Source organism: Panthera pardus, unplaced genomic scaffold, assembly GCF_024362965.1.
Source record: "Panthera pardus isolate Hobbes unplaced genomic scaffold, ASM2436296v1 HiC_scaffold_6, whole genome shotgun sequence".
Lineage (NCBI taxonomy): Eukaryota > Metazoa > Chordata > Mammalia > Carnivora > Felidae > Panthera > Panthera pardus.
The window spans coordinates 51,385,116-51,529,294 of record NW_026526991.1 but is presented as its reverse complement, the minus strand read 5'-3'; the positions used below and the strand labels follow the sequence as shown (position 1 = coordinate 51,529,294).

Here is a 144,179-nt window from a genome sequence, read left to right as displayed (position 1 = left end):
AAAGTCTTGTGCTGTATGTGTGTGTGTGTGTGTGTGTGTGTGTGTGTGTGTGTGTGTTCATTGTTGGTGGCAGAATTTTTTTCCTTTCTAATGTTTTAGCCATTATACTCTGATTTATGGAAGCCAATGTCACAGGTCCTAGACCCATCAGTTGATGATGTGTCCTGTTGGGATGCACCAGACCTACAGGTAGACCTGGGATTTCTGGGAGCAGTCTGGGATCAAAGGTATCATTCAATGTCCTTCTCAGTGGTCTCTTTTCCTTATGTTCATTCTTTTCCGCCAAGCATGGCCTCCCACCCTCCTGCTGCCTCTCATCATTCAGTCCCCTGTGTCCATTCTAGGCTTCTATCACACTGGTTCCCACATAGGGCATAGCAGCATGGAGCAGGGCATTCTGTCCATCTCTCCTGGCTTCCCAGTGTCTAACACTTCATTTATCTTGTTTTATGAAGAGAGATTCTATACTTGTTCCTATCACAATATTTGGAATAGGCTGGAAGGAAATATTCTGGACCTCTAAACACTTCTTTTGCCTACATTTCTGATACAGACCTCATTCATTGACCTTCCTACATCCAATATGCTTGAGTCGATGGCAAATTTGGGGCTTTATGCTCTGCATGTGTACATACTCCCTGGTCTCATGCCTGGTTCTACAATGTATACACACACACACACACACGCACACAAGCACATATCGCCTACCCTCTACCCTCTCTATGCTTAAAGGATGTCCATTTGCAGATCTAACAATCAAGTACCCAGGGAAAAGGATGGGTCATTATCTTTGGATCAGCTCTTGTTAGTTTAATAGAAATATCCAAGGGATGTGAAGATAATGGTCCGTGTTCGGAGAACTCCTCTTTCTTACTCTCAATAATTCCCCCATTAGTTGCTATTGGATGCTTATATCCCATCATATTTCAGAGCTGGTTCCAACTTTCCAGGTGTGGGTTTGACTGAGCTTCTGCTAAATGTCACACTGGTCAGGCAGTAGGCATCACAGAAGTCTACGCTGAATCGATAGGATTTAAGCAATAGGCTTAGAATTAGAGATGCGGAAAACATCAGTACCTCTTTTTGGTGCCAGTGGCCTTCCTGCTCTGGAAAATTTTATTAGAAGCAAAGTGATTTAGAATAATTTCCCATCAAATAAACCTTTTTTTGCACAGATCACAACAGCCCCTCTCACACGTGGAACCCAACCTGCCACTGCCATTTTATTATTGCAACTAGGAATTGTGACCCCACCCACTGCACCAGCCCGCTCTTTCCTGCCTTCTTGGACTATTGCAACCTACCCATGTGTGTGGCCAGGAAAAGCTATGCTCCTTCCCTCTGCTTTCCCTCTTTCCCATAGTCTCCATATGGCTAATGCTGCTGCTGTGTCCACCCAGGTAGCTATGCTCTGGCTCTAATGCCCTTCTCTGTGATGGGGCTGCTGCATCTGCAGGGCTCCTGTCATGCTGGGTGGATCCAGAAAGCACCACGCTCCTCCCACTGAGATTGACCATGAATGACAGTTCTTTCCAAAGCAAAGTGGCAATCAAAGTGTCTCCCAAAGTGACAGGTCTTTCAACCAAACTTGGAGCCACAATATTACCTTGCTAATTTGTGGGACCCAAGGAATTTAACAAAAATCCCCTACCCCTGGACAAGCAGAGCAAGACTAACTCCATTTTGTGCTACACCTACCATCTCATGTATAACCCCCACATGACCTACTTTTGCTTAAGACACTCCCCCACCCTAGTCAAGCCGCTGAGCACACCCTTACTGGAAACCGGCTCATATAGGAATACGGAACCCCTAACCGCCAAAGAATGTAAACCCCGCCTTTTGCCTGCCAAACTTGCGCGGCAATTCTGACCAGAGTGATAGGCTAGTTCAAACAGTTACTATAGGGTAAATTGTAATTCAATTGGCCACCTGCGTGTGGACTGACATGAATGTGCAACTTTCTGTGTGTGTTACAATCTCATTGGCCACTGGCCCGTATAAAACTGCTACCCCTCTTAACCTAGGGGTCCAAGTCCCTGCTCCACTGTGTCGGGTATACTTGGGCCCAAGCTCGAGCTTGCAAATAAACCCTTGTACATTTGCATCGGTATTGGCTCCTTGGTGGTCTCTCAGATTCGCAATCGGGGGCATTACAAATTCAGTTTTATAACTAGCTTGCTAGAGGCCTAGAGGAAGAACCCATAAACACAGAATAAATTGAGGTTCAGGAAATGAAGCAGGATTGTTCAAGTGTCTGGGGTCTGGGGCTCTTTGATTGTCAGCCCCAGAGTTTGCTTTTCCTTGCTCTCTGGGGGCCTGGGGCCCTTGTGCAGTAGGAACTTTCCTTGGTGGTCTTCCTGGGCACTCTGTGTGCCCGACACATGTATACAGAATGCCCACGAGCAGCATTTTCATTCACATGAAGACATGTGGGGCCTACGCAGGGTTTTTCCAGGCTAGACTCCGAATTATCGTATTTTTTTTTTTTTTTTGAAAAATAAAGATATTGGCTGTAACTGCAGCTAATGTTTAAGAGGTAGGAATTGTTTATTTTTTTAATGCTTTTCTGTGTTTTCTAACTTAAAAACCAAGGACAAAGTGAGAGGCCAAGAACACAGCAGATGTTTACTGTTAAACCTAAAAACATTTCTCAATCCCATTTACTGTCACTTTTCTCACTTAACAGTCTGTATAGTAAGAGTCATGTTTTCCAAGGCCCTAACATGTCTTACAATTTTCCCTTTTGGTTATTGCTTAAATAAACACCCAGATGTGCTATTTTACAGATCATAAGACATATCAAATGTGGTCCTTTCATTGTCTTTATCACACATGGTGCCTTGGCCCCTGGCTTTCGGAGCTGAGCTCAAGTTCTTTGTCAAGCTGAGCTGTGGCAGACATCACTGTCCGTCTGCCTCAGCTGGAAGGAGTGACAATTGTGTTTCACCTCTGGGAGACTATGTGGGCAGAGCTGGCCTCTCCTGGGCCTGCTATAGAGGGGGAAACCGCCATGACAGCAAACTGGCAAGACTGTGGGTTCTGCTCACCTTCATTTGGCTCAGTCAATGAAGGAACAAACATGATCATCAAATAGATGCTTTTGACCGATACGTATTGTTAAGCGTCTTGAAGGCTGTAGGAAGCAAGGGAAAAAGGGCTAAAGATGTAGAAAGAGCTTGGAAATGGTTGCTGGTAGACACTATTAGGGTTGCTGGTAGACACTATTAATGATTCCAAGTATTTCTTTGAATTAGAGAGTCATGGGGCTCTTTTAAATTGAGTGTTTCTTTGCAAAAGAAAAAAGGGTGTGTGGAGGGGAATTAGCAGATTCCCAAAAAATATAAATTGGGTTTTGGCAGAAAACCTATTTCTTCTTGCCTTCAGAGAGTCATGCAAGTCTCAGGAATGGCAAACATCTGTTTGAAGGGCATCCGACCTTGGCGTGGCAGGCAGCTCGGAAGAAAGGGCGATGGGATTTGGTGTATAGTTTTCATTCAAGATAGCAGGTGGCCAGGTATTAAGAATGGAGCAGGGGTGCCTGGGTGACTCAGTCAGTTGAGCATCCTGCTCTTGATTTCAGCTCATGTCATGATCCCAGGGTTGTGGGACCAAGCCCTGTGTCAAGATTAAGATTGTCTCTCTCTCCCTCTGCTCCTCTTCCCTGCTGGAGCGCTCTCTCTCTCTCTCTCTCTCTCTCTCTCTCTCTCTCTCCTCAGATAAAAACAAACAAAAGCAGAGCAACTATTCCACAAGTATTTACTGAGTATCCACCGCGTGCTGGGGATGCAAAGTTACTAGGACGCACCAAGACCCAAATAGTTTATTCCATCACACAGATGTTAGGATAAAGGTTCACTGTGCATTGTCATGAATATACTGTGCCTTTACTGTGGTTCTTTCTTGTGCAGCTTAGAATTCAGTGGGCAATTACCATGCACGTAATACAGACCAGTAGAAGAGGCTAAGCCTAGTTCACTTTCATGCATATGAACTGAATAGCTGGTCATTTTTTCCTTTCGACCACTTTTTAAAACATTGGCAGGTTATATTGATATTAAAATGATAAAAATAGTCTGAGATTCATGAGTGCAAGTTTGCTCTTGCAAGCTTTGTGCCAGATACATATTTTTAATTTTTTTTAATGTTTATTTATTTTTGAGAGAAAGAGACTGAGAGACAGAACACGAGTAGGGGAGGTGCAGAGAGAGAGAGAGAGAGAGAGAGAGAGACACTGAATCCGAAGCAGGCTCCAGGCTCTGAGCTGTCAGCACAGAGCCCGACACGGGGCTTGAACTCACAAACTGTAAGATCATGACCTGAACTGAAGTCGACGTTTAACCAACTGGGCCACCCAGCCACCCCAAGTGCCAGATATTTTTTAGAATTCCTAATTTTTCTTACTTTATGTAGGTAAAATGGTATGTAGATTATGTTATACTGCTAGTGGGTATAGAGCAATATCTGCTATTAAATATATTAAATGATAAACATTTTAATATCTCTGCCATTAAATGAATACATATGAGTATAGACATTAAGTGTGATAAATAAAGATCTTAAGTAAACTCACATCATTTTAGGTCAGGCATTCCTGCCAACTAAGTTATGAGAAAGATTCAGTTTTCAAAGACTTTAAAATTTCACCAAAAAAAAAAAAAAAATTTCACCAAGGGGGCGCCTGGGTGGCTCAGTCGGTTGAACGTCTGACTTTGGCTCAAGTCATGATCTTACCGTCTGTGAGTTTGAGCCCCGCGTCAGGCTCTGTGCTGACAGCTCAGAGCCTGGAGCCTGTTTTGGATTCTGTGTCTCCCTCTCTCTGACCCTCCCCCATTTGTGCTCTGTCTCTCTCTGTCTCAAAAAAATAAATAAAGGTTAAAAAAAATTTCACCAAGATATGGTGGACTTATAGTGTTGATGAAGATCATTCACTATGACCCAAATAGTTTATTTCTTCATACAGACACGGGAATAAAAGTTCACACAGTTTGTTGCCATGAACATACGGTGCCTTTGCTGTGATGATTTCATCAGATTTACCTAGGAAACAATTTTGACTTTTCCCTACAAACAAGCTTAATTGTAGGAAAAACACTGCTACCACCCACTGAAGATCTTTTGCTGTTCGTGTTTGGAGTTTTTCCTCCAGGCTTCAAGGCTGACATTCTATTAGAATCACTTTGCTAGTTGCCCTCTTGTGAACTATAATGCGAAGTAGGAAACGGGATTTCACCAGAGCCACACTAAAGCTTCTGAATTAGAGCCAGGAAGTATTTTATTTGATGCATCACAGATCATAAAGCCAACATCCTGTCTGATGGCCCTAGTGGCATCAGCATGGATGGCTGGATGGAAAACAGGGGCAGGAAGGATGTAAGCATGGGTTGGTGAATATAAAACCACATTGGCCTTGATTCTGTATCTTAAGCTCTCCAAACTTCTTCCCAGCCTATGACCTTTGTACTTTCTGTTCCCTCCTGGAACACACTACCTTGTGATTTTGAAGAAACTAGCTACTTCCCATCATTTAGGCATTGCTTTCAGTGGCGTCTCCTTTGGAGATGACCTTGACCACCCTGTTTAATGTTATGCACCTCCAGTCTCTTTTTATAACATTACCCTATTTTATTTTCCTCAAAGCACATCTATGAAATGACCTTGTTGGGGTGCCTGGGTGGCTCAGTCGGTTAAGCGTCCGACTTCAGCTCAGGTCACGATCTCGCGGTCTGTGATTTTGAGCCCCGTGTCGGGCTCTGGGCTGATGGCTCAGAGCCTGGAGCCTGCTTCCGATTCTGTGTCTCCCTCTCTCTCTGCCCCTCCCCCGTTCATGCTCTGTCTCTCTCTGTCTCAAAAATAAATACACGTTTAAAAAATTTTTTTTTAGTTAAAAAAAAAAGAAATGACCTTGTTATGTGTTTTCTTATTTACTTGTTCATTATTTTTCTCTTTCACAAAGTAAAGACCTCTCTGACTTGTTGATAAAATCCTCAGTCCCTAGAGCAGTGCCTGGCATAGGAAGGGACTCAGTAAATATTTGTTGGAAGCATGAATGCCCCCTGCAATAGTACCAGCTCCCCTATTTTAGAATGTCTCCAACCTCTTCCATCCCAATACCCCAGGGTTCTTTGTGTGACAACTCTCCCAGAAAAAAAAAAAATATTGCAAATGTGGGAAACGTGATAGAGCATGAAGTGTGGTAGAATATTAAATTAGTCTCATAAATTGTGAATCATAAATCATGGTTCCATCTGTTCTGTGACAGAGTGTAAACAGCAAAATTTTCCACAAGATAGGAACTGAAAACAAAGGGAAGCCATGAGTTTCAACTCATGGAGAGGCTGTTACTATTATGTTGGATTGTGTCCTCTCTCTCCTCCTCACTAACCACTTTAGTCATGCTATGCCTTTCTGGAATAGGCCCAGGAGTCTTATTCATAGCAGACATTGGTTTCTTCCAATCTAGAAGTTTCTGCCCAATAGCTCTGTGCTCTGGCACCTGGAAGCCACATAACAAATATTTATTGACTATCAGTGGTAAACTCCACTCTTACACACTTATTCTTCTGAGTCAACTATGTTATTTTTTTCTAAAATGGAGATATCCTTTAGAAAAGGTGACCTATAAAAGAAAACTCTTCCATTCAAATCCAGTATTGTGCAACGCATTGAAAGACTTGATGAGGTATAGGATTTTTTGAGTGTGGGTCAGTATTTGGGCAGGAGTGGTCTGAGTGAGGCATAGTGAGGGGCAACACAAGGTCACAGGTTGTCCTGAGAAGGGATGGGACATTTGGAGAGGACAAAGGAATGAAGCGTTTCTAAGACAACTGGTTCACATCACAATTTTGCCTAAGGCAAATATGGTGGGGGAAACTATTCTGGGAGAATTGGTGCCTTCAGATAATGTCCTATTGGCTAAATGCACAGTGGAGGTCCATTTCAAGACCAACCAAACTACAGTTTTATCCAGAGGAAATTAGGTTAAAATGAACATCAGTACACAGATGACATTTCTGAAGGCTTCCCAGGAAACTATAGCAGCAAGTAACTCTGGGGAATGGAAATGAGGGGTAGTAGGGGAGTGGATGGGTCTGCAGAGTTTTGCTTTCCTCTTTATAACCTATTGTAAAGTTTTAGTTTTTCCATGACAAGGTATTGGTTCCACAATTATAAATTTTAAAAATCAATAAAAACCACTATCTTTTAAAGATTTCACCATTTAAATCTCGCATTTAAAATGCCAGCTGAATTAAAATGAATACCGCAGCAATTGTAATAATCGTAGGGGGATGTCATGACAGGGTTCAAATCGATACAGATGGTTCCCAGCTTACAATGGTTCTACTTGTGAGTTTTTGACTTTATGATAGTACAAAAGCCATAAGCATTCAGGAGAAACTGTACTTCAAATTTTGAATTTTGATCTTTTTCTGGGCTAGTGAGATGTGGTACAACAGTCTCTTGTGATGCTGGACAGTGCAGCTAGCTGAGGCTCCCCAGTGGTCAGCAATCATGAGCATAAACAACCAATTCTGTTTTTCAACAATTACATAAGATATTCAACACTTTGTTACAAAATAGGCTGTGTGTTGGATGATTTTGCCCAAATGTAGGCTAATGTAAGTGTTTTGAACATGTTTAAAGTAGGCCAGACTAAGCTGTGATGTTTGGTAGGTTATTTGTATTAAATGCATTTTTGACTTAACAATACTTTCAATTTATGGTGGACTCATTGGGACCTAATCCCATTGTAAGTTGAGGAAGATCTGTATATTGACATAAACAGAAAAACCTTGAACTTACAAACACTGTTATTCATATATATTTTCTAGTCTTCTGGGTAGATATTGTTCAACCCTCTCAAGATGTGAAAGCAGCTCCAGAAGCTGACCCAGCAATGGTTCTAGAATGCAGACCCTCAGACTTAAGCTTCTCTGACATACCGCCCCCCTACTGTATACATTCTACTCTCCTCGCGACTCATAATCCTTTTTTCTCCCTCTCTCATTACCAGTGTAGACTGCTGCCTCTCTTGAGGGTTTCAAATCCCACAAGAGAATTGACTGTCACTGTAGAGTACTCAGGGTAGAAAGGTTTCCCAGGTTTCTTTATTATTCTTGTATCTTTACTGTTAAATGCAATCACCTGAGGGCATGTACAAATGTACCTGATATTTTCAACCTGAAAGTTTCTAACACCATCTGCACTTAAATCCAAATTACTTCCTTACGCTGAGAGCACACTGAATAGATTTTCAGACTCTCATGAAGTCCCAGTTTGTCTTCTGCAGAGAGAAAGGGACTTTGCTGTGACATTCCTTTCCTATAATGAAGTCATAATTACACATAGAAAAAGAGGGTTTGCACCATAGAGATGAAGGTATTACGATCCATAGCTGTTGGGGGTGTTAGTTTTTGCAACTATCATCCGCTTCTGAAATAGCATACCTTGTTGAATCTAGAAGATGCCAAGCAGGCAGGGCACCAGGATTTTACGTAAGCATTAGTTAAACACTTGATAATTGTAGTTTGTGTAAGAGAAAAACTGTGTAGAGCCGCAGGGATATTAGAGTTGCATCAAACAGTTTTGGGGATTTCCTTTTCCTTTCCTTTTTTTTTTTTTTTTTTTAACATTTTTACTTATTTATTTTTGGGAGAGCGCAAGTGGAGGAGGGGCACAGAGAGGGGGACAGAGGATCCGAAGTGCGCGCTGCGCTGACAATCTGACCGTAGTGAGCCCAATGTGGGGCCCCAACTCACACACTGCAAGATCATAACCTGAGCCAAAGTTGGATGCTCAACCTCAACGGACTGAGCCACCCAGGCACCCCTCCTTTTCATTTTCTACTGTCTTCATTTAGAAAGCGTGGGAGACTCTCAGTTGGGAGAACTGTAGGTGTGACCTAATTTGGAGCAGTGAGGAAGATCACAGAGATTGTTGAGGCATCTTCTGGCTCTGTGGTTTCCTTCAGCATGGATGCAAGTTAACATTTGTCTGATTTCTCCATAATTTCAGTAAACTACAGCCCCACCCCTGGCCTTACGATAGTAAGTTGTTTCTGAAAAACTCCTTGCAGTCACACCTCTTATAGGTAAAAAATGGAATGTTCATTGAAATTATTAATGCATAGTTACTTAAAAATTGTACAAAGTCTATGTATGTATGTCATTGAAGCCTGGGAAAGAAAGCTATCTGTCTATCAAACACATGTTGGCCCCTTTTACAGCAGAGGCTTGTTCTCTGACATGCAATGTAGAAAGGAATGTGTTCAGAGAGCCCAGGCAGAAGCCACCTTCCCCAGCCCCTCTGCCCCATGTGTGCCCACATGACTGCTTCTTGCAAATAATAGTGGGCCAGTGTTCCAGTCATGGAATGAATAAGTCACGGGGATAAAAAGTACAGCATAGAGAATATGTCAATGGTATCATAATAGCGTATGGTGACAGATGGTAGATACATTTGCGGTGAGCGCAGCATAACATATAGAGTTATCAAGTCACTATGTTGTACATCTGAAACTAATGCAATATTGTATGTCGACTATACTTCAATAAAATAAATAAGTACATAAAAAATTGATACTCCCACTAACACAAAGCAAAACGATAAAAATCCCACACAACATAACAGTGTAAACGGCACATGAAATATTACTACTATTAGCCAGCAAACCGTGAAGAGGAGAGAAGACCATTAGGCCACCTGGGCTAACCTTTGCACTATGAGGGTGACTACATGTGGCTCTCTTGTTGTGGCACCCAGGTGCTCCCAAGGCACACAAAATCCCACTTGTTCTCATAAGTGCAAAGAATGCCTCCAGAGCTAAAGTTGGTGCAGTACATCAAAGTACTAAAAAAGTTAAAATCTTATAACTCGTATTGGCGATCGCCAGGATATGACAGTGTTGTGGCTTCCCCACCCACCTTCTCCCTTCGTCAGCACATGGCACTTTTTACACTACTCTTGGTACCTGGTTCACAGCTAGATCCAACTGGAGTCTTCAAACACAGATCAAGACCAACTAGCACATCCTGAAGCTCCACACGCTAAGATCCCAAGATGGCTTCTCCATTTCCCTGCACCCTCACACTCAAAGCCCTTCCTGTAGTTGCCAGGACTCCCAGTCGGGAAGGTGGCGCTGCCAGTCCCCATGCCTTCCATTCCACCCACGCCCTCAACCTGGTCTGCACAGAACCCAAGGCCACTCAAACCCTCAAGGAAAGTCATCGCCCAACACTAGGATGAATCAATCCATGACAGACTCCTCTGCGGCAACTACAATGAAGATTTTAAAGAATTTATAATGGTGTGAGAAAAGCTTGTGAGCGAATATTAGAAGAGAATGGAAAATTATGTATTCAATAGGATCCCAATTGTCTAAAAACAAAGACGTGAAGGAAATACACCAATTAACATTGGGGTTCCTGGTTGGTGGATTATGAGTGATTGAAAATATGTTCTGGGGTGCTTGGGTGGCTTAGTCGGTTAAGCCCTGACTCTTGATCTCAACTCAGGTCATGATCTGGTGGTGGTTGAGATCCAGCCCTGGTTGGGCTCTGTGCTGATAGTACAGAGCCTACTTGGGGTTCTCTCTCACTCCCTCTCTCTGCCCCTCCTGTGCTCTCTCTCAAAACAAATAAATAAACTTAAAAAAATTTCTGTTCTCTGCTTTTTGAAAATATGTAAAATGAGCCTGTGTTGTTTTTTAAATGACCGAGAAAATTAAATGTGGTCCCGTCTACAAAATCTTTGGAGAGCTCTGCTGTACTGAGTTCCCAGCCTGAGTCCTGTGCTCTGAGAGTTTCCACTTGGAAAGCCTCTTCGGGGACCCTACAGACCATGCCCAGAATAGGAGCAGGAAAGGAAAAGAGAGCAAAGGGCGTAGTTCTGAATATGAGTCAACATCAGGTTTGAATCAGGGGCAATCTGGAGAGCCACAGCAGATGGTGGGCTCCATTGCTTTCTTGCCTGCAGGTATTCAACTTGTTTCAGACCCCAGTGTCTTCTCTCAGTAGCCCTTGTGCACTCTGGGTGTTCTCCGTTACCCCCTTTACTTCCTGAGCCCTGGCAGTGGGAGCAGAGCAAGCAAGAAAGGCTTTCTGGACAAGGCTGTGCCTTCGCTCATTCTCTCCCTTCCCTGCGGGGGTCAGATCAGAAGCCTCCCATGCTCTGGTCTTGCGCCTTCACCCCTGCCGTCCAGACCCTTCCTGCTGCCTCTCATCTTTCTCACGTGATCACTCTGGACCTATGCGGCAACTATCCTCCACGTGTCATCATTTCCTTTGTCGTGCACATGCGCGCACACATACCCATATGCTCTCTAGAACATGCATTGGCATTGCTGGCACATGGTTAGGCATAGCATGCATTCATTCAGCCAGCGAGCGAATTGCCCTCTGCTTAGTGCCAGGCGTTATTCTAGGTGCTGGGGTACACGAAAAACCAGATAGAAAAGGTCCCTGCTCTTGGAGCAGACTTTCCACTGGGGAGATGGACAGTAAGCAAATACATATACCCTGTAACGTAGAGTAGTGGTAAGTGCTATAAAGAAAAATGAGGCCGAGGAAGGGGCTAGTGACCTGGGGTAGAAGGTGCCCTCAGATAGACTGGTCGGAGGTGGCTGGTTTGTGGAAGCTCCATTTTGGCAGAGGTTTTGATGAAGTGAAGAAAAGGGCTGTGTCAAGTGTGGGAACAAGGGTTCTGGCTGAGGGGCCAGTAAGTGCAAAGGCCCTGAATCAGCAACAAGCTTGATTCCTGCCCTCAAGTTGCTCCCATTCTAGTGAAAGAGGAGCAATAATCAGGCGATAGCAATATTGCCTGATAGACATTTGTCACTTAGTATCTATAGCTGCCTTGTCTTTATGGTATTTAAAAAATGTATGTTATCTATTGTCCGTGTCCTCCAGTAGCAAACAAGCTCCAGGAGGCAGAGCTGTTTGCATTGTTCATTACAGTATGTCCAGGATGTAAACAGCTACAGGCCCATAGTAGATGTTCAATACTGTTTAAATGGAAGAAAGGATCCCACACTGGTCCCTGTGCTCCCGGTTCTCCTTCCTAGAGGTGACCACTGTTATTTGGCCCTGGGAGAAGCTGTTATTTCAACAGACCACCATTGAGCATCCACTTGGGGCCTTAGAGGCGAGACTCTGAGTGTGTCGAGGTAGAGGGAGCCGCTTGCTGACTGTCGTGTGGACTGCAATGGACACTCGTCTTCTGAGGCCCGGAAGACCTGGCTGGCCTTCCTGATCATGGAGCAAAGGGAGGATGAGGAGACTCTGGCTAACCCTGGGTCCACATTCAGGCTTTCATGGGGACTTGGTGCTTGGGAAAATACCCGCCTGCCTCCCGATACACTGAGGCCCCTTCATACAGCTCATTGCTGTATCTTGACACAGGAGATCTGGCAGCAAATATTCTTTCTGTGTGTGACTGTGTAAAGCCAGATCTGCACAGTCGTGGGTACTGCAACTGTTAGGAGCCTTTGCTCTTGCAGTGAACTTGATGTATGACCCCTGAGCAGGACCCTGCCTGGGGGTCCCGGGTTGGGTGACAGGGACTTAGTTCCCATCTCAGAAGAGACTTCTCAGGGGCGCCTGGGTGGCTCGGTCGGTTGAGCGTCCGACTTCGGCTCAGGTCACGATCTCGCGGTCCGCGAGTTCGAGCCCCGCGTCGGGCTCTGGGCTGATGGCTCAGAGCCTGGAGCCTGCTTCCGATTCTGTGTCTCCCTCTCTCTCTGCCCCTCCCCCGTTCATGTTGTGTCTCTCTCTGTCTCAAAAATAAATAAACGTTAAAAAAAATTTAAAAAAAAAAAAAAAAAAAAGAAGAGACTTCTCAGAAAGTACCAAATCCACATAGAGTACCTGGGAAGTCAAAATGAATGTTTTCATCATTATTTCCTTCATAGCCAAGGTAAGACTATCCCTAAAATTTATAGTTGGGGCAACTTACAACTTATAGGTATTAGGGAGGGAAGAAATTAATAATTACTGAATACCCATTATCCTTGATAGATTAATTGGAAAACTATCATCGAGAATGTGCTCAAGACCACACAGCTAGTAAGAGGGTGGTCACTTAATTAGTTTTAGAAAATTAGAGCAGGATTCCTTGCCTCACAGCAAACCTCCTAAAAAGCAGTCTTATTCTGATGCCAAGTCACCAGTCAGGTTTCATTCTGTCTCTTTGAATATCTTGGGTCAAGTCACTGCATCGTTAGATTCCGCATACCTACATAAAGCTTCACACATCATAGATGCAATAAATTCTGGTTAAGAAACAGAGGAAAAAACTTAGTCACTCATACTTTGTATGAATTGGAATTATTCTATTGATTATTTTTCCTTCATTTGCTATTAGTGAATAGCACATTCATTAATTATAACAGTAACACCGACTTTTCCATCTAAATTAGTGGCCACTGAATTCTTCCACTTGCTTGGTCCCAAATCCTTGGAGTTACCTGAGACCCTTCTTCTCTCACATGGTACATCCAAAATGCCATTAAATCCTGTTGGTTCTCCTTTCAAGAGATGTCCCAGTATGACTAACTCTCACCATCTCCCCTGCTACCACCCCGGTACAAGCCACCTGTCTGGATCACTGCCCTAGCTTCCTAACTGGCCTCTGGGTTTCTGCCCTTGCTCCCTCTAGTGTATTCCCCAAACATCAGAGTGAATCCTATAGAAACATGTCCCCAGATCACATGACTTCCACATGATCTGTGAAAAAGAAAAATGAAGGGCATCAAAAAGCCAAAAGTGGGTTCATTGAAACAATTGATACAATTTACAAACCTTTAACAATACTGATCAAAACAAAAGAGAGAACACACAAATTACCAGTATGAGGAGGGGCAGAGGGGCCATTATTAGAGATCCTACAGGCATTAAATAGTAAGGGGATATCATGGTCAATGTATATGCCAATAAATTCAAGGACTTAGATGAAGTGAACCAACTCCTTGAAAAACATGCATTAACAAATATGACAAAGAAGAAATAGAACATTTCTAATCCCTCTATTTGTTAAAGAAATTATATTCCAAATAAAAAACCTTCCACTAAGAAAATCCTAGGCCCAGATGACTTCACAGGTGAATTCTCCCAGACATTTAAGGAAGAAATAATGCTGACTTTACACAAACCTGATCAATATTAGCTGTTGTTATTATTACCATCAGTAGGTTTTTCCTGTCTCCTGCCTCATTTTTTGCATCTATATTAAAGAGGACACAACTTTTCGTGGTCTTTTAGAAAGATTCTCAATTCAATGGGAGGTTACTCTGCAATGCCTTTCTCTTCCTCTTCCTTTGCAACCTGTGTTCCTTTGACCCAGAATGGTATGTAGTGTTCACAAAATGCTCTACGTTGTTATTGCCTCTGACTTAAATAGTTTTTAACCTTTTAAACAAAACTAGTTATTTCTCTAGGACTTGAGAAGATCTGCCAAGCAGTGTGATAAAAAATTTTTCAGGATTCTATCACACCTGGTTTTCTGTTGATCTCTCTGTCTTTAAAAATGTTTTTATTTATCTTTGAGAGAGGGTGAGTGGGGAAGGGACAGAGAGAGAGGGAGACAGAGGATCTGAAGCAGGCTCTGATGTGGGGCTTGAACTCACAAAAAGTGAGATCATGACCTGAGCTGAAGTCAGATGCTTAACCCACTGAGCCACCCAGGCACCCCTATGTTGGTCTCTTCTTAATAACAACTAAAGTTTTGTTTAGTTGTTTCTTCCATTCCTTTGTATAATCCCTTTCTTGAGAATGACGAAGAATTGTTCAGATCTTAATTTGGTTTCACATGACGGGGCCGAGATTAAAATTTGTCTAGTAAATGGAAAGGTTGGGGCAATCACAATAATGGCTGGAGGAAGCTCTCCTTTTTTTCTTGTCCTTCTTCTGAGATACTAAGGGCCAGTTAGACTAAATCCTTAAGAGTCATTCTTTATCACTTTTGTTTGATGTAGTTCCAGCCACATCAAACACGGGAGGAATCCGAACTTCTCTGAGTTAAAATGACTGAGGTGGCATTTTTCCGAGACCCAGGGAAACTGGTAGTGTGAATTGAAGAGAAGTAATGGTGAGAGTGTCTGAGTGAGGAGCATTCATTGCTGCCTAAGGGCTGAGGGCCCTGCGCTCTGGATACCTCTTCTCCCCACCATCCTGATTTCTTTACTCACCTTCCTCAGCAGCAGAAAACTGCATGTTTTAGACTTCAAAATATCTGGCCTCAGCAAAGGACAGTTTGCTGATGGATTATGATATTTCACTCTATTAGAGTGCAGACTAAGCTGCTGTAACAGAGAGTCTCTAAAATACAGTAGCTTTAATGAGATAGAAGTTGATTTTTCTCTCCTGTAACAGTCAAGAGGTAGCTTGGCAATGGGGCGCCTGGGTGGCTCAGTCGGATAAACAACCAACTTCGGCTCAGGTCATGATCTCACGGTTTGTGGGTTTGAGCCCCGCGTCGGGTTCTGTGCTGACAGCTCAGGGCCTGGAGCCTGTTTCAGATTCTGTGTCTCCCTCTCTGCCCCTCCCTTGCTCGTGCTCTCTCTCTCTCCCAAAAATAAATAAATAAAATGTAAAAAAAAAAAAAAAAAAAAAAGAGGTAGCTTGGCAATCCATGGCAAGTAGGTGGCTCTGCTCCTTGGGATCAGCCTTTAGCTTCTTTCTCCACTATTTCCCAGAGCATGGGTCTTGACCTTAAGTCCATGGGCCCTTGGGAGGCCATGGATAGAAGTTTCCTTTCACTTTTGAATGCAGGTAACAAACAACCATGATATCAGCAGTACCTATGACTTTGCTACCAACAGAAATAACAGGTAATTTTTGTATCATATTCATTTGTTGCATGTATTTTTTTTAAATTTTTTTTAACGTTTATTTATTTTTGAGACACAGAGAGACAGAGCATGAACGGGGGAGGGGCAGAGAAAGAGGGAGACACAGAATCGGAAGCAGGCTCCAGGCTCTGAGCCATCAGCCCAGAGCCCGATGCGGGGCTCGAACTCACGGACCGCGAGATTGTGACCTGAGCTGAAGTCGGACGCCCAACCGACTGAGCCACCCAGGCGCCCCTGTTTCACGTATCTTTTAATAATATTACTGGATCACTGCTAATGGCACACCTGCCTCTAGGGATTGGTATTTGATGGGTTAACAAACACATACTTATTATATTAAAACTTTTAAACACAATTTTGAAAAGCATATTTTGGTATATTTTCCTTTTTTAACCTTGTGTATTTTATTTTACGCACTTATAAACATCATTCCGAGAAGGGCTACCTAGGTTTTACCAGACTGCCTACGAGGTCCACGACACAAAACAGATTAGAGTCTCTATTCTGGGACGTTTCCCTTGTCCTCAAGGTAGAAGCTTGCTTCTCTGCTCCGAATCATTCCATTCTGGTTAGAAGGAAGGGAGAAAGAGGGAGTAGTTTCCTTGTAAGTGTCTTCCTTATAAGAAGATGACCCAGAAGTTGCAAACATCCCTTCTGTTAATCTTATGCTGTTGATGATATGGTCAAATGATCACACCTAGCTGCAAGAAATACTGAGACTGTAGTGTCCAACTTGGAACCCAGAGCCTTGCTGAATAGGCTAGAGCACCTACCACTCTAGCACTGAAAGGAACAGAGGAGAATATATACAGGATGACAGACAGAAGTCTCCACCACTCCCACGTAGTTCTACCTGGATTCTGGAATCTGTTCCATCAGTGGTTTATAAAACGTACGATTTCTCTAAATCTGGGGAGGGGGGTGTCAAGTACATTTACAATCCTATTTGGAGCGTCTATACTGTCTTTCTCTCAAAAGTTCAGATCACATTATAGACACTTTCACAAAGAATGGGTCTACAAGATTTTTCAGACTGACCATTGTGTTTGTGGGCTTGAAATGCATTGTGAATATAGAAGATGCGTTTCTTGCCTACAAATACAGGTAATTACATTCAACGTGAATGAAAACAGCATGCTCGAGGTCAATCCATCTGGTTCTGGAAGTCCTTTTTTACAGAATTGAAAGTTTTATTCAAGTTCTGTTTTTTCATATTTTTGAGTAAACATACATTGAATGTCTCCTGTATTATAGGCAAGCAGGGGACTGGGTACATCAAAATTAATAAGAGTTTTGTCACCCTCAAGAAGCTCAGAACCACTTTGTGAGTGTGGGTGTGCACGCGTGCATGTGTATGTGTATGGGGAGGAGAATAGCACACATAAATAAATAAGTTATCTTTAAGTGTGATTGTTGCTAAAATAGAGAATAAATGTGTTGTGGATATAGAAAGAAGATAGAAGGAAATGAATGTCAAGTAAGAAATGGAAGATTAATCTCCAAAGCAGTGAAAGTTACTATTTTTTTTTTTAATTTTTTTTTTCAACGTTTTTTATTTATTTTTGGGACAGAGAGAGACAGAGCATGAACAGGGGAGGGGCAGAGAGAGAGGGAGGCACAGAATCGGAAACAGGCTCCAGGCTCCGAGCCATCAGCCCAGAGCCTGACGCGGGGCTCGAACTCACGGACCGCGAGATCGTGACCTGGCTGAAGTCGGACGCTTAACCGACTGCGCCACCCAGGCGCCCCGAAAGTTACTATTTTTATTATTACCCATCTAAGCAATAAGTCACCTGTCCCCAATTTGTATCTCTTTTTGCCCTCTTCTGACTTGGAAGCTGGTATTGACACTTATTTGCCATCATCTTAGAGAATTTTCTACAATCAAAACACAAGCCAGCAATATAAATTTTCCTGCATGTTTTGTAAGGGGTGAGGATAATTGACATTGCACAATTCATGTTATCTCACTTGAAGGTATCTCACTTTAATATTATTCTACTTCAAAAAGTCCCTTTAGACCTTCCTCTCTTTCAATCTCTGCAATGCTGAGGTCAAAGAGGGCTTTTTTCTGCTCTTCCTTCTGGCCTCATCTAGTTTTTCTACTCTGGTTTCCCTTACACTGGAATCCATAGCCTCCTCTCCCGGCTCTATAGCCGCCCTTTCTTCTGCAGAGCAGCTTAGTTCTACCCAGCAACTACAGACCTGTTCACCTATATTCACAGTTCAGTAGTGTCCTTTAATCATAGAAAAGGCTATTCTTTCACATTGTCCTAAGGTGATTAATTTTTTAAAATTTATGGCTATACCCAGAACTGTTTGGAATCTTACTTGCTTTAGTTAGGCAAGTGAAGCAAGATGCTGTAACACAGTGATGCCAGAATGGGGTTGGGTGATAAAGTGGCTCATTTTAATGACTTTGTTAGTTGTGATTGCCTACATTTGTATAGATCAGTAACTCAGAATGCTATAACCCTCCAAAGGGACTCTTAAAATTCTGTTTATTCCCTACTCCTTAATGCAATGCACTTTTTAGGTTCATCTTTTCAATTGTCCTGGAGAAATGAAATATATACACAATTTGGAAGTAGAGGAAGAACATGAGAAGAGAGGAGCCAAGAAAACATAGGCTAGAAAAAAATGGCAGAAGTAATGCTGGGAGACTGGGGTGGTGATGGAGGTGGGAACAGAGCCCAGTATGTCTTCATCTCATATCATGCTTTCGGCTCCCTAAAGTTAATATAGCCAAACATTAACGTGGCCCATTTCTGGTTAGGAATGGTAGGGTAGGTGTGCCTTCTCAGCAGCTATCTCTTGAAAGATGAAGGTCCTGTAATACCTTTGACCCCCAGCAGTCACCTCAGAGCCATGATCCCTTCCAGGCTGCATGCTAAGAGAGGATGGTCAGACCAAGGGGTACAATACATGTGTAAGCTTTGAGCAGGACCTACTGGGGTCAAAGTGGGACAGTACTTGGTGTGTGTGTGTGTGTGTGTGTGTGTGTGAATTCAAAAATGGCAAATGAACTGGAGTCAAAGAGAGAAGTAAGGGTGGAGAGAGTGGGTATGACAGGGGTCCTAGATACTAAATAATTCTTTAGGTATGGTGAGTGGAGAAGGGAAAGAGAGATTGGGTATGCCATTAGTAGATCTCCATTACTTAGTTCATTTAATGTTGCGAGGATGAGCAAATTTAAGTCAAACTTTCTTAAACAATAGGGTTTTCATTAGAACATGGTTAAGAGAGTTAGCTTTGGGGAAAGATTGGCTGGGTTTTAAGTCTGGCTTTGGTACTTGTGATCTTGAGTAAATCACTTAATCCTGGTGTCTCAGTTTCTTCATTTCAATGAAATAAATCCATTTAAGTGAAATTTAATAATTGTAAAAAGCACATCGAAGAGTGCTTGGCTTCTGGCAAGCTTTCAATAAGTTAACTATTATTTGTTATTATGATGTTGGTAAAACCAACCTCCCAAACCTATAAAGTCAGTTTACAGAAATCCATCAGGCAAAAGGAAATAATATTTTTTGCTTTGCTGTAGTTTGATATACATAGTATTTTAAATCATTATATTCACAGTGTTAGTTGTGCTATTCTCTTCATAAAATTATGTGTGTGCATATGAATTACAGGGTTCTAATTTAAAACTCTGAACTAATTGCATGTGTAGTCACTTTAATTGTACAACAAACCTACAAAATGTGTAAGTGTAAATTATCATGATGACTAAACACAGAAAATCTGCATTTACCAAAACCTGCACCAAAATTGACTATATTGGATGGATAATTGGATAGTCATGTAAAGAATCCTCATGAGGACCAGGCTACTGCTAACTGGATCTTCTACACTATTTAAATATTCTCTCAGCTGGAATGCCCAGAAGGCAGTTGGAGATCAGCCTTGTGGCTTCTGAGGGTTGCTTACAGTTTGTCAGCACAGGGGTGGGGTGAGTACCATGGGACCTTTCCCAGGCTGCTAGTTAACATACTCTAGTTCTAATACCTTAAACCAATACATGGAGGAGAGAAAAAGAAGCCAAGACTGTAACTGGAGGAAATGAGAGAAAGAAAGGGAAAATGGAAGGAAGAATAATATTCATGAAATGTCTTCTTTGGGTCACTTTCTAGGGACTTTCAAATATTATTCTTGCATCAGTCCTGTGGGAAAGATTCTTATCCCTATTTATAACAGTGTTGGCTGCCTGTATAACAACTCTTTCTCTCTCTTTTCTTGCTGATAGAGCTTCGATTTCTCTTTGAGTGTTTACCTTTCCCCTATGACGTAAGTCCTTCACATGTCCCCCTCTCTCAGCAACTGGAGTAATCATAAGTCATTGTTTTCCCATTATCCTTGATAGGGATTGTTTAGACATGAACAAGAGATAACATTCTAGTCAATGAAAGGTGATGAGAAGGCAGCTGGGAAGATTCTGGGAAAGATTTTTTATTCTCTAAAAGAGACACGGCTTCTTCTGCTGCGGTATGTGGTTGTGTCTGCACAGGATTGAAAGTATGGAAGCTATCTTGTGATTATAAGGGGAGCTAGCTTGAGGGCAAAACAGACATGCTGACATAACTCCTATTTGGACTTCTGTGCATGATTATAAATATTCTCATCATTAAATCCTCTTAAGGGATGGGGTTCTATTGTAGACAAAAGCATCCTTTTTTCCCTTTGTTTCAAGTTTTTATTTAAATTCCAGTTAGTTAATATGTAGTGTAACATTACTTTCAGGTATAGAATTTAAATGAAAAAAATTTTTTTTTATGTTTATTTATTTTTGAGAGAGATTGAGCATGAGGGGCAGAGAGAGAGGGAGATACAGAATCCAAAGCAGGCTCCAGGCTCTGAGCTGTCAGCACAGAGCCTAATGTGGGGCTTGAACCTACAAGCTATTGAGATCATGACCTGAGCCAAAGTCGACGCTTAACTGACTGAGCCATCCAGGCACCCCACAAGTGTAGAATTTAGTAATTCATCACCCACATAAAACACGCCGTGCTGATCATAACAAATGCATTCCTTAATACCCATCACCCATTTAACCCATCCCCAACCCACCTCCTTCCATCAACCCTCAGTTTGTTCTCTATAGTTAATAGTCCGTTTGATGGTTTGCCTCCCTCTGTCTTTTCTTCCTCTAGTGTTCATCTGTTTCATTTCTTAAATTCCACATATGAGTGAAATCATGTGGTATTTGTCTCTGTCTGACTTATTTTGCTTAGCATAATACACTCTATCTCCAACCATGTTGTTGCAAATGGCAGAATTTCGCTCTTTTTTATGGCTGAGTAGTATTCCATTGTGTGTGAGTCTGTGTGTGTGTGTGTGTGTGTGTGTGTGTGTGTACCACAACTTCTTTATCATTCATTCATCAGTCTATGGGCATTTATTTGGGCACTTTCTGTAATTTGACTATTGCTGATAATGCTGCTATAAACATTAGGGAGTATGTGTCCCTTTGAATCAATATTTTTGTATTGTTGGGTAAATACCTAGTAGTGCAATTGCTAGGCTGAAGGGTAGTTCTATTTTTAACTTTTGAGGAAGCTCCTTACTGTTTTCCAGCACGGTTGCAGCAGTTTGCATTCCCACCAACAGTGTAAGAGGGTTCCTCTTTCTCCACATCCTTACCAACATCTGTTGTTGCCTGTGTTGCTAAGCTTAGCCATTGTGACAGGTGTGAGGTGGTATCTCATTGTGGTTTTGATTTGCATTTCCCTAATGATGAGTGATGTTGAACATCTTTTCATGTGTCTGTTAGCCATCTGTATGTCTTCCTTGGAAAAATGTCTATTCATGTGTTCTACCCATTTCTTAACTGGATTATTTGATTTTTGGATGTTGATTTGATAAATTCTTTATAGATTTTGGATACTAACCCTTTAACTGATATGTCATTTGAAAATATCTTCTCCCATTTTGAAAGTTGCCTTTTAGTCTTGTTGATTGTTTCCTTTGTTGTGCAGAAGCTTTTTATCTTGATGAAGTCCAAGTAGTTTAATTTTGCTTTTGTTTCCCTTGCCGCTGGAAACATGTCTTAAGAAGTTGCTATGGCCGAGGTCAAAGAGGTTGCTGCCTGTGTTCTCCTCTAGGATTTTGATAGTTTCCTGGTTATTTGTCATTTTGAATTTATTTTTTTGCAAGGTATTTCTTTGCAGTTTCTTTTACATGTTGCAGTCCAGTTTTCCCAATGCCATCAGTTGAAGAGACTGTTTTTGTTTTTGTTGTTGTTGTTGTTGTTGTTGTTGTTTTTGCATTGGATATTCTTTCATGCTTTGTTGGAGATTAGTTGATCTTATAGTTGTGGGTTCATTCTGGGTTTTCTATTTTGTTCTATTGATCTATGTGTCTGTTTTTGTGTCAGTACCATACTGTCTTGATCACTACAGCTTTGTAATATAACTTCAAGTGCAGAATTGTCACGCCTCCAGCTTTGCTTTTCTTTTTCAAGATTGCTTTGGTTGTTCGAGGTCTTTTCTTGTTCCATACAAATTTTAGGATTGTTTGTTCCAGCTCTGTGAAAAATGTTGATGGTATTTTTTTGTTGTTGTTGGGGTTTTTTTTGTTTTTTTTTTTTAACGTTTTATTTATTTTTGAGACAGAGAGAGACAGAGCATGAACGGGGGAGGGGCAGAGAGGGAGGGAGACACAGAATCGGAAGCAGGCTCCAGGCTCTGAGCCATCAGCCCAGAGCCTGACGCGGGGCCCGAACTCACGGACCGCGAGATCGTGACCTGAGCTGAAGTCGGATGCTTAACCGACTGAGCCACCCAGGTGCCCCATGTTGATGGTATTTTGATAGGGATTGCATTCAATGTATAGATTGTTTTGGGTAGTATTGACATTTAAACAATATTTGTTCTTCCAATCCATGAGCATGGGATGTTTTCCTGTTTATTTGTGTCATCTTCAATTTCTTTCATAAGTGTTTTATAGTTTTCAGAATATAGATCTTTTATCTGTTTGGTTAGGTTTATTCCTCGGTATCTTATGGTGCGATTGTAAATTAAGTTGACTCCTTGATTTCTCTTTTTGCTGCTTCATTATTGGTGTATAGACATGCAATAGATTTCTGTACATTGATCTTGTATTCTGTTACTTTACTGAATCTGTGTATCAGTTCTAGCAAGTTTTTGGTGGAGTCTTTTAGGGCTTCTACAGAGTATCATGTTGTCTGCATAAAGTGAAAGTTTTACTTCTTCCTTAGCAATTTGGATACCTTTTATTTCTTTCTGTTGTCTGATTGCTGAGGCTATGACTTCCAGTACTATGTTGAATAACGATGAGAGTGGACATCTCTGTCTTGTTTCTGACTGTAGAGGGAAAGCTCTCAGTTTTTTCCATTGAGGTTGATATTAGCTGTAGATCTTTCATATATTGCCTTTATGATGTTGAGGTATGTTCTTTCTATCTCTGCTTTGTTGAGAAATTTTTTTTTATCAAGAACAGATGTTGTACTTTAGACAAAGATACCCTAACTGATACACCTAACTGATATATTCCATATTATGAGAAAACTGAGGTACAGAAAGGTGAAGAGACTTGCTTACCATACATGCATAATAAGGAGTAGAGAGAGCAGATTATGCCTCCAAAGTATGGAGATAAGATGTGTTTCTTCTACACACACACTCCAATCTGACGATTTCTAACTTTGAGCTGGTAATTTAGTCCATTTACACTTACTATAATTACTGATATATTGGGTCTGTATTTATTGCTTTATTATTTCCATTTGTTCCACTTTTTCTGTTTCTTTTTAATGCTTTTTACTTAAGAAAATAGACATCTATAAATTCCCCAGCAAGATGAAAAGGCTGCATATGCTTGTACTCTTAAAACCCTCTTCCTGCTTTTCTCCAGCCTAATCTCAACATTTTGATATTATCTGGAAACTTAATTAGGGGTTATTATATATATTTTTTCTTTTTTTCTTCGAATGTAACTTTTAAATAACAAAATCTAGTAAGATATTTATTCATTTATCTTGCTATAAATGTATCTTATAGTTAAAATTCATAATATTTACTTATTCTGAGATCAATCAATGGCCTGATGAGTGGTCTAATGCTGGTCTCCAGTATATTGAAATTTGGGATATAACACTTTGCAGTGTGTTTGGTGGTTGTTTCATTGAAAAATTTAAATTCCTTTTAAAAATTGTGAAATTCAAATCAAGTATTTGTGTAGCCTTTGAACTTCTCAGCAGAATATCTTTTTTCTTCCTTAACTAAGATTTTAAAATAACTTTGTTGCATATATCTCATATATTTCTTAATTTTTTTCTCTTTTTAAGTATTTCATTGATAACCTTTCTTCAATGTGAGTCTTAGTGTGACCATTTTTCTGAGACCTTGAATGACCCAGGATATTTTTTATATTATCTGAGTAACAGTAAGTGCTAGGATATTTTTTTTCCCAGTATTTAAAAAAAAAATGTTTTCTCATTATATCTATTTGTTTTAATCTGTTTTTCATCTTTTCTATCTCTTTCTCTTTAGCCTGAATTTTAGAGCATTTCTTCATTTCTGTTTTCCAATGTGTTAATTCCTTCTGTGGCTATGTCTTATATGCTGTTGAAACCATTTATTGAATTTCTAATTTCAATTAGTGCATTTTTCACCTCCAGAAGTTCTGTTTTACTCTATTAAACATTTACTTATTGCTTAATCACATTATCCAGACTCTCCTCTATTTATTGAAATATATCAAACATACTTATTTCATATTGTGGATGTTATGATTCCAGTATCTGAAGTCACTGAGGATCTGATTCTGCTGTTTGTGGTTTCTTTTGGCTCTTGCTAATAGTTCCTTTTTTGTGATTTGTTTTGTTTGGTGTTTTGTTTTTTTTTTTTTTTTTTTTTTTTTTTTTTTTTTTTTTTTTTTTTTTGCCTGAGAGCTGCCCATTTTTCTATATTGGAATTCTCTGAGGCTCTTCCAATGTGAATTTGCATTTGTTTCTACCACATACTTGAGGGCACTAAGAGTCTGGTCTCTTGTCAACTAAATTCTTACTTTGAGGTTCTTCAGACCATTCAGTTGGTATAAATTTACACTCAATTATACACAAGGCCTTGTTTATGGGGATGATTTCTGAAGGAGGATTTCTTTTTCCCCTGCCCCCCTACCTCTATTTCACACCAATGTTGGAAGGCAATTTTCTCTTCAGTGCTTTGACATGAGGCTTATTGTTTATATTTTGTCCTTACACTGAGAGAGCAGACCTTTGGAAATTTTCACTTTGTGAATAACATCTCCCATTATATGACCTGCCTTGGGAAGGTTCTAGGACTTATTTCCTGTATCCTAAGCTGTATGGGTTTTGACAATGAATGCTCAAGATCAGCTGATTTGGTAAATGTTTTCAAGGAAAAGATGTCTGTTGTGCTCTCCTTAACTTTGTTTCCCACTTCACTTTGTTTTGGTCTAAGTATGACTTACTTTCTTACTAATTCATGGGTACTTTTAAGAAGATGTTTCTGTTTTTGTGGTTTTTCCCCCAGTTTTTTTGAGTAACAGCAATGGAAGTTTGGGCAAGATGTTAACATTTCGACTGGTAATATTGTTTGAATGTGCTTGTAGAGGGACCCAGAAGATTAGATAATTTACCTCTAAACTTGGATTTAAGCTGTCCTATTCCTGAAAATTGTTGATTACACATAGGACATGCATGTCTTTTGGTTCAAGCATCTGCTTATGTAGAGGCCTGATTTTTTCATTAAAGTAAACTGATAGAAATGAAAAGATTTTAGTTGATCTTAGTATAGAGCTGACTAGATCATTTTGTTGGTGCTCTATACGTAGTATATTAATCAGGGTTCTCTGGAAAACAGAACCAGTAGGATATGTACACACATATATATTATAGGAAATCGGCTCACACATTTATGGAGGCTAAGAAGTCTCATGATCTGTGTCTGCAAGCTGGAGACCTAGGAAGCCATTGTTATAATTCAGTCTGAGTCTGAAGGCTTAAAAACCAGGGTAGCCCATGGTGTAGATCTTAGTCTGTAATGAGATATCCCAACTCAATCAGCGAGGCTGGAAAAATGGAGCAAATGAGGCAAATTCCTCCTTCTTCCACATTTTGTTCTATTCAGGTCCTCATGGGTTGGATAATGTCCACCCCTGGGGAGGGCAATCTGCCTTACTGAGTCTACTGATTCAAATGCCCATCTCTTTACAAAACACCCTCATAGCACACCCAGAAATATGTTTAGTTTGGGCACACTATGGCCAGCCAAGGCGACACATAAAATTAATCATCACACATGCTGATGTTTAGAACAGGTAGCCCAGACTTCACAAACTGTACCATGGTCTGTTGTGAAAGTCCTTTCCTGGACATGAGAAAGAGATGATATCCTGGTGTGTTGGAGGCAATAATTTAGCTAAAAGGGATCAATGTTCCTGTTCATTCCTCTTGGAACAGAAGAGGAGGTGAATGTTTGATTTGAAGGGGGAAGATCTTCCCCAATTGTACCCCATTCTGATAAGGAAAGATAAGATTTAGTAGGCAGAAAGAGAGAGACTAGGGCTTGAAGGTCCCTGGGTGGGGAAAAAACACATATTTTAAAACATTTCTGGGGATGTCTGACCTAGAGCAAACTCTCTCAGGTGTAAAGTTCCTCTTGAGAATGTGACAGATACCACCTACCCACCCCCCCCACTCCTGCAGGTTTCCCTCAGGAAGCTGACAAACAAAAGACCTGACTAAAAATAAGTAGGCCATTAAATGTATGGCCCACAAGGAATGGTATGGCCCTATGCCACCCCTCATACAATGGAAACAAGCCAATCAAAATGGAATGACTAGGCATTTAGAGTTACCTAGCCAGAGTAGAACCTGAGAAGGAACAAGGGGACCCAAACCCTACAAAACCCTATAGTCATGGGCATTCACTTTTGAATGCCTGCTCTCTGTAGAGAGAGCTTTTACACTTTTCTTACTTTCTGATCTTGTCCTCTAAGAAACTTTTGCCTTGTCCTCTAAGAAACTTTTGTGTTCATTCTTCAAAGTGATGAGATAACGAATCCTGGGTTTTGAGGTAAAAACAAAAATCCTGCAATACCATCGGTATTCAGAAGGAGTAGGAATGAGAATAATTGGAGCTTAAACACAGAGAAAAGTAGTAACAGATTTTTAATGCTCAGGGTTTTTGTATTTGCTTTTCTTTTTAATGTGGACAGCAATAGCCACAATTATTTATACTTTGTTTAATGCTCAATTTATTTAACTTACATGTCTAATAAAAATTTAAAAACATATACAATAATTTTTAAAAATTTATGAATAAACTTAAATCTACAAAATATCAACAACATAGTTTTAATTAGTTTTTTGTTGATGTCATACTGTTATTTCATCTCTTTTAGGATTATTGTTATATGTATTTTTATATCTTTCTCAGACTTCAGTAATATTATTTTGGGGCCATTCTGGAATCTCAGTTATTTTAGCAGAGCCTGAAAGTTAAGCTGTGGGTACCCTGTGTGCTTTAGAAGGGTTTGTGAATTTGAGTTAGAAAGCACTGCACATTTATGTTTATTAACCTCTAAAAATTACACATGATCTAACTGAAATTTAGCATTTCTTTAAATTATGAATATAGTGTATCAGTCAGCTATTGCTGTATAACAATCACAAAAAAAATCTCAACGCCATACATCAACAAACATTTATTTTTCATGCATTAATAGGTCATCTGGAATAGCTCTTCTGAACATAGATCCTACCCATGTATTAGTGGTTGTCTAATCTAGAGTGATCTTAGCTGGTTGATTCAGCCTTTTGTTGCAGTTTTGTAGGTTGACTAGGCAGTTCTATGGCAAGTGTCCTTTTTTTAATGTTTATTTATTTTGAGAGATAAAAAGAACATGAGCAGGGGAGGGGCAGAGAGAAAGAGAGAGAGAGAATCCCAAGCAGGCTCTGTGCTGTCAGAGGCCGACACAGGGGTCCATCCCATGAACCATGAGATCATGACCTGAGCTGATATCAAGAGTCAGACGCTTAACTGACTGAGCCACTCAGGCGCCCCATGCCAAGTGTCTTTTATTCTCCTTAGATACTGGGTTAGTCTGGGCCTTCCCATGGTTTTGGAGAGTGTGCTAAGGGCAATGAAAACACATGAGATTTCTTAAGACATAGGCTCAGAATTGGTATACAATCACTTCTGCCATATTACTTTGGCCAAAGTAAGTCACATGGCTGAGTCCAAAGCCTAGAGTGAGAAAGTACATTCTGCATTTTGTGAGAGTAATTGCAGAGTCACAAAGAAAAAATGGGAATACAGAAGGGATGCAATGTTTAGGTCTACTAATTCACCACCACAGCAACAAACCTCAGAAGTTTGGGCTCTATCCTTGGCTTTTTCAGCAGTAAAAATCAGGTATTTTAATATCACATTATTGTTTCAGACATCTCTAAATGTTAAAAAAAAATTTTTTTTAATGTTTTTATCTATTTTTGAGAGAGAGAGACAGAGTGTGAGCAGGGGAGGGGCAGAGAGAGGGAGACACAGAACCTGAAGCAGGATCCAGGCTCCAAGCCATCAGCACAGAATGTGACATAGGGCCCAAATCCACAAACTGAGAGATCATGACCCAAGCTGAAGTCGGACACTCAACCGACTGAGCCACCCAGGAGCCGCTCTAAATATTTTTTATGCTCATCACTACTTTGACGTTGTGATTGTTATTAAACTTGCTGGTAGATTGCACAGGTTCAAAGTCTTCCTATCTATAGATGTTCAGTTGATGTAGATGGCCAACAACTGGGAAGCTTTCTGCCTAGTGATCCTTCACCCACCAAATGCTGAGGGTTGTGTACTCATGCTGGTTACCCAGACATCTATGTTGCTTTCTCATATTTCTTCTGAATATGTGTGAGGAGGTAAGATAAGGGCCACCTCAAAGTTTAATGTTCCAAGTCAACTAAGACCAATAGCTTTCACACTGCAATGCCATTAAAAAATAAAATTTAATTTTTTTTAGTTAAAACATTTTAATTAAATTAAAATGTTTAATGTTAATGGTTAATTTTTTTTTTATTTTTGAGAGAGAGACAGAGTGCAAGCAGGGAAGGGACAAAGAGAGAGAGAGACGCACACACACACAGAATCTGAATCAGGGTCTAGCCTCTGAGCTGTTAGCACAGAGCCTGGTGGAAGTGGGGATGGGGTGGGGTGGGGCTCAAACTCAGGAGCTATGAGATCATAACTTGAGCCGAAGTCAGATGCTCAACTGACTGAGCCACCCAGGCACCTCAAAATTTAATTATAACTTGCCTATACTTTAAATGTATTGTCTTATTATTTAATAAAGTAATAAAGAAGCCCATATATTACTAGATCTCATTTTTATGTTAATATTTTGCTGCCTATATTTCAATATTACAGGTTTCCTTTTAATCCTTCATTTTACCCATTTGAAAACATTATTCTGAACCAACATGGATAAACCTAGTGGGTATTATGCTACGTGAAATAAGTCAGACTGAGAAAGACAAGTACCATATGATTTTACTCATACGTGGAATCTAAAACACAAGACAAATGAATAAACAAATAAATAAAAAGCAGAATCAGACCTATAAATATGAAGACCAAACTGATGGTTGCCAGAGGGAAGGGGGTTGGGGGTTGGGTGAAATGGATGAAGGAGTGTAGGAGATACAGGCTTCCAGTCATGGAATGAATAAGTCATGGGAATAAAAGGTACAGCATAGGGAATATAATAATGGTATGGTAATAGCATTCTATGCTGACAGATGGTAGCTACATTTGTGGTGAGCATAGCATAATGCATAGAGATGTACAATCACTATGTTGTACGTGTAACATTAGAGTAACATCGTATGTCAACTATACGGAAAAGATCAATTAATTTAAAACCACCCCCAAACCAGAAAGCACTCTTCAGACAAGGAGTTCCACATTCTTCACCGAAGTGCCAGAGGGTTCCAGGACATAAAAAGGCTTAAGAAGTCTATGCTCTATAGACTTATTTTCATCCAGCTCCTCTCAGAGATGCCTTCTTTGAATAAACCAACTATTTCAGCCATGCTATGGGCCGTTGAGGGAAGGGTCACATGTCTACAAACGAGCCAGAGTATTTGTTAAGTGAATGGGAGCATGGCCTGACTTCTCATTGGCCACCATGGTATGAGATCTCTCTAATGTGGAAGTGAATCTGGAAGGAGTGAATAGTAGAGGCTTTCTGGTCTTCTGTCCCCTCCGCAACCCCCCCCCCCCCGCCCCGCCACTAAGAGATTCTCTTATAGAGGTAAACTTGGAAGATTTGGGGTTTTAGTGAGAGATGGGACAGTTTTCACTTTATACCTCTACTTCTCTCAGTGGCTTAGCAAGGCAGGTTTTCTTAGCAGGATGCTGTGTCTCTTCACTCCTCACTATCAAGCCTCCAGCAAGGTAGATATCACTAAGCAATTGCAATTCTTTTTCCTACAGAGCTTAGACTCTTTGCCTCCAGGCTCCTTCTCAAAACAGAGCTCTGGGAGGCAGCCAACATTAATTGTGGAGGGCTGGCATACTAGATAAAACCTACTCGCCCTCCCATTCCAGGCTTTTCCAAAGTTCCTTCCAAAAGGAAATATACTCGTGCCCTGCTCATTCTCTGAAATGCTGCCTTTACTAATGTGTGATGCTTGTTAATGTTGACGTGTTTTCCTTCCAGGTAATAATATATTTCTATTTGAAGTGTAGAGGATATTTTAATATGGAAGAATGACTGTAAAGCTAGAAGTTTAAGCAAATCAAGGGAACAGGAAGGCAGCATAACATAACAAAAAGAGCATGAATTTGTGGTGTACACCGATTTAAATTTTAGAAAGAAGAGGACAGCCAGCCATCTACGGTGTTGTCTACACAACCTCAAACCAGCAGCTGAGTTTTTTCACTGAACTCTTTTAGGTCCTGGAAGGCAGAGTAAATACTTTGCTTGCTGCGCAGCAACTTGAAGATGGAAAACACATCTTCTGATTAATTAAAAGCAAAAGGTTGGAACTACTTACCTTTCCATTCTTTAATTAACGAAGCCCACAGGCCACATGAGGAAGTAATAACACTCATTATGTTGTGATGAAGGACTGTGATGATGAGTTAAGTCAGACGGGACTCCAGGCACGATCCCCTTGAAGGCTTCCCTAAGATGTTGCCCCGAATGTAGACAGATCCTTACTTGTTGAAGAATCCTCTCTCACCAGTTCTGGCATATGCTTCTTCAGAGAGTGCATTTCCTTTTGCAAGGGAAAGAAGAGCCCTTGAAACAAAGGGTTATATTTTAATTAAGCCTAGGCATCCTCTCTGGAATTTCCTTTATTGAAAGAACACCTCCTTTGATTTGTATCTGTTTGTGTTAGTCTTTGGAACAAAAAAAGATGGATCCCTTCCAGGCAGAACTGTCCCATCTGAATGATCAAAAAGCCATGTCAGCTGATTTAGAAACCAGCAAATTATTTTCTTACTGTCCCTTACATCTCCCAGGAAGCACTTTTTGAAGACAGTCTCCATTCCTCAGGCTTTGTTCACCATCCTTCATGCCTGTGGGTGGTCTCAAGAAATTCGAGGAAATGACAAACACCTATTCTACCTGCTGGTGGAGGCCCCCACCCCACCCTCCAACTTCCTCCAGAGACCTCGCTCCAGTTCTCAGTCTGTTTTCCTTGTTGTCAAGGCACGACTGAAACTTTTAATCAAATGGCTTGCCATCCATGGGGAAAGTGAGCTTTAAAATATAGTTGCTGCACATTCAGCTATAGCAATATCAGTTAAGACATTGCCTCTACATGAACATGAAAGAATGAGACAGACTCTCTTTTTTTAAGTCCACTCACTGATCGGAATAAGAAATAACTCAATGACATTAGTATGGGACATTGGGTATCAAGATTTTTGCCTTCATTTCCCTTTTTTGTTTTTGTTTTTTTCTTTGTTTTGGAGATTCGGTTCAGCATTGCCATAATCTTTAAGAATTAGAGATGGTGATGGCTTTTTCAAAGCCTTTTTCCCCAGAAAGAAAATAAAGGTCTGTATAAAAGTCCCCTCCTCCTAATGATCTCAATGAAACCCTCGAATTGAGCAGCAATTGGGTCATCTAGAAGTGCAACAAATGTACATTTTTAGTGACTCTCTGATGGAATACCTATAGAAAACCCTTGCTTCTCCACATGAAGATTTTCATTCACCAAGCTTGATAGTATAAGTCACTGTTAAAAATTAAGTGAATTCTTTTAAAAAATATATATTTTTTAATGTTTATTGTTGAGATAGAGAGACAGAGACAGAGTGTGAGTGGGGGAAGGGTGGAGAGAGAGGGAGACACAGAATCCCAAGCAGGCTCCAGGCTCCCAGCTGTCAGCACAATCTGACACAGGGCTCAAGTTTATGAGATTATGAGAACCGTGAGATTATGACCTGAGCCAAAGTCGGCTGCTTAACCAACTGAGCCGCCCAGGCGCCCCTATATTAAGTGAATTCTAAACTAACTTTTACTTATATTTCTATTCTTGCTTTTTAAGAATGGAGTGATGGAGTCTTTGTGGGAAATGTAGAAAATTTTTGTAGCTAATTACGTGTGCCATGTTTCAGCAAGTTGTAAATTTTATGGCTCTGGAAACATAGTGTTAGCAATGGAAATTCTGACCCCTTTCTGATCATAGTGGCGCAAATATCAATGGTATTATCCCTGTCATTGAAAAATCTCATAATGCTTGAAACTTGAATATGGCCTGAATCATAGAATAGTCTATAAAACTAGTTGAGGGAAACCATCCCAGATTCCATGGGGTCAGTGCCTGTTTTTACCAAACTGGTTTAGCTGTGGGTACAGAGGCCCTCCAAATACACTTTCTCCTTCTTTTAGATACAGCCTGAGATACTCTGGTAGTATATGAGGAGCCCTATCTCCAGAAATAGACTGGTAGGAGATGAAACTTGAAATCCCTCATAAAATCTGGTATCTGTTGTGCTTAATGTGAACCTGAGCTGACATTACCCTGGTAAAAGCCACCACTAACTCTTGCCTGGCTTATTGATATTACCTCTTATCTGGTCTTTCCATATCCTCTGACACTCCTCCAGTCCATTCTCCCAGAGCCTCCAGAGTGATATTTCCAAGGTAGCAATCTATTTTATCTTTGAGTTATGTAGTTTGCATTCTCTGAGAAGCATATGCCAAAGCATGGATGAGATATAAAAGGAATTTCCTGTGAGAAAAGGGGAGGAGGTTGAAAGAGATGGGAGAAAGAGATGGGAGGTTGAAAGAGATGGGAGAGATACTGGCCTGATCTATCTAAAGGAGAGGGATGGAAGGAAAGTTGGATAGGAAGAATCTCAGTCTGCAGTTCTAAGAAAGTTTCTACCTGGCTGATGAGGAGTCTGAGTCAAAACTGCCATCATGTCCCATGTCTTGCAGGAATGGGTCTGCATTAGTATCCTTGCTATACTCTGTCATTGTCTGGGAGCAACCATGGGAAGCATGGCCTTAGCGTGAACAGAGCACGGCATTCAGTGTGAACAGATCACAGCACTTGGGGCTATGTGTCAATTACTCTCCCATAGCAAACAGTTTGGGAGTGCATTTTCATAACAATCACCATGGATATATTCTGGAGACCTCTAGCTCCTTCTAAATATCATCCCCAGAGCTGTATCACACACAAAAATCTTAATAAGCAGAGTGCTTGCTCTGCAGATTGAGCTCAAAGACTGGTCTTCCTCTCGAATCAGGTTGTCACCACTAGCTACTTCCAAAGAGAAATTCTGAAACCATCTTTGGTTGTCTCCCTCATTGTGATGGTTCATTTTATGTGCCAACTTGACAGGGCCACAGGGCGCCCATATATTTGGTTAAATACTATATTCTGGGTACATCTGTGTGGATGTGTTGGATGAGATCAAATTTGAATTAGACTGAGTAAGTGGAGCGCCCTCCCCAGTGTGGGTGAGCCTCATCCAGTACAAAGAGGGTCTGAATAGAACAAAAAGTCTGAGTAAGAGATAATTTGCTCTCTTTGCCTGAGTGCTGAACTGGGATATCAGTCTTCTCCTACCCTTGGACTAGGACTCAGAACATTGGTGCTCCTGGTTCTTAGGCCTTCAGATTCAGATTGGACCTACACACAAGCTTCTTGGGTCTCTAGTTTATAGATGGCAGATTGTCAGATGTTGGGACTTCTTAGCTTCCTTCATTGCATGAGCCAGTTCCTTATAATAACTTCTTTATCTATCTGTCTATCTATCTATCTCTCATTTATCTATCTCCTATTGGTTCTCTGGAGAACCCTGACTAATACAGTCATGCTTAAAACTATTTAGTGGTTTTATGGTTTTCTTCAGCTAAAGCTTAGCATTCTTTTTAATACCCATAAAGTCTTCATATTTCTGCCTCTAGTTAATCATCTTGGGTCTCCCCCTCACTCCTGTAAGGCATGGAGAGACCTCAACACTTTTTGAATTGATGAAGATTTGTCAGTTAAGATTTTTTATCATAAGTAACAGAACCAATTGTTGTTAACCTAAAAAGGTAGGGGGAAGATTGAAAGGATGTGGGGTGACCCCCACCATCAATAAGAAAGGAGAAAAACCAGGTGTCAAAGGACTAAAATGAATCAGAGAAGAATGAATCAGGCAGAATCAGAAAGAGCTACTGGACAGAAATCACTAAATAGTCTTGTCAGGCTATTACCACTGAGATAAGCTGGCTTTCAGATTTTTCAGTAAACTGAGTCTTTGTAAACCAGGAGCTATAATTGAAAAAGTAACCTACCAGCTATGTGTCCTTGGTCAAGTTATTTAACTACTGTGTTTCATAAATGACTAAATGCTTTAATCTTATGTTGACTCTCAAACTTAGATCTTCATTCTCCCTCTCTTTCACACAAAACTCTCATTTCAAAGGAATATATAAGCATTTCCCTTCCAAGGAGTCAGCTTCCAAGGGTACTAGATCAAAAGATGCTTATAACCAGAGTCTTGGTCCGTTTTGTTCACTGCTATAGCCCCAGCACCTAGAAGAGTGACTGTCTAATAGAAGGCGTGACCAATAAATATTTATTGAACAACTGAGTGAATGAACAGCCCATGTCCTGGGTGGAAACACTTTCTCTCTTGATTCTGTGATAAATTATTTGACTAAATGTGATGATTGGCAATAATAGCCAACATATGTTGGTTGTTTACCAGGCACTGTTCTATGCTCTGAACTGGTATCACCTCACTGAATCCTCACATCAACCCTCTAAAGTGAGGAAATTAATTGAGACACAAAGTAGTTAGGTAGCTTGCTCATCATCATAGCTGATGGGAGGCAGAGCCAAGGTTTGAGCCAAGACGCCTGACTTCTGAGTTTAGCTCTGTCTCCTGATGATGAAGGTCAATGCATTACAATGTCAGCCACATAGGAGGTGTTCACAAATGGTTTCTTTTTTTTTTTTTTCTTCTGTTCCTTCCCTCTCCATTTTTCTCTTCCTTCTATTTTCAGTGTCTTCCTAAGGAGGTCTCCACTCTGCACCTTTCAGGATTAAGTGTTCAGGAAACCTCATTTCCTGTATCTCTGTTGGGAAAAGTTTGTGAGATCTGATCCTCTTCCTACCATTCTCCCTGGCTGTATCATGAGTGTATGTCTAGGGACCATGTGGAGGGGTCACATGAGAGGAGTATATTCTGTAGTCTACATTACAAATCAGACTGAACTAAATGTTTACTACCCCTGTCCTAAATTGAAATAAAGCTTAGTGGTCTCTCAGTGATTCGCTTGTCTACTTTCAAGCATTTCCTATGAACGTTAGAGAGACTTCTACTGCAGGAGAGCCACCATCTTTAGCTTGTTAGATTTTGGAAGCAAAGACTGGAAGTTGAGGGGTGGAGGCAGTATAGAAAAGATATAAAAAGTTTAAATAGGTCACAAAATTTTGATCCAGGAAATTTACAAATCTTAAACAAGTTATGTAAATCAAAAGAAAGGAAATATTGTTTTAGCACATAATAGACTGTTTGAGAGAAAAAGCCAAACCAATTGAGTGTCAAGGCATTTTATAAAACTTGTCTTCACCGAGGCCTCTCTAAAGGGAAAGTCTGTGGCTCCCTCATTCTCTAGGTAGCAAAGTTGTGCCAACAAGCTGTCACTGTGTCCAGAACCCTGAGCCCAGTTCAGCTTCCTGCCGTCTAACAACCATTGGATTTCACACTCCATTGGAATGGAATCTAGAAAGGAGAAACCATAAAATTCTGTATCCTCCAGTGTAATGGTAGTGTTTTGAGTCCATAGCAATGAAATCATTGCCTTGGGTTATCTGTTAATTCCCCTGGCTAAACATTAAGGCTGGAAAGTCATCAATTACAAAAGAGAAGGGGTTTGAGTAAGACATAAAAATAAATAGAAAAGGAGCAGCTGGACAGGCATGAGGCAAAGCTCTCCAGAGCCCAGGATGATGGCTTCTATGTAGTAGCCAACTCTGGTCTGTAAAATCCAGTAATCAATTGTATGAGACTTGGAGGCAAGGCCAGGCCAAGGATTCATCAATGCCATGTGTATATTGCCACGCAACAGTCAACGGTTTGGGAACTGTGTGAGACTGTTTTCTGGCTGGACCAATTTGTGGATTTAAAAACTCTTTTTGTTCAAGTTGGAATATCTGAGGAAGAAAAGACCACCTTTTAGACTTCCCCTTTAATATTGGACTCAGAGAGGCTGTGAAATTGGTGGATATGGTACATGGGATTTTTACCCTTCATGTCTTTCCAACAGCTACCCTCAAGATAAACTACGTCACAATCTGAGCAGTAGAATCAGGGAGACACAAACACTTTCTGGCAGGATAACTTCCAGGCTTTTTCAGAGTTGCCAAAGATCATGGGAAGAAGGGAACACGAGAGATTAGTGGAACCATCCAAGAATGTGTTAAAGGAGCCACAGAGTTCAGCATGAAAGAAAATAATTATTAGAGATGACAATTAACTAAAGGGGAAAATGAGTTCCAGAATCCCTGTGCTACTCATTGAATTGAAACTGGTTTGCTGTCTTGGAGCTAATGAATAGAGGGTGATCTAGGAAGTCAGGCCAGATTATGACTTTAGGTCCACTGCTGATAGAAATATTATATAGAATTTGAGCTTGAATTCTCTTATATTACTTTCTATACAGTTAGCTGATGCAGCTGTGATAGGGAGCAATGAGGTAAGTATAAAACTGTAGTTCTCTAGAAGCTGTTTTGTTTATTGAAGCCATGAAACATGTGTGTGGGAAGGGATGTTAGACATTTCTAGCACACTATTCCTATGACTGAGATCCAGAGAGAATAAAAGACTTGACTGCAGTCACACACTTAAAGACTAATGACAGAGGACTTCTGGATTCTGTGTAGGATGTAGGAAGCTGGAAATAACATCATTCTCACTCTAACAACCACAAAAATACCAATATAAAAATTCACAGCTTTTCTTGAACCCATCAGAGCAGTAAAGTCACAGAGCAATCAACTAACCTGAAATCTGAAGAAAGTTAGGTGCTTCCCAAAAGCAATGAGAGTCAAGCACTTGTTTACAGGGGCAGATCCACTGGTATGTAAAGTGTGGCTAAGATTTTTAACAAATTGCTAAAGGCTGAATGTGGGCTAGTTAGAGAATATATAACCTCAGGGGCCATAGACACAAGAGGAATTCTCTTCAGGGCCCTTCTCCATGGACCTCAGCAAGTGCTTATAAAAGAGATTGGGGGCAGGATGAGAATCCCAAGAAAGCCTCTATCATGGTGCACACCTGGGGAGGGGAGCAGGTGCTCCTGTCAGAAAGGCACAAAATCCTCCCCTATATCTCAGATGGAACAAAGCCTTAAGTCACTACACTGTTTTTCTTAGGGTACTGGATAGCCCAATGTACCTATGGAAGAGGGCTACAAAGATGTCCATTCCTATGGGAGATGTAGGAACATGAGCTGGTCTCAACTCCACAACTAAGGATGGGGTAGGATCATTGAATGGCCCTGTCCTGGAAATCCGGGGGACAGGGTGCCTAACTAAGATTGAAGATTGAGCGAAACAACTGACAAATTCTCCCCCTGCCTCCAAAACTAGGCAGAAAAAACCCACAATCGTATAATTAAATAAAATTGTACTTGTGCAATTAACAAGTAACAGTATGGAGGTGCCACGAAAAGGATAGATCTAAAGCTGTGTGGAACAGACATTCAGGAAAAAAACCTATTATAATCTAGCACCCACCCTTACACCAGATAATGTGAGAGGAATTGGAAGCTCGTGGTACACTGAAGATAAGTGTAGCAACAATGAATCACAAACTCAGCTCAAATCCTGACTAGATTGAGTCAGCTCCCTCACACTAAATACCTTGCAGAAAGAAATGCATGCCCCTATGTAGGCCTAAAAACTCATAGCCTTAGAGTCTAGTGACCTACACAAGATGTCTAGCTTTCAACAAAAAGTTATAAGGCAAAGAAAGAGGAACACATGCACACACACACACACACACACACACACACACACACACACACACCAGTCAGGAGTCAAAGTGTTTAACAGAACCAGACTCCTGTAAGACACAGAGGTTTGGACTATGACATCAAACAGGGAATTTAAAATATCTGTGATTAATATGTTAAGGACTGTAATGAAAAAAAGTGCACAGCATGCATCAAAAGATGGCTAAATTCAGCTTAGACATCGAAAAGAATTGGTGGAAATACATAAATGGAAGACAGTAACAGAGGTGAAGAATTCCTTTGGCAGGCTCATCTGTAAACTCAAAACAGCTCGGGAAAAAATTCGTGAATTTTAAGAGAGGCCAATAGAAATTACTCAAAGTGAAACAGAAAGAGAAAAAAGTGAATAACTAGAACAGGGCATTCAAGAGCTATAGGACAATATCAAGGGTATACTTAGGTTGATAATGATCTGAACATTGACTTCCAGTAGCATTTCATGTAGTAGCTTCTTCTTTCCCTTGACAAACTTTTTTTGTTTCTTTTCAAGGACCCAGTACTCTCTTCATCTTCTTTGTACTTCACTGGCAGCTGCCTCTCAGTTTCTTTTGCAGGTTCCTCCTTTCCTTCTAACCCTTCATGTGGGAGTGATCTAGGGCCCATCCCTTGCTCTCCTCTCTTCTGCAGTCCCTCCATTGCTGACCTTATCGAGTCTCATGGCTTTAAATATCACTTATGCTCTGATGTTTCTTACATTTACTTCTCAAACACAGACCTTCTTCCTGAACTCTAGACTTATATAGCCTATCGGCATCTCCTCTCAAATGTCCAGTAGACATTGCAGACTTTATATGCTTCTGAAAGGCAAACTTATGCTGTTATGTCTTTCTTCACAAGGCTATTCCTCTTGTAGCCTTACTGATGCCAGTTACAGCAGTTCCATTCTTCCAGTCGCTTGGGCCAAAAGTCGTGGCGCCATGTATGATGCCACCTCTCTCTCTCATTCCATATCCCAATCACCAGGAAATCCCATTTACTACCTGAGAAATGTATTCTGAATCTGACTCTTATCACCTCTACTGCTAGTCACCATCTGGACCAAGTCACCATCACATTCTACTTGAATTATTGAAATATCCTCTTAATCAACTCAGCTTCCGGTCTTATATTCATTCCACTTCAGCCTAAGCTCCAAACAGCAGCCAGAGTGGCCATTTGAAACATAAATCAAATTATGCCGCTCATCTTTTCCAAACCGTCCAGTGGCTCCCCATATTCAGAATAAAAGCCTGTTGTGGGCTGAATTATGTCCCTCCAAATTCCTATGTTGAAGTATCTCAGAGTATTTCTGCATTTGGAATTAAGGCCTTTAAAGTGGTAAAGCAAAATCAGATGATATGGCTGGGTCCTAATCCAGTATGACTGGTTTCCTTATAAGAAGAGGAGATTAGGACACAGATAACACACAGATCAAAGGATGACCTGCGTACACACAGTGAGAAGGCAGCCATCTGCAAGTCAAGGAGGGGGCTTCGGAAGAAACCAACTCTTGCTGATACCTTGATCTTGGTGAACTGTGAAAAAATACATTTCTGTTGTTGAAACCAACCAGCGTGTGGTACTTTGTTATGGCAGCCCTAGCAAATTTATACAAAGTCCAGCTCTTTTCCATGACCTACATGATTTGGTTCCCAATTCCATCTGTTATGTCATTTCCTACTCCTTTCCTCCTCTCTCATGCTTTTCCAGCCACACTGTTTTTGAGTATGCCAGGCATATTCTTGCTGTAGGGACTTCGCCCAAGCTGTTTCTGCTGCCTGGACCACTTTTCACTTAATATGAATGGCCAATTCACTCTCCTCTCTTAAGTCTTTGTTCAAATGTGACTCTTGATGAAGCCTACTCTGAAAACCCTATTTGAAACTTCAATTCCGCCCCCCTCCCCCTTTGCCCAATACTCACAATCTCACTTTCTCTGTTCTGTTACCTTCTGACTATATAATTTACTTGTTATGTTTGTTATTATGCTGGAAATTGCCTTTGCTCCTTTAGATCCACTTTTCATCCATATCCACCTTACTCTGTCACTTGAGAAGCAACCATCTGTGGGTAGTTTCAACAAATCTTTCTCACTTTCTGGCTTTTAGTGGAGTTTAGCTAAGAAGACACTGTCAAAAGATTAGGTGTGAGGAAGAGAGAGAGAGTTCAGGGTGTGTGTGTCCCCAGTTCTTCTGTCAAAGGACACTAGACTGGTCAGCACGGTGCCTTCAAACCAAGCAGACTTGTGACCTTACATAGGGTTTTGGAGAAACAAGGAGTTGAGGGATTGGTGGACTTTCAGAGGCTCTGGTGGGTTGCCTTCATCTGTATTGTGACTCAGCAAGACTGTTGTTGATTGGTCGACTCTTGGAGCTGTGTTCACTAGAGTGAGTCTGTCCCTGTTTGGCTGACTTTTAGAATGGTTATCTGATGGTGGTTATCTTGCAAAAGCATGTTCACTGAATTGAGTTTTTGGTGATAATTTGAATTGGGTTAAAACTGGTTCTTATGGCTACTTATTGCCATGGCTATAACAGTCTTTTTCTAAGTTTGAGAGAATTTCTGAATTCTCACCTCTGTACCATACTGTGGTTTGTTCTTTTTAAGTCCCTGGTAATAACTTCTTTCTGTTGCTAGCCTTGGGGCGCTTTATCATGCACTATAAAGAGTTATTGAACTATGTGCACTGACTCCTTTTGAATGTGCAATCTTTTTCCTGGAGGGATCCTGATACACTGGTCTTCTTCCCCCTGCTAGAATGAAGCTCCATGAGGGCAGGGATTTTTCCCCCCATGTTTTGTTCACTGGCGTAACCAAGTGCCTTTGTTCTTTTTATGGTTATTATAACTTCTTTTATCTCTTTGGAGACCATAAACAGAGATTTTCCTTGACTTTTGATGGGGTTCTGTCTGGATGAATCCATGGTAAGTTGAAAATATCAAAAGTCAAAAATGCATTAAATGCACCTAACTTATTTTTTTTAAGTTGATTTATTTTGAGAGAAACAGAGACAGTGTGAGTGGGGGAAAGACAGAGAGAGATAGAGAGGAACACAAACAGGCCATAGCATCCAGGCTTAAGACTCTAAACAGGATATTGGAGGGAAATTTGACCTGTCCATGGAAAGGAATTTACACATATGACCGGGTCCTACCCCATGACCTTCAACAAAATCTGCAAGTGGACAAGCTCTGTCTCCACACACAGAGGGCTTCTAACCCGTGTTCAAACACAAACGTTCAGTCAAGGGCCATCAGTTATGTGAGGGAAGTCTTTTGGGTGAAACCAGAGTCCAAAACAAATAAATGGAACAAAGCAACACAGACAAAACAGAGAATATAAAGGGAGCAGAAGAAAACTTAAGAAAAAAAAAATAACAAAATTAATATCTCAGGGAGATGAGAAGATATTGTACCCCTGGTACAAGACATGGGCACTATTTAAAAAGGAATAAGCAGAGAATAGGAATAAGCTTTTGGAAACAAAGTGTTTGATAGTAGAAATAAAAAATTTAATAGGAGAGTTAGAAGGTGAAGTCAAGGAAATCTTCCCAAAAGCGGAACAAAAAGACAAAGAGATGAGGTAATGAGAAAAAAAAAAAAAAAGGTAGAAGGCTTAAAATAGCATTCCATAGCATCACAATTTATTTAATCAGCATATTCATGGCTTACTGTTAAAACTGTTTCCGATTTTTGCAATTATTAAGTTCTTGCAGTGAACATCTTTTGAAGCTAAATTTTGGTTTCTGCCATGATTATTTCCTTGGGATGAAATTATAGAATGGAATTGCTAGATTAAAATTTATAAACATATTAAAGCCTTTTGATATGTATTGCTAACCAGAAAGATTGTTTCAATTTCTAATGGCAGAATAAGACAACAATAGTTTGTGACTTTTTTGTGAAATCCATCATCCTTGTCTCAGTCTATCTGGTAATGGGTTCCCATTTTATCAATGATACGTATGGGGATTGGCAATTGCAGTTTACTCTCATTTCCCAATGAGATTAAGCCAGTTATCACTGTATAAAATCCTGAATTGTCTCTGTGCATGCTGCTTTGTTCTATAGATCAAAAATTCTGAATGAGAGTTAAGAAAAACCCAATTCTGCTTGGGAAAAAGGTCTGTGATATCCATCTTGCTTAATTTCATCATTGCTGATACAGTGTTTATTTTTGTATTTCGCTAGAAAGGATCTACTTTGGACTTCTCTTCTTATCATGTTCATGCCAGAAGTATCTAAGTTCACACGAAAGTGATTGCCCTCTGACCACTCAATTAGGCAAAAGAAAAAGATGATTTAGTAAAGAGAAAGAGCCTCCCTGAATTTCCAGGTATTTAGTTTCATTTGGGGGAAAAACAAACAAACAAAAAACAGTAAAACTAGACATGAAAGATGCAGCCTTTGTGACTGCAATCTTTGTGACCAACCAATCAGAAACTTTTAACTGAGTAAATCTAGTGAGGGTTAGAACTGAAAGGGCCAATAGTGATGGCCTTGTCCAGATGAGAAAATTGAAGGCACCCCAACCCCAGAGATAAAGTGACTTTTGTTACTGGTTCACAGATACAGAGAAGAGTTGCTGTGCAAATCCACGTTGATTCCCATGTTTGAGCTCTAAAACAAATCTCCATAATGCTGGCTTTTTCCAGGAAATTTCCCAGGAAAGAGGGATAGGGTATAGATTGCATAAGATGCTATACTCCATGGCTCAGTGGACAACCTCAAACATAACTTCCTGTCACTGTTAGACCAGATGGTGACTTTAAGGCATCCACATACACCAAAAAAAAAAAAAAAAAAAAAAAAAAAAAAGGAAAAAAAATCTACAAACAACACACATACAACACAAAGCAAATAAAAGTCTCATAAACACAATATCGCCAACACCATCAAACCATTCTTCTTGCTCCTGAACATACTATTCATGTGAGACTTTGTACTTTTAGGCACACTGTTCCTTCTTAACATTCTTTCCAGTGTACTTCAGTCTGCCTTCCATTTCCACCATTCTGCCATCAGTCACTCTTATCAAGATCATCATTGATTTCTGTGTTGCTGAATGCTACATATTCCTTTCTCAACTTACTGTTGAATGAATGGGCTACTTTTTGTTAATTTTTCTTTTATTACAGCTCTTTTAAAATAGTACAGGTTAATTGTGTGTACTAATGAATTTCTTCAAGCTTGTGGGATGTGGTTTTGGTTGTTTATAAGTGATGACATTTTGTCCTCTAACTTAGTCTCAGTGACTTAGATAAAAACTTTCTTTCCTTCCCTATCCCCTTCCTCTCTCCTCCCTCCCTCCACTTCCTTCTTTTCTTCTTCAAACATTTATAGCAAAGAACACTTTATTAAATCGATTTTCACTATCACTCCTATTATCCTTAGCACTGCTAAGATGTAGTCATAGATGGGCTAGACCATGAGTAGACTCTAAAATTAGAACAGCTTCATCCTGGTTCAATCTCTTGATCTCTTTAGATCAAGACTGAAGCACATGTATGGAGCTGTAAAACAAACAAACAAACAAACAAACAAGTAACATTTTTAATCTACCATTGTCAATTGGCACCTTATCTTTATACCTGGTTCACTTAGGCTAAGGCAAAACTGTTAAATCATTTTATTTTATTTTTTTAGTTTATTTATTTGTTTATTTAGAGAGAGAGAGAGTGTGCACAAGTGAGGGGGAGGGGCAGAGAGAGAAGGAGAGGGAGGATTCCATGCTGCGTGGAGCCTGACTCTTGACTCTGGGCTCAATCCCACGAATTGTGAGATTATGACATGAAGTGAAATCAAGAGTCGGATGCTTCACCAACTGAGCCACCCAGGCGCCCCAAAGCCATTAAATCATTTTAAATACTCAAATCTGTGATGTAGATAATAAGACAAGCAGTTAAATAATTGAATATTTAAAATTCAATTGTAGAATTGTAAAAATTATAGAAAGCACATTGCGTTTGGGCCATCTGGTTTGGGAAATAGCTCTGACCCGTACTGGATATGTAATTGTGGGCAAGTCGTTTGAACTTTTTGAAATTTAGGTTCCTCTTCCTAAAGTTCAGGCCGTGACTTCCTCTGGCTTAGTGACCTTTGAATAAAATGGAAGCATTTAGGAGGTGGTGTATAATTCTCTAATCTTCTGCTAGACTGACTGTTGATGTTCCAAATGGCTGAGCTGCCATCGATCTGTGACCCTGAGGGAGGATGCTGCTATAGAAATGTGAAAGAAGCCTATGTAGGAAGTTAACTTTTTTGTATCTTCATATTAGGTCACTGAATTTTGGGGGCTGTTACTGCAATATAATCTATCCTGTTTTAACTAATATAGAGGGAAGAAAAAAAAGAGTCAAAAGGTAGAAGAAAAATGTATGATTTCGTTGGGTGATTTTAGGATGGAAGAAACTTGAAGCCGCTTACAGGCTAAAGAGAAGGAGTTAATAGAGAAGGGCCGGTCGAGGAGAGAGGACGGCAGGTCACTGAAGAATCAAGATCCAGCAGCAAACTGGCCTTAAACACAAGAAAAGAGATTTCGTGTCTGAGGGTGAATGAAAAGAAATAAAGATGAGTAAGGGAAGGGATGCTTATAGATTGTGGGGTGAGATATTAAGGGAATTATATCTCTGATCACTCGTTTTCTTTGGTTAAGTGTGAAGTAAGGCTATTTGCTGAGAGGGAGGAAGGTGGGAGTTGGAGAAGAAGATCTTGAGAAGGTTGGTTGGTGGAGATTTGGAATGGTTGCCAATGAGAAGGAGAAAGGGAGCTGACCAACAACTAACAAAGGACTTACCTATCTCTTCTACTCAACTATGAGCTTCTTGAAGGCAAAGGCAGTAACTGTATTCCTCTATATTATCAGTATCAAGCCCAGTACCTGACATTTTGGAAGTGCTCAAGAAATTCTTGCCAAAAACCTGGATACCAGTCAGTGTTACTTGCCCCATAGCTTTGACACTGAATGCCTGGGATATTTCCCGTTCCCTTAAAATATCAGCTTGTCCTACACCCATCCTTATTAGCTCCTTATAAAAATTGTTACTAAAAGAAACAAAAACAAAATCCAGTTCCTAATTGAAACACTAAATCCCAACACACCCTGTCATCAAAGGAACAGACACAGTTAAGACTTTGATTAGACGTATTTCTCCTGCTGTTATCTGAGGCTCTTTCATTGGTAGTGGCAACTTTCCAAAAAACATTTTTTAACAGAAAGTTTCAGCATGTTTGGTTCTCATCCCAAGCAAGCAGCACTGCAATACATTTGCAGCGTGAATTACTGTTAACATGCTAAAGCGCTATGTAAATTTTTGGATGCCTTGTGTGGCAGTTAAGCTCTGGAGGAGTTAACAACATGACTGCATTTTTCATAAAGTACATGCATTTTTTTAAAAACTTAAAAAAATTTTTAACTTTAAAAAACGATTTTTAAAAAAAACTTTAAAAAATTACCAAAATAATGCTTACCCACTGCAACCAGTAAAACAATGCAAAACTTATAAAGAATATATGAAAAATTTCCATCTTTTCAATGCCCATCCACTGGAGATGATATTAACAGCTTGCTGTGTATTTCTGGTTTGCTTTTCCCTATGTTCATGCAAATATATGGGGCCCTATAGAGTACCCTTTTGTTATTGTTTTACATTTCACTAAAACTCTGGCACATATACTTGTATAATGTCTCATGTACTTTCCCCAGATTAATGGCTAGAGATTGAATTGTATAACCCAATGTATTGAAATTTCCCCCTATTCATGAATATTCAGGTTTACTAGTTTTCTGCCTTTGAAAAAAAGCTGTAATAAACGTCCTTAGGTGTCCCATTATGTTTTTAGTTTATTTATTTTTCATAGCATCCCCAGAAATGCTCTTTTGGGGCTTGTAATGAGAAAGCCCCTTCTAGATATCAGGGGAAATGTGCCCAACAAAATGCATCCAAAAGTGTGGAATAGTGTACCAGCCGGGGAACAGAGGCATAGGGGACCTCAAGTAGATTCTACGTTTCTTCTGGGTTTGCTGTGTGTTGAGAAAACCTCTATGATTTCAATCCTTTCCTTGAAATAGAATTATTAAGGCTTTCCTTGTCATTAAAATAGCCCCTTGTTATCTCCATCACACATCCTTTGAAGTTCACTGGGGAAAGTGCTGCTTATGTATTATATATACATGTATGAGTATTATTTGTATAATACAAATGACTGCTGGCTCAAGAGCTCCCACTCACATTTCCCCCAGACCATTTACTTTTTGGAATGTCCAAAGGGATGCTTCTTTGCTGCCCCAAAAGTCATTTGGAGAAGCTTTATGCTCACTTGCCCCCTTTACGGGGTGACAATATTTTTGCCAAGGGACTGGCTCCAAAGACTCCATGCTTCCAATCCTGTCTGTCCCCAAGAGGTCCCAGGTTCTGCCACCTGCCATTAGAACCCCCAAACAACTCTGCTATTGGCAGTCACACGAGGTTTTTCTTGAACTGCCCCATCACTTCCTGGCCCTTTTCTTTCCCTAACCACTGGCCCTCAAATTCAGTCTTGAGGCTGGATGGGAAGCAGAAGCAAAGCCACCTTCTCCATTGTCCGCTTTTTCTTTTGGGAGCTGTTATCTTTCGGATGGTCTTCTGCTGACCCTTTCCCAAACTCCAGTTTCAAGGCAAGTCTTGGAACAAAAGTTCACATGCATCTGAAAGGAAACCATTACTTTCACTGCACTTATACAGGTGAAGGCCTTGTTCTCATATTTGGTGGCATTTCATATGCAAACGTACATACTGTGAGGAAGGTATAGAATGTATAGAAGTAAAGAATAAGTATCTGTAAGGAGGGATTTTTTTAAGGAGGTATTTTTTGATGGCTACATTCAATTTTTTGTATTAAGATTTTATTTTTTAGAGGAGTTTTAGGTTCACGGCAAAATTAAGGCGAAGACACAGAGATCTTCTATACATCCCTGCCTGTACACAAACGTAGCCTCCTCCATAAACAACATCTCCCGCGTGAATGGTACATTTGTTATCATTGGTGGACCTGCACCGATACATCATAAGCACCCAAAGTCCAGAGTTTACAGGAGAGTTCATTCTTGGTGTTGTACATTCCATGAGTTTGGCCGAATGTATAATGATATGTATCTATCATTTTAGTATCGTGGAAAGTATATTCACTGCCTCAAATTTCTCTGTCTATTCATCCCTCTCCTCTACTCCCACCCTGCCGGTCCCTGGCAACCACCGATCTTTTTACTGTCTCTATAGTTTTGCCTTTTCCAGAATGTCATAGAGTTGGAATCATACACTGTGTAGCCTTTTCAGATTGGCTTCTTTCATTTAGTAATATGCATTTAAGTTTTCTCCATATCTTCTTATGGCTTGATATTTTATCTCTGTTTAGTGCTGAATAATATTACATTGTCTGGTGTACCACAGTTTTTTTTATCCATTCACCTACTGAAGGACATCTTCGTTGCTTTTAAATTTTGGCAGTTATGAATAAAGCTACTATAAACATCTGTGTGTAGGTTTTGTGGGTTGTAAATTTTGAACTCCTTTGCTTAAAAACCAAGGAGTGCAATTACTGGATCATGTGGTAAGAGTATGTTTGGTTTTGTAAGAAACCAACAAAACTGTCTTCCAAAGTAGCTGCACCACTTTGCATTCCTACTAGTAATGAATGAGAGTTTCTGTTTCTCCACTTCCTTGCCAACATTTAGTGGTGTCAGTGTTCCAGATCTTGCCCTTTTTAATAGATACACAGTGGTATCTAATTGTGGTTTTCATTTGCATTTCTTTGATGGCATTCGATATGGAGCTCTTTTCATGTGCTTATTTGCTCTCTGTTTTGTCTCATTTTTATTAATTTTCTTAAATGTTTATTTATTTATTTTGAGAGAGAGCACACATGAGCTAGCAGGGGAGGGACAGAGAGAGAGAGAGAGAGAGAGAGGGAGAGAGAGAATCCCAAGCAGGCTCTGTGCTGATAGCACAGAGCCCAACATGAGGCTCAGTCTCATGAACCACGAGATCCTGACCTGAGCTGAAATCAAGAGTCAGAGGCTTAACAGACTGAGCCACCCAGGCGCCCCTCTGGTAATTATCAATTAAAGGGAAAAGAAACATATTTTTAAGGTTTTGTCTTATGCCAAGTATAATGCACTTATTAAATTAAAAAAAAAATTCTTCATGCCCATTTGAGTCCTGGGAAGAGGGGAAAATTCATTTCTATGTAGAGAATGAGTTTAAAAAAAATAATGCAATTTTTAGTTAAACTCTAAAACTTAGCTTTGTGGGGGTATGATTATAGGATTTAGGCTTTAAGTCTGAAAAACAAATAAATGTTGAAGGAAACTGTAAAGAATGGAAAATGCCTTCCCAAGCTCTTTGGAGAAGCAGAACTATTGAGAAGCATTCGTGTTACCAATAGAGTCTCCACCCGAGGAACCCAAACCGCAGCTCATCAAATTCCTAGACGTTGACCATAGATGCCTAGAGGAGCACTCCTGACACTTTATGAACTCTGGTCAGATTTCTCCCAGGAGTATGTTGTGCTGGCTTTAGAAAGAGGCTAAGTTCAATTCAGTGTCCCCTTTATCCAACTTCTAACAGACATTTAGAATTCCTCATGAAGAAGTTTCTTGGAGGAAATTTGGGGTCACTATGTTTCCAGAATTGTAAGTTTTTTATTTTTTATTTTTTTAATGTTTATTTATTTTTGAGAGAGAGAGAGAGAGAGAGAGGGAGAGAGAGAGTGCAAGGGGGGAAGGGGAAAGAGAGAAAGGGAGACACAGAATCTGACGCAGGCTCCAGACTCTGTGCTGTCAGCACAGAGCCCGACACGGGGTCGAACCCACGAGCCGCAAGATCATGACCTGAGCTAAAGTCAGACACTTAACTGACTGAGCCACCCGGGTGCCCCCAGAATTATTTTAAAAATAATAGTGTCATTATGTGAATCCTTGTCCATAAATGTGAGTATGAAAAGAGGTCGCTTGTCTTTGTTTTCTTTACATCAAATAGAATCTGACTCTAAAGCAACCCCCTTCCCCTGCACCCATGCTGTGACAGCAGGAAATTTATGCTCAATAAAGTTGGCCTACAGATCTTACTCAGGGTTGTACAAACATCTTATGTGGTTCTTAGAAAATGGAAAATGTTCCCCTAATCTTCAGTCTGTTACTGCTACTGATATCTTCACCTCCAGGTCCTCATGGTCCTTGAAGATGGCTGGTTACTGGGCCATGTAGTTCATTCCTTCTCTGAGAACTTGCCATCTCCTTGGCATCACCAAGGTGGAGGATGCATCCTTATCACTAGCCAGGCTGGCTGGCTTACCCTTTAACCTCTCTGTTTTTCAGCATAAACCTCCCTGGAGGCTCAGAGTCATGAAAGTATAGGATAGGGAAAAATATGATGACAACAAAATACAAATTAGTATCTCAATAAATGATTCTGCCACAACGGGATGAAGACATGACCATTCCACACTGTCCCTACTGTTCCTGGTAGAGCAAGGGTTTTGAAATCAGGCAGTTTGACCCCAGAGCACATATGGAATGAATTTATTGCTTCATTCTTATAAACCACTGATCCAGTCAGCCGACAGTATTTATCATCTATGACCTTGAGGGTACTATGCTAGATACTAGGAATACAGCCGTGAACAAAACAGATATGGGGCCTTTCTTCCTGATGCTTAATGTCTAGCCATAGAGAGACATAAGCAAATGCAGCAGGGTTGAGTTTACTCCTCACAACTCAGATGTGCCAAAAATTAGTTTTCTTTCTTTCTTTCTTTCTTTCTTTCTTTCTTTCTTTCTTTCTTTCTTTCTTTCTTTTCTTTTCTTTTCTTTTCTTTTCTTTTCTTTTCTTTTCTTTCTTTTGTATTCTTTCATTTTTATGATAGGCCTCCTTCCTATGGATGGTGAGAAAAACATTTAAAACTATAAATCCATCAAAATAATTCATTTTTAAAGACAGTTTAAAATAGTCATTTGGGTCTAACTCAGTGTCTTTTGGGTACTTGTATTTTTTCCCCCAAGGTTTTCACTCCTTCCTTTTCTCCTCCCTTGCTTCACAGGGGGGCCTAAGAAGCATGGGGGCAGGGAGGGTACTTTCCTGAGCTATGCCCTGAGAATTGTACCAGGATGTCTTTGCCAGTTCTTCATGGGGGTGCCTACAGCTATGCAGTTCTTTTCTCCCACTGGGTTTCAGCCCAGAGGGTGAGCCAGGGCCCTGCAGTCTGATCTCCTTGCATTACTCCCTTTCTTTCCCTCCAAATCCACCCAGCAAGGAGGAACTTGTACTTCTTGCTGGATGCCTTTATGATTGTCTTTGATATGGTCTTCATTCAACAAATACTTGTTTGTTTGTCTGCTTGCTTATTTATTTTGAGAGAGAGAGCATGTGGGAGGGGCAGAGAGAGGGCTCTGCACTGTTAGCATGGAGGCGGATGTGGGGCTCAAACTCATGAATCATGAGATCATGACTTGAGCCGAAACCAAGAGCTGGCTGCTTAACCCTCTGAGCCACCCAGGTGCCCCTCAACAAATATTATGGGACACCTGTAATACACCAGGTCCTAGTCTACATACTCAGGATATACCCACGATCAAAACAAAGGCTCCTGTCTTTATTGAGTTTACATTCTAGTGTGGGGAGAGGGGAGAGAATCAATAGACATAGAAAATAACTTAATTATATAGTATATTAGAAGGTCATAAAAGTTACTGAAAAGGAATAAGAAGGGCAAGTAGGATGGAGAGTGTGGGGCTGGAGGGCAGGATGCACTTTTCAATGGAATGGTCAGGGTTGGCCCCAATCAGAAGGAGGGATGCAGCAAAGGTTTGAGGGAGATGCCTGCATTGACCATTTGGACATCTGGGGAATAAGTGCTCTGGGCAGAGGGAATAGCAACTGCTCTAAGGGGGTTTGACTTGCACACAGAAAGGAGACCACGACCGGGGCCAATCAAGACATCATGGCAGCAATGGGGTGGGGGGAGGGAGGTGGGGAGGGCGGAGGAGGAACAGCAGTGACTACAGTAAGGAAGCTTATGAACATGGGGTGGGATCATGCGATTGTCTGAAATTGTACAGCTCATTTTGCCGTGATATTTTTAACTCCTTTTGCAAAGGTGTGTTTGATACTTCTTTTCTTGCCAGCACGAGAGGCGCTCAATATTTACTGATTCGTTTTAAAAACATTTATAAACTTTTTAGGGATTATTTGAGCATGGGTCGAGAGTGACAAGATGATGGGCTAAATTCCCTTCTGTAGTTCCATCTATCTCTAAATTCTGGACAAGGGTTGCAGCTGCACTTAGTCCTGAGTTAGGGTGAAATATTTCCAGTTTCCGTGCAGATCTATTCTGGTTCTGGTGGCAGAGCCTCAATGAGTCAGGTTGGAGTAAGAAGATTCTCATTAACATTCTGCCTTGATTCAATGAGACACTCAGAGATCACAGTCCAGGACAGAGAAAGGTTAACAGTGGCAGCAGACTGACAATGGCACTTAGCTCAAAAGCACAGGGGCTTGCTGGTAACAGATGCTTTTGCCTAAAAAAGTGGCATTCTTACCTAATATTTATGTAAAGGAGACAACTATAAATGGTTGGGGAGGGGAAGACAACTATAAATGGTTCCTGAAGCCCAGGAAATTCATTGCAGGGATTTGGCTAGCTTACCCTGCAGAGACAGTTCAACTCAGTGAGATCTATATCTATATCTATATCTATATCTATATCTATATCTATATATCTATATCTATATCTATATCTATATATATATCTTTGAAAATGAAATTTATAGAGCAAATCTACCAAAGAGAAATTAACAAGTTCCATTTCTGCCCAATCAGTGAATTTGATGTAATGTCTGGCTCATAATCCTTTTTTTGGTAAGCTTTATGTAAACCGAATTTACTTGTTTTCTGAAGGGGATCTGGATAAGAAGCCAGTAGCCAAGCATCCAACAAGTTACTTTTCGGTGTTTGAACAACTCAGCTACAGAAATGTGAGGAGCATGTTGGAAAAAGAGGGACTGCCCTTCAGTGTCTGTTAAGAATTTGCTGTGCGTCTTTGTACTGTGTACAAGAGCAATCTGTGAAGTATCACATTCCTAGAAGGAGGATTAATGAAATTCTGAAACCATCTAAATATGATACACCTCTTGGGTATCCTCACATGTGTTAAAACTGTTACAGACATTTTCCTGTCACCGCAATTACAATTTTTTTTTTTTTGTGTTGGGGGGTGCAGGGAAAGAAAGGAAAAGGATTCATGAAATCAAAGTAAGTCTTTGACATGTGGCGAATCTATCAGATACGTGATAAATCTTTTTGAGAGACGCACTCTGTACGGTGAGAGAGCCTGTTCTCCTTCACCACGGCCTGGCCTTCAGTAACTCGGGACTGCAGTTAATTGCACTTTGCCTGAGAACAAAGTTCCAGAGGCCTCCAGTGGGCAGTTTGCTGTATTTTTTTTGTACATTTTAAGGTTGTATTTTCAGTTGTTTGTCTTTCCCCTCCTTGAATGCCATGCAGTTTACTACAGTAGAATTACTTTTATGTTTCCTTTCTCTTTCATGTCCATTTCTGGCTGGCTCTTCAATACTGTGGCCATTGGCATGGGCCATAATGCTTTGGTAACTGGGCAAGCCATTAGTAGAACCAGACAGATCTGCCTTCTTCAGCAAGGCTTTCCTGGCTTCTCCAAATACAGCTGGCCAGAAAAGGACCATGAGAAGAAACCAGTCAGTCATTTCTTTCTTTAAAAGAAATGAACTCAAAATTGTATTATTAGGTGTTGTTTTGTAGTTGAAGACAAGATGTTTCAGGCACCAATGCTGCAAGGAAAATGTTGGAGGGTGCTTAGCCTTTTGTGGCTCTCTTCCTCCGTTGTAGCACAGAACTTGGGGTAAAACATTCAGATTTCAGGTCAACACATGGCTAATGGAAGAAGCTTCTGGAAATCTCCACTGACATTCTGAGAAGCCAGCTTGAAGGGGAAGAACTCAATGAGACACCTCTTCAAACATCTTGGAAACAAATGATAGATTAGTGCTGAGGCTGTAATTAGAGCCTGAGATGAGAATTCTTCTATCCTGGAAACTAAACAAACCAGAGGGGAAAGAAATCCAAATATAATTTATAGACACAAAAGGAACAATTGAATTAGTAAGACTAGGCAAGAGCTCAAAGGTAAATTGGAGCATGAATTCTGTAGGCACAAGATCACATGAAATATATTTTTAAAAGCTTTTCAAAAACTTCTGAATCCCGTTGCTCTTGAAATGCAGTCGAAGAAATGGAAGAAGCATGGCTGGAAGCTCTGGTGAAGCCAGGGGAGTAGAAACTGTTGGTTCTACCAGGCTGAGCTCCTCTTGGGGACTGGGAAGGAAGAGAAAAGGAGTTGTGTCCCCACATGGTCCCTGTGGAGGATACAAGCACAGTGGCCTCACCCCTCACCTTTTTTTTTTTTTATGTTTATTTGTTTTTTGAGAGAGAGAGAGAGAGAGCGTGAGTGTGGAGGGGCAGAGAAAGAGGGAGACAGAGAATCCGAAGCAGGCTCCAGGCTCTGAGCTGTCAGCACAGAGCCTGACATGGGGCTTGGACTCATGAACTGAGAGGTCATGACCAGAGCAGAAGTAAGGATGCTTAACCGACCCAGGCGCCCCTCACCCCTCATCTTTGTATTTGTCATGTGGGATCAGTCTTGATGATGATGATAAGTCCTTGGTGACTGTGATATCCCACTATCAGATCCTTCACATTTGACCTAGGACTGGGATGGAGTGGAAGAGTGAAGAAGGGGGAGGGAGAGAAAGGGATCACAGGGGATGGAAGAGAGTCATGAATTTCAAACCAACCACAGGATGACACAAAGATAGGACTCCTCAGAAAAGTTGCAAGACTTCCTAAACAAGTAAGTTAGGAAAACAACACTAATCGTGCTGCCCATTAAAGGTAGTAAGCAAGAGGATTCCTTTCTATTGTCTTTTCTGAAGGCTGGAATAAGTTCTGTTGGATGCTTTTGGAAATAATATTGTAATTTTTAACTTTTCAAGTTGCTGGAGCTCACCACTTAAGCTGGACACCTAGGAGGAAGTTGTTTTGTGCGGTTTTACAACTTACAAGAATAATCTCCAAGGAAAGAGCACTGTCCTGGGACATTTCAGATGTGGCTTCCTGCCACTGGCTACTTGTGTGACCTTAAACAGATCAGCATCTCTGGACCTGCCTCCTAATCTGAAAAATGAAGGCTTTGGGTCGAATGACCTTTCACAACTCTCTAAGTTCTGGAAATGCCCCCCAATTTAATATTCTATAGATTTAAGTTTATCTTATTCCTTGCCATGGACTGGCAACTTCCTTAAAATTCTCTTTAAAAGGAAAACTTCATGTAAAATATTTCCTATATAGTGAAAGAGTTTAGAAGACACCACCCTAAAATGAGCTGCTCTGGCATATTGATTATTTTGAGTTAAAGGCACTTGAGAACAGCAGATGCATGGAAGGCACCATTCCTTTTTCTTCCTGAAAGGAGGAGATGAGGCGCCCATGTGGAAGATGTTCTGTCTGTACCAGAAGAAAAGAAACATTCTTATCACCAGGGATGAGGAGTGGAGACCAGGAGAAATTTGCACAAACAAACCTATTAAATGAATTCTATCTTCCTAGTCGACTTTCTGTAATTAACTACCCCAGCCTAAGCCCCTTTGCCTTGTCACGTGCTTACCATTTAGCGCTTGTTGTCCAACTTCATGTGGAAGTGTTTGACTCTAGCAGCTTCTTTGCTTCCTCATTTTTCTTGTAAGGACTCCAATGTACAAGTATAAAGAAAATAATTAAAACTTGTATGCTTTTCCCCCTCCTAATCTATGTCATGTCAGTTTAATTCTTAGGCCGGAGGAAACCCAAATGTAGAGGAGAAATTGTTCCTTCCCTACAATAACAATATGTGTCTCTCATTTTTATATGCTAAGCGCATGTGATGAACATTGCCATCTATAGGAGCGTTCTCCTCCTTCTTACTGTTCTTCTGCGGAACAGTTGCCTTCCTTTCTCTCTGCTCTTCATACGATTGCAAATAATGAGACCCAAGTAGAAGCCTTAAAAACAATAATAGAGTGAGAGGAAAAAGATAGGAAGGAAAGGAAAAGGAAAGTGAAAAAATAGAACAGGTCATAATGAGAGGAAAAAGAAAAGGATGTGAGGAAGGGATTGGTGAGGGAGAAAACAGCAACCCCCATGAGGAATGGCCTCTGTCTCTGGGCAGCCCTCAGGCTGAGAGGGGTTCAACAGCCCTACAATTGCTCAACATTTTAAAAACTAGAGATGCTTTAACTGGCCTACCTGAGAATATACACCTACTTACTCTTCAGTTCTATGGGTCTTTTTGTAACACAAATATAAGGGCACTTGAGTTTAACAGCCCCTGAGACAGAGTTGGGATCTACTGACATAGAAGTGAGCAGCCCCAAGGGGGCAGCACCACCATGGGAAATTGGGGAGGTATCCCTTAAGGCCTCCTATTAAACAAACAAGGGCTGGGTTCTTTTTGGGGGATGCCTGAGAATCATGCAAGCCCATGGATTGCCATTGGATCCACGGATAAAGGTCACTATGCCTCTCCACTCACTTTCCCAACCCAAACCACTCACACACCTAGGGTTGCTGCCAGGTCTTTGCATGAGGTGGATGCTTGCGGTCACCGGCCACGTTGCATCTAGTCTGACACAGGGGACTCTCTGCTGGCAACCCAAATCAGCAGTGCTGCTCAACCTTTTTCATACAGGAATTATCATCCAGGTCCATACCAGGCTCAAATTGTCAGCCACTAATCAGCAACTCTCAGCACTCTGGAGAAGCAGAATCAAGTCACTGCTCAAGGAGATGGTGTTAGTGCTGTGTGATCCTGGTCCCCAGGAGAGGACCTAAGTACTGGTCCCCTTAGGTGTCCTCCTTTAAGTCTCTTTTAAAAGTGAAGAGCTGCCAGCCAAACTAGGCTTTGCTGAAAGTCAGTAGGAGAGGGAGAAGCGGTAGTATTTGGAAAGAGCAACAGGGCTTCTAGGTCCTGGTAGTGTTGTCTTTCTTGATTGGGATGCTCATTACACAGCTGTGTTTGGTTCATGAAAATTCACTGAGCAGGACAATTATGATTTGTGTACTTTTGTGTGTATATATTACCATTCAACTTAGAAAATGTAGTCTTTAGAAAGCGCCCTAGGTTGTACTCTCCTTGAGAAAAAAGAAAGATTGGATTTTTATTCGCAGCCCTATCCCCCTCTTTGAGCGCAGTGTCTAGCTCAAATTAACTACTTGATAAATATTTGTTCAATGAAAAAAAAAGAAGAAGAAGAAGGAATGACATTTTCCCAGTGTCCCAGCACCAACCATTTGTTGTGCTTCAGAAATTTTGGTTTCCGACCTGACCAGTGAGCCACTGTCCACACACAATTAACAGATGTCAGCTAGTGGCAACATTTCTGTGCTACGTTGGCAAGGAAACTCAATGGACAGGTGCCTGGCTTTTTGGGTTTTAAGTTCTCTTAAGCACAGGATGGCCCTTTAAGCCTGCAGAAGCCGTGCTAATCACAAATGTAAATCATCTGGGACAAGAGCTCCATGGTGGAGAGAAAAACCAGGCTTCAAAGACAAAGGCCCAGCTGCCCTTGGAGGAACCCAAAGAACTGCTCCAGGAGGGTCTATCTTACCCCCAGGGGATGGAACAGCCAGGCACCCTGACATCTGAGCGCCTTGCCGTCAGGTATTTCGTTGTCACCGTAGGACATATTTGTCCTGGTATAAACAAAGTACTTAAAATTTATTTTAAACAATCACAAACTTACAGAAAGTTTGCAACTGTAGTATAAAAAACATGTTTTCTGGCTGAAATGGTTAAGCGTCCAACTCTTGATTTCGGCTCAGGTCAGGATCTTACAGTTCATGGGATGAGCCCCACATGGGGGATCCTCTCTCTCCTCTCTCTGCCCCTCCCCCATGCTTGCTCGCACTCTCTCTCTCTCAAAATAAATAAATAAACTTAAAAGGTGTTTTCAAAACACGTTTTCTGAGCTAGGTGAGAGTCGGTTGCCGACCTGATGCCCCTCATCTCTAAATACTCTAGTGTGCATTGCACGCAACCAACACGGGCTTATGGCCACAGTGCAACCATCCCCGTCAGGAAATTAACAGACATACGTCACTACCGCCTCAACTTTAGTTTCCACTACAGTTCCACCAACTGCCTCAATAATCTCTTTATGGCGAAGGGATCCAGTTCAGAAAACGCATGCCCTCTCGTTCTCATGCCTCTTTGGTTTCCTTACCCAGCGGCGATTTTTCAGTCTTTCCTTGACTTTCATGCTTTACAAGAGTATAGGCCAGTTGTTTAGTAGACTGTCCTCCAGTTTGGGTTTCCGGGCTGTTTCCTCATGATTAGATTTCAGTTCTTCGTTTTTGGCAGGGAAGTCACAGAAGCGAGCCTGTGTTCTCTCGATGCATCCTCTCAGATGCACAGGATTTTAATTTGTCCAGGGACTGGTAATGTTGACTTTGACGATTTGATGAAGGTGGTGTGCGTGTGGTTTCTCCACCGTATAGTTACATACAGGTATTCTGGGGGAGGTGATCTGAAACTGTGGAAACATCCCATTCACCATCAAACTTTCAATGTATTCATTTATTAATTAAGTCTGCATGGACTCAGGGTTTCTTTCCTATTTATTTAGATGCTCTAATGTAATTGTCCCTCAATTTGGGCAGTGGACCCCCTTCAAACTGGATTCTGTGTCCCTTGAGATGACTTCCTCATTCTTTGAGTGCTTTGTTTCCCGCCAGAAGATGCTCCAGGCTTGTCTTGTCCTTTCCTTGCTATTTCCTTTGGCCAGCCAGGGAATGAGCCATTTTTCCAAGTAGTGATGCACGCATACATACACACCCACCCACACGCACTCACACACACAATCTTTGTTTCTATAATTAGCTTTTGTATGGAAAACTACAAGTTCATATCCCTATCTCCGATTCTCGTTCAATACCAATATGGCAGGGTTCCTATTTGTAGCTTCCTTCTCTGTCCATGAGAGACTTGGCTCCCATTATCCTTAATATATTTGCTTATTTGATCTGTTTCCTTGAACATAACTGATAGCTCTTCTGCACTACCATCTCCTCCTCTGCATGGTCACCCTCGGCACGCTTATGCCCTGCTGGGGCTCTGCATCCTCTGCTGGGACGCCTCTCCATGTGGTCTGTCCTCACTCTCTGACATCCTCTCTGAATCACCTCACATTGGGCACCCTCCGCACCTGCTTTGTCTCTGGCCGTCAGTGCTGCCCACCCTTCACATAGGCTCTGACACTTGGTGCCAGACTGCCCCCACATGTGAATACCCTCTTTACCCGATCTGGACTCCGACTCCCTGGTGTGGCTGCCTCTGCAGCCTCTGGGATCTCTTCCCATCCCACCTGCACCCTGACACTCTGCTCTGGGCCCTGTGGCTTCCAACCCTCTCCCACCTGCCAGTGTAGAAGCCCACTGAAGGCTGCCCCACTGCTGGCTCTAGGTGTGAATCCTTCAAGAAAGGAAGGAAAGAGAGAGGAGGGGGAAAGGGACTAGGGGGGAGGAGAGTTTTCTCCGAGATTTTGGCCCAGAAAAATGTATTCAGTATAGTTGTTTCAAACGTGAATTATATTCTACTATTTAGATGGTTCACTCATATATTTTGACTTATCACAGAGAGCTATCCTTTCAGACAGTAAGGAGGAATATCTGATTGTTTTTATCATAGTTTTCAGAAAAATGTATACCATCTAAGTCTTATGATTTCAAGTTATCCTGGTCAATCTGTCTTGGTCAAGGAGGATCCAAGATGCAGGTAACAGCTTCAGAGAGGAGAAGATTAATCTGCCTTTATTTTGTAGCTCTCAGGAGAATCAATGCTACTCTCCTTCTTTCAGAGGGACCCTGGTCACACCGGAGAACCTGTCTACACTGTTGCTGTGGAGAGGGCTGGGGGGAGGAAGGGGCAGGATTCTATTCCCATTCCCCCTTGGCCCTGGCCTGGTGGGGCTTCTCATCACACCTATGTATCTCTCCTGCATTTTCCAGGGTCCTTCATCATTTTCTACCTCAGAAAGACCCTACCTACCTGAAGGCACTCCTCAGCCATTTGAGGCCAGGTTTTGGGCCTCTTTTCCTATTTGAGATGCTTAATCTGGGGTCCTAACACAAAACATTAGTTGCAATGCTGTTATCAACATTTCTTCCACAGGTGACTTTGCCTGAAACAGTCCATGCTTTGCTAGAATGACTTCCTTGCTGCCTGTAAAAGTCTTCCATTTCTTATAGCTCTTGGGAGCTCTTTTCTCCTTGCCAGATGGGATGCTGCCTGATTCCTGAATCATTGAGTAAAGCCAATTCGATCTTCAAATTTACTCAGTTGAATTTTTTTTAACAAGCCCTTTGGAGTGTAAGACTTATCATCTCAAACTAGTGAAATACAAGAACTTCATGCATTGTCATAGACTCTAAGTCTAAAGTTCTCTTTTGGCCAGCAAAAGAGTGGACACAGGATTGAAAGTCAGAGATGGCTAATGTCTGGGAAAAGACAAGAGCCCCGAATAAGGGTCCTTGCCCAGTTTTATTAGGATCAGAAGGCTTACAAACATGGCGATGGATGTGCACAAAGGGACAATGAATCTGTGAACATTAACTTGTGGATGTGAGGGAAAGGGGGTCTTGAAGATATTCGTGGTTAGGGGTTTGCGTTAATACAAAACAAAATCCGGGCACCAGGCAGTCAGGAGGAAGGTTGTTTACAGCAGACAGGAGGCAGCAGCTCTGTTTATCTTAACTAGCTTAGGGATGAGACAGATAGAGGGAGTAACCTCAGGGTTGACAAGGCACCTTTTCTTTTGTTAACCATCTCGGCTCTGGGCTGCTTTGCCTGCAGCACAGCGGTCCAAAGTCCAATTCACCAATTTACCTAACCTGGCCCTATTCTCCTATGAAAGCAGCTTTCTGCTCTAGTACTAAACTTGGGGTGCTTTCACCCTGGATATCTAATCTTGTTATTCCTATGTATTGGGCACCTTTGTGTCATTTCTATCTCAGGACTTTGCTTCTCCTTTTCTATTTTGGAGGCTCTGCACCCCATATTTTGGAGTGCCTTTGCACTTCCCTATTCCTGGCACCTTTGTGCCTCCCTATTCTTGGGGTGTCTTTACACCCCCCTATTCTTTTTAAATGTTTTTTTAATTTATTTTTGAAAGTGAGAGAGAGAGAGAGACAGAGCATGAGTGGAGGAAGTGTAGAGAGAGATGCACCCCCTATTCTTGGAGTGCCAATCTGTTTGATCCAAACTCGGGTGTGAGCGTTTTATGACTTTGTATTTCTTTATGACTTGTCAACCCATTGGTGTAAGCCTGGGGGATTCCTAAGCTTATCCCCCACAATGCATAGCATGTAATGTAATTAGAGGGAAAAGTTGTTTTCATAAAAACAAAACAACAGCAATAACAATAAAAACCAGCAGTATTGGACTTATTTTCAGAGTATCTTGGGTCAGACATCATAAGAATCATCCCATCGTCCTCTTATCCACCTAACTTGTTTGGCGTTAACTTGAGGCATTTCTTGTAGAAGGAAACTTAACCACCTCTCCCCTCCCTAGCTCAGGCCTCTTTGTTGTGTCCCCACAACACCCTCTGTCCCACAGAAAGTTAACAAATTATCCTCTTTCCCTCTGAAAGATTCACTTCTTAATGCAGGGCATATTCATACCTTTAAACTTAGCATCTGAGTAAATAAATGAGCAACAAGTTAATTCTGCAGCCACCTTTGCTAGGTAAGATACTTTGAAGATTTCATTTGTACAAGGGTGTGCTCCAGCTCCGCAGGAAATAGGGGACATGGACCCTTTCCTTTTAGGGAGGGAAAACAACTTTCCAGAAGCTTGACAAATGTTTCACTTTTGGTTCCCTTAAGGACTCTTTTCTTGTTCATCACTCCATATGCCTCATAGACCAAATTGCCACATTATTCTGACGGTTCAACATGTTCTTGGCTACAGAAGGATGAAATCCTGCTACAAATTGAGCCTTGTAGGAACTTAAAAGGAGATGCATCTCATGGGAAACCTGTCCTCCAGCATGCCTTAAGTGAGATGCAGGCATTTGAAGACATCAGACCAAGACACCAAAATGAAATTAACAAGAAGGAGCTCTCAGGGGGGACTCGGGTGCCTCAGATCCAAACGAGCAGTCAATTGAGTCCAATAAGGGTGCTAATGAGCTGTTTTACGTGATTCTGGGGAACTCACCCTGCACCCATAATTTTCTCTCAAGGTATCATTAAAATTAAATGATCCCTTATTTTGGGTATCCACTTACACTGTAATTATTTTGGTCTTTTGTAGTGACTTTCGCGGTTAAATTAGGCAATTCTTCTCCTGCCTGGTAGATAATGTAATGACTTTTTAATCATTTGTTTTTTACCAGCCAAATTGTTTCCATGATCCCATTAGAAATTCTTCTGTAGTGATTCCAATGGATTTATTGAACTACTGGTGACAGCCACATTGATGAACTGCAGGCTGCCTGCTGCTAAATTCAGCTGATGAATATCAAACACCTTCTATTTTCCCGTGAACCCAGAACGAATCTCATAATTTTGATCGATGGACATATTTCCAGACATTCCCCATAGAAGTCATAAGGAATACCATGTGGTTACAGTAGACTTTTTAAAGATTGCGTTTATTTTTTTGTTCTGATTATAAAAGTAATATGTTTTATTACAGAAAATTCAGAAATATATGACAATACAAATACTATAAAAACATCTATAGTTTCACCAATGACTTAAAACCATTTCATAATTGATGGTATTTCCTTATAGATTTTATCTACTTTTGTTTCTATTATGTATCACCTATCTATCCATCTATCTCCAAAATTGGAGCCATAACTTGCATGCAGCTTTTTAATCAAATTTTTTTCATTTAACATTCATGATAAGCATTTTTCCAGGTCACTGATATTCTTTAAAGTTGTTATTTTATTTTATTTTATTTTATTTTATTTTATTTTATTTTATTTTATTTATTTTTTGAAGTAGGCTCCATGCCCAGCGTGGAGCCCAACACAGGGCGTGTACTCATGACCTTGAAATCAAGACCTGAGCTGAGATCAAGAATCGAATGCTTAGCAGACTGGGCCACCCAGGTGCTTCTGAATTTGTAATTTTAATGGTTGTATAATATTCTATTATATTTATTTGTCCTCTAAATATTTTCGGAGCTCCTACTAGAAACAAGCATAAAATTTGCTGTAACTTATTTCATTATTTCCTTATTGTTTGAACATTTGGATCCTTTAAAAATATGTCACCTTGTGCCTCTCTGCTCCAAACCCAGCAAAGGCACCCTATTTTGCTAAGAGTTAAGTCCTTTGAAGCCCTTCATAACTGCCCCAAACTCTTTTCTCTCTGGTTTTTGGCTTCATCTCCTACTCCTCCCCCTGCTCAGGCTTCTCCAGACACACTGGACCCCCTATTGATTCTCTAATTGCCAGACAGGCTTGTGTCCCTGCATCTTTGGACCAGCTGTTCCCTCTGCCAGGAATGCCCACGGACCCACTGTCTAGATATCTCACCTCCTTTAAAACTTTGCTCAATTGTCATTTTCTTAGTGAAGCAACCTGTTCCTCTTCAACTTGCTCCCAGCCACTTGTGATCCCCCTCATCTTGCTTCTTCTTTTTCTTTTTTCCACACCATCTATTCTCTCATGTACTATTTTACTTTAGCTATTTACTAAGTTTACTGTCTATTACCTATTTTTTCCACTATAATGTAAATTCCAAGAGGGTAAAGATTTTTGTCAATTTTGTGCACTAGAGTATTGCCCCAAACAGTGCTTGGCACATAGTAGGTTCTCCATAAATATTTGTCAAATGAATGGGCAAATGTTTTGCATTTGGGGCTATATTGAATCTAAATCTTTGACTGAATCTCTTATAATTTTCTGATACTGAGTCAAGGAAGCAAATTTTAAGCCTTGAGATGTACCCTTAAGTGACTTTTTAGAAAAGTTCTCCTGATTACGCTTTTAGAAGCAGAGTTTAACTGTCCATCTCATTGCATTAACATATGCATTAAGTATTATTTAAAAATATCTTTGCCAATCTGACTGATGAAAAATGCTGTTCATTTAAAAAATTTACAGTAAAAGTTTTGCAACTATTTGATTACTAGTAAATTTGATGATTTAAAAATTGGTTTATTAGTCATTGACATCTCTTCCTTTGAGGATCACCTGATCACATACCTTATTGATTTTTCTGTTGTGAACATTAGGATCTATTTTCATTCATACTAGGAATAATTTGTGCATAGCAACACAATATATTTAGAGAAATAAAATAAATAGTCTTGAACCTACCACCCAGCCTAAGAAATAGTACCTCATGGATTCTTTTTTTTTTTTTTTTTTGAGAGCAAGAGAGCGAGCAAGCAGGAGAGGGCCAAAGGGAGAGGGGGGAGAGAGAATTCCAAGCAGGCTCCTCACCCAGTGTGGAGACTGACTCCATCTCACGAACTGTGAGACCATGACCCAAGCAGAAATCAAGAGTTTGTCGCTTAACCGACTGAGCCACCCAGACACCCCTGAATTTTTTGATTTAATATTTATTTATTTTTGAGAGAGAGAGAGAGAGAGAGATAGAATGAGAATGATGGGGGGAGGGGCAGAGAGAGAGGGAGACACAGAATCTGTAGCAGGCTCCAGGCTCTGAACTGTCAGCACAGAGCCCGACACAGGGCTCGAACTCACAAACTGTGAGATCATGACCTGAGCCAAAGTCAGATGCCCAAACAACTGAGCCACCCAGGTGCCCCTTCCCTGGATGCTTTTGAAACCCTAATGAGTGCCTCCCAATCCTATTGCTCAGCATCTTCACAAAGAAACCACTGTTTTTTTTATGCGCCCCCAAATGGCGTATTATTTAATTTTGTCTCTTTTGAAAATGAAATCTTACTGTGTATAGTTTTCTGTACTTTAACATTGTGTTTCAAATTCACCAATGTACGATTTCTGCAGCCGGAGGTCATTTGTTTTTACTGCTGAATAGTGTTCCTTTGTGTGGATATACCACCATTTATTTATCCAGTGTCCTGTCAGTGGGCAGTTGGGTTGTTTCTAACTCTCTGGTATTATAAACAACACTGCTACAAACATCCTTGTTCATGATTCCTGAGGCATTATATGCAAAGTCTCTCTAGGGTATGGAATTGCTGGATCTTAGAGGATGTGTATGTCCAACTCTTCAAGATAATGTGAAACTCCTTTCCTACTTGGTTGTATCATTGTATATTCCCACTATGAGCAGATGGTCATTCCTGTGGCTTCACATTTTTTCTAACCCTTGTACTGTGTCGGAATGGCTGAAAAGTGATATCCCATTTTGTTTTAAATTTCATTTACCTTTCAAATGATTATTGGGTATTTATCTTTCCTCTTCTCCTTCTTCTCCTTCCCCCCCTCCTCTTCCTCCTCCTCCTCCTCCTCTTTCTTCTTCTTCTTCTTCTTCTTCTTCTTCTTCTTCTTCTTCTCCTTCTTTTAAAAGTCATGACTCTTCAAATGATAGCTGAATGGAGCAAGAGTAGAAGCTGAAACACAGCTTATCTGGAGGTTATAAACAGTCCCAGGTCCACAAGACAGAAAGGTTTCCAATTCCTTTGGAGTAAACCTTTCTTATGAATGAAGTGCATTCATTGATTTATTCAGTCATTCATTTTCAACCACTGAAGTTCTAGGACCTCTGTTTGACTACTCTTACTGTATTGTGGGCATGAGCTTCTTTCCACTTGGGAAGAAATTACATATCAACCATTTTTGTATACACTATATTTTGTGTGGTACCCAAAGCAATGTTACTGACTATAGTCATAAAGAGTAGAAGATTCTGGAACCAGGTTGCCTGTGTTCAAGTACTGGATTGCACTAACTAGCTGTGTGACTCTGGACATGTCACTTAACATCTTGTGCATTGGATCCCTTATCTAAATAATGGAAATAATAATTGTACAAACCTCATAAAATTTTTGTAAAGATTATGGGGTACCTGAGTGACTCAATTGGTTAAGTGTCTGACTTTGGCTCAGGTCATGATCTCACGGTTTGTGGGTTCGAGCTCTGTGTTGGGCTCCGTGCTTACAGCTCGGAGCCTGGAGCCTGCTTTGGATTCTGTGTCTCCTTCTCTCTCTGCCCCTTCCCCACTCACATTCTGTCTCTGTCTCTCATGAAAATGAATATTTAAAAAAAGAAAAAATAAATTTTTTTTTGGTAAGGATTAAAGTAAAGGTTTAACAGCCAGCTCTCTTGATTTGTAGTATTTGCCAATCTCTGTGGGGTAAATACTCCCTCCATGGACAATTAGAAGCCACCAAAGTAGCATCACTGAATATGGAGTTGGGAAGAGATGCACAGCAGCTCACCATGACATAACATTTCCTTTAACACAGATGCACTACATAGAAATAACCTCAGGAATGTAGATAATAATGAGATAATTAGGGAGAGATTCATTTTGAGCATTTGTTAACCTTGTTTTTTTTTTTTTAATTTTTTTTTAATGTTTATTTATTTTTGAGACAGAGAGAGACAGAGCATGAATGGGGGAGGGTCAGAGAGAGGGAGACACAGAATCCGAAACAGGCTCCAGGCTCTGAGCTGTCAGCACAGAGCCCGACGCGGGGCTCGAACTCACGGACCGCGAGATCATGACCTGAGCCGAAGTCGGCCGCCCAACCGACTGAGCCACCCAGGCGCCCCAACCTTGTTTTTAAAAATTATTAATTTATTTAATACTGGCTGTGTTTAACAGTTGTTAAACTGTTCATAAATTTCCAAAAATTTAACAATTAACATTCTCTCATGAGCTGGTATAAACTGACTCCAGCTTATTTAAATTAATGTACATAAAGAACTTTGAACAAAGCCTGGCACATAGCAAAGGATATATAAGCGTTACCTAGTTTCTACTGCTACTGCTATTATTTGACGAGAAAGCTCTATAAATGCTGAAATTAGGTATTTTTTTAAATTACCCTAGAAAAGCCCTGGCACTAATGTAAAGTCCTCTCCTGCCACCAGAAATGACTAATTACTGTTAGAAGAGATCCACATTTAAGAGCATGGGCACCCAAGAACAGCACTGATTTGGCAGCAAAATGGAGGCGATGGTAGGTTTTCCATCACTTTCTCAGAATGCCTGATGCATTCAAAGCACTTTGGGCTTGGGAGCCAACTGTTAGGAAGAAAGAAAAGGCCTAGAGAGGGGGATGAGGAGGGCAGCATCGAGCTCAAGACCAACATCTTAGCGATCTTGGGTAAGAACCACCAGCTATAGAGGGGCAGAGTTGAAGCTTGGGTCTCTTCATTCCAGTCTGCTGTTCTTCTGATGCATCATGCTCCCTGTTAGTCTTTAGCCGGTAACCTTTTGTTCTCTGCCTGCCATCTCTACCTCTGATTTAAAGCTGAGCAATATTTAAGAAGCAATGTGGAGATCAAGAATTTATAAATCACTACAGACACCATCTGAAGGTAACTCACTTAGAGAAGTGCTTTAGCTAGGCAGTTCACACCAGCTCCCTAAATGTCAGATGCTACTTAAATACCTAGAAAATTAATTCGTTATAATGATCCATTTATCCTTTGTTGATGAATTAATTCCGAAAGCTGTAAACGTCTATCTAAACTTTTAAAGTACTTACAATAATTAAAGTGTTTTCTAATACTTCTTTAAATTTTATTTATTTAAAAAAATTTTTTTAGTGTTTATTTATTTTTGACAAAGAGAGTGAGAGAGACAGAGTATGAGTGGGCAAGGGACAGAGAGAGGGAGACACAGAATCCGAAGCAGGCTCCAGGCTCTGAGCTGTCAGCACAGAGCCTGACATGAGGCTCGAACTCACAAACCAAGAGATCATGACCTGAACTGAAGTCAGACGCTCAACCGACTGAGCCACCCAGGCACCCCCTCCTTTAAATTTTTTTAATGTTTATTTATTTTTGAGAGACAGAGTGCGAGCGGGGGAGGAGCAGAGAGAGAGGGAGGCACAGAATCCGAAGCAGGCTCCAGGCTCTGGGCTGCCAGCACAGAGCCCAATGTGGGACTCGAACCCATCAACTGCAACATTGTGACCTGAGTCAAAGTTGGATGCTTAATCGACTGAGCCACTCAGGCACCCCTCCTAATACTCCTTTAATGTTTAAAGCTAGAATATAACATCAGCTTATTCTGGAATATGTAGGGGAAAAAGAAACAAATTATATAAAACCAACTGATTTACAAGTTAAACTGGAAGTTCTTTGTGTTGTAAGTCATAAGTTTTAGTTTTCCTTGAATTAGCTTCAAACAGAATCACATTAAAAATTCTGAAGAAAAAAACTGTGTAGTAAAGACTCAACTTCAGAGACTTTGATCTGTTCTAGGACTGTGTGCCCCAAAGTGTGCTGTGTAAAATTTTATTCCCCGGGAGATGCCTTAGGGAAAAAAAGTTCTTTGATCAAGTTAGTTTGGGGAATGCTGGAGATTAGCCCCCTCCTGGAGATGCACAATGCATCTAGTGTAGTAAAGGCTCTGAGCAGCGCTGCTCTAAAGACAACTCCCTAATGTGGTGTAACTCTTCATTGCTTAGATTATTTGGCCCCAGCATCTTGTTTCTACGTAAATCATGTTAACATCCCAGGCAATTGGTGTTCTTCAGGAACAATTTTGGAATCTCCACACTGAGGTTATCGTTAGCAATAATCAATTGCTTGTGATCTTCAGCAAACCCTAGCCTCAGTTTCTCCTTCGAACTAATAACCCCCTCCCAGAGATGCTGTGAACCAAAAGTTCCACAGAAAGCTTCTCTAAAGACTTTGGAATGCCACTTCTGTATCTGGCTAAGGTTCGTCACCAGAAAGCCACCTAATTGGTTCTCCTATTGTTCCGTTATAAGTCTCCACAACGCACCTCCAGAGTGTCATCTTGAACTGGCACACATGTAGATGTGGACGCTGGATAAGGCTAGGAAGCTACAACTTGCTTCAATTTCAACCTGATGGTTTGTTTCAAAGGTCATTTGTTTTTTCTTCTAAAGGTACAGCTGCTGTAGGAACTTCCTTCGGTAAATGTGTAGCCACTTATGTTGAGACAAGTTGTCATGGGATAACCTGTGTTCACATGGTCATTTCAAGGGTGGCTGAAATGTGGACCCAGGATGGCCACAACCTTACGGCTCATCTTGGCTTGGTTTTCTGCTGCCTTCTCGGTCTGGGTTGGGTTTAGAAACAAGGTAGTAAGTAATCCAAATAAAGAGGCCAGGGCAAAATATCCAAATGACTGGAAAGCAGAGTGGCTTTAAAACTCCAGTAGGACACTTGGAGTTTAGCTCTTGTGACACAAGCCAATAATCCATTAATCAACACGGTGCCCAATAATCCATTAATCAACATGGATTAGGGGCCCACGATTGGCTTTGCTTCTGCTCCTTCCCAGAGACTTTAGGGCTTAAATGCAAACACAGAGCAAATATTCATCTTTACAAAGTAAAAAATAATTACAAATTAGCTTTGGGTGTTTCCTTAAAGTGAGGCAAGACTAATTTGGGCTTTGCAGGACATTTGTCTTTGGGGTTTCTGGAGAGTGTCATAAGGCTCTTCATTGAATCAAGCTTCCATGGGTGGAGATGAACTTCATTTCTAAAACAAAGCTTTAGATCCCAATTCCAGCAAGGTTTCTGCCTTTCTGTCTTCTAATAAAGAACAGCAGTTATAAGTTGGAAAACCCCAAAATTATCTTTTTGGTTAAAAAAATTGTTCATAAAATTCTGAAAAATATCTTTCCCTTGTGACCTTTAATTGAAAGCTACAAATTCTTTCTTAAGCAGGAACTGAGGTTCAAAGAACTTCACTAGATTGACATATAAAGCAATAAATTTTGTCCTCTTAATTTGCCCCATACTTTCTTCCCCATTTTTGTGTCTGCAGTATTAACACAGGAACAATTCAGTACATGGTCCCTGACTTAACTGGTTCCATGGCGAATGAATCTTCCATTCTCAAGGCTTGGGTTCTGAAGTTGAGAGTGGGACAGGCACAGAAGAGCTTATCTGGCCAGTGCCTGAGGACAGGCAGATGTTTTGCATTTTCTCTAAACATCCTTGTCCATGGACCTAGGAACTTGCTCCTCCACAGGGCCAGCTGCATGAATGTGTGAACGGTGCAGCTGTACAGGCTCTGCATGGAGAAAGACCCCAGGCTTAATGCCCTGAGGTCACCATGTTGATATTCTTAATGCTTTTTTGAAAAATTTATTTATTTTGAGAGAGAGAGAGAAAGAGAGAACAAGCATGGGAGGGGCAGAGGGAGAAAGAAAGAATCCCAAGCAGGCCCTACGCCTAGCCTGAGCCAAAATCAAGAGTTGGACGCTTAACCAACTGAGCCACCCAGGTGCCCACTTAATGCTTTTTGAACAAGGGGTCCCGCATTTTTATGTTGCTCTGGGCCCCTTTAATTATGTAGCTAGTCTCCTCTTGGATTATTGTTGACCAAGGCTCTCTGCTCTCCTCCTGCTCTTCTCTCCCACCTATGGCCCCAGACCCAGTATCAAGGCTATGCTCAGTGTCATGTTCACTGGAGCAAGAAGCTGATATTTACTTTGTGGTGAGTCAACTTTCAATGGCCCTCTTATGAATTTCATGGATTAGTTATCATCTCAGAGTGGCTTTCTCTTGGTCTGGACTTTCAAGAAATGCCAGGACATTTCAAAAGTTGTGCCAGCCAAGCATGGTTAGGAAGGGAAATGCGTTATTTAGAAAAAGGTCTGCAATGCCAGGGGCGCCTAGGTGGCTCATTCGGTTAAGCAACTGACTTCAGCTCAGGTCATGATCTCGCGGTTTGTGGGTTTGTGCCCCACATTGGGCTCTGTGCTGACAGCTCAGAGCCTGGAGCCTGTTTCAGATTCTGTGTCCCCACCCTTTCTCTGCCCCTCCCCTGCTCATGCTCTGTCTCTCTCTCTCTCTCAAAAATAAATAAACATAAAAGAAAAAAGAAAAAGGCCTGCAATGCCAAAGCTTAATAAAAATTATTTTTCATTTGTAATCTCTATATTCTTATTAACAATAAACCAATAAATAGGTGCAAAATCAATTTACAATTGGAGTTTTATATTTGAATTTTAAAAAGTCTTACTGAACACCTGAATACTTTGTTTTATGATGTCAGTTTCCTGTATATTGTTTCTATTTTTTTTTTTATGTTGAGCCATATGGAGGACATTTATTCAGTATGCTTATTAAACTTTTATATTTGTACCACTTGCATAAACTGCCTAAAAATTATGACGACAAAATTCCTGTCTTTGGAGTCCTTTGTTTTCTTTTCTTTCTTTCTTTCTTTCTTTTTTTTTTTTTTTTTTTTTGCCCCAAGAAATTCTTCTGAAAGTCAGTGTTTCCCATTTAACGAATTTATTTATTTTTTAAAGGTTATTTTATTTATTTTGAGAGAGAAAGAGAGAGCATGAGCAAGGGAGGAGCAGCGAGAGAGAGAGAGAGAAAGAGAGAGAGAGAGAGAGAAAATCCTAAGCAGACTCCATGCCGTCAGCACAGAGCCCAATGCAGGGCTTCAACCCATGAACCATCAGATCATGACCTGGTCCGAAACCATGAGTTGGACACTTATTCCACTGAGCCACCCAAACATTCTGCTCATTTAACTAACTTAAAATTTTCTCACCTCATTATATTTCCTTATCCCCCCTTATTTTGGTAGAAATGCTTTTCTTGAAGTGTACTAATTGTGATGATATGTGCCTTCTTGAAGAGCGTGGAAAGAATAGTCCTGTTATTGCTCTGTCTATGTGACTGAGAACATTGTGTCATATGTGACCTTCGGACGTCTTTAGGAGAACCCACGGGAGACATTGCTCTCCACTTGCAATCAGGGCTGGTGGAAGGGCTGGCTCGTCTGGGGTGATGCCTAGCACAGCGAGCTAATATTGTGCCGCAAGGATCACCGGACAGGGAATGGGATGAGGACAACAATCTAGTTACCAAAACTTTTAGGAGGAGTACTGTACACGATTGAAGGGAAGATTTTGAGAAGCCACGTGGGGAGGTGCTAAGAATTTCAAGGAGCATGATCAATGTGCTCCATGAACTTCCCTCTGAGCATCTTGGCTGGATTTTGCTGGAGAGCTTCTGTTTGCTGGGTGGGGCATGGCATTTTAGGACTGGAGACAAATAGCCTAGGATACTGGATGAGAAGCTGAACCCTGTCAGCAACCCTTCCCACCCCCTTTTAAACCTCTTTAAGCAGCTCCTCTGTAAATATATGTGGAAGAAATATTTGAAAGGCTATTTGCTTGAAGGGACGCCAAAGCAGCTTTCCTGCAGACCTACTTACCTTGAGCCAGCCCTAATGTAAGTGCCTTATATAGTTTAACTTCTCCTGAGCAACTAGTTTTTGTGTCTGTGGTCTTTGGGACTCGTAACCAGCCCTGATTTCCTCTTTGAGGTGGCTGGAGCAGGGCTTGGAGCAACACGTGTGGTCTACCTCTCACAAGTGTGTGGGTGTCCCCATATACCTTTTGTCCTAACCTCATTCCTGGGCCTGTTTTATTGTTTAACCTTTATTTCTTCCTGCCTAATTTTTCCTGCTTATTTTATCTTGCCAAACAGCATACATCTTCTCAGACTGCCTTGACTCCTTACTATTTTAACCTTAAAATTATTGTTTAGAAGTGTTTTACATAAATTATTCTCCTCCTCTTTCCCTTCCTCCTCTTTCTTCTTCCTCTCCCTTCCCCTCTTTTGTGGTTACTTCGTAAGAGTAACAGCAATTATTTTGTATCCCGCAATATTGTTCATTGCTTCAAGAGCTGGCCTCTATCGTTGTGATTCTACATAAACAGACAAAGTAACCATGGGGCATATTTTGGATGAAGATTCATAATACATATGGTGGGAAAGGGAGGGAGGAAGTGCTCAATTTGCCAAATTGTAAAGGCTCTACTGTTGTGTAAATAAACATGCACACAGGTAAGCAGCAAATGGTATTAACTATATAGGACCTAAAGACACAATAAAATACAAGTGAATCGTACTGTACTTCACCAAATAAAGCTGCTATATATGTGTATATTAAAAATAATTCGATATATAATTAGTACCATTCACTTATAACTGATAATCAACACAGTATCAGACTAACCTCCTGATAACTGTATTTCCAAATGACTACCAGTCATTTCCACCAAGATGTCCCACACAGGCACATTAAACTCAACATCTTCAGTACCAAAGTCAACATCTCTGGAAGCCTTCACCGCTGCCCGTATTGTTTCTCCTCGGTCATTCATATCACTGTTCAGATTCCTCTTTTTTTAAAAAAAAAAAATGTTTATTCATTTTTGAGAGAGCGAGCATGAGTGGGGTAGGGTCAGAGCGAGAGGAAGACAGAGGATAGGAAATGGGCCCTGAGAAAAATTGCCTCACGGAGGCCCAGAGCTCGACGTGGGGCTCGAACTCACAAACTGTAGTAAGATCATGACCTGAGCCGAAGTTGGATGCTTCGTCAACTGAGCCACCAAGGAGCCCCAGATTTTCTCTTTCCTTAAACCCTACATGCAGTCGACGACCCAGTCCCTTGCTTACGTTTGAAATCCCTCTCGAGTGCAGACTCACGAATTCTAAAGCCATTTCGGATCCGATGTGTTTTCCTCAGTGATGTCTTTGCCTGAGTTCTCCTGTGGGGGCCTGTACTCCAGGGTGCACATAAAACTGTCTTCTGGGTGAGTGGTGAAAGTATTAATATTTTTATCTCTTCCACGCTTCTGCTTTTATAATGCATGCCAGTTATATATGTAAATAAATATAAGCACATGTAGGACTATGCGCTCAGACATTTCCAATGGAGTGTAGAGTCAAATGGTTTGGAGATGACCAACCTAGGCTATTGTGCTTTGTTACCCTGCCTTCAGTCTAACTTTTCCACCTTTCTATTACTCATTCATGAGGTAAAGGGCTTAGGGTAAACTAAGTACTATTAGTGTTAGCTATTAGTACTATTTTAGTTTATTTATTTATTTTGAGAGAGACAGAGAGCACGTGTGTGTGTGCACGCGCGCGAGAGAGAGGGAGAAAGGGAATCCCAAGTAGACCCTGTGCTGTCAATGGGGAGCCCAGCACGGGTCTCAATCTCACAAACTGTGAGATCATGACCTGATCCAAAATCAAGAGTCGGATGCTTAACTGACTGAGCCACCCAGGTGCCCCTAGCTCTTAGTACTATTATCATATCCCCAAACTTAACTTCCTGTCGCCATCTTGGATCCTCATCATCAAGCATCTGGATTTTTACTTCAAAGTCTTAAATCAGTTGGTTCTCATACTCAGATCCCCACGGTTAGCTCCCTGGGTCCTGACTGGCTTTGCCAAGTATGTGTGAGCAGAAGCTGGCACACCGGGCCCTGGCTAGTTAGAGGAGAAAGATTGCTGTGGTCTAGGACCACAACGAGATGTGTTCAGTCTGCTTCCAGACTCTCCCTTGATCACTTCCCATAACACGTCATGCCCCTAAACCGCACAAATCGTTATGCCACTGCCCAGGAAAAGAAAACGTGTAGGCTTTAGATTTTCTATAAAATAGAGTCCACATTCCCCTGGAAGGATGAAGAGAATAAAATATGTTGGAAACCACCTACTTAGGATTTGTGGAGTTTTGTGTTCTACTGTACTTGCTGAGAAAAGGGAAGGAGGAGGAATAGTCTAGTGTTAGTTAAGGCTTCCAAGTCAGGTGACATGAATTCAAACGTGCCCCTCTCTAGGGGCGCCTGGGTGGCTCAGTCAGTTGAGCGTCTGACTTCCGCTCAGGTCATGATCTTGCAGTTTGTGATTTCGAGCCCCACGTCGGGCTCTGTGCTGACAGCTCGGAGCGTGGAGCCTGCTTCGGATTCTGTGTCTCCCCCTCTCTCTGCCCCTCCCCTGCTCATGCTCTGTCTCTGTCTCTCAATAATAAACGTTAAAAAAAATTAAAAACAAACAAAAAACAAACGTGACCCTCCAAGTGTGATCTTGGGTAAACTGCTTCATATCTCCCTACCTCAGTTTTCTTATCTGTAGAAGGGCATAATGATACCTGCCTCACAGGATTGTAAGATAACACATACAGTGTCCTTGGGAACCAGTAAGGTTTGAATAAATGGTAGCACTTGTCGTTTGCAACATCCTGACACTTTTAGAAAGTCTTAGAAAGTCTCCTACTGAAGGGAAATTTAACACATTCTAGTTAGAGAAGACTTCTTGAAAGAAATGTCAACTGGGGGTGGGAGGGAGGGGAGGGTGGGTGATGGGTATCGAGGAGGGCACCTTTTGGGATGAGCACTGGGTGTTGTATGGAAACCAATTTGACAATAAATTTCATATATTGAAAAAAAAAGAAAGAAATGTCAACTACACGGGAACTGACATACATAGGAAGGTCGCAGGCAGTGACCAAGGTGTAACGCGGTGTGGCTAGAGCCAAGGCAGAGAGCTGGGAGGGAGGGGCGCGCCTGGGGAGCAGGGCAGGGTCAGAGATGGGAACATCTTCTCTTTTTCATGATAACTACAGAGTGTTCACTACCACTCACTGCAACCAACTTTATTTCCGCAAGATAGCACATGCAAAGACCACTCCATACAACCCTCTGAAAACTAAAGCAGCACCTTTATTTTATACAAACAGTATAAAATGTTTATTACGTAAGAGCTGTGTTTTGTTTACAATATATTATATTGCTTCAAGCCAATGCCAAAAGTCCATACATTATATTCCCTATTTTATTGTGTTTACATATATTATATTGTTAAATGCCACTGCCACAGCGTTCTTTCTTTCTTTCTTTCTTTCTTTCTTTCTTTCTTTCTTTCTTTCTTTCTTTCTAGTGAATTCTCTGGAATCATGGTAAGGCCAAAATATATTGTGTTGAGAATTTACAAACAAGGGGAATTTTAAAAATGTGACAAATGTCTAAATACCTGACAATAACACTAGAAATGTAACTTCAACACAATTAAGTGCTTCATCCAAACGCTGTGATTTATGCATTTTTGTTCCACGTATCTTCTTCAGTGTTCCCCAGCCCCTTGACACCGTGAATGCATTGCAATTTTGGAAATAATTTGCCAGCTACACAACTGAAAAGACACAGTTTTAACCTGATCCACTGACATAACATCAAATCTGTCCCAAAACACTGAAACAAGAAAATCTATGCCATCACTCTACAGACGTACTTAGAAAACTTAAAAGGAAGAGTAAATATCAGCTCAGTGATTTATAATGAAGCTAATAAAATTCAGGCCAGTTTTCTTAACTGTAATGAACATTATTTGAACATTCAACACATGAAAGGTTAACAAAGGCTATGAACTTGGTGTAACTTAAAACGTTTCAGATGTCGGAGTTCACCAGATGTAATTGGATTCAGGTGGATCCTGCCTCCCCTCGGCCTTTTTAAGTGAAGGCGTGTGCTGCCTGAGCCGGGCGCCTGCTGGCCTCAGGGCATGCATGAGGCTGGCTCCGTACCCTGTAAAATTATTCACAGCTTAAAAGAAAAGAAACTACAAAAACGGGCTCTTCAGATTCATTGTTAACCATTCAAATGAAATCCATTTTCCCTTTTCATCCCAGAGTGAAAGACCACAGTCACCACAAAAAGCCACCTGAATGAAGAGATGTTACAGGTTCAGGGTCTCTGTTTAAAAAAGAAACCCATTTTAGGAACCATCCAATCTGGCTTCCTTCCATTGAAGCTCTGATTCACTATATGTTTTGGCCATGCAGAAACTCTCGATCAAAGTTTGGATGAATGTGACTGAATGATTTTCTCCACCCAAGGGCTGGTAGGGATTTAGCACTGAGGTCCCCAAAGCAGGGATGCTTCTGCAGAGGATTTGATTATTTTCACCGCATTGCAAAACCAGCCTCGATTAAATTGATCCAGAACACCCCCACTGTTCATATCAATCACACAATCAAGTGTGGCTATTGCACTTACATGAAATAGGATTTGGGTAAGAAGTAAGGGCTTCTATGATACATTTTAGAGAAGGGTTATGGTTTGAACTGACTCCTTATCAATGGGGATTTGTCAGTTTCAGTCAAGGTGGGCATCTGTGCATTTCCAGCTCACTTGTAAGTGAACTGTAACAGGGAGTAACATAGCTTCGGGCCTCCCTTCCTCCTGGTTGTGAACCTCTGGAGGTGCCTGGGGCACTGACTCATTTCTACTGATTTTCTAAAACGGATCCAAGACAGCAATCACATTTTAAAAATCTCCCACCATCTTCCTGGGCATTAGAGTCGAGTTTGGCATTCCGTTTGTTCCCTGTGGTTTTTAAATGCAAGCATGCCATTAAATAACTACTGAGAACAGAATACTTTGTTCCTGAATGTGTTTCTTTGAATTGTCAGTATGTAGGCTAGTAGCTCATGGAACAGCCAGAACGTGAGCCAACAACGCGCTGGAGTAAATCCCTACCCTGCTGCTCTCCCCGCCACCCATGAAGCCCGAACCTCCCTGCTGGCCGGGGGTGAGCCTCAGCCGGGAAGTCTGTCTCCAGTGTCCTCCTCCCCAATAACATGTCTGGGTGCCCAGGACCTCCCAAAGTGTCACCTCGCTGGGAATCTGTTCCCAGCAGAACTCTGTGCCTCAGAGCTTCCTAGTCACCACCCCCTGGTCAAAATAAACCTCATTCTTCCAGCCCAATTCTCTAAGCTAATGTACCAAATGGCTGGGTGGCCTCTCCCAGAAAACACATTTGCATCTTAGTCAAGCACCAGGGCATCTTCTTGATGCAATGCCTTGATCTGAGGGAGCCACGTAGTCGATGACAAAATGACAACACTCTCAGCACCGGGTCTGTGAATGACGATGTCTGGGGCTGGCAGACCTGTGAGAATTGCTCACCAATGCCACCTGAGGCCTCCGATGCCACCTGAGGCCTCCTAACTTGCCTTCTTTCTGGAGGAGTGATGGGTGTATCGGCAGGAACGGGGCCCCTCTACTCTCTGGCCATCACTCTTGGTCACCAAGCCCCAAATGTGGGGTCTCAGAAGATCTTTGTAACTGAGGCCTGGGAGGTACAGTGTGTGACCTCGGCTCATCCCTAGGCCCGAGGACGTCTTGAAAGCTACTTTGATTTGGGGACAAACCTTAGGGTTTGTATCCCGAGTTAAGGGCCCCTAAACGGATTTTGCTTACTCTTTCCCAAAAGGTCTCCGGAAATGGTTAGTTTTCTACAGGTCTCTTTTAGTTCAAAAAAGCCTTCCCCCACGTATGTCCCAGCACGGGACATACCATTCAACCATTACCACCTGGGGAAAGGACTATTTTCCGGAGAAGCTGCAAGTCTTGTTAAGCTCTGCCCATCTGAAGCCAATTCAATGTACCATACAGTCAACTCAGTGAGTGAAAAAGGCTCAAATCAATGGCTTAGTGTAACCTCGACTAGACACCAACCCACCTTAAACAAACAAACAAACAAACAAACAAACGTGTATACCTGCATGTAGATGTATTAGATATACATCATAATAATATAATGTCAACATTATAAAATATGCACAAAAATCAGAGGCTTTGGATTGAGATGTATAAATATACTTACATATAACATGCTTAGATATTTTCCCTCAGCCTAGCTGATCATTTCTGTACTCACTGGGCTACATGCACCACCCTCTGGACACCGTGGATCTAGGAAAACATCTGAGGTGGAAATGATCTGTTCAATTTGTGCCCATTAGTTTGGAGACCCGATATGACAGGCCCAACGTGGGCTTCTGCTACTGAAGGATGCGATATGACCGAAGCCTTCCTTCCCTCTGAGGAAAAGTGGACAGCGGGCCCACGCTTAGGAGACTGAGTTCCAACTGCCAGATGGATGGAAGCCACGTTGTTTATTTTGTTCACTTGCTAACTGTCCCTCCCACTAGAACCTGGGCTCCGCCAGGCAGGGCATTGTCTCTCTGTTCACTGGCATCTCTCCGATGCCTGGATTCCTGCTTCCAACAGGGAAGATATCAATCAAAATGAAATAGTTGAATTTAGCCCATTTCATTTTGTGTCTAAAATGGGCCAGTGGCTTATTATCTATACAGCTAGTTCAGAAGCCTTCTTCAGAAGGCTCCCACTCACTTTTATTGCAGTGTCTTCCGTGCCAGCCTTCTTGACACTGACATTTGTTGGGTTCATGGCAAGTTCCATGTGTACCGCAGCCAGGCTCACAGACAGCTAGAATCGGAGGAGATAAAAAAGAGCGTTTCCTGAGCTTTCGTTGTTCCACAGAATCACACAGCTGCTTTTCTTGCAGTTTTTTTTTTTTAATTTTTAAATTTATTTTTGAGAGAAAGAGAGAGAAAAAAAAAGAGACAGAGCATTTGCAAGGGAGGGGCAGAGGGAGAGAGGAGAGGGAGACACAGAATCTGAAGCAGGCTCCCGGTTCCAAGCTGTCAGCACAGAGCCTGATGTGGGGCTCGAACCCATGAGCCGCGAGATCGCGACCTGAGATCCCACTTAACCTGAGATCCCACTGCCACCCAGGCACTCCTCTTGTAGTTCTTTAGAATGTGTTAGTTTGGGTTTCATCCCCTGTTGCTTTTTATTTTCCCAAAGCCAATCTCCAGCTCTAAGTCAGTCTGGGACTTTTTGAAACAGTCCTGAAGCGCCTGTGTGTCTCAGTCGAACCTTTGATTCTTGGGATTGAGCTCGGGTCATGGGATTGAACGGTCATGGGATTGAGCCCCGTGTCAGGGTCCGTACTGAGCGTGGAGCCTAAGATTCTCTCTCTCTCTCTGCCCAGGCTCACACATGCATGCTCTCTCTCTCTCTCCCTCTCTCTCTCTCTCAAATTAAAAAAAAAAAAAAATTAAAAAAAATTAAGTCCTGACAGAGATCTTAAACTAATCTTGATGCTTCTCATTCACAAAAGATGTTCAGTAGGACCTTGAAACTGCTGGAATGGAAGTTTATTTTCCTTAAGAAAACTCCAAATAGTTAAAAAGTTCAGTTGCTTGTGTGTGAATATGTCTGGTTTTTGTTGTTGTTGTTGTTGTTGTTTTTACATGCATGGATTTCATACAGTGTTTTTCTTCTAGGTAAAGGGAACATATATGTCAGTGAAGAGAGGTTAATCGTAATGCTGAGGCAACATGCAGTGGGTGAAGAAGTAATGTAGGAAGAGCTCCCCCAAGCCAGGCTGATTCTGTGTATGGATACTTACGCTTTGAACAGAGGTCTCCTTGGTAACCTTTGGAGCACTTACATTTGCTTTTCCCAATGCATTTACCTCCATTTCGGCAGGGTTGCGGGCATTTGCCTGAAACAAGAGAAGGATGCAAACAGGCAAGGAACTCAGTGCTTCGTTCAGAGGTCATCATATTTTACAAAGGAAGGGCAGGGCTTTGAGAAGATAACTGCTTTTTAAAGGCAGCGATTCCCACTTGTTTCCGACCTACTCTGGCTTTGAGACTGTTTGAGTTTCATTCTTTGGAACAAACAGGCTAGTGTTATTACTTAGGATTTCTAACTTAGATCTTCGATGGTAAATGTGTTGCCCACACATTTATATTTCTATAAATGTATTGATATTACTTGTTTATAAACGGAATAAACTTCTGATTCATAAACACTTGTAATTTAAGATAGAGTAAAAGTTAAGATACGAATTAACCTCTAAATGATCTTTCCTCGGAGCTCAGACTTTGAATGTCGCTCTTTCCGCAAGCAGGCCTGCACCTGTACCTGACAGGATCTTTCTCCACCTAGGATTCCCCAGAGAGCAGGGCTGGCTTGCAGGCAGAGAGTGTCTTTGGTGAAGTAACCCTAGGAAACCGGGATGGGGGGACAGGGAGAATGAAAAATGGAAGGAGGGAAAGCCAACACAAAAGTATGTTTGCAGGGTGGCCATCACCGCGGCTCTATCCTGGACCAGGCTCCATCCTGCTGGGTCCTTCTGAGGAGCTGTGGAGACTGTACCCTCAAGTCACTTTTAAGAAGGGAGAGGGGAGCATTTCTTCATTGTCTCCCACTGGCCGAGGGTCACCTTATGGGATAGCTTCCTCACACTGCCAATGTGTCACTATGTGAGTGCACACTGATTTTTTAGCACTCAGAGGAGTCTCTGGGTAGAAAGCAGGAGAAGTGTGGAGCAGCTAAGACAGGATACAACCTGAGGCGCCTGGGTGGCTCAGTCGGCTAAGCATCTGACTCTTGATTTTGGCTCAGGTCAGATCTCAAGGTTTGTGAGTTGGAGCCCCATGTTGGGCTCCTCACTGACAGCATGGAGACTGCTTGGGATTCTCTCTCCCTCTCTCTGCCCCTCCCCTGCTCTCTCTCTCTCAAAATAGACAAAATAAACTTAAAAAAAAAAAAGAGGAGGTGCAATCAGGTTATGCCTGTGCAAAACAGGTTGCCATAGCAGTAACTGGAGTAAGAGGCTGGCTGAGGACGATATGAGATAGGGCACTAAAGGGGCCCGATACCACACCTGTGCATTTTTCTGGAATGTCTTAGATCCTAATGATACATCACTCTTTCTTTGATCTTGGGACCAAATGAGAATGGCTAATGTGTTCACAGCTCTTTAGATACAGGATTTTAGAGCTGGGATAGGGCCTTAGATGTAAAAATTACATAATGATTGTCTTCTTTCTTACTCCAGAAGCTATTTATTCTCCCTCTGCAATCTAGAATTTGCCATCCTAAGGCTGAATGTTTTGAAGAAGTAGAAGGAAAAGGATTGCTCACCCGGAGCTGACTGGCGTAATGATGTTCCAAAGAGAGAAAACAGCCATTAGATTGTGGTACTGGAGGAGTCTGGATTTTTTTTTAATTGTTGTTCTTTTTATTTTCTACATTTTAGCAGAATACTCATTACAAAAGCCTCAGCACATAAGGAGAAGAAATGAAACTTTTATCCTAAAACAACACACTTTTATTCTCTAAGTTGTTCTTTTTATGGCCAAATGAAGCTTTGAAGGAAGTGAGCTACAATATGATTTACTGGCAAGCGCTGTTTGAGACACATGAATTCCATGTGCAAATTATTTTGCTTCTCTTTTAACTTACCCGAAAGGACCTTCTTCATGTATAAATTGGTCAAAGCAGCATTTAGTGGAGACAATATAGACATAATATTGATATGTTAGAGTCTCTTGAAAACCTGGAATGCCATTATATCTACAGGTTTTTCTGACACAGGATGTTCTAGAAACAGGCATTAAAATAACCTTAATCATAGAATACCACCTTTTCACTAACCATTAAAAATATAAAGGGTCCTTTTGGCTAGGTTTGTATACAAAGAATAGCATTTACCATGTGGTCAAGATCCCAACTCTTACCTAAAGGAAAAGAATACCGAATTCTGAATTTTCATTTGCATCAGTGAAGCATCTGACCCCATCATATGCACAAAATTGGATAGCATGGTACTCTGTCATGCACTTGGGTTTTTCAAATAAACAAGATGTGGGGCAATAATTATGGCAGAAACGATAGTACTTATTATGAAATACTGGGTGAGCCCAAAATTCCTCACATTCAATGAAAGGTGAATTTGGTAGACAGGGATATCACAGAGAATGAGTGGCAGAGAGAGACTTTTCACTGACTCCATGGGTATTTTTATTTTCTTGGTCAGAGGGAAGGGAGAGTCCTCAGGTTCACCACAGCCAGGAAGGACATTCTCTCCTGGTTATCACACAGTCGAAATGTGACTGCAGATGGCTGTCTGAAGGCCATTCCAAATCAAATCTTATGAAGCCAAATCTTATGAATCTCACGAAGGTGTGATCGTTTTAAAATTCAGAATCCTGGGGGCGCCTGGGTGGCGCAGTCGGTTAAGCGTCCGACTTCAGCCAGGTCACGATCTCGCGGTCCGTGAGTTCGAGCCCCGCGTCAGGCTCCGGGCTGATGGCTCGGAGCCTGGAGCCTGTTTCCGACTCTGTGTCTCCCTCTCTCTCTGCCCCTCCCCCGTTCATGCTCTGTCTCTCTCTGTCCCAAAAATAAATAAAAAACGTTGGGAAAAAAAAAAAAACTAAAAAAAAAAAAATTCAGAATCCTGTAAGTGTCTTTAATATCGACTTCCTTTTCCTGAGAGTATTTTGCAAGAGATTCTATCCATTAGACAGTGGGGAAAGTGAGTCAACTTGAAAGATGACACCACATTTTTACCTAAAACAGACTAAGCATTGCCTGAAGACAAACAGATTTGACTGTTTAATCAGCGTTATTATAACTAGTGGATGAGTCCAGTGAGAACAATGAGCTACGGATTGACAAAATAAGGACATTAAACTTCCTCTGCCCATCAGGTTGCAGGATAATTTAAAACTGGAGCTCTGCTTCACATAGAAAACGGATTAAAATGGTTTATGATAAGTGTCAACAACTATCATCACTGGGTCTTAGGATTATGGGTGACTTTGAATTGTTTTATTCAGTATTCTAAATTTTTTATAAGGAAAATTTTATACAGAGAATTTTTATGGTAATAAGAACCCATTAAGTTATTTAAAAAACCATTTATAATACAGTATAAATAATTCATGTAAACTTTTTTTTAAAATTTTTTTTAACATTTATTTATTTTTGAGACAGAGAGAGACAGAGCATGAACAGGGGAGGGGCAGAGAGAGAGGGAGACACAGAATCTGAAATGGGCTCCAGGCTCTGAGCTGTCAGCACAGAGCCCAATGCGGGGCTCAAACCCACAGACCGTGAGATCATGACCTGAGCTGAAGTCGGACGCTTAACCGACTGAGCCGCCCAGGCGCCCCTAAACTTTTTACCTGAAAGTTCACTGAAGATTCTTGGGATATCTATGAACCTTAAATAACAAGATAAACCAAATGTATACTATGTACATCCAGATATTTCTAACTATGATGTTATTAGTTACTTGGCAAGAGTATCTCAAATTAAGTCAAAGTGAAGTTTGAGACGATATCGGTCCTGACAGAGGTCAGGGGAAACGAAAATATAAATTACATCAGAATAGTGTATGTGTAGGGGCGCCTGGGTGGCTCAGTCGGTTAAGCGTCGGACTTCAGCTCAGGTCACGATCTTGCAATCTCGCGGTCCATGAGTTCGAGCCCCGCGTCGGGCTCTGGGTGGATGGCTCAGAGCCTGGAGCCTGCTTCTGATTCTGTGTCTCCCTCTCTCTCTGCTCCTCCCCCCCGTTCATGCTCCGTCTCTCTCCCTGTCTCAAAAATAAATAAACGTTAAAAAAAAAATTTAAAAAAGAATAGTGTATGTGTGTATGTGTGTGTGTGTGTATACATACACACATATACATATATACATACACAGACATATATATGTAATGGAATACTGTTCAGCAATCAAAAGGAAGTAATGATACATGCCACAACATGGATGAACCTCAAAAACATCATGCTAAGTGAAAGAAGTTGGCCATAAAAGGACATATATTGTGTGATTCTATTATATGAAATGTCCAGAATAGGAAAATCTTAAGAGACAGAAAGTAGACTGGTAGCTTCCAGTATCTTGGGGAAAGGGAAATAGGGAGTCACTGCTCATGGGTACTGGGTTTCTTCTGTGGGTGATGACATATTCTAGAATGAGACAGAAGCGATGCTGTACAATTTCATGAATATACTGAATTGCATATTTTTAAATGGTGGATTTTATGGTATGTGAATTATATCTCAATTTAAAAATAAGAATTCAGGGGCGCCTGGGTGGCGCAGTCGGTTAAGCGTCCGACTTCAGCCAGGTCACGATCTCACGGTCCGTGAGTTCGAGCCCCGCGTCAGGCTCTGGGCTGATGGCTCAGAGCCTGGAGCCTGTTTCCAATTCTGTGTCTCCCTCTCTCTCTGCCCCTCCCCCGTTCATGCTCTGTCTCTCTCTGTCCCAAAAATAAATAAACGTTGAAAAAAAAAAAAACAAAAAAACAAAAATAAGAATTCATAATTCAACTCTTTGTCTCTACTATACTAGAGGCACTTATCAAGTCAAGACCTATTTCCATATTTTCTTGGTTCTTATAATAGAAACAGGACACTTCCTAGAAGGGTTTGAGCATAACTTGTGATAGGGATAATCAGGAGCTTTCAAAGGCCTACATTTCGGGTGCAGTTAGCGGGGGGAAGACAAATAGAAATCATTGTCTCTGCCAATGGAAAGGTCGTAAACCCAAGAGCATGAAAGGGTATTTACATAAAGAGAAATGAGCCCATGAACAAAGATTCCTAAATATGATCTAACTAAGTATGTGGAGTCTGAGAGCAAGAATGGAAAAAGAAATTTGAGGGGAGTTAGTTCAGAGATGTCTTTATCAGGGCAGGGTAATTAATAAGAACAGAAACCACATCCTGACAATCCATTACATGTTCTATGGAAACTTCAGAGGTATTTCGTTTGAACTCTATAAAAAAGCGGTTACTTCATCTACTACTCACTAAAGTACAGAAACTCACAAACAAATTAGAGCTTGAAAGTCAAAATTGCAAGTCAATATTATTTAATTTTGAGCCTACTACAACTTCAGAAACCATGGCTGTACTAACCAGCAGTATTTTACAGATATGATACAGCTGGAAATGAAAATGCCATATTCCAGAGCTTCCAGAAAAGCAGGGACACGGCACCCGTAGCAGACATGCTCATGTTCCTTTTGCTCCTTCCTGAACGGAGTGCTGGTGTCATCTCTTTTCTGGATCCTAAAGCAATCTAGGGTGCGGTTGGCTCCTTTCTGAGTTTCAGAGAGCTTCAGTGATTTGCTGAGGGTTGCAAGGCCGGCAGGGGGCAGAGCCAGGAGGATAAGCAGTTTGATATCCTGATTCTGAAAACAATGATTATCTACCACATTCCACCCTTACATTTTTCTTTCTTTGTACTGAAGCATGACAAACACATAGTGAAGGCATAACTGCGTTGATCTAAAGTTTACAGCTCAACTATTTTTTTTTTTACATAAATAAACACTCAAGTGATACTTCATCAGTCAAGATATCGAGCATTTTTGGCAGCACATAAAGTTCCTTTCTGCCCCTGAGCACTATCCTGGTTTCTACTATCATCCATTAATTTTGCCTGTTCTTAAACTTCATAAAAATGGAATCATGCGGTTTGCACTTTTTTGTACCTCGTTCCTTTACTTAACATCGATGAGATTCATTCATGTTGTGTACGCTATTAGTTTGTTCTTTTTTATTGCTGCGCACCCTTTTCCCCTTTTTCTTGAACTTGTCCTTTTCTCTTAGGTGGGATACTGGGCTCAGTCTGATTCAAGAAATGTGGCAGTGAATGGCAGGGAAGAAACTCTATGCCTGCAGGTAGATAAACACATTCACCTGTCCCAAAACTCTGGTCTACATTTCCAGGCTGAAACTATGGTTCTGCACAACAAGAAGGGGACAAACTCACTAAAAAGAAGCAATGCAACATGCCAAACACCCCAAGTCCAGATGAGACGGCATCAGAGTGTTTGCTGTGAGTCATCTGAGCACCCTCTGCCCGCCCCCCGTCCCCCACCTTTAGCCTAAGTGAATGGTGGCTAAGGAACCACTGGCCTGAGCCCTTAGATAAGCTCTTCATGGTCTCTGGGCTTCAGCTTCCTCACTGATTAGATGATAGGGTTAGATGGGGTTTTGAAGCTCCCCCCAGAAAAAAAGAGAATGCAGAAGGTCAATACTCACTGATTTCACACTGTTCGCCCTCTAGTCCTGGAGGGCAAATACACTTCCCAGGGTAGAAACAGGTCCCTCCATTAAAGCAGGTAGTTGAGCAGTTTGCTATCAGAATGGATAACAGGGTATTGCATTAGACAGTGGGCTAACTCTTTAAAAAAAAAAAAATCCAACTTCACTTAAATTTAGGTGATACTTCTGGGGCATCTGCTTTTTTTTTTTTTTACATAAACACTCATGTGATACTTCATCAATCAAGATATAGAGCATGTTTTACTTATTTAATCAAGTAAGCGGCTTTGCAAATCCAAGAATTGTAACCAATCGCTGACCATATGCAGATTCCAACAAGAGGAGAAAACACACATTATATATGATCCTCCCCCAGAGGCTTATATCTTGGAGAAAAAAGGCATGGTGTGTAAATTTTTTTAAAAAGCTATCTTTTTAATTTTCTTGTAAATATCTGTGCCCTTAAAAAAAGAAACACTATAAACTCCCCGAAGTATTTTTTAAGCTAAAAGAAGACGGAAAAAGGAGAAAACTTGCTTTGGAATAGATAAAAGGGAGACAGGCCTTAAGTACTAGGATCTGGCAAAAAAGAAAGCAACTTTTTTCCTTTTCAGAATATGAATTCAGAGATTCATCTTATATAATAGGGATTTTTTTTTTTAAATAATTAACTTTTATGACATTTGGAGGAAGGAGTCCTGGTATTCGGGAAAGGACAGCCTGTCAGTCCTCATGAGACCCTATAGGTGGGCAAGTGGCAGCACCCAGTTGGACAGATTATCGTGGGAGTCCAAGTAACTAGGTTTTCCAGGTAAAAGTCATACTGTTTGTGATTCATCCTAAACCCTCTCTTCATGTCAACGTCTGGAATTTCACTGCTCACTGGAACCTAAAATAGAGGGAAGACAGAAATGGGGACAAGGGAGAACAAGTATCTAAAAATAGACACGTTGGCTCATTCTATAAAGGACATTAAAATCAGAGCTTGGATTCTCAGCAATTCCAGTTATATGGCCAATTTGTTCTTGTCCTATATGGAACAGGCCAAAGTGGGCTACAGATGAACAAAAGCTGAAGGAAGCTTCCAGTAGGAAAATCAGAAAGGAGATCCAAAAGTTATGTGTATGCTTTCTTTGTGGAAAGAAGGCCAATCAGCATGTTCTGCAAATATCATGCTTCTTAGAGGATAAAGCTTTTTGTTTAAAATCATAAGTATCTCCCATCTAAAGACAATGCTTCACTCGCTTTGGCAAAATCCAGCCTCCTGATGCACAAGGGAACAGCAGCATTTGGGTACAGAATTTAGGATTTAGGACAACCAGCTCTTTGGGCTTTCTCCTTGCTACTTGCTGCTAGTATTGTTAGGTTTGCGAGAGTGACTCTATCTCCCCATTTGTCCCTGTTTCTCCTGGGGAACTAACAAGAGAAGAGAAAACATCAGGATCAGGGTCTGCTTGGCCAGAGCTGGCTGGGCACTATCCCTTACTAACAAATAGAATGCAATGAACCTGAGAGCTTAATTGGAAGTTATGGGATAACGACAAAGCTAGTTAAAGAATCTGGCCACTCTGTTAGTATTTATATAATATTTTACAGCCTTCTCTTGATAGTCAATGATTCTTGACTAGGAAAAGGAATCAGAGACACCAAGTAACTTTCACTGGGGTTGAGGGTATGCTGGGCCAGTGCTTAACTACTCATTTCCTAAAGTTTGTAACAGATGTCCCAAGAGCCAATGAAAGTTAATCTTTCATGTTTCTTCAAATACGTTGTGCAAAGGTCTAGCTCCGTGCCAGTAATTAAACTGTTTTTCAGAAGCTCTATACTCCCTCCTGGATGATAAATGCATCTTTTTGTTGAGGTAGTAGAAACCACTCTTTTTTAATATTCCCCGATCTCCAGTGAGACCAAGTGGAATTTCAACAGACTTTCCAAAAGAATAATGATAATAATAATAATAATAATAATAATAATAATAATAAAAAGTACCAGAGTCTAACAAGTAGGGAAAATCTTTCATCTGAAAGGTAAAATATTACAAAATGTAAAACATATTGGAATACACATATGTTCCTTCAACAGTGACCATGCAGTGTTTGTGACTCTATAGCATCAGAAAAACACTGCAGTTAATTCTCCATTGTGCAAACTACACCAAGAACAGCCACATCTAAGTAAGCAGGCCTCCCAAATGGTGTCTTTAAACCTGTTCATACAGGAGTGCTTCATCCAGATCTCTGAAGGATTTGCTGTATTTCCCAACCATTTTGTGACAAGAGGAATTTAATTTTGAATTAGCAGAGATGCTGAATGCTAAATTTAGACAAATAGTTTTGTTTTGTTTTGTTTTTACTCACTAGCTGTTCTTATGTCATCAGCGCTTAATCTTTGTGAATACAAACTTCGACATAGTGTTAAATCCAATACTCCAGTTTGGGATCGCTTAAAAATAAAAAGCAGAGATGGTCTCACATGCTCTCGCAATTAGCTTTGGGGCTGGGGGACCAGGGGCAATGGTTTAATTCCCATTTTAGAGACGGGAAAAGTATGACCCACAGAGAGACCAACTTTTATCAGTCTAGACACAGAGGTACTTGTGGAGGAGCAGGGACCTGAAACAGGTAGCCTGAGGGGCAACATGGTACGATAGAAGATGTGAGTTTGGGCCAAGAGACTGAAGCTCTGTAAACCTCGTTTTGCCCATCTGAGAACGAAATAGATAAAAGGTTCCACATCTCAGGAGGCTGTTGGGTATAAAGTAAATTATTATTCTGACTCATGCTGAGGGATTCTTCCTTTAGCTTGTCCTTCTTTTGAAAAAATCTGTTTATTTCCATCCTTTTTTTTTTTTTTAACGTTCATTTATTTCTGAGAGAGAGAGAGTGAGTGTGAGTGGGGGCAGGCTCTGCACGGACCGCACAGAGCCTGATGCGGGGCTTGAGCTCAGGAACCGTGAAATCATGACCTGAGTGGATAGAAGCTTAACTGGCTGAGCCACCCAGGCTCCCCTGTTCATTTCCATCTTAACTGGTGCTAACTGTATTATCACTCAAGAGACACTTCTCAAAAAGGCACATCCTCTTACTTCATGGCATATATTTATTTTAAAAAATAGCACTTCGCTCATGCAATTAGCCTTTTTGACACCAGGATAATTTCATTTCATACACTTTGTATGACATTATTAAATTTTTTTTCCCATAAAATATGTGACCTGGGCAAAACAGACAGGTATCTTGTAAAGTGTATGGATCATTCAATATTTTACAGCCAAGTTTGAACCCACTTTCTGAGAGAAAAACTGGCTATGATGCTGCATCATAGGCAGAGGGAAAACCATCTCTCAGGGATGTCATCTGTGAGCAGGTCCTTAAATTGGGGGTCAGTGGGCTTCTAGGTCAGGAAATGGGGAGCAGGCTGTTTCACTTCAGTCTTAGAAGCTCACCCATAGAATTTATTTAGGACATACCAAAACCCCATATGGCAGAGAAAGCTACGTGTTCACAAAATCCACACTCCTCTCCCATAAAGTCGTCCGTGGGAGACAGCTGTCCAGCCAGGGATGACATTTCTCCAGGCTGCATCTGGGACCAGCACTCTGGTAGGACCGTGAGGGCTCATACCTCTCCATGGAATAGATGTGGAAGTTTTGTGGATCACTTCTGGGACAGAGCTTTTTTTTTTTTTTTTTTTTTTTTTTTTTAAAAGAAGTGCCTACACCAGTCCCCATCTCTGCTCATTGGCTGGTTTCAGAGAGCTCCAGAGCTGTAGGGAGGACCACTGATGTCAGGTACCTAGGCCCCAGAATCACAGCATGGAGAAGGGCTTCCTGCACTGGAGCATTCTGGGAGAGAAAACAAACTTCTACTGTGTGGAACTACACTAGAATTTGGGGTTAAAGTTGTTACAGAAGCCAACAAAGTGTTACACTCTATTCACAGAGCTATTATATAGAGTGATAATATATTAAATATATTCCTTTTGACTGCACATTTAGAAAGTAAAAAGAACCTTGTTCTTAAAAAGAAACTGTTACCTTTATCACAATTGACTCCATAGAATCCAGGTGGGCAGATGCAGAACCCAGGAGTGACACAGAGCCCGCCGTTCATACACCGTGGTGTGCAAAGGGCTAATAGAGAGAGAGCTCCGATTAAGGTCAAGTGGGGTTTTGAGAAGGGCCATTTTGGGAATATCATTAATACGACAGCTCTACAATTTAGAAATTTTATTTGAGAGAGAGAGAGAGAAAGGGGCAGAGGGAGAGAGAGAATCTTACGCAGGCTCCATGCTCAGCTCAAAGCCCAATGGGGGCTTGACTCGGGGCTCCATCCCATGACCCTGGGATCAAGACCTGAGCTGAAATCAAGAGTCAGACACTCAACAGACTGAGCCACACAGGTGCCCCAAGAGCTCTTCATTTTTTATCTTTGTGGTTGACTCTAAAGTCTGTAGAGATACAGCTTTGACATATATATAAATATATATATATATATTATATATATATATATATAAATTTGAGAGAGAGAGCACAAGCAGGGGAGAGGCGCAGAGGAAGACGGGGAGAGAGAGAGAGAGAGAGAGAGAGAGAGAGAGAATCTTAAGCAGACTCTACACTCAGCATGAAGCCCAATGTGGGACTCCATCCCACCTGGGATCATGACTTGAGCTAAAATCAAGAGGTGGACACTCAACCAACTGAGCCACCCAGGCACCCCACAGGCTTGCTATATTTAACATTATTTATGTGTTGCAAATCAGTTGTTTTTAACCAGTTAATAGATGAGAATTTTAGAATTGTGCCATTTCAACGCCTGATTAAAATTTGCCTAGAATCATTACTTTGACTAAGAAGTAGCCTTCTTAAGACTAAATATTTTCCCCTGCCCTCTTTCCTAGATCTTCTAATTCCAAAATATATGCAAACAAGAAAAATTCTTATGTCTCAAAGACGAAAAAGACTTTGCTTACTCTCACCAAAGAAACCCTTAGTATTTAAGCATCCTGTGGTTAATACAACATGCTTGTTTAACTCTTTCATAGAATAGTAATTTTACTGAGATAGATATATTTACAGTACAAATAATTTTCTTTTTTTTTTTTTTTTGGTCTTATAGCAACTTCATAACTCAGGTATACACTTAATTGTGAATCAAGGTACTTTTTATTACAGTAGACACTGTCAAATCAATCATTATATTAGCTTGTTAAACCCAATTTAAGTGGAGGAGAACTTTCTTAAGATTATGCCAAAGTATATAATAGTGAATTAAGGATGGCGGGGGAGTGGCCACAAAGAATGTAGACACGCTGCTAAGGTTCTCTGCCCCTGTCACCATATATCGGATTTAACAGAAAGCCACTCCTAGAAGTACTTTCCATTTGCTCTTCTGTGGCTTTTTAAAGATTTTACCAATCCTTATGCTATGACCAGAAAAATAATTTCGATTTTTATGAATGTGTTAAAAAAGCACATGTGGGGCTCTGGTGTGACGCCCATTTCATTAGGAAGCAAGTGGGGGTGGTTGGGTTCTGTCCGTTCTGTACCTTTCTCGCAGTGAGGGCCATAGAATCCATCAGGACACTCACAGATGCGTCTTTCATTACAAAAGCCTCCATTTCGGCACCCTCCTGGGCATTCGGCTTCACCAAAGAGAAACAAGGTTACACCCCTTGAAACTGTGTTGGGGGAATTAACTGCGGGCATGAAGAGGCTAGTGCTGATGTTCCCCCCTGTGCACTGATTATCATAATCTACTGAATACTGATAACTTCTACCTCATTCTCTCTGTACCCCTTGTCCTTCACTAAATCCTCATCAAAGTAAGATTTTGTTTCTCTCAATCCCACTTACAATAGCGGGGGGCTCAATGGAGGAAGGCAAAGCAAGCGTTATTCTGCCTTCGTCCCCACCTATCAATCTACTGTACCTTCTTAGATTCACCCTGAAATAAAATGAATGGAATTGCCCACGATATTCACTTTCAGAGGGCAGAATGACCTTTTGGTACATCTTTATTTGCTTATGTTTTTAAAGTACGCTTCGTGCCCAGCATGGAGCCCAGCGTGGGGCTTGAACTGTCAACTCTGAGATCAAGACCTGAGCTGAGATTAAGAGTTGGATGCTTAACTGACTAAGCCACCCAGACATCCCTTGGTACATCTTTAGAGTACTGAAAGCCTCTCGAGCTTAAGTTCTGTGCTGGAAAAGCTTGTATCAGGATGGGAAAAAAATCTAGACCTTCATGCTTAAGTGGGCATCAGGGTGAGGTGCCTATGCCTGGCAGAGATTGCTGGTGTGATGGTGGCACTCTGTGCTCTGGAGAAGTCAGCCGCACCAAGCTTGTGGCAGTTGTGGCAGATAAGAGTTGTATTGCCTTGACAAGGGGTAGTTGCTGGTAATGACTGGTGATCTTGCTATGAGACTGGGGACTCCCAAAGATTATGCTGGAAGAGGGGAAGGAGAAAAGTAGAAGAGAGGGCTTTTGAAGGGGTATTGGAGTTCCCAAAATTGTGAGTGGGATCATAGCAGAGAAAGTCTGTCTTAGTACTATACTGGACCCCGTGGTTACCAGCCTCCTGCCATTAGTGTGGTTATAATTATACCAAAAAATTATCCTCTTCCTTCCTTCGCTCCCTCCCTTTCTTTCTTTTTCTTTTCTTTTCTTTTCTTTCTTTATTTCTTTCTTCCTTTCTTTCTTTCTTCCTTCCTTCCTTTCCTTCCCTTCTTCCCCTCCCTTTCCTCCTTCCTTCTTTCTTCCCCATCTCTCTCCTTCCTTCCTTCCTTCCTCTTTCTTTCTTTCTTTCTTTCTTTCTTTCTTTCTTTCTTTCTTTCTTTCTTTCTTTCTTTCTTTCTTTCTTTCTTTCTTTCTTTCTTTCCCCATCACACCTGCAAGTTTTATGAGCCTTTTCTTGATGATGATCACTGATTACCTTGTTGACATGTTTTAAAGAAGATAGCATTTTGAGGCGTCTGTAGGATGGTGTTGCCTTCAGAATTCATTACAATCACGTTCACTTCAAAAGCTGCCACTCCATCTTGTTTTCCAAGACATGGGAAACCAACCTGAACAACTAAAGAAAAAGCAAGTATAGAGAAACAGTTTATTTAGTTGATTCCAGTTATATAGACATCTTGGTAGGAGAGACAAAGAACAAAGCAAACGTGTTCCTATTTCATTATTTCATATTCTTGTATCTACACCACAGTAGAGACTGTATTTTGATCATATGAGCATTCTCCAAAGAATTTATACATCATGCTGGGTGGAGAAAGAATGAATAATGCATTAATATGTACCTTACTGATATGGAATTGGGGATATTTTGTTCCTAGTCTGGGCTTGTACTATCTTGAAAAAGAGATTTTCTCTAAAAATTAAAGGTGCAAATAGGCAGCACAGATTGATGCCAGCAAGAAACTTGTGGGCATCTTTACCAGCCTCCATATAATCCAAAAAAGAGCTTTAAAAACAGTATTCCAGAATTTTTAAAATAAAGCCCCATATAGGCACGAGCTTTAGTTTCAAGCTCGGTGTGCTTGAAAGTGACAAAATATATTCTTTGGAAATATCCTACAACGCAGACTAGACTCCAGTTATTGGATTGAGTTAGTGAAGCTAATATTTTCTTAGGCTAATATTAAAATGTGTCCATATCTTGGGATCTAGAAGAGAGTTTGGTGTGATGAAATAATCTCACAAACTTATACCTAATAATTTAGGTTCATAAAAATGAGCCATTTGCTTTTTGGGAGTATAATGATCACTTGGGGTGTATCATGTTGACTTAGCAAATGAGTGGCGGCCAAAGATGATGGTGTACTGAGAGGGCAAGGAGGGCACCAATTGTGGAGTGCCCACAAGTAAGTGGGTGGAAACTGGATCAAGTCATTGGCTAAGAGACTGTGTAAATTTCTAAAATCCACTAGCTTATCATAACATATCCACTGGACGAGGGTGATTTAATTGATCCATTAGACTCTAGTTCTTCCTCATATATAGGAAGAAATATTGCTATAAATATACGTTTGAAATTTTACTTCCTTTTGTTTCCAGATAGCAGCTTATGGTTACTGCCAAGCTTGGGGAAATCATACCAAACCAAGAAAAATCCTTTCCCTGTAGAGTTTTCATAAAACTTTCCCCTAGATGTATAAGAAGACATGAGCTGGAAATTGGCTTGTTCTCCCATAAGGCACTGCACACAAGCTGGCCATATAATCTTAGTGTGCTTGGCAATCAAAAGCCCCTCGTAAGGCTTTGCCACCGTCAGTGTTTATTACTGTGCCTTTCTCAAAATAACATGGATTCCCAGTTCTCTTGAATCTGGAGATCTGACCATTGCAAACTAATCTGTTAAATGGTAAAAAGGAAATAGGGGCATTTTAATAGACATAAAAAGAGAGAGAAAAGCAAAATTGTGCCTGCAGTTCTAAAGTAAAATTGTCCCCGCTGAAAGCCTTGGTTTAAGGAAATCTTATACATGAAAATGCCAATTTACAAAACACAAAAATCCATTGTAGGGATTTCCATTTCAAAAAGAAGCAAAAGAGCTGGCAATTTCTTTCAATTGTTACTCTTCCAATGCATTTTCATTGTGTTCAATTCTAAAATTTCGTTAACCTTTCTCATGAATTTTTTACACGAATGGGTAGGCCAATAATTGCCCTCAGACACAAACAGATAGAAGAAACTGAAAGGATTGTTAAAGATAAAACTTTTAGAATTTTCTCCCCACATGTTATCATCCAAACTATTATTTTCCAGGTGCGTCTTTTTCCTGGACCTTTTTCAAGCCTCCACTTTGCAGCCCACTTAATTCTTTTAAAAAGGCGCTTCACTTTTCTTTTAACTCTCAGAATCTTGGCATGGAAGAGAAGATCCTTGTAAGTAAATTCATCTTCATTTCTGTTTATCAGCATTGTCAAATTTATTTTTTTAATTGTTTTTAATTAAAAAAAAATTTTTAATGCTTTTATTTTTGAGAGAGAGACAGAGTGCGAGCTGGGGAGGGGCAGAAAGAGGGAGGGAGACACAGAATCTGAAGCAGGCTCCAGGCTCTGAGCTGTCAGCACAGAGCCCGACATGGGGCTCGAACTCGTGAACCACAAGATCATAACCTGGGCCGAAGTTGGACACTCAAGCGACTGAGCCACCCAAGTGCCCCATCATTGTCAAATTTCAAAACACACTTTGGATATTAAATATCAAAAATGCCTTATTATATGTATGGAAAGTTCAGTTAAAAATAATTACTTGCTTGCTCTTTCTGCCATCTTGGAACCCGTGGAGGCCTGCTGGGAACAGGACTCCTGAAACGACAAATATGTCTGGAAGGCTGTGGTCCAAAGCCATTTTTGCTGGCTATAAGCGGGGTCTCCGGACCCAGAGGGAGCACACAGCTCTTCTTAAAATTGAAGGTGTTTATGCTCAAGATGAAACTGAATTCTGTCTAGGAAAGAGATGTGCTCATGTGTACAAAGCAAAGAACAACACAGTGACTCCTGGTGACAAACCGAATAAAACCAGAGTAATCTGGGGAAAAGTAACTCGTGCTCATGGAAACGGTGGCATGGTTTGTGCCAAATTCCGAAGCAACGTTCCTGCTAAAGCCATTGGCCACAGAATCTGTGTGATGCTGTACCCCTCAAGGATTTGAACTAACTGAAAAGTAAATACATAAAGGTGTAGATTTGTTCTCTTGTAAAAAAACCAAATTACTTGCTTGCACATATTTTCAAATGTGCTAAAAGCAAACCATTTATAAATATGCTTAAATTATGACATATTCACAGGCTCCAGTCATCAGGGGGAGGATCTAGAAGGTCTGGAGTGCTCACATAAAAGTGTGCGATCTGCTAACGTGACCTCTGAGTCAATGAAAAGTAAAGAAATATGCAGAGGTTTCCCTGGCCTGTGGTCATCTTAAAACTATGGTTCTGAACAATCCCAGGAAAGAGAACCAAGGATGCAAAATCCCATAGAAGTTCCACAAGGAAAACACAACACAAGTAACTTTCTTTTGAGTCTTCAAGATGAATTTTTCTCTTTAAGCGGTTAATTGCAAATTTGAGTCAAGATACAGTTTATCCATTTAACAAATATTGAGCATTTACTAACGTGCCAGCCACTATTCCAAGCACTGGGGATACTTTAGAGAACAGGACAAATAAAACCTCCTCCCTTTTGTGACATTTACGTTTCAGGGACTTGGTCTGAAGACAGTTTGTGAGAGTAACATTTTAATCACCTAAAAATCCAGAAAAAGAAACACTAAACATTTAAAGCCAGAGACTTAAATTGGAATTGAAAGTAGTTTCGGTGCTTGTTTTGGGTCTGCAACTACTGGATTCTTTGGGTATTGACCTTTATCATCTAATTTCAATTTGCCTGTATTTTAACTTCACAACAGATGCATAAATGTCTTCTGCATAAATATTGCCGAATGCTTAAAATAAGGATCTGAGAGAGAACTGCACTTGCTATGACCGAATGATTTAGGGTGGGTTTAAATCCTTTGGGCCTCAATTTCCTTATTTGGCAGTAAGACTAATATGATTTTTTTTTAAATTTTTTAAACATTTATTCATTTTTGAGAGACAGAGTGTGAGTGGGGGAGGGGCAGAGACAGTAAGAGAACTGTATCTTATTTGTTTTTGTAAATTCAGCACTTGGCATACTGTCTGTCACAGGCTAGGCACTGGCAGACACAAAGACCTTGTGGGAGACACATCCTTGTACCTTATACACACAGGCACACACTTCCACATAAATAGAACTTCACCACAGACAGTGGGAGACACGGAGAATAAGACATTAATGGCGTGCATGCAGAAAAACACACACAAAGAAAAAGAGATCTCTAAGGCAGAAAAAGCAGACTCTACATCCAAAGAATAATAGAAATGTAAAAGTTACGTTGTGTTTTTGCAACAACAAGCATAGGAGTAGAAAGCTACTTTTACCAAAAGCTAGATGAGATCCGTCCAGATGTGAATTTCAGCACATCTGTATAATGAAACCGAGGTAAATTAAAACAACTCAGAACAACTAAAGCAGACTGAACATAACTCACGTGGCATCCAAGTACACCCTTGATGTGCAACTGATTGATTGCACGTAAACTAACTCTCACACAGAAGTAAACAGCAAACGCATTCTGATTACATGCTTCTCCCACACTCAGAGGAGTATGGTGCTCACACGCCCTCAGCCTCCGGTCAGTCAGGGGAGCCGCTGCCCATACAAGGGAAGAGACGAGAGAGGGCGAGAGCTTATCCTCAGCCCCACACGACCACAGACTGATACGCGACCACACAAATAGTCATCAGTGTGGGCCAAGCGGTGCTGACAGCCATTCATCCTCTCACTAAATACTGAGCACCTTCCCTGGCTTCACGTTCTGCTAAAGACTGGGGTCACTGAGAAGATGGTCCCTCCAGCATTAGCACTTATTCCAAAATGTCTAGACATGGAATTCCTGGAAGTCTTGGTTGAGAAACAGGCCTGCTCTGTTGGTTTCATGGTATGACAGAAACAGTTTTCAAAGAGGCAGAGCCTTGGCTTCATGGAAACTGTTTTTGGTTATCCAATTTTACTGAACCAGCCTGCAGTTTGTATTTCCTGTTTTTGTTTTCTTCAGATGCCAGAAGGCAGGCACTTCGTAACTGTTAAAGATCAAGAGTTTTCTTTTCCATGCAATGTTCAGGCATAGAGGAGTCTGGGGGATAAAAGAACAACTTAGCAGCTTGAGGGTATAAAATAGACCAGTAGAATAATGAATACTACCTGGATGTTTAGGAGCAAAGACACACTGATCTGGTTACTTTTTAATAATTCAAGGTACCCTTACTGCTCCTACTGTGGGGACTGAGCTAATAAGGCTAATGAATAACTGCCCTTCAATGGGCTAAAATTCCCATAAACTTAGTGCACCTGCATTTCTGCAAACAAATCCTACATCTGCCTTTAAAACCTTATGTATGTGGGGGTGGGGTTGTATATGCGGTGTATCTGCGTTTATATGTGTGTGTGTGTGTGTGTGTGTGTGCACGCACGTGAGTCACAAGTCACCTCGCATAAGTCACCTCGTCCCAGAAAAAGGTTTATTCTTTTTCGTCCCACCTTTTCCAAAGCATCATTCACTTTCCCCCCTAAATTTTATTATTTATAAGGATTCTAGATTATTAGAAATTAAAGTTTTACCTAAGCGTGGAGTATTAAAATATTCCCACATCATATATTCAAATTGTGGTTGTTTCAATATCCTAAGAAGTAGAAATTTAGTAAGCTTTTTTTTACTAGACACTATAATGAACAAAACTGGGAAGAATTAGGATACAAGCATGAAATTGGAAATCCAGAGACGGAAGATTTATTGAATGTTGCGCAGGTGTAACTGTAATTAATGAATACGTTCTGAGTGCTCTACAAATGAGCCTGTATTCTTCTGATAATCAGGAAACAACAAAGGAAAAATGTTTAAATATAAAATGGCATTTGAGAGATATATTATGTATTTGTTTCATTCGTGAGTGCTTCTAAAAAGAAAGACTAAAACCTATGATCAAGAAAATTGTACACAAAAAAAATCATCTTTGACTAGAAAGAAACAGCAGGAGATGTGGCACGAGGCTGTGTAATGGCCATACTCGAAGAACGCCCTTGTCTCTGTGCAGTAATATGCGACAGCAGTAGCGATGTCATCTGCCTGGAATAGCAATATCCATGTATCTGGAATGGGATAGCCTTATCCTTGGGGCTACAAATCTCAGGTGAGTTTATCTCCAGAATCCAAGTCCTCGTTCCTTCACAGGAGATTCCTAGAACTCCAAACCCATCTAGATTGGAGGTAAATACTGTGGGAGGACTGCTGGTTATGCCAACAGCACCGGGATGACCCAAGAGAAACTCAGATTCACACTCTTGCTGTCTCCACCCACCTTGGTACCTATGGCAGGAAATTGGAAAAACTCTGCTTATTTAGTCCCCAACTCTTCCAATGCTGGGATGTGATCCTAGAGATCCACTGGAAGTAGTTGATAACCGCAACCTGAAAATGGACTTTATAAGGGTATCCGATTCCCTAATTATTGCATAGATTTATATTAGCCCTTAATGAGATTTTTATTTGATATCAAAGATAATCTAATTTTCCTCTAGAAAAATAAGACTATTTTTTTAAAGGACAGGGTTATGATATCAGCTATTTAAAAATATCATAAAACTAAAAATATGACAATATTGGAACAAATAGTAAGCTCTAAAACTCAATGTACAGAAGAACATAATGTGAAATAAAAAGCAGATCTTGAAACAATTCATCCTATCACACTGGAAAAGCTGATTACTCAGGAAAATAATTCGGGTTAGAGCCTCTTACTCCTACCGAAACAAATTTTGATAAAATAATAGAAGCATGTGTAAATTGATGTGGGAAACAAAGGCAGAAGGAAATGGCAGGTAGAACTAAATTTCCTTATAGCCTGCAACCCATTGACAAATACTTGAGGCAAGCAGAGTAAAATGTTTCTCCAGGAACTCCCTACTGTCTTAATGTTAATGTTTTGCTCCAGGGAAAACCACCTTAGCTTGACAATAGCTAGGCCTCCACTGTCTTGGGAGTCTTCTTTAGCATATGAAAATCTCACTAGAAACTTCCCCCCAGACTTTACCTCCCCCAACCCCGTAGTATATAACCAGTCTCTCCTCATGGCCCCAGGGCTGCTCTTCCTGCCCACGGGTCCTGTCCCCATGCTTCAATAAAATCACCTTAAAAAAATTTTTTTTAACGTTTATTTATTTTTTGAGAGACAGAGACAGAGCATGAGCTGGGGAGGGGACAGAGAGAGAGGGGGAGTCATAGATTCCGAAGCAGGCTCCAAGCTGTCAGTACAGAGCCCGACGCGAGGCTCGAACTCATGAACCATGAGATCATGACCTGAGCCAAAGTCGGACGCCTAACCGACTGAGCCACCCAGGCACACCAGCATCACTTTTTTTTGCACCAAAGACATCTTCAGGAATTCTCTTTGGCCACTGGCTCCAGACCCTGCAAACCCCACTATCACCCCCCAAAAACCTCATCATAAATTACCACTTACCAGCTCTCTGGAATAAGAGTTACCTTCCAAGCATAAAAGTAATAGGAAAAAGTGACAAAGAAAAGAATAGTTTTGACCACATAGGATTTTAAAGACTCTGCACATCGCCATCTTAAAAAAACTAAATAATAAGTTGAAAAATATGCCATAAAGTATAAATAGTTAAAATACAGTGAGCTTTGAAAATAAAGAGCACTATTATTTCAAATATAAAAATGAGTATAGTACACAGACATTTTACATTGTCTAATAGAGGCAGGAAAATGTCTTCTGCCTCTATTGAAATTAAAAAAACAAATGAAAAGAACACCAAGAAAACGCTTTTCATTTTTTAAGTCAGCAAAATAGTTGATGTGATTAATAACCCATACTGATGAAGTTACAATGAGCCAGGCACTCTCCCACACTGCTAGCCGGGGCAAAGGGGCACAGCCTGTGTGGAAAGTAATGTGGCATTTTGGCAATTTGTTCTAAAAGCCTTTTAAAATGCTCATAGTTCATGTCCTTTGACATAAGAATGGTACTTCTAAGAATTTATTTTAACAAAATAATGAGATGAGCTCTAAGATTTTGGTATACACATTAGTCCAATAAGTATTTTCTGAATGCCTGTTCTGTGCTCGGCCATGTGTTGGCAGTCATGGGGGATAAGACGAGCGGGTTTTCTGCTCAGTGACCATCTAGTACTTTGTAAAGGATGTTTATTGTGATATTTCTAGTATGAAAACCCTGAAAACAATCTAAGTAACACACAATAAGGGAATGAGTAAACTAATTATGGGGATGTTCATAAAATGGATAATAAGGGCATTAAAAACAACTTTTGGAAAAACCTAAATGACATGGGAAAATGCTTATGTTAAAATGTTAATAGTAAGAAAAAAAACAGTGCAAAACCAAATATGTAATATTATCACAACCATGGGAAAATATATATTCATAAACTAGAAGGAAATGAACATGTGTTTGAACACGTTAACATAAATGATCTCTGTACTTTTCTAAAAGTCTTATAAGACCTGGGCTATAGTCTCAGCTCCATTGCTTATTACTCATATATGACTTTGGGAAAGTCAGTGAAGGCTCTGATAGGGAAAAAATTATGTTATAAGATGGCCGATAGGGCTGATAGGGAATTCCAGACCCCGCTCAAAGGCTCCCCTTCCAGGTTCTTCTTCCTGCCTTGCTTGCCTTGCATGCCAAATTACTATTGTGGAAGTAAATGACTATAAATTGTCCTCCATGCTTATGCTGGGGACTCAGACCTCAGGAGTGATCTCCTCTGAGCCCATCAGTGTGAAATAAACCTCCTGCCTTCCAAGATCTCCAAGTGCTTGGTTCTTTCGCTAGGTGATCCAGACCAGGTTCCGTAACAACTCATAGGCCTGAATTTTCTAATTTGTAGAATGGAGCATTAATTCTGGCCTTGACTCCTTCCCAGAATTCAAATTAGATAATGTATGAAGTGCTATTTTGCAAGCTGAAAGCTCTAAACAAATAACCCATGCTATATTTTCTTAGCAGGGAAGGGTGATAAGCTCTCAAATATTAACCCCTTTCTTCCATTTTTCCATGTCTTTTCTCTCCTTCAAATTCCTATTTAATACAATGCTCATTTTGAGGATGTTTCTCTTGATTGGATTCCATCTGCCCCAAGTCACTTTTTTTTTTCATACTTATTGGCCAGATATATCTCATATGGTGACTTTCTTTAATCTGTGGTCACTTACCAACTGGGGCTATGTAGAGTCTTTAGGAAATCATAAAACTGCCAGTTAGTTACTCCTGTCCTAATGTTTTGCCTAAAGGAGACAGGAACATGCCGAGCTGCCCTCAAATCAACAGATCTCTTCAGGAAAACATTCCACAATTCATTCCTCTGATGGGCGACTTCTGGATCTTAAATATTATTCCCATTCCCATTACATTTTAAATGTAAACCTTCCTCCGAGGCAAAGACCACCCACCTGATGCCTTGTGAGGCACTGTTCCCAGCAGAGGGACATTGACAGTTGGGTCTGCCATGATGCCTTTATCCAGGGAGCGTAAGGACAGGAATTCATAGAAGTACTCTGCCTACAACAAAAGGCAATGACAATCAGTACCATGGGAACCACGGAGCTTGAGAAGGCATTTCTTCACTGGTCATTCCTTTGAAGGGAAAGTGACATTTTTCACTATAGGAACTCTGGTGGAGCACATGACATCCAAAAAATTGTGTAGGCAAAACTCGTCCTTCTGGATTTTAGAACTCTAGGAATTAGACTCTGGAGAGAAGTGATGCTTTAAAAACATTAATGACACCTATCCAAAATATCCACAAGGCAGCCTTTTAGCTTAATATTACTTAGTTGCTGTCTTTTAAAAGGATTGAGAAAAACATGCTCTTGAGGAAACAACTGGTGTCGAAACAATTAAGCAACTGTTAGTCCTTACACAATCAATCCACTTCGGCTTCTTGGGTCATTCTTTAAGTCTTTTGATCAGAATTTGGAAAGCTGTAAGATCTAAGGGAAAATGAAAGCAGTAACTTATTGGCAAAAGAAGATATTAAAGTGCAAAATTTAATGATTTTGCTGTTGAGATTTATTTTTCAGTACCATTCCCTTTGGCAGGATTACATTTAATGTCTCAATTTAATTATGGAGAGAAAAGCCTAAAAGTGCAAAAGCCACGGCCGCAATATGGCAACGAGTGATAAAATTTTACATTCTAAACATTTAAATTTTCCCACTAAGTCTAGTAGAAAAAAATAATTCCTCCTACTTGAATATCCATGAAACACTGAAACTAGTGAAGTCTGATCTCACTGGAGAGCTTTGATGCTTAACTGATTCTCAACTGGGTTATTCAAAAGATTTGTGATAGAAACAACGTGTTCTTGCTTGGGATTAAAGAAAAATCAATAAATAGTGTAGATGCCAAAATGAGAGGCAAGCTGAGTGGTTCTGCAGTTATCTGTAGAGATATACAGAATTTGGATGGGTTCATTAACTAAATTATTAATTACATGAATATGGGTTGCAAAGAAGTTTAAAAAAGAATATGGCCTTTCTTTATATTCAGCATAAAATTTATTTCCCAGTATGGAGGGTATTAAGAGATAGCTGGTAGACATTCACACAATTTTTTGTCCTAAGTCATAGAATCAATGTATTAGGTGTTAAGGACTTTGTAGGAGGATGATAATGCAAAGGGGTGATCTCAGCTGCTATGGGGACATTGGCTATGCTTGCAGCGTGTTGGAAAACACTTCCTGGTTTCACTGGACCAAAAGAAGCACCTTAGTTGACTAAATTCCCACTGTGGCCCCTTCTTTGGGTTGTGGCAGTGTTCCAGAAGACCACCATGAAGAGTCCTTGGTAACAAACTTTCATGAATTAATTTTATTAAATTCATTCACCAGGAGGGCCCTGAGGATAGAGTCAATTCCTACCCTGATGGAGGAAAGGCAGAGGACTGCAAGTCTGATGAAGGAAAGAAGTGTCATCAGGAAAGGTAAGTCAATTTGGAATGAATTCCTTTGAAAAAGAGAACGTTATTTCCGACCTTGTGGTAAACCGACAACTCTTAAAAGTGGGCTACTTCTCAGATAGTGTTTCATGCATCCAGGTGTTTTAAATGGCTCTGCCAGCTGCACTTCCCTCTACACTTTACTGGATAATGTTTATCACTTGACGTTTGGTTCTAAAATATATTTTAGTTGGCATTATGAAAGGATTTAGTGATACATGCCCTTATAATTCATAACTTTGGTTTATTTGCATTATTAAGTACAGTAATAACAACAACAACAACAACATAACAAACGCCTGCGTAATGCACATGATGTCCCAATGTTTAACACTTGTAGTAACAGTACATATAATGATGGAAAAGAGCTGAGTGGACAGAACACAAACATGCTGAAAATAAAACATTTCAGTGGCTGGATTGCTTCAAATACCATTCAACAGGTCGTCATTTGCTGCTCATAATTCTATCTTTGAGCTCCATCACTTTATAAATGAAATCTACCTCTATATGGGTGATATACTTTAAAAGAGAATTAATAAAAATATAATTAAAACTAAGTTAATTTTTTTGTGTGTTACTAAGAAAAAGGATGAAAGACTAGCCATCAATATTAAAACAATGATTGTGTATGATGGATGCTAACTGATTTTTTTCCTTTTCCCTCTTTTCCAAATTTTCTACATGGGGTTCCTTGCCTTTTATAGTGACATAAACCCATTTATTTAAAACCAAACATTTATTATGTATCCTGCTTTCAGTTCTGTGTGGATGATGATAATCATTGGCTCCGTTTGAATAATTCTCTGATCACAGATGAAATATTCTTTTTTTGGACTTCTATGTAGGCTGTGCTCATGTAACAATTGGATTTAAATCTCTTGCTTGCGTACTTGCTTTAAGAAAACAACATTTACTAAGAACGTAGCTTCTGAACATGTCTTTCAAAGATTTTTGATGATGTTCAAAGAATGTGGAACTGAGAGTTTTACTCAGGGTCCAGAAACAATTCCATAGAGCCACTGGGTCTCCTGTTGTTGCTTTTGAGTTTGGCCACGTTAAGTAGGCTGGCTAATTAGTTTGTAATTCGCCTTGGCATGACTGCTCAATATGATGTTTAATGGATTTGTCTGGACAGCCAACATTCTCATTCTTATCAATAATGAATTTCACACTAGAGGTTGTAGGGTGTCCCTTTGATTTCTCTGAGAATCAGTGAGTATCAGTTTTTCTACTGCAAATCTAAGACTATATCATAGGGCAGGAATTGGTCAAAACAGTTTCTTACTTGGATTTTTATTGGCAATAGGCAGTTTCTAGAGAAAGCTTTTTTTTTTTTTTTTGTTCATCTTTCTTTCTGAAGATGATAATGATGCTATAATTTCTGAAATATATAATTTCCTTCATACTTGGTATATATTTTTTAAAGGGGCTTGCCTATCTACTGTTTTCATTGCCTTCTTAAAAATCCTAATGTGGAAACTACTTAGAAATTGACCAACCTGGGGGGCCTGGTGGCTCTGCCCGTTAAGCATCCGACTTTGGCTGGGGTCATGATCTCATGGTTCAGGGGTTCAAGCCCCACGTCAAGCTCTGTGCTGACAACTCAGAGCCTAGAGCCTGCTTTGGATTCGGTGTCTCCCTCTCTCTCTGCTCCTCCCCCACTCATGCTCCGGCTCTCTCTCAAAAGCAAATAAACATTAACAAAAAAAAAAGCTGCAGTTGCACAATAAAAAAAGAAGAAAAAAAGGAAGAAAGAAATTGACTAACACTTTGTCTCTGATCTTAACACTGACTTCTTTCAAAGTTTCACTTTGTCATTATAAACGGATCTACCCAAACGTCGAGTACCATATAAATATTTCTACAGATAGATTATCATCACCGTGTGGTAGAGATGACATATATTCCTCATTTAACTTAAGTATTAACTTAAATAGCTAAAATATTTCCCTCAAAGTTAAAATGGCTGATGAAATAAGCGATAGATTTATAATGTCATATTTTCAGTTCTAGACAGGACTTTCTGTTTTTACTTTATTTATAATATAATAAACAGTCTTGGTCCCAAACCTCTCCACTGGAAAAACTTATTTGGGGGCAAAAAAAACTTACATCTAGGCCAAAGAACAGTGAGCTCGCTTTAAAGTTTGGGAACAAGTTTCAGAGATTGTAGATTTATTACTTAGATAAAAGGAACTCAGAGCATGAACTCTAATAGGGAGGTGGCATATTGGAGAGCATGAAACCTCTATTAGGGAAAAGAACATTTTGTTTTATTAAATGACACTAATGGAAACTCAGGTAGAGGTAAGTAGGGTGCTTATTTGAGAAACACATGAAAAGATCGCCTTGTATTCAAACAAAGAATGGGCCTATTCAGGAGAATAATTCACTTCTAAATTAAGTCGCTGAAAAATCTTGCTGGCCTGGTTTGCCATGCAGTAAATTTTCTTTTCATGGAGAAGTATAAAAGACACCCAAATATTATCAAGAGAGGAGTTGAGTGCTGGAGCAAGTTAAGTTGCTTCCAAGCAACTTGGCTGACTATTAAGGTTGTTCCTTCCAGAAGAGATGAAGACATCATCTAAGTGGCAAAATGGAATAAACTCAGAAGGCCCTTCACGCTGGCACTCTTTCTGGGGTGGACTCAGAGAGAGGAAGCAGAGAACTGCATTGGGAGGAACAGGGAGAATCCAGGATTTATCATCTTTGAAGTTATGGGTTTGTGGTGCATACTTAATCTAATAAGCACAATAATTACAGGAACCTCTGAGTTAAGAATCAAAGGTTTTTCATAAAACCATGGCTCTCAAGCCTCTTTTGACTTCATGTATCATGATGCTAACCTAAGTGTTCATGAGAGAACACTAAAGCAATAGTGGGATCAGGGTTGTCCTAAAAAAAATCTCAGGCGATTTATAGATACAAAGCATATAGATGTTGTAAAGTTTGAAACCTACAAATAATTTTTATTGAGTGTTTACTACACTCCAGTCACTGTTCATTGAATTCTCACAAGAACCTGGTGTTATTATAGCATGCATGTTTGTTCAGATTAGCCAGGCATTCAGTGTGAGAAATTACTAGGAGGATTTGAAATAGTTCCTACACTGTATGTGAAGGGCAGGAAGAAATCTACTAAAGTAAGCATGAAAGGAAAATAGTTCAATGTTAAAGTCCCAAACAAAATGAATAAACACACCCAATGCTTAAAATAATCTGACGCCTGAATGTCTAGACCAAAAATTGCCAGATCTCACATTCTTCCTGGGCATTCTTCTTGTCACCTCCCTGCAAAATTTCATCCTTCAAACTCACAACTCATTATCTTTGCATGCTGTGACACTCTGTGGATTCTTCTCCCGTGTCTTGATTTTCCTGCATTTCCTTATTAACTCTTCTCCTCTCAGCTCCTGACTGTAAAAATCGCTAAGACTCAGGCCTCCGCTCTTCTCTCTTTATATTCTATCATAAAACTCATGCACATTCACAAGTCGAACTGTTTCCTTTTGGGCAATGATGCTCAGTGTGAACCATGCACACTGCCTCATGGCCATGCTTGTGTGCATGGAGCTTAAGTCATTTATCTTCCCAAACCAGCTTCCTGACTCGATGTCTTTGTATCTGTCAACAGTATTATCGTTTTTCCAATAACAAAAGTACTGAACCTCTGAGTCATTGTTTCTTGTCTCTACCTCATCTCCCAATAGCCAGGCACCAAAGTCTTGTCCTTTGTCCTTGTATAATCTTTTGATTCTGTCCCTGCCTCTCACTCCTACTGCTTCCTCCTTAACCCAGCCTTTGTTTACTCATGTTGGCATTATTAGAACATTTTCTGAAGTATCTTTCTTGCTTCCCTCTTTAAAACCTCTGCTATGGGGCGCCTGGGTGGCTCAGTCGGTTGAGCGTCCGACTTCAGCTCAGGTCACGATCTCGCGGTCCGCGAGTTTGAGCCCCGCGTCGGGCTCTGGGCTGATGGCTTGGAGCCTGGAGCCTGCTTCTGATTCTGTGTCTCCCTCTCTCTCTGCCCCTTCCCCGTTCATGCTGTGTCTCTCTCTGTCTCAAAAATAAACGTTAAAAAAAAATTTTTTTTTAAAACCTCTGCTATAACATAAGCCAATATATCTAGTGGAAACATCGGTTTTGCCGTATCACAATGCTTTCCTGTCACCCCTTATCTCTGGGATAGGGCCCTCAGCCTGTCAAGTGTCCTTCAAAATCTGGCTCCAAATTTCCTTTATTTTGGACGACTCCCCAACAGAGGTCCTCTTCTGAGGCTCAAATGATGTGCTCTAAACATTACCAAAGCCATACCTCTATTCCAGTGTTTTCGCCTGCACTGACTGATAATAGGACCCAAACTAGCATAGCCCTTAAACATACACTGTCCTGTGTCATTGTTAAACTTTTCCCACGTGGAGATCATGGATTTTCATGTACAGTTTGGATTCTTTGTGGTTAAGGATGGGATTCTATCTTTCCCCCAACACTACTACAGATTCACTCAGCATTGGGCACACCAGGTATTTTATGAATATTTGCTGAATGAATGAATGACCTACTGAGAAGCATCCAGATGTGTAAGCCCAGTGCATTCCAGGGCACACTGCTATGGTGAAGGGGCATGAGCCTCTGATTTTACTGACGGGAATCAGCTTTTCTGTTTCGGTAATTGCTCAATTACTTTTATGGGTCAAAAGATTCCCTTTTCCTTTGCTGTGTGGTCAGTCGCTGCAGCATACGTAGAGAATAGAGAACATGTTTGAAAAAAAGAGCAATCAAACAAACATTGCCATTTGATACCCAACCAATCTCTGTGTAATTCGTAACTGTTTTATGCTTGTTAAGGGACAAAACCTTGGCAATGAGGCTCCCAGAATAAATATAGGCAGATAGTGTAGACAAGGTCCAGTTATGACACCTGATGTTGTCCAATGCTCTTCTGGTTCATGTTTCCAGAAGAGACCAGATCTCTTCTATAAGTTACATATATATCATTTTAATTATATGTAATTCACATAATTTTAAGTTTGTACATTTTGTAAGATTGTATAAATTTATATAAATTTTGCCTTGTCTAATTACAATATGCAATTACAATGTCACTGAGAAAGTGTGAAATGTCAACAAAGACTTTTTTCCTGAAGTCTTTTGAAACTGGCTCTAAGAAAAACTTGTTTCAAAGCCAAAAGAAAAAGCTCCTCCCCATGCAGAGTAGTTATTTAATTATCTCACTGGTCTTGGCTTAATTGATAACGAAATGAACATTGCTTAGAGAATTTCAATCAGCCTAGTTCTTCTGTTCCAGTAATCATTTTTATATACACTGCCATCGACCACAGTTAGTGGGCTGGGTTGAGGGAGTAAAGCTATTGGAATATAATGGTAATATTCAAACTTAAAGTCCAAGTAAACACATCCGGGACCATGAAAGTTTTGTAAACTAAAACTGGCAGGAGATCACAGGGTTTGGCTTCACATGAATCTGAAATATCTAAGACATTTTCCATCTTTTCCTCCTCCGGTTTGGAATCACCATTGCTCATGCAAACCAGAAACAGACCTTGCTATCTGACAAATCACTGGCTAGTCACTCTCTTTTAAGATTCCTGAAGATAGAAAACCAATGTCATAGAGCACTATCTTGCTGTTTTGTGTTGGATAAAACCAAAAGCGAGGGGTTTTTAACGTTTATTTTTTGAGGGAGGGGTAACAAGAAAGCAGAAAAGCAAAGCATTGGGGAATGGAAAAGAGGTTTTTCTCTTCTAAAGACCAAGAAAAAGGATGCAGTATGCAGACAAAACGGGCTCTAAAAATACAGCCCCCTTCAGCATACTGCTTTCACCAGAGTGCCAAAATTTTCCACGGGAGGGGCAACGTAGGCAGCAGTGAGGCTACTGAAGGCTCATTCCTCTTTATTCCTCAAGGCTTCTGGGACAAGGACCTCCTCCCCCCAGTGAGCCTGCCCTAATCCAAACATCTGCAAAGTTATGGGTCAATGGCAACCCCCAAATTGGGCACTGAGAAGGCCAGTATTGGGCACTATCAGGTGGGGTAAGGAATGGGACTGGGGAAAGAAAACTTTGTTCTAAGGGGTACAGCTGGCACCCAGTGGACCAGGGCCAGGCCAAACAGGAGGTGTGGGAAGAGAAACCTCGGGAGCACAGCCACACGCTTCCCCTGGCTAGGATGGTAATTATTGGAGAACATGGAAGGGCTCAGGAGGCAGCGGTTTGAATGCATGGTGCTCTAGAGGAGACGAGAGGGAGATTTCAGCTCCGGAAAAAGAAAAGGAGTACTTTCTCTGTTTTTTTTTCTTCTCATCTCACGATGTACATTTGAATATTTCTTTTCTTAAAGCTTCAGAAGCAGTCATTGGGTATTTGTTTATATGGGGGGGGGGGGGTGGAGAGAGAATTGGCTCAGAGCTATTTCTTTGATAATAATTTAAAAACTGAGCGATTATCCTCACACATCATGGAGTACATTTATTCTTCATCAGTATCTCATTCCCTTGTTCTCGCCTTCATGCAATTCACACAATAGTGTACCTTCAGTACATCACATTTTTTTGAGGACAGAATGACTTTTATAAAATGTAGAAATAAATTTGTGTAGCACCTATAAGTAGCTTGAAAGGGGCGAGACTGATGTCCCATTTCTTTCAGTGTTCTTTATAATGTAGAGTTATCTCCTGGGATGTATATTTATTTCATTCCACTATAAAAAGTATTCGGAAATCTTTAACTGACTTAGAAATATCAGTGGATGTTCTCAGTGATGACTTTAAAAATATTTACCATTAGGTCATGTTTGTCTTAGTTTTAGCTTCAGGTAGTTTTCTAAAATTCTTTAATATACTTTTATTGAAACCACATGGACAGTGTTAACTTACGTCTTGATAAAAGCCAGAAAAAAAACCAGACTTTCCTTCTTGACTTTATGTTTTGAAAAAAATACATTAAACTATTTGGTAAATAAGAGATATGCCTTAATTTGATTTCTTTGTCCATATAATCACAATTTCATATATCAGGATACTATGTTACAAGATGCCTCCAATGACCAGTTTCTCTGTTCCTATCTAGAAACCAAGTAGAGAAAAAAAAAGTCTGTAATTTTAGTTTTAGATTTTAGGGAACTAGTGTTACTAGCAAAAGATTCAAATAGCAGTCATCACTATAAATTTATTTTTATACTTCAGGAAAAGCCATTGCCTAGAACATGCAGCGTAATTATCCTTTTTAATCTTCTAAGCTCCTCTAGGTACTTGCTGTTTTAAAACTGTTACTAAGACATGCATTATTCATCCTTTATAAGAAAATGAGAAACTGAGGCAGAACTGAAGCAATTTCCTGGAGAACACTGATGATGAAAATCCATAATCTGAGGACTGGCTATATCTATGGAGCCAACTTCAGTTGCCCCCTGACGCCCCTGAGCAATTCTTTTAAACATGCCTGGCCTCTCCCTTCCCCCCCCACACCAATTCCATAGTTTCCCCCAAAGTCCTCTGCCCCATCCCTGCTATCATCGCTCGACTGATGACTGGATCATATTCACAAAGGAAACAGAAATGGATACACATGAATTCTCTCAACTTTTCCTCCATCCACCTACAAATAGCCCACATCCACATTCAGTCAGCTTCCTTCCCATATCCTCTGAGATTGGCTCTATCAATAATGTCATCTTCCCTCATGTATATTTATAGAACTAAAAGGTTAAAACCCAACCCTGTCACCACAAGGCTCTCTTTCTTCCTTCCTGTCAGCACCATGCTTCCAGAGAAGTCTATACTCATGGCTGCAGTGTTCTTGCTCATCAGTCTTCGGCTCACTGAGGTAAGGCTGTTGCCCTCATCGCTATTAAAATGTCTTCATAAAAGGTCACAGATGGCCTCCAGGTTGTTACAGCCAATGAGCACTTTCCATCTTAATCTCTCCTGTATTCTCTGAAAATTTTCATTATAATCAACTTCCCTCTCTCTCTCTCTTTGTCCTATATCAGCAACAGTGTCCATGAACTCCTCTTCTCCTCCTGTCTAGCTTTCTGTAATGGTCTTCCCAGGCTTCTCTTTCTATAACGGCACCTGGAAAAAGATGTCTGAAGGTGGGCCCACACACCATAGCTTATGTGTTCATATATATGTGATTGTTTTTCTGGGCACAGCAGACCCTGGCTCTCCTCACATTCTTTTTTTTTTTTAATTTTTTTTTTAACGTTTATTTATTTTTGAGACAGAGAGAGACAGAGCATGAACGGGGGAGGGGCAGACAGAGAGGGAGACACAGAATCTGAAACAGGCTCCAGGCTCTGAGCTGTCAGCACAGAGCCCAACGCGGTGCTCGAACTCACGGACCGCGAGATCATGACCTGAGCCGAAGTCGGACGCTTAACCGACTGAGCCACCCAGGTGCCCCTCTCCTCACATTCTTAAGGGAGTCCATGATTCAAAAAGAAAAAAAAATGGTTAAGAGCCACTGCCTTAAAATGTTGATGTTTCCAGGAAACAACTCCTGCTCTCCTCTTCTTGCCTCTGCTCTCTTCTTGAAGTATTTTATCTATTTCTGTGACTTTATACCGCCATTTCAATGACCTCCAGATTTTTATCTCCACTTTCCATGCTTCTTCTTAGCTCTCAGTTCATGTTGGCAGCTGTCTACCAGACATCTCTCCTTGGGCCTAATTTATTTGAACCAAACTCACCACCTTCCTGGTGAACCTGTGCACTCACATTTCTTTAGATAGCACTGTATACCTGATTACCCAAGGAACAAACTTGGCAGTCTTTCTATACCCCTAACTTTTTTCTGACCAGGCATCTCCACAAACTATCCCTGATTTCTCAAATCTGTTCCCTTCTTTTCCTTCCCACTGTTACTACCAAAATTCAGGCATTTCTCACATAGGCTCCCGTAATTGTCCCCTAACCTATCTCCCCACTAACTCATGCTATCTGGATTTATGCCTTCCAGGCTACACTATCATCCATTTTTTCCTCATAAATGTCAACTGGGCTACACCACTACTCCCACGTGAAACTCTTAATAGTTTCCAATCACGAGGAAGAGTTTAGCGACAGCTTGACATCTGGCTCTGACCACCGGCCTCTTCTCTCACATCTTAGTTCCAGCAAACTTTGAGTCCAATCTTAGGTCCAGAAAGCTTTAAGTCCACTGAACTGCCATGCTCTCTCCTGAATCCTGCTCCCTACTCTATGCCCGGAATGTCCACTCCCTTCTCTTTTCCACCAAGCAGACTTTGACTTACCTCTCCAGGCACAGGTGAAATATCATCTCTTTGGTAAAACTTTCCCGTCCCAGATTCTTCTTTCCTGCACTTTGCCCCTTATCTTTACTATTGTACTTACAGTAACAATCTGTTTACTTGTCTTCCCCATTAAATTCTCCTCTATGGAAGGGACTTTGTCTATTTTTATTTGAATCCCCAGTGACTAACAGTTTTGGTGGCATAAAAGCTTTTTATAAAAAATAAATTCAAGCTTTGAGTCAAACTATTCATACCCTTAAAAAAATCGGTAAATCACATCTTACCATGTCCATTCCCAGTCATGAAACTTCTGACTTTAAATCAAACAGAAGCCCAGTATACTTGTGAACCCTTGATTGAGAGAGGTAGACACTGGCATCCCAATCACAAGTCAGCAGGAAGTAGGAGATAACGGGGCCATGCACAAAGAGACTGAAGCTGGTCCTGAGCTGGCTCTCCATGGAGACTGCTAACAGTCCAAAATAACAACATCCACAGGCTGGGGCGAATATGGGTGAAATCTGGGCTACAGTAAGACCAACTTGGCTTGAATTCTCATTCCATTACTTACCAGTTGGTCTTGGGCATAGTCCTAGACTCTTATCTATTGAGTGTGGCAGGCAAAAGACATTGTATACACCTACAATGCCAAGGAAGACCAAAAAGAGATCTAGTATTTATGCTTATGGAGCTATCAGACTGAAAGGGAGTTGGTCATTAACCAAATAACTAAAAAAATTAAGACCATGATAAGATGCTTTAGGGGAGAAGCATGTAGCATTTTGGGAATATGTAATTAGGCTTAGCTTGCCTAGTTGTCAAGAAAGGCTTGCCTGAGAAAGAATGGCAGAACTGATATCTGCTTATGAGGCAGACGTTAAACAGGGTATGGGGCAACAGTTTGGCAGAGGTAAGATCAGGTGCGTAAGCTCTGGCAGGACTTTGGCAAGCTTGAGGAACTGAAGTGGGGCCAGCACCTACTATATGGTGTTTTTGCAAGATGAAAGTAAGTAATGGCTGGAGTAGGTAACCAATGTTGACACATGGGAAGCTTTCAACAAATGGTAGTCATTATTAACAGGATCAATACACAATTCTCTTATTGCTGGGGCATGCTAGTGGGAGTTTCTAGACAGTGGAAGAATCCACACATAGAAAGGAACATTCTGGGGATTTCTGAGTGTTTGGGGCTAGAGGAATGTGATCAAGGGGGTTCCCGTGGGTCCTGAAAGAATCAACTATGTGTTGTGGGCCTAGGAGTAGAGTTCATAAGGAACAAGGGGCTGTGAAAATAGTCTAAAAAATATTTTCCTTTTCTGTTTAGTGCAGCTGTGGGCTTACAGGTGAGGTTAGCATAAATAGGTAAAATTGGAATTGCCCTATTTCTTTAGCTTTAAAACAAATGAGAAATGTCTTATTGACTATGATCCTACAGGGAATTTATAGGATAGAAGAATAAGTAAAACTACACCACAAAGATATAATCAATGAAATCCAGGCTATGGGACGCTATGGGCCAAACACCCAGGGTCCTCAACAAAAATTTGAAGGAATAGGAAAAGAGAGAGAGATGGAGGGGAAACCTAAAGATTAGTAGGCACAGTGTGTGCACCTTTCTTGGATTCTCATTCAAATAAACGAACCTTTAAAAATGTATGGGCAATAGTTGGAAATTTAAACACTAACCAGATATTTGATGATGTTAAAGAATTATTTTTAGGGGCGCCTGGGTGGCTTGGTCGGTTGAGCGTCCGACTTCGGCTCAGGTCATGATCTCACGGTCTGTGAGTTCGAGCCCCGCGTCGGGCTCTGTGCTGACAGCTCAGAGCCTGGAGCCTGTTTCGGATTCTGTGTCTCCCTCTCTCTCTGCCCCTTCCCTGTTCATGCTCTGTCTCTCTCTGTCTCAAAAATAAATAAACGTTAAAAAAAAAAAGAATTATTTTTAATGGTTTGGGGGATTTTTTAAAAAAACTTTTTTTATCTTTTATAGATACATACTAAAATATTAATAGATAAAATTACATGAAACCTGAGATTATTTCAAAATATACTATGGGAGAGGGGCATGGGTAGGGAGTATAGATAAGACATGGATGGCCATGAATTAATGATTCTTGAATCTGGGTGATGGATAAATGGCTGCTCATTTTTCTATTCTCTCAATATTTGTATATGCTCGAAATTCTCCATAATAAAATGCTTTTTTTTTAAGTTTATTTATTTTGAGAGAGAGAGAGAGAGAGAGCACGAGGGGAGAGAGGCAGAGGGAGAGAGGGAGAGAATGCCAACCAGACTCCAGGCTGTCAGTGCAGAGCCCGACGTGGGGCTCAAACGTATGAACCGTGAGATCATGACCTGAGCCGAAATCAAGAGTCGGGTTGCTTAACAGACTGAGCTACCCAGGCGCCTCAATAAAAAGCTTTTTAATAAAGAAAAGCAGCGAATACTGGCATTTGTGTTGAACAAATAAGCTTTAATTCACAGACAATAACACATCGCAAGTGATACAGTGATGCTTCCCCCCGGGCTGCATGCTCATTAGCTGTAGCTCCCCGCTCACTCTGGTCCTGCCATGCTGGTTTCCTTGCTGCTTCTTAATGTGCCAGGTACACTCCCGTCGGAGGGACCTGGCACTAACTATGCCTTCTGCTGGGGCGCTTTTCCCCCAGATAGCCACATAGCTTACCCCCTTTTAAATTTTATTCCTTTCTAGTAAAATGTCATCTCATCCAAGCAGCCTTGCCTGACCATCCTCTCTGACACAGCAGCCCCCACCATGCATATTCTTATTCTCCGCTTTATGTTTTTCACTAGGACTTATCATCACTTGATATATGTCCATTTAAACATTTAACAGATTATGTATCTCCTCCTAAGCTTTACAAGGGCCATCACTCTCTTGTGTTCACTGCTGTATTTTCAGTACCTGGAGCAGAGCCTGTAGCATTGAAAGTGCTCAATAAATGGAGACATTGGATAAATAAATTGGATGAGTCAAAGAAAGAAAGAAGAAAGTTCAGCTAACATAATGACATTCTTCTGTTCATGTTTCAATTTGGTAACATCTTTGTTATTAATTAATTAGAATTAATTTACTTGAAAATCTTTGCGAGGGTCAGAGCTGTTGGTTGAGATTGATCTGTAGGGTAAAAGGCAAGATCTAGGAAAATCAAATGTGTTTTGGAAATATAAGCACAGTGTAATTTAACCATAATTTTACCGATTACATGATTTCTTTCTACTCAGATATTAATACAAGAAGTTGGTTGTATGAGATAAAACATTGAGTTTAATTTAAACAGGAGTAAATACTCTTATTTCCTTTAGTAAGTTCAGATCAAGAGTATTATTATTAGAGTTTCTCAAAGAGAGAGACGAAGACCTCTTCTGCAACCCTCACCTTGCCTAACGCTGTACTACACAATACAGGTAATATGTACTACTGATTTAAACCAGTACTTTTAAAACCACATACTCTCCGTAGCTGTCTTTGTCAGAAAACTTTTTATATCAATACAAGTGAGTAAATATGAGTGTTGGAAAACTTGTAAATAACCGAACAAATTGAGCACATCTGAAGGAAGTGCACACCAGCAGAAAGAATCATGGTACCAAGCCCCTCAGGTGGGAAGGTACCTGGCACATTCAGAAAAGAGAAGGAGGCCAGTGTGGCAGGACCAGAGCGGGCAGGGCAGTGTGTTTTTCAGCATCCAGCAGGAGGGGAAGCAGCCCTCCATCACAGGCAAAGGAATCCAATGCTCCCAGTGGAGGAACCCCAGAAAGTGCCCACAGTAACAAGATCAGCTCTAAACATCCTCTGGGGCCACAGGAAACTGTACGCGACACCAAAGCCCTGTCTCTTATCTCTTGTCTGTTTCCCAGGCCCCCCACCTGCCCCCCAGCCTTTCAGCCCTAGAGGAGTTGGAGAAGAGTCAATCATGGTGCCTTCCAGGCTGCAGCTAAGGGAGGGGAGGGGTTTTAACTCTGAACGCAGTCTGGAATTTTAACTACAGAGCAGTGGATATTTTAATTACTGAAATAAGAATAATCTTAGCACTAAAGCAATCAGAAGGCATTTTATTATCGTTGGCTAAGTAGAGAAAGTCCAGGATCTGCCTGAGGAGTCATCCAAAGGCCCAGGGAGAAAGTCACCTATACAGTAGGTTTACAGGGGCTGCTGTGAGAATCAGTAAAGACTGCACAATGTGATCACACACGGTGGCATTTTGCTTATTTGGTGTAATAGTTTTAAGCCTCGGGTCCTTACATAAGGATCTTAGGTAGGAACCAAAGAGGAGGCAGCATATTTCCGTTGGTAACCTCACTGTCTTTCTATTTTGCCCACTTAACATATGCCGGAATATTAGCACAAATGTGAGCCCTCCTCTATTTCTTTTCAATTATTATATGTTATGCATTAGCTTTCTCATTTCTAAGAATTATTTGCTGTAAATTCCTGAGGACTTTCAATTTCCCTTCCTAGATGTAAACCTAGTTAATGACCATGACTCTCTCCAGAGAGCACATAGTGAACGACAGTACTTTACAGTTAAAATAAATGGGTAATGAGGCGGATGTGAGCAGACACCATAGTTAGTCAAGCTGAGTCATTAAAGAAAAAAAAAGCACATTAAAGCTGAATCACCTGTCATCTTTTAGTGATGACTGTTGATTTGATGTGATGAGAGAAAGTTCATGCACGTGGATGGGTTGATTCGGCTCCCGGATGGTCTGGAACATCGTTAACTCATACAGACTGATTCTGGCCCTGGTTCAAACTTCTCAGCCTTTGTTCTTGGGGCTCAGAGGATGGCTTTGAAGTTCAGGATAAAGCTCTTCTAACACACCATTACCAAAGAATAACCTTTTGATTATGATCTCATGAAAGTATAATCAATAACTTACATAAGTTAAAACCATGGCAAACAGTGATGGTCCTGTAATTGGACCTTTATGAATTCCATATGTAACAATCTCTGCATTAGCTAGCAGTCTTGCATAATACATATATTTCTTCCCCAAACATAGCTGTTGAACTTTCTTAAAAGGCTATGAAACTTTTCACAGCTACTGTCAGCCTTGAACTCTTCGGGCCCCTGAACTTGGGTGTGGGTACATTAACAGGCAGGATTTTTGGAAAGCTTAAAAGGATAAATAAATATTTCTCCCCAATCCAATAGACACTCACTTGTGCAAAGCAATTTAATCAAAGCCAGTTAACTTTTTACTTAATTGTGTAGCTTGTGTGCTTTAAAAAATAGTTCAGGGGGAAAAAGACCTCCAGCAAACGATTAAAAACATAAGTAGAAAATATATTCACTTAGTAAAGGCTAGGAAGCCGTTATCCCATTATCTACATTATCTAAGATTGGTATTTACTCCTCTCTCTCGTTAAGCTAAATTATACTATTACTAAATTTAAAATGTAAGTGTTTAGTGTAGTTTAATTGGCTTCACTTTGGGAGGAAGGGCAGTATGCATGCAAAAAAAGACTTGGGAAGAAAAGTATCTAACCCATGGTCACAGTAGTTAAAAACAAAAACCAAAACAAACCAACAGAGTTCTCTGATGGATTGAAGGGGACAAAGAAGAAGTCTGAATTGAAGGAACATTTAACGACAGAATGAAAGATATGCAAGGAAAGAGGAGTCCCATCCTTTTAGACTAAACATCAGATCTTTAAGGAGAGATGAGACTATAAAGCCAAAACCAATAAATAAAGTTGGGGGACGCATCAAAGGAGTTATTTTTGTATCTTCACCCTCTCTTCACAACTATTACTACCCCCGACAGTGTCACCTTCGTTCTGTTGCCTGTTACCATGCAGTAGCATTTTTTTGGGAGCATATCTGAAAATTGCCAAAGGGGAGGGGAATGGGAGATCCAGGCTTCCAGTTATAGAGTGGATACGTTACAGGAATAAAACATACAGCATATGGAATACAATCAATGGTATTGTAATGGCGTTTTATGGTGACAGCTGGTAGCTACACTTGTGGTGAACATGGCAACACACACACACTTGTCGAATCACTATGTTGTACACCTGAAAATAATGTAACACAGTGTGTCAACTATAGTTCAATAGAAAAAAGTTGCCAAGCTAATTTCCAGCAAATTTATAAACCGTTAGATTCCTTAGTTCAAAATAGCACCATTAAAGTAATCTTTGTGACTCTACTGTCACTTTATAAAACTTCTGCACTTGTAAATATGTTACTAGCTTTCCAATTAAAATTTGAATTACTGACTCACAATGCCTTCATTGTACCATCTACATTAAAACACGTGATATTTGATTCCGTATCTCCTCTATTTGATTATATATAATTCCTAAATGCAGAGACTGTAACTATTTACCAATCTATTTTAATTGTCCAACTTCATTTAATAAAAATAATTTCAAAGCCCTATACACACACACACACACACACACACACACACACACACACACACACACAGATGATCAAAGAAGACCAGTACACTGAAGGGGAAAAGGATCAAGTTTTTAACATCTTCTGTTTGATTGTTTTTAAGGAGGTATCAGTGAGCTGGTTTTGGTCCAGTTTCTGTCCAGTTGTGACAGAAGGCCACAGGCTACATAAAGAGGAAAGGAAATAGGCTGATGGGAAAACCACATGTACACAAATCAGCAGGGCCAATATGCTCTAACTCGTGATTTGTATGAATGTGTGGAAACTAAAAGGTACTGAGAAATGAGTTTCCTGTATTTTTTTTCTTTGCAAAAAAGAAAAAAAGGATGGCTTTGGAAATTATAGACCTGTTAACATCAGTATCTGTTTTTTTGACTCTCACACCTTGAAGAATAACCTAGATATCAACATAGGGTCACAAGAAACAAATAGTGCTTCCTCAATTGACGTCCTTCCTCAAAAGAAAGGGCAGGAAGCAATAGAGAGTCTACCTTTATGTCAAAATCACTATTGATTGCTTCCTACAATTGGGAAGTCCAGCCTTCACTCTTCTATAGGATGGCTAAACAATCAGTTTAAGAGTTTAAGAGTTTGTGTGGTATTACATTCAGACTGGTCTTGGAAACCAATCTATCAAGATTTCCTATGAGTGGCTTTTGTAAAAAAAAAAAAAAAAAAAAAAAAAAAAAAAAAAAAAGAAGTGTGAAGGTGCTTACAAAAGCTGTAGCCTTTCTTTTTTTTAATTTTAATTTTAATTTTTATTTTTTAACGTTTATTTATTTTTGAGACAGAGACAGAGCATGAACGGGGGAGGGTCAGAGAGAGGGAGACACAGAATCTGAAACAGGTTCCAGGCTCTAAGCTGTCAGCACAGAGCCCGACTCGGGGCTCGAACTCACGGACTGTGAGATCATGACCTGAGCTGAAGTCGGCCGCTTAACCGACTGAGCCACCCAGGTGCCCCAGCCTTTCTTAAATTAAGTGCGTTTTAATACTCTGGAAGACAGAAGCACCTAAATGTTCTTAATCAATTAAAACATTTCAACACTAAAAGTAGAATAAAATTTGCAGGGACAAAAAGCCAACCATTGAGGTATAAGGGAGCAGCTGAAACTAGAGAAATCAGATCTGGAAAATCATAGTTTGTTACAAACTGAATATGAGTTAGCAATCTTCTGCTATATGGAAAAAGTCAACTTGATTATGAAATTTACTGTGTGTAAAATTCTTCCTTCAGGTCATGCATTAGATAGGATACTAGTATCTATTTAGAGAACAAACTGGTGGTTGCCAGAGGGGAGAGGGGTGGTTCAACAGGTGAAAAAGATGAAGATTAAGAAGTCCAAACTTCCAGTTATAAAATAAGTCACGAAGATGAAACGTACAGCATAGGGAATACAGCCAATAAAATTGTAATAACGTTGTATGGTGACAGATGGTGACTACACTTAATTGTCAAGTCACTATGTTGTACACTTAAAATTAAAATAACATTGTAGGTTAATTAAAAATTAATTCAATTAGGGGCGCCTGTGTGGCTCAGTCGGTTAAACGACTTCAACTCAGGTCACGATCTTGCGGTCCGTGAGTTTGAGCCCCGCATCAGGCTCTGGGCTGATGGCTCAGAGCCTGGAGCCTGCTTCAGATTCTGTGTCTCCCTCTCTCTCTGCCCCTCCCCCGTTCATGCTCTGTCTCTCTCTGTCTCAAAAATAAATAAACGTTAAAAAAAAAAAATTAAAAAAAAAATTAATTCAATTAAAAAACAAGAATTGGGGGGGGCATCTGGGTGGCTCAATTGGTTAAACGTTCAAGTCTTGATTTCAGCTCAGGTCATGAACTCAGAGTCATGAGCTCGAGACCTGTGTTGGGCTCCATGCTGCTTACAGCGCCTATTTGGGATTCTCTCTCTCCCTTCCTCTCCCTCTGCCCATCATTCACTTGCATGTGCTCTATCTCTCTCTCTCAAGAAAATAATAATAAAATGAAATTTAAAAATAAAAATAAAAAAAGAATCGAGAATTTAAAAAATATTAATATCTATTTTAAATGATACGAACAAATCAGAAGGATGTAGAAAAACATACCAAAAATCTACTGAAACCATTTAAGAAGTCTTATGAAGGAGTGTTTTTGAAAGTTAAGTATTCAGATTGACTACTTTTTCAAGTTCATTGTTGTCTCTAGTTCTTGTTATTTTGTTTGTTGTTTACATATCATTCTGGGAAGCGAGTCCTACTTTGATGTAAATGAATTTTTGGCTGTTGTTCTCAAGTCCTGAAAAGTATAACAAAAAGCAACTAGATTTCATTGTAGCAAGGAAGATTCTGGATGGAGACAAAATGTGGGCCATCAAAATGATGAAACTCTGGATAGCCAAAGATGATGGTAGAGTTCCTACAGAAGGTAGTTAAGGATCTGGCCTATATGCTGAGAGAGGCTGAGATCCCTTTCTGCTCTGCTGATGGACTATTGACCTTAAAAGACGTTTGCATTCACAAGCAGCTTCCCTGTCAGCATTCACTCTCCAGTCCTCCTGCTCCTGGGCTGTACATTGTCTACTTCTTTTTCTAATTTTTCCACTCCCAAGTTTTATCCTTTGTTTATGTTACTCTATATTACTCTTCCTGATCCTTCCAAAATTTCTTTGTTCCAGAAAATCAAATCTTTCCTTAGTACTTATTTCTAAATTATCTTCCTCCCAGAGAGTAAATATTTCTGCAGTACTCTTTCCATCAGCCTGTTTTTAGAATCACCTTGATATTTTCTCTTATATAATTCCATCTTCAGCGCTTTTCTTTGGTTGTACCCTATTTCTTGGGGTGATATTATTAGGGGAAATTGAAGTAATAGCAGTTCTAGTACCATGGAGAAACATCGTGTTTATTAAATGGAAGAAGGAAGAAAAGGCAGAGAGGTTGTAATTCTAGGATTGGTGAATTCTAGGGGAAAGAATTCACCTCCCAGAAAGAGCCAGTGTTCTAAAATGAACTGAAAGGAGGACATCAGAACAAAAGGGTCACCACACTTTGTGCTGACGTCATGTTGTTCTTCCTCCATAGGCAGTGGATAGAAGACAAAGCCAACCTATGAACCCAGGCTTTTAGAAACAGGCTAGCACAGGGTCAGGCCAACTTTTCAAAATCACCTAAAAACAACACTATTTTTAAAGATATATATCATCTGACTATTAAACACTTTTCAAATGTCATTGAAAATTTTGTATCTGTATTTCTTTTGATACTGTTGGAATTTCCACAATAAGGGATCTCAGAGAGCTTTGTAAACAGGTCAGTCTTCACAAAGCCCCTCTGATGGGGAGACATGACACTTTAGAGCTGGAAAAAGTCTAGGAGATCATTTGGGGAAACTGAGGGCCAGGGAGGTTAAATTATATTTCCAAGGCCCATCCATCAAGACTGGCTCAGTGTGCTTTCCATAATACTTCCCTACCACTGTCTCCATTACATGGATGTTAAAATGAAAGAGAAAAAAACCCCAATACTGATATCAGCCTGAGATTTGGGGCACTACCATTGCTAAATACCTACCATGTCTTGGCCACTGGTGCTGGGTGAAATGTATGATGGCCAGAACCGACCAGTGCCCTCTCCAGCTATTGCCTCATCCTGTTATTCAGAGCAGTGACCAACCCATTGGCTTTGCCTCAAAATTTCACATTAGTGTGTGTGTGTGTGTGTGTGTGTGTGTGTGTGCATGCGCACGTGCTCGTGCGCACATGTGTTTGTGTGTTTGCTAGACTGTGTAACCTAAAAACAGATCAACAGACTTCCTTATTCTTCATTCCGGGAGAAAAATTACAGGCAATTCTTTCCTTCCACATTTTATGGGACTGTTGAATTGTGATATGGTGTTATTAACCCTCTCATAGCCTTAAGTTTCAGACGGAAACAAAGTGGGAAGCTCTCTCTGTCAGAAGATACGTTCTTTTGCCAGCTTTGTTGCTAACTCTGTGATTCTCACAATGTCTGGCATCACCCCTGGTCTGTGGTTTTCTAATCTGAAAATGCAGGTGGTTGAAAAACCTTTAAGCTTCCCTTCCCTTCTAAGAGTTTGTGATTCTGAGTGGAGGCAGCCCTTGACAAATCCTTCCAGCATTTAACATCAACACCCTCCTGAGCATTTGGGAAGAACAGAATTCTTTCTGCATAGAAAACCGGGTAGAGAACTGGGCTCAATAAAGAGCTAGTTCTTAAAGTGTCAGTGTATTAGTTCTGTGCTCTTACGATCTGAGACCTCATGAGTAATCTCAGAAACGTGCAAACCTGGAAATTTGCTGCACAGATATCCTGGATGCGCACTGTTGCCTTTATCAATTTGTGATATTTTCTAGACTACAGAGATACATGTTGATAACCAATTGATGAGATTGCTTAGGGTGAGCCAACAGGGTGGCTGAGAATCCCTCCGTCAGACCTGTCCATTTCCCTTCTGTTTGCCACGGGTTCGCTGCAGGAGATTTTGCTCAAAGAAGCAGGTGAGGGCTCCTGTCCTTGAAGTGGCTACAGGAAATTCTCTGCAGCAGGGAAGCCAGCAGTTTATAAACAGTAATTTGTGTCTACCTACCAGGCTTTTTTTTTTTTTTTTCTTGCCTGAACCATTTTATTCCATAGACAGCAAATTCAGGACAAGTTAACAGACACTTCAAAGGCTAAAATGCAGAATATTTACTCTGATATCAAGACTTCTGGTTCAAGTGAATCCAGCTGCCTGAGTACTTTTCTCCAAAGGGTCCTTTAAACCAACTCTTTCTCTTTCTGCTTGAATATCCAGCTCCAGGAGCTCTGACCAGCAAATTAATTTGTCTTCCCTTTTATGGAACACCTATAAAAGCGTATTTATTTGCTCAGAGCTCCCTTATTTTGATAAATGTAGTAAATATGCCATTCTTCCTCTTAGAAAGTGCTATGCTCTAGCCGCTGATGACAATAGCTCTTTAGGCTTGGAAGTTGATCTACTTGCTAATCCTTCTCGAACTTTGTGCCTTTTAAAACTGAGAAAATTATACCACTGAGTGTTGGGAGCATAATAATAAATTACTTAATATATTAAAAACTTATTTAAAGGGTATATATGCAGAAATAAGTGTTCCAATCACTATTATTTCAAAATATTTCTGGGTACACATATCTATGTACCTGAAACGTGCAGAAAAACTCATATATTTATTCATACTCACTTCAAATTAATAGAAAATGTGTTTCTTTGCTGTTTAAAAAGGAATGACCTATTTTATTCTTTGCAATTCACCCACTAGTTTTGTATTTGTATCCATAATTTATAATTAATATATATCTGAAGAGTTCTGTGTTCGCAATTAATCATCCCTATGCAGAGCTCTTTCCCTTGGCCGACCTTACCATCCCTCTCTGGAAAAGGACAGCCACTTACTGATCCCCCACTGCCCCCTACAGTATGAAACTCCTACTGAGATAAACTCATCAGAACTTAAAAATGCAGGCACAAATCAACAGCCACCAGGACCATTTAGAAAGCCTCACTTCGAGGTTTAGAATTAAGCCTCTAATATTAAATACTAAAAATGCTAACGAGAGAATACTAAAAAGGATATCCTTGCATAATTCTGTTGAAAGTATGGAGTCCCCATTACAAGCCATTCAGCATAAACATATGTGCCAAGAGCCTGCACAACTATCAAGTGCTTTGACTCAGAAATTCCACTTGTGGAACTCAGTCCTACGGAAGTAATCCTCCTATGGAAAAACTTTTATGCCTTGGGTTGCTGTTCACAGTGTTATTTGTAATAGTGAAAAATTATCTAGAGACAACACAAATAGGAGAACATTTAAATAATCCACAGAATATAGTGTGGTTGTTAAAAAACCATGTTTACAGAATATGTAATAACATGGGAAACTGCCCCACTGTTCCCAAGCAGACAACAACAAAAAAAGGGGACAAGTTGTTGCTTGAACGGAAAAACACTAGGTGGAAAAACACCAATATTTTAGCGTTTTCTTACGTGAGTTAACTATACATGACTTCCCTTCTCCCATTCTTCCTTCTCTTTTTCTGTATTTTCCAAAGACTTTTAGAGGGTGTACTCATTTATGATGGAAAAAAGTAATGAATTTAAAATAAAACTCTGTAACGATTCATGGTTATACCCAGGGTTATACCCAGGAAATTAAGTACTGAAAACCCTAATGAAGTCTAGTTTATGTAACTGAGGAACGAGTGCTGCAAGTTATAATTACTACAGGGACAGCTCCCAGTGTAAAAACCTCAATTTGTAACAGAGAGACAAAGTCTCAGACTTGATTCCTCAGTCCTTTGTAAAGAGCCCAGCAAGGAATAAGTGTTACGAATGTCTAGAAAGGAACTATTATTTGAAGAAGGTCTTACAGAGTAAATATTACTAGTAATAATCATTTGTCAAAAGGTCTTAAAGGTTAATATGAGTCACATAGCTGTCTGGCCTACCTGCCTCAGAGTTGAACTCCTAACGTGAGTTTATTAGTCAAACTGAATGAACTGAAACCAAGCTACTATTGGAAAACCAGGTAAACGTTGCCTAAAATAGATTTTGCTGGATTTTATTGGTGTGATTCAGGCAAACAGTATTTTGAAAGTTAGTTCTGCTCACATTTTTTTTCCTTTTTGCTACAATTAATGGTATTGTCCAAGTTGTTTTTCTCTCTGTGATTTGAATTCAAACGCAGAACCAAGAACAATGCGGAAGTGATAATGGCTAGTAACAAATCACAGACATTTTAGAACTGAAAGGAACCCCTTATTTTACAGATGAGAAAGAAAATGAAATACTTGTCTGAAGCCCCAGATAGATGGTGTGGGAGCCGAGCCAGAAGCCAGATCTCCCGAGGCCAGCTCAGTGGGACACGGTGAGTTCAGAGACTGGGACGCCATCACTTATGGTGGAGTTTGGGCACCCCGCCAGCACACTCCCTAGCCTGGGATCTGGCAGACTACCTTTCTTTGGCCTCACGGCTTCCATTTAGCACTAACAGCTCATTAATATAAAGGGAAGAAAAGACCCTACTTTTTTAGTGTCGACTATGTGTCAAGTACTTTGTACACATTATGCAACTGCATTTTGCTGCCAGTGTAAAAAGTAAATTAATGATTTCCTTTTAGCACTTGAAGAAACCAAGGCCCCAAGCATTTAAGTTGATCAAGACTTGGCCCATGCTGCTGTTTGCTTCTCTTTGATAGTTAACTTCTCCTCTCGTTGGGCAGCTAAGACAGAAAACAGTGTATTAGAGCTCTCTAGAAGGAATCAATAGGATAGATGATAGATAAATAGTTAATAAGGAATTGGTTCATGTGATTATGGACGCTGGGGAGTCTGACATCTGCAGTTGGCCAGCTAAAGACTGAGGGAAGCCAGTGGTATCAGTTCCAGTCTGAAAGCAGGCAGGCTCAAGACCCAAGAAGAGCCAGTGTTTCAGTCTGAAGGCAGTCAGGCAGGAGGAGTTCTCTCTTCCTCGTGGGAGGGTCAGCCTTTTTGTTCTATTCAGGCCTTCACAGGATTGAATGAGGCCCATCCACACTGGGGAGGGTCATACGTCCCAGTCTCCCAGTTCAAATGGTAATGTCATCCAGAAGACCGTCAAAGATGTGTCCAGAATAATGTTGGACCACATGTCTGGGCACCGTGTGGCCCAGTCAAGTTGACACGTAAAATTAACTACCACACATCGTGTTCTCCAGTATGGTCAGCGCCTGGACTAGGGGGAGGTGATCAGGGCACCCAGACTGTAAATGTATGGAGGCACTTACTCCTAGGTTCACACAATCACCCCGAGTGCCTCACTTGTCCCACTCAGCCTAGTACTGGCCCCATGTCCCCCTCAAAAGGGCAGATTCAATCATCTCTCTTAACTTCAAGTGTTTTATATTAAGGGGACAGCTTTCTACAATCATGTAAATACCATTCTAGAAAAGTTTTGGCTATGCAGAGTTTCTCAAGGAACTGATGGCAACAGATATCTGAAATACCAAGTATGAACCCAGATGAAGGGTGATTATTTCTATCCTCACCATGGCAATGGAATGGCAATCTACTTTTATTTTCCACTGAAAATGTTTCCTTATAATTTAAATAGAATTTATTGAATGGGCCCTTATTTATTTTTATCGAAAGGCAAAAAAGCCTTTCTATAAAATCACAGATGCAAAACTTTTGTGCATTATAGAAGAATGTACAGCTATTAAAGATCAGGTTTGAATTATTTTACTTTTGGCCAAAGGCCATCCACTGCAAATTATCACAGTTATTCCTCATATTTAATTATCTACAGTTTTAGCAATGCATGGTTTTTCAGTCATTAGGAGGACTGAGTGAACTCAATGAAACAATATAAACGAAAGCATGTTTTAAACTATTAAGTGTGATATAGAAAGGTGTCACTGCTATTAGCAGAATGATAGAAATCTCTTACCTTAATTCAAGAGAGCTGTACTAATTTGCACTGTCTCCTTCAGCTTATGAGTAAATGTTGCCTCAAACCCCAGACAACACAGGACATGCAACGATAACTCTCCAAATTCAAGCCTGCGGATATCCAGGATATCAGATACATTTACTGATGAAACTTTGGGAACCAAAGACATTCAGCCAGTCTGAATGGATTTTGTATTTGTTCCATTTAGCTTCTGAACTAGATCTTGACTTAGTTGATTTGATAGTGGCCTCATAAGGTACGACTCTCTAAATGAAGCTGCTTCTTTAAAAATTGATTTGGATGGGCAGATTGGCCTACTCTTAGATAACACAGAGGTGACATAATATAGACATACTTATACCTACTTTGGCATCTGACTGCCAGGGTTCAGGCCCTGGCCCTGCAGATGACTAAGGTATGATCTTGGGCAAGTTACTTAATTTCTCTGCGCCTCCGGCTTCTCATACATTTCATGGAGATAAAAATAGTATCTTCACTTCACAGAATTGGTCCAAGAATTACATGAGATAATACCTATAAATTACTTAGAAGAGCTTCTGGCACGAGGTAAATATTCAGTAAGTGTCAGTTCTTCTTAAGTGAAATCACATGAAATTCAACCATTTTGACCTACTAAAGATGACAATTTCAAGTGAGTCGATCAAATATTTACCAAATATTTGAAAGCCATGCTACTTTAGCACCTGTAACAGTGTCAGCTCTTATTGGTCAGGGTGGTATCTAACTCATGCTTCACAGCACATGGTGTGTATGCAATAAAATGTCTAAAGGATAAAGATGTAGATTCAGGAAAATCTCTGTTTTAGAAGAGTTCAAGATGCCATTTCATCGTGGATTCTGGAGTCAGATTACCTGAGTTTAAATCCTGGCTCCACTACCTACTAGATATGTGAACTTAGGCAATTTGCATAACTTTTCGTGACCCGGTCGCCATTTTTGTAGAATGGGAATATTAGTAACGCTAATCTCACAGGGTTGTTGAATTAAACTAGATAGTGATGAGAAGTGATTATTAGCACAGTGACTGGCACACAGAATACCTTAGTAAGTGTTGGCTATTTTCCATTTTTCTTCCCCTCCCTTTTCTCCTCCGTCTTTAGTTTATCATACAAGTTTTGTAAACCAAAAATGATTTCACAATTCTAGAAGTAATCTCCAATTCCAGCAATGAATTATTTTCTCATCGGACTATAAAGAGTAAAATACCAGTAAATTCCATCTGTGATCATTTTATACTTTTGCTAAGTATTTAGGAATCAAGGTTGAAAAGATGCAAAACTGCTTATGTGAAGGAGCTGGAGAAATTGGGGATGTTTGGGGACATGGGCTGCAGGAAATTAATGTTGGTGTCTAGTTGGGGCCAAAGGTCTTAGGTCATGTTGTTTTAGGTGCCAAGTGATAAAGCTCGATGTCAAATAGGGAGCAGGGGTAGACTCCCCATTTCTGCACAGAACACCAAGTTGCTCTGAGACTGTAAGACCTATGGAGAATACAGCCCTCTATGGCCCCTTGAGTCTTTATCGCTTAGGGAGCATAGAGAGGCTGCATCTAGACCTGACAAGCAGGTCTCACCAGGACCATAATGTAGCAGCAGAGGTCAGGACATCTCCCTCCAGGATGGCATGTGTAGAGTCCTTCTAAGAATTCACAGAACTAGCTGGTCTTTGCCAGGAAAGAAGTAGGAGTAAATGAACCAGAGACCCTCCATTAGCAGTGGAGAGGATAAGGCAACAAACTTCAGGGTATAAATGCCCAGTGTAAGTCCACAGACTGGTAGAGTCTTGGGAGATTCAAGTTACAGTGGGAAGGCAGGTTGTAGCCCATTATGAAGAAACCTTTCTATGATTAACACAATTAAAATAATTCAGTAACATCTGCCTTAATAAGTTCCCTGCCACTGCACATGTTCAACTAGAAGTTAAGAAACCACAACTCATGGATGCTTCAGATAATGGTTAGGCTTGATAGGGTGAATGAACTCTGGGATATCTTCCAACTCTGCTATTCTGTTGACACCTAAAGTTACAGCCAGAGAAGGCAAAACAAAAACAAAACAAAACACTGGATGAATACGGAGAGATAACTTAAAACTTGACTCCTGCTTGAGATTGAGCAATTGTTTAAAAGGAAGAAACAGAAAATCAGGGTACAATGAAATCATTCACATTTGTACTTATTTAGGATGAATTTTCAAATTTATGATGAGTCTTGATGTTTTCAGTGACATGGAATTTGAGATAGTTTATTTTCTAACTTACTGAATATATTAATGGCCTATTGAAATGAGTTATGTAAGATCACAGTACCCTACAAATTGGGCTCTGTTAGAGAGCACCCCCACAGACTTAAAAAATGCTGAAATGGAAAATTCCGCAAAGAAGTAACTTTTACATTGCCACCTGCTGGCTACTGCTGTAAGTGACAGCGATATAAATACAATTTCAACGTCTTACCAAGTTCCAGCTGGAAACAGGAATATTGATCGAATTAACAAATGACAGGAGTCAAATGGCTTCACTATAAGTACTCAAAAGGCAAACATCAGAGTAATTTTACAAGTTTATTAGGGTTCCATCAGGGCATTGCCTTAAATAGGAGATACATCTACGTGGACTTGACTTCAGATGTGAATCCCACCGCCTCTCCCCCTGCCCCCCGCCCACCCAGTGGTGCATCCATGACTAATACTGAAATAGCCCTTGTAAACCAGGCATCCTAACAAGCTCTATAGTATAGGTTTATTCAGGCATATCTCCAGCTCCCACAGACTGTTTTTCCCAAGAGTATTTCTAGACGCTTGATTCTGGAGAGATGATTTTCTCTGTCACCTAGTGGTATAGTGACATTTGTTGTATTCTTTTCCAAAACAACAACAACAACAACAATAATAATAGCAAGTAGAAAGCAGAATATATTAGGCCATACTGTCTCAAGTACATAAAAACCATGAAGTTAAGCACAGTTGTTCCAAGTGTGCATATATTAGTTTCACAGGGTTCAGGTTATGCCCTGAAGAGCACCAGGAACTCTATGTAGATTAATTCACTCCTCTCCCAAAAGAGTTATGCTCCCTCCTCAGTATTTTCACAGCACTTTGTTCATTTTGCAATTACAATACATTTACTATTGCATTGTTGTTGTTTTGTTCATATCTGTTGTCATACTAGACTGAGGGCAAGCTTCATATACAATTTATATTTGTGTTTTTAGCATTTGGCACAAGCTTTGGCATTTTGTAGGACCCCAAATATCTGTTGAGTTGAGGTCAAAACCAGGAAGGAAGAGAGCTAGGTAGAGAAGAAAAACTCTCAATCTCCAAAATCAGTCTTTCGATTCTACATCTCATATCTTTGCCCTAGACTCCAGTTTTCAAATTCATACCAGACTCTGCCATCTGAATATTCAGCAGAAAATTCGTGTTCAGGAAGTTCCAAACGGTTTGTACCTCAAACCGTTCTGCACTTACTCCTGTAATTAATTTCTCAGTTAAGACATAACCATCCGACCATCTGTCCAGCCAGCTTAGAGTCATCCTCCAGTCCCCTGTTACCATAGCACCTACATGTCAATTATCCTGAGAGATATCTCTGGGATCTGCTTCTTCCTCTCTCTCCCTACCCCCTGCCTTACTTCATACTCGTGTCACCTTGTAATGTCTTTTAAAACTTCCTAATTGTTTCCTTGTCCTCAGCCAGGCACCCCAGTATCCACCCTCCATCTGGCACCCCATTATCTACCCTCCCTCTGCCACCAAAGTTATCTTGCACGCAGGCACGATGTTACCATATCTGTTACCATGCTCCCTATTTTCTGTAACACAGGTCAACTCTGCCATACAGAACTCATCATCGTCTCAAACTTTTTGGGACTAACAGTCCTACTCCAACCACACCAGTGATTCTCAATCCCGCGTACCTTCCTATGCATCATTCAACATACCCAGAACATCCATCCCAGCCCCACCTGCCTTGGTCATGCTCTGCCTACTGAACGTTTCGTGACCCAGTTTAGATGTTATCTTTCCTGTGATATCTTCTTCAGCATACAAGTAATTGTAAATTTACCTGACCAGTGGCAAAACCCTCTGGCTTTATGCTCTCATAGGAATTCTCTTAGGGCATGTAACGGGAGCCACCTGGCCCATATGAAAGCTGTATGCAAATTAGGTAGAGGCACAGAGGCAGCTCTGTGGCATGCTGTCAGATTTGACAGGTGAAATGTCGAAGAGCTGGATTTCAGCTTGGTCAGGTTGAACTCGCTGCTTTGGTCAGTTCCCCTTATGCGATGAAAAAGCCCATCCAACCACACATGTTGGCCCTGAGAGCTCACCACAATTATTATTGCCTTGTTGACGCCACAGTCTTCACCCCCAGCTGGTGAATTCCTAGAAGGCAGTTGGATCAATTAAAATTTGCATTCTCAGAACCTAGGACATAGTAAGCATTGATAAATTGTTCTTTGAATTGGTATTTTTTTGGATGCGAAGACATCCATAATGACTTCTCTCAAGTGTATAAACATGTACATAGGTATTCTTAGCCGCGTAGTCTCAGGTAAGTAATTTGACTTCCTCACACCCCAGTTTCCTCATTTATACACTGGGGACAATACTAGTGCCTACCTCTGGCTTTCTGTGAGGAGGATCTGATGACAGAGTATCTGCAAAGCTCCCAGCAAGTATATGCTATGCAAGTATTGGGTATCATCATCAACATACGATAAATAAAGGAGTATACTGAGATGAACCTCTTTAAATTTCACAACAAATAGGACAATTTTGGAGGAAGAATCTTTCTGTCTTGATTTTTAAAAATAGAGAAAGATATTGCAATTTGAATACAGATATTACCGTTAATGTTAAAATGATTGATGATGTTTTCTTAAGAGATAGAATCATAATAGTTTAGAATTTGGAAGGCATTTTATTTTATTTTTTATTTTTTTTAATGTTTATTTAGTTTTGCAAGAGAGACAGAGTGAAAGTGGGGTAGGGACAGAGAGAGAGGGAGACACAGGATCCAAAGCAGGCTCCAGGCTCTGAGCTGTCAGCACAGAGCCCGATGTGGGGCTCGAACCCACGAACCGTAAGATCATGACCTGAGCCGAAGTCAGACGCTTAACTGACTGAGCCACCCAGGTGCCCCATCTTAGAGTTAATCTAAACTGCTTTTCTTACAGATAAAATAATTGAGTTAAGTGACCTTTCCATGGGTTCTACTGTTTCTGCCTCTGGCCTTTCCCAAATGTCCAGCCTCATCTAAACACACACACACCCTGCCTCCCAGCTCTTGGACCCAATATTTTCCCTTGCATACATCCGGCCCCTGTCTGAGGCACCATTACCTTTTCCCAGAACGCACTCTCCCAGATCCTTTGCCTCTACCTGTGACAGTCCTTCTCCCTACACCTGACTCCTGTCTCAGCTCATTAAACAGATTCAATTCCCAGTTCAATTACTCCCTCTTCTCTGGCGAAACTTGGCCCTCCTTCCTCAGCCAGAGTTCCTTGTTACCTCCTCTGTGTTCCCATTCTGTGTTCATACCTCTATTTAGCACTTATCAGAGCAAGGGCTCTGGATCCCAACTGCCCAGGTTTGAATTCCAGCTCTGCCACTTGCTACCCATGTTTCCTTTGCTCCTCTCTGTCTTAGCTGCCTTATGTATCAATTCAGAATAATAATAGGATCTGCATCATGTATTAATTCATTCAACAAATAGTTTATTGACTGCTTATTGCGTGTCAGGAGCTGTTTCAGGACCTGGAGTTGTTACATGGTGAACAGGACAAAGTCCTTGTTCTCATGAGCTTACATTGAATGGGAGGGTTGAACAATTAAAATAAAATATAATCAAGTATAATCATTATTCTTGGGGCCATAAAAATATATATAGCAGAGAAGTAGACTCAAGAGTGATGAGGGTGGTGGTCGATGTTTTACAGAGGGGAGTCAGGGAAAGCCTGTTAGAGGAGGTGACATTTGATTGGACGTGGGGGAAATGGGGGAGCAAACCACATAGAAATCTAGTGGGAGTAAATTCTAAGCAGTGCAAACGTCATGTGCAAAGGCCCTGGGACAGGAAGGAAGAGCTTGGGGGCAGGAAGGCTAACAGGGCTACTGCCAAGTTAATGAAGCAGACAGTGGAGGAAATGAGAGGCTCTTTATTCCTAGCACCAAGACTTTTGTATTTTTATCTCCTAAATGTTTCCCCAATCCATTTTTCCCTTCTTTTCATCTCCGATCTTATATTGTATTATTCCTGATTTCTCTCCTTGCAGTCTATTCCCCTCAAAGCTATCTTCCATCCCACTAACACAATATCTAAATATGTAACTCTGACCCTACAGTCCTCTGCTGTATTTCATGGAATAACTCAACATCATCTACAGAGTAAACACAAGATGCGTTAACTTGCGGGACAAAGTCCTCTAGGACCAACTCTCTACTTCCTACTTGCACATACACTCCAGCCACACCAACATACTGGTTCCCAGATAATGTCGTTCTGGTCTCTATACGTCGCCTCGTGCTGTTTCCTCTCCTAAAAACCATCCCCTCTTCCACATTTTTGCTTGGCTAGCTCAACTGTCAGGCTCAGCTCAGCGCTGGAGTTCCTTCTCCATGCTCTCATTATAACCTGAGAATGCCCTAGTCCCGATACAATACCGCTTCCCAGCAGTTATTTGGATGATCGATTGGTATATATCCACCTCTCCAGTTAGCTTCTAATTTTCTCAAGGGCAGAAAATTGGTTCTTAGTCACGTGTTGCCTCCCTGGGGCACGATCTGGGTTCTGGCCAAGAGCAGCTAAGCAAGAACTGTGTTCATCTCCTTTCTCATATTGCCAGCTAAGGAGTCAATCCTGCATCTGTCCCCTGTTTCAGGCCCACACAATACATAGCTGCTCTGTGACACTGTGGTCGGGTGAATGGGTTTCAAATGATGCCTGACAATTTTCAGGATTCTTTAATCACATTCATCTAGAAAAGTCAAAAAGAAGACAAAATCCATAAGTCTATCTGAGGGAAACAGAGAACAGAAATTGTCCTAGGATTTTAGAATTTTAACTGATAAGTTTGTTTGTTGTTTTGGAGAAAGAGAGAGAGAGAGAGAGAGAGAGAGAGAGAGCGAGCGCATGCGCGCGTGAACAGGGGAGGGGCAGAGAGAATCTTAAGCAGGCTCCGCACTCAGTATGGGGCTCAGTCTCAGGACCATGAGATCGTGACCTGAGCCAAAATCAAGAGACAGATGCTTCACTGATTGAGCCACCCAGGTGCCTCTTAGCCAGTAAGTTTTAAAAGAACATCTAATACTTGAAGAAGCAGGCTTATTTTAAATAATTCAATGTCCAATGTCCACTTCTCATCATTTAAACAGAAGCAGTACCTGCCAAGTGTAATTTCTTTACCTTTATTGTACTTCTCTTGATACTTAAAAAGGTATGAGAGTTGGGCATAGGTGCTCAATCAATCCTTTCACAAATTAGCACACTCTTTTCCTTATTTAAGCTTCCTTTTACATTAAGTTCAAAGTTCTAAGTTCCATTAGAAAACTAAATTGATTTTTTAAAACGTTCTACGCACTCACAAAGCGCGGTTTTTTAATAGCTCTATGCCCTACTGCCAAAAAAAAAAAAAAAAAAAACAAGGAAAAAACAAACAAAACTAACCTGGAGCAGAGACTAACCATCACAAAGTTTTCCAAAAGTTTAGTAAGAAAGAAGAGCTAAATGATGATTTTGCAAAAGCCACTCTCCACCCAAGACATAAATCAAACACGTACTTGATATATCCCTGGGACAAACCTGCAAAATGTTGAGTCCATTCTTTTCATAGTAGAGAGAAGAGAGAAATATCCCTGAATTGTTTCTACCTTCTCTTCTCCCCCAGAACCATCTCCATTATTTGACCTTGACATCCCCTTCACTGGGGCATCATCCCCACGACCTCTCAGATGTGTACGAGGCCACTCATGATCACCTACCACTTGCCTTCCCCTTTAAGACCTCCGTGCACTTAACGCCCTTGAGCTCTCCGCTTGGAAGGTATTTTCCTACCCTGTAGGTCTGATGGATGCTTTCCGCATCCTTCAGGAATTAATTCAGACACACCTGCTCAGTGAGCTCAGGGAAGAGCTCCCGCCTCTCTTCCTCCAGGCAGGGAAAAGAGTGGCCTTCTCGGTGCTCTCCAGCAATCCTAGACTTTCTAACCTTATTCGGATGAGTATGCTGAACGTTTCCCAGGCTATAAGCTCCCTGAGGGCAGGGACCATGTTTATTCCTCTCTGTGTGCTCTATGTTTGTTGTCTGTGTTTGGTGATCGACTGAGTGCTTGAGGCAGAGAAATGCTGCAGGGGAGAACACTCCCCATCCCCTAAAGGTTCACAGCAGTGTAACCAAGTTACTCCCAGGTTGGCAAATGGGGCAAGTTGGCCAACTTTTTGCAGCAAAAGAATCCTAACCTGACAATGCCTCCTCCAGAGATCCAGCTACAGGATGAAGAACACTGTCACCAAACTCTTAATCCCTGAACTTTTCCTCTCACGACACGTCAGGGACATTTAAGTTAAATGAGTTTAATCCAACACAAAATGCTTTATTGAGTACCATTCCTTTCCGCTTCACCACAACAATTTAAAAGATTTTTATTTGTGCAAGCATTTTAAAGTCAGGAATAAATGCAGAGGATAGCAGCGAAGGGTTTGTTTACATGCCTTTATACCACCATGTAAGCAAGACGTAGCAGAGTTTACATTTGTGCCATGTAAATCGCTGTAGAACCAGATGGGGCTTACAAGGTACCTTGTAACTCATCTCCTCTAAGCAATAAAGCTTTTTTTTTTTTTTTTTCTGGCAAAAGTTTGAGAAACTTACTGCTGTTTTCTATCAGCAGATACAACAGATGGCTGGCACATGCCTGCTTTGCTAAATGAAATGGGCTCTCTGCAGAATTACTCTTTGATCCCTGGTGGCATGTCCGCACCACCACAATGCAAAATGCCACAGCCTAGCAGAATCCAAACATGGAAAGTTTAAAGCTGGGTTTTTGATAGGAGTACCTTCTTCAAAAAACTCATGCCCACAGTCTGCAAACATATTCACATTCCCACTTTGAAACCAGGGACCAGGGGTCAAAAAACGAGGCATTTCCTCCATTTGATGACATAAAACCACTGAAAAGGTATGATGGCAAACCCCAGGAGTATGAAAGTATGCAGCCACTTGGGTTGCAACTACCAAAACAATCATACCTCCATTAGGAAAAACTGTGGACAGTACACATGAAGGGACTCAAATAATAATAATAAGTGTTACCATAACTTATGGAATTGGAAGGAGGTGGGTAAGGGTACTTGGTAGTTCCTCTGACAAGGGAGAGGTAGTGCTTGAATTAAAACTCACTCTCTATTGCTTTTCTTTCATTTTTGTCAAGGGGAGAAAAGAAGGAAAAAACCCATTTTCAGACAGGTCTCCTTTCCTCGAGCAGTCCAACGGGAAATTTGAGACTGCAAACTGCAGCCAGTTTAATGGGACCAGTGCGACATCGTTATCAAACGCTGTAATGCGAAAACAAGTTATCCGGAGCTTTAGGGACATTTTCATGACATAATTGGATTATCTGGTTCATATTACAGAAACACATCAGTGGAATGATTCCACTTTAAAAAAAAATTAGCAAAAATCTGAGTCAGTTTCCAGGCAAATGATCTCTTTTTGAGTTTTCTTTTCTTTTCTTTTTCCAACAGTACCTTCCTCATTTTAAAGCTGAATTTGGGTGCTACTGAGTGAAGTCATTCAAAGACACCACCACCCAGGCCAAGTTCTTAGCTTTCTTCATACTTGATTTTGTATTATTATTGTTATTATTTAGGGCAGTTGGAGTTAATTCAGGGAGTTTTTTAATTGATAGGGAAACGAGGAAGGATTATGAATACATTTATGCTCCTTACATAATGGGAAACCATCGTACTCGATACGCTACATTTTCGGCCTATGTAGTATTTTCTGTTTTGTAAGGTGATACATAAAACAAAGGAGCACATTTCTGCAGTTTAACCCAATGGTCAATGCGTTCACGACCTACATGTGGCCACCCACTCCCCAGCACAGCAGACAAAATTCTCCCCTTTCTTTCCTGTATCCACCACGATGCTTTTAAGTTTTGGTTTTAAACATCTTGAAACTGACGGAAATGAAGCTCTGTCACTGACTTCTGGTGGTCACAAGGATTGTGACCGCTACACATAATAACAAGCTTACTTTAAGATCTGGACCTGTTGGTACAGATGGTTAGGGCTTGCTTGGTAATGCACGTGGTGGGTTGGAAGTTAATACTGGCTGGTTATCTTCACCCAGAGAATTTCTATTCCATACACACCAATTTCACCCCAACCCTTGCCAACCATCTCAGAAATCCAGGCATTTGGTCACAAGGAGGTTGGAAAACTAGTACAGATATGGCTCAGCATAAATCCATCACCGCTGCAAAAAAAAAAAAAAAAAAGCCAACATAAAAAGAGATGGCCTATTAACTGCATACTAGACTCGTAGTACCTTAGCATCTATGTGCAGGTGATAGAATATATTACAGTTGTTAAGTTCAAGTCTATATGATCTTTATAAATAAAGATCTATTTATAAGATCTATATAAACAAAAAATTATGGCCTTGAACCAACTTGGTTCATATGGAAATCAGCAGTGGTGTCCTAATACTGGAATTCAGATTTGTCCAACAAAACTTCTCATTAAGGTTTTATTTGAAAGCCATTAGTTTCAGAAAGAGTTATTTTCCAAATAAAATGTTTAATTAGTGCATCGTTTAGAAAACCAAAATGGTCACTCAGGGTCCCTACCTGTCCCAAATATGGAGAAAAATTAGAATAAGGAATGCCTCATTGAAAAATATCAACTATTAAAAGTTATATACAGCAATAAAGAGTGTTTTCCCTTGATTACTAAAAATCCTTTAAGCCTAAACCTCTTTAATAGAAATTCTTCTCTGATCTAAAGGCCTTGAGAAGGGCATGTGAGTAAATGAGTATTTTAAATGGGAGATAAAGTAGAGACAGGGTTTTCAATGGAAAATAAGGATTTCAGTGAGAGAAAGAGGTCAGGCCATCTGATTTCAGATAGGAAAGCCTTCGTAGGCAGACTTTTAGGGATCTTGAAAGAAACTGGTGAGAATCAGAGAGAAGCATTAGTGAATTCTTTGGGCTCCATAGCTATAGTCACCCACAAAAACCACCTGTTTTATCATTTTGTTGAGTGATGTGTGGTGTAAAAATGATACTGTATTGGGGCGCCTGGGTGGCTCAGTTGGTTAAGCGTCTGACTTTGGCTCAGGTCATGATCTCATGGTTCATGAATTTGAGCCCCACATTGGGCTCTCTGCCGTCAGTGCAAAGCCTGCTTTGAATCCTCTGCCTCCCCCTCTCTCTGCCCCTCCCTCGCTTGTGCTCTCTCTCCTTCTCAAAAATAAATTTAAAAAAACATTTAAAAAATGATACTGGATAATAAATATAAGTAAACTAATGTAGAATGTCATACACGCATAAACTCTAAAGTATAACTTTTTGTACGTATTTAATGTAAAATAGTTTTTTGAAATTACAAATCAATACACATTCATTGTGGAAAAACAAAAATGTAAAATACGCGGATGTGACTAATGTTAATACCCAGGAGAATCAGAGGTTTATCAGATGTTTGTTCCTATGTCTGCCTACATATTTTATAATGGAATCAAACAGAATATACTGTTATACACTGCTGACTTAATCTGTCATGAATATCTTTCTTCTGTGGCATTGGTTAGATCTCTAGAATATTCTTATTAATGCTTCTTTGCATTCTCCTGCCACTATCACTGGGCCTCTATATTCTACCCATGTTGACTTTTTTATTTAAAAAAAAAATTTTTTTTTTAACGTTTATTTATTTTTGAGACAGAGAGAGACAGAGCATGAATGGGGGAGGGTCACAGAGAGAGGGAGACACAGAATCTGAAACAGGCTCCAGGCTCTGAGCAGTCAGCACAGAGCCCGACGCGGGGCTCGAACTCACATACCTCGAGATAGTGACCTGAGCCGAAGTCGGACGCTTAACCGACTGAGCCACCCAGGCGCCCCATCTACCCACGTTGACTTTTATAAATAGTGTAATGAGGAACAGTCTTGCACCTACATTTTTATTAATATCCTTAGGACATCATTTCCTTAGGATGAATCTCTGGAAGGAAAATTTCCAGTCAAAGGATCCGTATCACGCTTTTTGCTCTCAGAATCAAATTGCTCTACAAAAAGGCTCAAGGGGCATCAGCCACATACAAGCGTGCCCAATTCTCCACATACTTAAAACACTCTTAAAAACCTGAGCAACTTGATGTGGGGAAACGAATCTCACTGTAATTTTTTTATTTGCATCTGTTTGAAGTAGAACATAAAAGTTATTTCAAATGATCGAAATCCCTAAATGCTTGATATTATTTGGATGAAATAACTAGATAATGGAGTGAGCTTTTCATTTTCCATGTCGATGTTTTGATGTGGTTTGGCTTTAGCCAGAGATGCCTTTCAAAAGACTTAATTGCTATTGAAGTGATTATTTTTCTCATCTTCAAAATGTTCATGCATTTCAAAAATGATGCTGCTGGAGTCACATAACGTTGTTGAGTAAAATAAGTAACATTTAAGTAATATTTTTAAATGTCCCGCTGTTTGGCATTGCGTAGATCACACGCTTCTCACCTAGCCTCCCGCTAAATAAGACAGACTCCAGAGTACCTGGCCAGAGCAGAAAGCATAAAGAGCAAGGTAACTGAGGGGCTAACATTGTCCGGTGTAATGAGATAAGCCACAATGGCTATTAACAACTAAACAGGAGAAAAAAAGATGCTAGAAGCCTTATTTCCATGCCAGTTCTGATGTCTTCTCTAATCCTTTACAAGAGATATTCTGGAGATTGATCTGTGATTCACTTTGTACTCAATAACATGCCAGTGTTTGCAAACCTGCACTAGCCATAAACCAACAGGGGAGATAGCATGGCATTTAAGCCTTTGCTTCAAATTCCATTCTTCAGAAGACAAACGCATATGAAAAATAAATAAATAAGAACCGTTGATACCTTCTGCTTCTCTTACAGTTATCAAATGCTTTCAGCTAGGAAGGGGTGTAAGTTAAGCGACCTTCCAATGGTTCTTACAAATTCATGAAAGTATAGGTTAAAAAAGTGTCCTTTTTAAAACTACTGAATTAAGGGGCGCTTAGGTGGCTCAGTCAGTTAAGCGTCCAACTTCAGCTCAGGTCAGGATCTGATCTCACAGTTTGAGAGTTTGGAGCCCCCATCAGGCTCTCTGCTCTCAGCGCAGAGCCTAATTTGAATTCTCTGTTCCCCTCCATCTCTGCCCCTCCCTTCCTCACTCTCTCTCTCTCTCTCTCTCTCTCAAAGATAAGTAAACATTAAAAAACAAACAAACAAACACTGAATTAATGTTGATCTCATCTGACAAATGGTCAAACACAGATACATTCAGGTGAAAAGAAAAAAGATGATAAAAGGTCATTCATTAAATTATTACTGATTTCACAATATTCCATAATTAAGTGTCTATAAAGTATCTATGAAGAGGGAATTCTGTAGGAAGAAAAGGGATAGTCTCTTTTGGAGCAATAGGCACCTCAGTGAACTTATCTGCTAAATGGGGGTGTGAGACTAGATGACCTTCCTGTTATGAACCCTGATGGATCCAAAACAGCTATTTTTTTAAAATGATGGAAGTGTCGATGGGTCTAGATTTGGTTTATTTTAGGGGGAAAAATGAGAGAACAGACCTGAGGGGAAAATGACAATTAAAATGATCACACCCCAAATATAACAGATAATTAGAGACACACAAAGTGGTTTCTCAGTTCAAGACAATTACTTTTAATTAAGTGTCTTCTGGATCACATTCGTCACAAAAATGGCCACTTAAGTAATTTGGAGTTAAAAAAGGACCTGAGAATGTGATTTTAATTATAATTACAATGACTCTCATAGTGGACATATTTTACCGACTAATGAATAAAAGAATTTATTACTTACTCTTTGTCCTCTACAGTAAATTCTCCAACTGCACAAAAGAAATTAAATCCCTCTAACATTTATTCTCCCTTTCTTTCCAAAATTAGAGCTCATTTATGTAATATTGGAACTGTACAAAAGGTAACATACAAAGGATGGTAATGTGCTAAGAGAATGTCTGCTTCTTCATAAAAATATATTGCAGTTTTCTTTTTCCATATGAACGTATTTAAAATGCTACTTAAAAAAATCAATAGCCTGCAATATTTTACAAACATTCTTATATGACACTTTTTGAGGCTATGAAGTTGAACCAGAAATGTATCGCATTTGCATTGTTCCAGTGAGTAACATTCAACAATTTTTTTTTCAAATGCACAATGTCAAAAATACTTAGAGCTTAAAATTTGCTATGAAGTATAAATAATGTCAAACATGATTAGTATATACTATGGGGAAAAGAGTCTCTTCTAGATATTAAGTTTAAATGTCACTGATCACAGGAAGAAGTGATGTTGGTATTTGTCTCTAGCAGCCTGAAGACACAGTCATACCAAAATAGCAAGCTTAGGCACAATGCTTCCCCTTTTCTTCTGGGAATCTTTAATGTATGGGACATGTTTCAATAAACACGAGTTAGCTCTTTATTGGCGTTGGGAATCACATGAGAAATCACTCTTAAAAGTGGTAAAAAGGTACCAGCCTACACGCAACACCGTATTATTTCTACCTGCCATCGGGCAGTAGAAATATTAAAGGGTAATTTTCTCCACCCCTTCTGGTATCAGAACTTACCTGCCCTGCAGCTTGCCAGGTAAAATTCATGGAATGGATATTGACAGGAATGGCTGGCATTCTCTGTTGTGCTTTTCTGAAATCGTGTGTAAAAGGGGCCATTTTCCCCTCTGAAACAATCAAGATATCTTCTTCAAATCCTGGTTTAAAAAAACAAAAACAAAAACAAAACTATCAAACTAGGTGGACTTAAAAGAATCCAAACCAGAAACTGCATGCAAAAAGAGCATTAAAGAATTGGTATGGGTCATGCCTACACACCACGCACCTGTCTTGGTACCAACTAATTTTCCTCTGCACGGGGTAAGAACGGTGCTAAGAGACACAAGCTTTCAAGAAAGGGAGTGGACACGGAGTTACCGCTGGGTCCCCCGCAAAACTTAACGGTTGTGGAAACCTACAACTGCGCGATCAGAACACTAGATCTGCTTAGGTTTCTTGAGAGAAGGGCATACGCCTTCAGGTGGAAAAATAGCTTAGTAAACGGTGGAGGGGAACAACCTTCCTTGCAAATTAAAGTTTTTAAAAGATCCTTAAATGCATGCATCTCTCCTTGAACAGAAGCGCTGGAGAGAGTAAAGGCAGGGGAAGGGAGTGGGCGCGGGGGGCCTTACCTATGAGCACTCTTGCCTGGTGAGCATCGATCCACAGGTACAGGCTTTCCTCCCGCGGCTGCCCGACCTCCGCCCGCAGTACCAGCAGGCACGGGAGGATGCTCCAGAGCCGGAGCGCGGCGGCGGGGAAGGCGCTTCTCCCGGCCATGCTACCCCAGATCTCCCTCGCCGTGGCTCTCGCCGCTGCACCCACCCAACCTGCGTCCGTGAAGTCCTCCCTCAGCCGGAGCTGTGCCCGCTTAGACGGCCAGGCGTGCAGCCGCCTCCTTCCCGTGCGAGTGAGTCCGCGAGAGCCGGAGGAGGAGGGAGGGGAGAGCCGGCGCCTGCTGGGAGGCGCAGGGGGCGCAGGAGGGAGACGCGACGGCGGAGACGCGAGACTGGCAAAGCGGGAGATGCCAGCACGCACGGCGAGGCCAAGAGCCTGAGGGTTAAATACAGGCCGAGAGGAAGAGCGGGAAGGGAGGGCGCGAGTGAGGTGCGAGCGAGGAGTGGCGAGGTCCAGCCGCTCGCCACTGGGGGGCGCTGGGCGGCGCGGGACCCTCGGGAAAGCCGCGTCCCTGCCGCGGGGCGCGGGTGCGAGCGCGCGCAAAGGGAACGCGTGGTGTAGGCGGTTGAGGAGAGGGCCGCTCAGACCGGCCCCCGGGACGTCACTCGCCTCTGCCTCTCGCCTGGCTGGCCTGGCAGGAAACAAAGGGGAAGAACGGACATCGCGCGGCTTGATTAAGCTCTGAGGATGGTGATGATGACGATGACGACGATGACAACGACGACCCCCCATCCCTATGCCAGTGCTAAAGGAAAGCACATACTCCTCC

The 144,179-nt window shown here is 40.8% G+C and overlaps 2 protein-coding genes across 2 annotated transcripts; one reads left to right on the top strand and one right to left on the bottom strand.

Moving 5' to 3' along the window:
• Positions 1–75,075: 75,075 nt before the first annotated feature.
• WIF1 (WNT inhibitory factor 1) lies at positions 75,076–143,963 on the bottom strand. The gene is made up of 10 exons (XM_019455011.2): positions 143,365–143,963; positions 142,751–142,890; positions 102,173–102,281; positions 93,035–93,175; positions 91,649–91,744; positions 90,138–90,233; positions 86,099–86,194; positions 79,654–79,749; positions 78,570–78,665; positions 75,076–75,956 (listed from the first exon to the last, which is right to left on the bottom strand). Exons 1-10 carry the CDS (start codon positions 143,510–143,512, stop codon positions 75,835–75,837), a joined length of 1,140 nt encoding a protein of 379 aa, XP_019310556.2. The 5' UTR covers positions 143,513–143,963; the 3' UTR covers positions 75,076–75,834.
• On the top strand, positions 95,368–95,813 carry LOC109270442 (60S ribosomal protein L35a-like). The gene has a single exon (XM_053894755.1). The coding sequence runs from the start codon at positions 95,429–95,431 to the stop codon at positions 95,759–95,761; it is 333 nt and encodes a 110-aa protein (XP_053750730.1). The 5' UTR covers positions 95,368–95,428; the 3' UTR covers positions 95,762–95,813.
• Positions 143,964–144,179: the final 216 nt, after the last annotated feature.

Coding starts and splice junctions, on each gene's coding strand:
- LOC109270442 (XM_053894755.1), top strand. CDS start 95,429: ATGTCTGGAAGGCTGTGGTCCAAAGCCATTTTTGCTGGCTATAAGCGG.
- WIF1 (XM_019455011.2), bottom strand. CDS start 143,512: ATGGCCGGGAGAAGCGCCTTCCCCGCCGCCGCGCTCCGGCTCTGGAGC. Junction 142,891..143,364: donor CCAGGCAAGAGTGCTCATAG/GTAAGGCCCCCC, acceptor TTTTTAAACCAG/GATTTGAAGAAGATATCTTG. Junction 91,745..93,034: donor CTTTAAAACATGTCAACAAG/GTAATCAGTGAT, acceptor TCTTTGGTGAAG/CCGAATGCCCAGGAGGGTGC.